Genomic DNA, 144,179 nt, shown 5'->3' with positions numbered 1-144,179 from the left:
CTGCTGCAGTTCCAATTCCTTCGGTTCTGGGGACCCGAAGTGAACGACGCGCGGCTCCCACAGGGACTTCGCAACAGAGAAAACGCCGCAGGTCGTTCTACCGAACTCCACTACTGCGCATGCTCTCCGATTCGCGTGCTCGCACAGAGTTGAACGTGTTTGGTGACAGAGGGGGGGATCGACAAGGAAAACGAGATTCGAGAAAACCTCCACCCACCTCCGAACCTCTACTTTTTTTTGTTTGTGTGTTCGGTGCCGTAGCAATGTGGAGACATATTTTCGCCTCGAACGCGTAATACGTCTTTGTCTATTACAGGCGGGTGCTGGAATCTGCTGTTAGGCGGCACGGACTCGGAGAAGAAAGAGTGAACGATGTTGAATGTGAGCTCAGCAGCCTGTATTGTAGATACGCGCCTACAGGTTGGCACTGTGCCGTCGTTTGGGTGCCTGACACGAGACGAGTGCGAGAACGCGTCGTCTCTAAAGGATTTAGGCGGAAACCTTTTACTCTGGCTTTTCCTTCTTTCTTTTTCTCTCCCTCTCTCTTTCTTCTTTCTTAACGCAGACTAGGTTTGGCTGTGCTTCGATAGCTTTCACGGTAGCTTTACGGCCTATTACAATGTTCTCGTATGAAGTCGCAGTGTGCTTTCATTTAGCAGCTGTGTGTGGTGGTGACTTTTCTCCCATCGGTCGAGGACGATGCTAAGAAGAAAAAAAAAAAACGAGACGGAGGCGAATACGATGGAGTTTTGTGCTCACAGCAACGCTTGAGGCAACTTAATCTTTCGTGGAGTTTCGTTCGTGACATAACCCGCAGTTTATGATGTCATATGGCGTCTCTCCTACGTATCTCTTAAAACAGGAGAACGACCGAAAACTGAACGTCACCAAACGAGTTTATGTAGGTGACATTGGATTGGACACGTTTACGTCACTTGTAATGGCGACCCGCATTTCACAGTATGCTGCACGGGAACAAAGCCATTCGAGGCTTAACAACAGCCAATTACAATTGGTGTGCCGCGGGCGCGCCGTCATCCTTGCTCAACTCTTTGCGCGATCCCAGTGGGCTGACGTGCTATTTCATTCACTGCGTCTCTTTTCGAGCAGCGGAACGAAAACCTTTCCCTTGAGCACGCGGCGAGTTTGTGAAAACGCGACAGAAACGGAGGCAGTTTCCTTCGCATCTCGGAAGCTGTAATTAACGTCCAAGAGAACGTTTCATATTCGGGCTGGTGGCGAGCCACGAGGCATTGCAGAAAAGGAAAAAAAAAAAAGTCAGTGCACTCGCCTTCTTCCGTTTTCCGGCTGGAACGTGGTCACTCACCGTCCATTTTAGATAGTGACGTCGTTGCGGACGCCGGATATCCCGTCGTCGCACGCCAATCAAATATTCCACCAAGGAAATCGTTCTGTGTCTGTCTTTTAACCTCTTCACCACGCGGCTCACTGTTTTGAAGCGAATAGCTGTCTTTGACCATATCGTCCGTTTTCGTGGTATTCAGACTTTCGCCGCCGATGTAAAGGCTCCGATGCAAGGGGCATGTGCTCGCGACACCGAGTTGCGGGCCACCTTCTCTTTGAGTTGTACGTGCTGCACGTGCAGATGCTGCGCTGGCTCGCTCGAGAAGGAAAAAGTCGTCTCCTCCTAACGCACTCTCCCCCTGTGGGGCTGCGAGAGAGGGCTCGGACGGCGGGAGAGGAAGGTGACCGCCACTTTTTCGCTCGCTCCGCATGAGGCAACACACATACGACGAATCGGCTTGCATGTATGGCCACCTTTGCTACCTGTACAACCACAGCAGATGTGTTGGTTAACAACTCTGTTCACTACGTAATTGCGCAAGGAAACAACAAACGCTGCTTAAATATCCTCGCCGCAACAAATATACAAGCGCATCATTCCTTAAATAAAGCGAAATAATTCGATCCTTTTAACGTAACGCATGCTACTGCGGATGCGGAATTTTTGTCGCAAGATAATTGTTTCGCGCATGTCAGAGACGATGCGCGAATACACGTGGACAGAGAGGCAGTGAGGCACACACAGCCGTGGCGCAGCGCAGCCTGACAGCACCTTACCGTGAAATACTGCTTTATACCGAACACATAAGCAAACGTATCACGTGGATAAGCACGATAATCGACGATAAAGATCTCGGATGACCAGCTGCACCCATTTTTCCGGTGACATTTTCATCTGGAATGCCTGAAATCGTCAGACTGCTTTTTGAGGTGAATAAATTTTGAGTTGAGAGATCGCATTCACATGTGTGAAGCGCGGTGACTTTGACGCGAACGCGGCGCATCACCATCAGGCAGGTATAGCTAAAGAAAAGAAAGAACAGAAAAAACATAAACGAAAGAACAGAACATAATAAAAAGAACAGAAAAAGAAAAAGCCCAGAGATGGTAATCTCTGAGGTATGAACTATAGAAGTAAGCTTTTGCACTGCTACACCAAATCAAACTTCCGCGTCAACATTACGCTCAGACTAGCTCAGCTCCACCGGCGCACTACTATACCCATCAGTATTTATCAGCATCAAACACAGTAGTTCTCATGTAACGCCCTCCCTATCTTTTCCCTGTGACTTCTCTCTCTCTCTCTCTCTCTCTCTCTCTCTATATATATATATATATATATATATATATATATATATATATATATATATATATACCGTAACGACATCGACGGGTTCGGAGCATGGTTTCCTTCCGAGGCGCTGTTGCTTATATTAATTAACAGTGGCGAATCGGCGGGCAGTATTCTGCGACTCAAAGGCAGGCGTCTTCTCAGCTATTCGGCTCGGGTCCTGTGAAAAATTCGTGCGGCAGATACGACAAGTGCACCCCCAGGTGTGTGTTAAATGACATGTTTCAGCGGCTACCGGGTCACCGGTCGCCGTTGAAACTCACGCGGAAGCTTACGTTATCACTGGGATTGGCCGGTCCTGAATATGGTAACGAAGGAATAGAATCGAGCGAAAGCAGTCTTTGCATTGTACCGACGCTGATTTCACTCATCGTTTGCATTCGCTCGGTCCTTCTACGCAAGTGCGCTTTAATTTTTACCATGATCTACCCCGAAGTTGAGAATTAAACGTTATACTTTGTCGCTTACGTCACGGCTGTGTCAGCTCAGGTAAACGGGAATTGCGTTACGAGCGACAATTTCTCCCCTGGTGCTTGGTAGGCCAAACTTCCAAGATAGAAAGCAATTAAAAGATCAAGCACGCTGCCATTGCAACGGTTTTTGTTGATGCGCGAGAAGGAAACGCCATCCAGCTTGTCGGCTGCTATGATTTCTCTGCAGGCGCCAACGGAAACCAACACCGCTTGCATTTATTTTATTTTCCAGATTGTTTTCCTCTTTCAGATCTTGTTTTCAATACCCTTCGGCTTCTAATTTTTTTGTACTCGTAAGATCGGCGCAAGGCATCTTTGTGAAAACTTTCTTTTTTTTGTTCAAGGTGCACGAGCCAGCATGTCATGGCGTGCGGCTATCTTGTTTCGGCAAAATATATATACGCAGAAAATATGGGTTATTCACTGCTTTTATTAGCGAACTGTCCCACACCAAAACATACAATACACAACACAATAATTAGATAGAGATATGGAAACCCTTATTCATCGATTAAGGCTGTAGGCATTGCCTACACAATACATTTCTTACATAGAATTGGCCGTGCGGAAACACCCGAATGTGATTGTGGATTTGTAAATGAAGATATACATCACCTCCTTCTAGATTGCCCACATCACGACACACCAAGACGCCGACTTAAATCAACCGTAAATACATTAGACAGCAGACCTTTCAGTTTAGAGAAACTTTTGGGTCCTTGGCTAACTACGGGCTTGCAGAAGAGCGCTTTAAAAGCACTAAAAAACTTTTCTCGAAGATAGTGGCATTGTTCGCCGCTATTAACGCTTTTAATGTTCCTTTCATTTCAATGGCGCTGTGTATATGCATGTGTTTGTGAATTATGTTATGCTGACTGTTCTGTTGTGAATATATGTGATAATGCATTTACGCGATGTATGTACCACCCGCCGACTAGAGACTTCATTATTAGGAGATAATATCATTTCTATTTTTGAGACTTTCTTCTACAGAACTATGAAGTAATTCAACTTGTATATTGTATGTACCATGTATTTCTTAAGTCATATAGTGTTACTGTAAGAACGTTGATTGGCAAGATCTGGTGCTTGTATGAAAAAGGTTATTTGATATGTAATCTTGAACCCTGTATGTTGTATACGCTAGACCCATTCAAGAGCTAAGGAGTAGCCGGTGCCTTAAACCGTGCGTCAACATCTCTTTATATCATATCAACAACAACAAAAAAATGCAGAGTTGAGTACCTCATTAGTCAGTACAAATGGGCGCTTTCTGTACTACTACTTTGTGCCTCAATGCATAAAACGGTGGTTTATAAAAAAAGTAACTGGAACGCCAATGCATTTCGTCGGACAATTCGAAAATTAACATCACGGAACTGGTGCCGTCCAGAGAATTCGTCTTAAGTGGATATGCCTTGCGAACTCAGCGGCTATAATTCGTAGATCGAGATTTGTGGCGTAAAGTAATTAGTTAAAAACCTAATTAGGCGCATTTACGTTAGTTATTCAATCGAACGTTTTGATTTCTCGTAGAAGTAATGGCCATCTCATCGAGTAATTTCGATCAAGGGTATAGAATTGTGCTATCTGCCCTAGGCAATCTTTAAAGAAATTGGTGCAGCTATAAAAAAAAGACACCCTGTATATTTATGTAGCATGTTAACCATTGCTGGTTTCTCAATAGCTGGCTGAGAATACTTGGCATCAGTTCCTTTTTTTTTTTGCGAGCTAGTTCCCTTGATCGATGAAAGTGTTTTTTATTCATCTTGTTAAGGATTGGGTAATTAAGCGCTTTATTTACTCTGGCTTCATTTTTCTGCAAAATACCCTGAAGAGGAAAACTAGCTTCCAACGGTTTAAAGCTGCTGGGCAACTCCGTGTCCGCTATGTGTCCGCTATGATGCGGCAGCCCAACTTGAGGATAACACGGCAGCTGACGCGCGGCAAGAACTGTCTTCGCCGTATCGTCTGCTGTAGCGCCAAAGCCGGCGCACTTTCTGCGAACGCGAATTCGCTCATTGTGTGAGAAAACTGTTCGGCTTTTTAGTTTAGCACATAATCTGGAACGTCGCGCACTACAGATGAGCAAGCGATTATTATTATTATTATTATTATTATTTGTTTTGAACACATATGTACAATTAATAGGAAAGGGAAAGGAGGAGCAACAGGACAAATCTAAAGAATAAAATAGAACACACAGTACAGGTCACACACAGTAGGGCCGGTCACTGAAGGTCACGCTACTACAGAATGTTGAATAGAATAGTTTAGACGCTATATACGTGAACCTAAATTAGTTAACTCTAGAAAAGTAAGTAGAGCGCGATGAGCCCGATCACGTTTCGACGCACAACCACTGGGGTACAAACAGTCGTCGAGTGTCGTACACCGCAGGCGAAAGAGGTGGATAGTCCCTCACTAGCGACATGCGCTGCGCACTGAAGGCGGGACGCTCAAATATAAGGTGCTGGCGTGTCTCGCAACAGCCACAAGCGATGAAAAGAAACTGACAAGCACGCGGTTTCTTGGCGCGCGCCGAACAAATTTCGCTGCATGGGTAACGTAACGTGGCACCGGGCGCCGTAGCAGCCGACGTGGGAAAGATAGCGCTTGCCGTACTCGTGGCACTTGCGCTGTGCGCTCTGTCAATTCGTTTCTGTACGAGAATGAGTAACTAACGAAGCACAGATTCGAAACCGCTAATAACTTCTTTTGCTTACCTTCACCGATCAGGGACCGCTCTACCACTCCAACAGTCGGCACAGCCGACGACAGTCTTGTTTTGGCCGGGTCGGCGTAATCCCTTGTCCCTTTTTGTGAGTGGCCCGAGCAGAGGCGACAGCTGTTGTACATACATCTGCTTCCATGTCAGCCCGGGCAGGACTCCCCATTTATTGTAATTTCGCTACACACACACACACACATATATATATATATATATATATATATATGATACATCTGAAAAAATGGGCAAAATACCGCGTCGTTATGATTAAAGAACCCCTCAAAGCGAAACCAAAGTTACAGAGCGTCGCAAAAATTCTGCCCAAGGCACATGTTGAAATGTGAAGCGCGCCTCGGTCGTCGCTCAGGTAACGGGAATTTATTGTTGTAATTCAAAACGCGAACGGCGACTGCTACGTAATTGAGGCCTTTCTTTTTTTTCGGCCGTGTTTATGAACGCTCAAAGTTGGCAATGTCAGAACATAAAGCCAGAATGCTCTCCAGCGTAACTAGTTTGGGCAGCAAGCATTCAAACATCTTCGGTAGCTATAATATGTAAGTTTTCCACTCGAGGAAAAAAATGAAGAGCAACCGCTAACATAAACCGAAGCGAAATCTCCGTCTGCGCGTCAGTGCTAGCATCAATCGGCTCGTGAGCAACTGTCAACAAGTTGCTTCATTTCTTTACAACACCTCAGAAAAATGCGCCCCGCCAAACCAAAAAAGATATTCGCCAGAAAGCAAGCGCGGAAGATATTTCGTTTCATCCTGTAGCTGTTTTGATAAGGATAGCGCATGTTTCTTCATAACGACTGCAGAAGAAGTGTGCTTACCTCTATTTCGCTGGGAAACGAGCCCTGCTGTAATTCCTCGATGTTACCACACTACACAGTCGCACAGCGCGCCTCATGCCCTTTCCTCAGTTTTCTGACATTGCCGGAACGTTCGCGGGCACAGAAAGAAAATTTTCAATCGGCGGATCATGCAAAAAAAAAAAAAAAACAGAAAAGAAAGCGTGCACGTGCCTAGAAAGCGGCAGGAACAGACGAACAGAATGGCAGCCAAAGCAAAAAGACCCGAAGCTCCACCGTTGGGGCAACAATGAAGGGACTAAATAAAGATATAGGACGCCGAAAAAGAAAATAGCCGAAATCACATTTTATTTTTAGGCATAATTGCGTCACTTCATTACTATGTAGGTTTAAAAGTAAAAAATGCAACAGTTACTGATCTTAGCTACCAGTGTCATGGCGATGCCTTTATTGCCAATACCGAAACTTGCATTCATATTGCCAATACCAATACGTTGCATTCACCGGCGCATGTTATTTCTTGATAGGAATGAAAGAGAGCGCTGATTACAATGCCTGTGGTTTCTGAGGAATTGTAGAATACCTCTGTGTATGCTGTAATACTCGTCCTTCGAAGATCAAAGGCTTGCCTTCCGCGCCACTCTAAGCCAGTTAGATGAAATATAACCTTATCGTTGGGAAAGATTCTGAAACCATGTTGTCGCAGGTCACAGCTGCACAAGGCCACAAAAGTACCGCTATGATTACTGGAGGCAACCGGACTGAGCGACCGTCTATGACACAGCGCGGGGAATTTTCATTACATCGGCGCTTCCAGCGCACACCAACTTTTCACTTTCATTTTCTTAATCTTTTCCTCCCCTTTTCGCCTTCGCTAGCACAGAGTAGCAAAGCGGGCTCACTCACAGGTTAACATGCTTACCTTTCACTTATCCTTTTCTCTCTCTTTCTCCGTGGTTGCCTATTTCGGCCGAGAATTCGTGCTGGTCACGGACTATTTACCACTAGTAGGGCTTCAACAAGAAGGCTTTATTGTACGGGCAATAATATCATAGAACGACAGAAAGCTGAGCTATAGTTGGTAAGGATTCATTATGCAAAAAGGTGAGGCGTGCAGACAGGACACACGAGAAGTCGTGTAGTTCACTTCTCTTCTCTTGTGTCCTGTCTGCACGCCTCACCTTCTTGCATAATCAATAATATCATCACTGAGAGCTATACGCCTTACTATTGGGTGAGTATTGCATAGCGTTGGATTCAGAAGCGACACGCACAAGAGCAACACGGACGCCCCCAGTCGCTTGCCATAGTCTAAGGATTCGCAACAGTCATGCCTTGTGTCAGAGTTTCCATAGAACTGCTTTATGACCTATTCTGGGCAATCACGTTGGGGAATCAGGTGGACGAGGATAAGTGTCAGTCGTCTGAACTTTTGAAGAGAGGGGACGAACTAAACAATTAAACTTCGCTCCACCACAAACAACTCCAACGCTACCTTACGAGAAGACTCGAGCTGCGTATCGTAGACGTTCTCATCTACCGCGTACAGCGGGTTGCAAAGACGGTGATTCAGTACTCACTCGGCTTCACAAGCCCCATCAAGCTACAATGCACGCACGTCAGCAATGCAGGCTCCTCAAAGACTGTTCTCGTGGCCGGGCTTGGCCGTTGACACAGACGGTCTTGCGCGTTCTTGGGTTCCGGGCTACATGCTCAGCCTGACCCGGTACTTGATTAAACCACAATCTGATTATGAGCCACGCCGTAGGGGAGAACCACGCATTAAGTTCGACCACCTGGGGTTCTTTAACGTGCGCCCATTGCGCGGTGCACGGGCGTCTTTGCATCTTACTCCGATCGAACCGCTGCGGGCGGGATTTGATCCTATGTACTTGTGCTTAGCAACGAGACGCGTAAAAGCCACTAAGCAACCACGGTGTGTGAACCGCTGCTTGACGCGCCTGTGAATTGGCAAAGGGTACCATATGTGCGCACGGTTGTACATAAAACCAGAGTCGTCGATGAACGGTAATCGTCAATGCGCGCGCAAAACGAATTGTCTATCGTCTCAGTTTCGTTTGGATGGAAGCCACATTAGCTAGACAGCGTACGGTGTTCGCACGCCTTATCTCGTCGCGAATGACTTCGTCAGATAACAAGCCTCAGTTCTCGAGCCAGAAGGTTCCAAATCTCATGCGTGCTAACGGCGTAACACACATGCGCCGGTGCGCACATGATCCCTCTATATCCAGCAACGTTGCAAACAAAACGCGTTCGCAATGTGCAAGGTAAAATTTGATGTAGTTTTCTTCGAGTGACAGGCCTCGAGAAAGAAAATATGGGGTTTAGGTGCCAAAACCACCATATTATTATAGGGGACGCTTTAGTAGGGTGGGGGGGGGGGGGCGGCTCCGGAATAATTATAATCATTATGAAGTTACTTAACGTGCACTCCATGTCCCGAGCGGCCCGTCGCGCGGCAGTATTGCGTGTACCCGTGGGTTTCTTTCATGCTCGGAAAAACAGTTTTATGTATCACGTATTGCGCAACAGAAAGCTGCATTAGGAGTTTTACAGCGAAGCTATATACGGCCAGCTGATTAGTCCGTCCGTCCGTCCCTCTGTCTGTCGGTCGCCTGTACGCCGAAAACTCCTCCGGCGCAAAACCCATGCGCATGCGCGAAAAAAGAAAAGGACGGGGAGAGAGAGAGAGAGAGAGAGACGCGATTAGCCAACACCACCTGGATAGCACAAGGGCTTTTTGCTCCGATCCATGACGTCACGCTACCTGTCCCGAAATTTCAACTGACAATACCGGCGCGTGATAAAAGCGGTGATGTCGAAATCACTGTTGCCTACTCGGGAGCATCCCCATTAGATTCTATGGCAGTCGGGCAAGGTAACATGACGTCATGGATCGGAGTGAAAAGGCCTTGTGCTGTCTAGGTGGTGTGGGATTAGCTGCGCCAGTAGTGACGTCGTTGCTCTCCGTCGCAGCCGAGCGCGCGCGCAGCAGTTTCTCTCCGGTTCTGAAATGGGTAGGCCATGCGTCATACGTACTGCTTAGGAGCAGGTAGCTTTCGATCAGCAACGCCGCGAGCAGAACCGCAAACAAGCTCGTCTGCGCCGTGCCCATGCTGCAGCCCAGGCACAAGAACAGGCTCGTGCAGCTGAGTGCAAGCAGCAACTGCTTACCGAGGATCCGGCAGCCTACCAAGCCGTCGTTTAAGGAACCGTCGGGATTAACACAGCGATAAACACCGGGTTGCACGTTTCAGCTTCGCTGGTTAACCATCTGTACGGAGTGCTTGGGCGGTGATTTTTTTTCATGTTGCTCGACAATTTTCTCATTGACACTTTTAATCAAATTATAATATTTGAGAAGTTGATTGATTAATTAGGGTTAATTATGTAATTAGGCGAAATGCAAAAAATAATCTCGGTATCTCCAAGCGACGGCAAACAACATTACCTTGGTTCTGTCCAGCTACGTGGCATTTACATGTTTCCAAATCTTGGTGCATGAGAGTTGGGACACTCTGTATAAGCCGGTACAGCCGCCGTCATAATTACCCTGAACAATGAACGCACAGTCTAAAGCCGCTAGCGTTTAACAAAACACGGATCAATCATCAAATGCTTTGGAAGGAAGACGTATTATAAGCTAGCACCGTCAATCAAGGCACCCCAACCAGAAATCTCCAGTAGGCGCGTTCGGTTAAGTATGATCGTGACAGACAAACAGCGCAAACTATTCATACTACTTACAGTAAACACAGAGGATGTGGTGGGTTGTGTGGATTTTTCTGGACGTATGTTGCCTATTTTTGCGTAGCTCATGTATCTTTCATAGCAGGCTACAACATCGGTGCGGTCGCTTAAAAGCTTTGGATCACATGGCTTACGAGAGGGCGGTGAATGACTATCTCTTTAAATAGATTACATATATGTTTCTATCTCGTTTCTGGGTCTTTTAGGAAGTCATGCTTATCTGCTATGGTATGAAGAAAAAAGCCTGACACAATATTTTTTCTTTGTGCGCAATGGTTCAATAAATACCAAAAAAAGAAACGGTCTTCTGTTGTGTCTGATGCTCTATTAATAGCATTTACTATCATTTTATCATGATTATCAAAAAGTTTCCTAATTATATTGTTACCAAGATAAAATATTCTTTTCGACACGTTGAATCCACCAAGGTGCCCATAAGGAAATAAGTTGCGTCAAGAATTACGAGAATGCATACTGTCTCCGCCACTTAATGCATTTTCTTGGCAGCTGGAGTAAATAAGGTAGCGTCCCGAAATGGGAAATCTTTCGCTTGTAACGAAGGCAGAGTTTGGATTAGCCGAAAACGGGCGTAGGGATGGAAAACACGCGGCAGACTCACTTTAAGTACGCAGAACCAGCTCATCCGAATGAATAAATGTCTTAGGCGCGCTTTCAAATCCCGGCCGCGGCGGCCGCATTTCGATGGAGATGAAATGCAAAAACACCCGCGTACCATGCACTGAGTGCACGTCAAAGAACCCCGAGTGGTCAAAATTAATCCGGAGTCACCCACAGCGGTGTGCCTCGTAATCATATCGTGGTTATCGCGCGCGAAACCCCTGAATTTAATTTAAATATTTTTTAATAAAATCTTGTCTGTGCGAGCCCACTGCGAACTTGTCCAATGAATGGGCTTGAGACCTTGGGAAGGCGCTGCAGTTTGGCGACGGCGGCCTGTAACTTTGGTCATTTAGCAAGTGCGTAGTTTGTAGAAACCCTAATAATGGATGGATGGATGGATGGATGGATGGATGGATGGATGGATGGATGGATGGATGGATGGATGGATGGATGTTATGAGCGTCTCCTTTGGAACGGGACGGTGAGCCGCGACACCAAGCTCCTGCCATTATACTGCCCAATGCCCCACCTAAGTTAAGAAAAAAAAAAGAACCACTATGAACTCCCAAAACCAAACTTTCTGACTCTTATTGCCAACTTTGTTTTTGTACGTCTCCGCTTTTTGTCGTTTCCCTACTTTGCTTCCACGAATCTTTCAATCGCCTCTTACTAATCTCTATTGCGAACATGTTTACTTTTCCTCTGCTCTCGCTGAACCCAAGGGCTTCAAGGAGGCCGGTGGTGCCTAAATCGACCGCTGAACGTATAATAATGTGAACGTATATCAGCGCCCCCGAGCGGCAGCCGCACCGGCATGCTTCTCGTCGCCAATTCTATAGTAACGGTCGCGCCGTGGGTCGCACGTTTTCTGCAGCAGACGGCCGCGAGAATAGATCGCCTGCTTCGTATAGGCCGACTGGGAGGTTTCTTTTTTTCCCTAACTGCGGCGAGTTCTCCAAAATGCGGAGCCGTAGGTATTTCCACCTCACCCTCCATTTTCGGCCCGCGCTATAGGAGAGACTGTTTGTTTCCATGAGTGTGTAAGATGTGTAGCGACAGCTCTTTATTTTCTACGAGTGCGACACGTACTCGTCGTTGTCAGGTGATACATATACATGACGTCACAAAGCAGACGTCTGCATTTCGCCTCTCGCGACATCTCGAGTGGGGAAACGGGCGGGGGAAGAGCAGAAGAGCGCGCGCCAAAGGTAAGTGATAACGGAGGTGTTGCTGCTGACATAGAAACTGAACGAAGAGACCGAAGTAGTAGCGATGACGCAGTCACGTGACGTCGAACTGGTGTGGGTGGAGCATAAGATTGAGCGCCGTGGTACAGGGGGCGAAAGCGGACTTCTATAGGAGGAGTGCACGATCGTCCCGCTCGTATAGAGCGCCTCATAATCAACACTTCTCTCGACACGTTTGTTGAAATGTTTCTTATCATTAACAATGCCATTCTGATAGATTCGACAGAAATACTTGGCGTGTCTATTCAACGGCGAATACGCATGGCAGGGAGACTTCGACGCGCAGGTTGTGATTGAATGCATTACGAATTCATTCGCGCCTTTGTCCGTGTGCCGGGGTCGATTTAGCAGTCGTAACAAAGCGACGAGCGCTGCCATCGCAGTGCAATAAAGACTGGAAGGAACCACCAAAGGAATGCCGGAACTAAGTCCTCATTAATTGAGGGCGTACCAATTGGTCTCCGCGTAACGCGCGAAAAAAAAAAAAAAAAAGGTGAAGCATTCCAGCTTGCGCAAGCTGCTATACGTTCTGGGCGCGAACACACGGACTGGCTCGTCGCATTCTCTCGAACACTGGTCGACCGGCAAGCTGCTCAATAAATCACGCGCGTGGTCGTGTACACTTCTGCGTGGCTCCGTACCCCGTGAGCGGCTCCCAGTTCTACATCTTTCATTTCACTTCATTCGCCTGACGAGCTAACAATGGGCATCGATCAGCTTCCTCCAGCAGTGTGCTCTTGAATGGAACACGCCCTGTTTCTGGAGATCGAAATATTTCCGCGGTTCTCGCTGCAGCCGCGTTCGCAGTGCTTATTACTTTCTCATTTGGTTCTGAATCGTTGCGTCAGGTGGTACCGGAGTTTAGAGTCGACAGGTACAAAAAATAAATAAATAAATAAATAAATAAATAAATAAATAAATAAATAAATAAATATAACAAACAGACCCGTTCCGTCACAAAACTTGCCTTGCGTAATACGTTTTCTGCAAAAGAACCTTCTTGACAGCGCACTGCGAAAGGAGTTTCTTTTTTTTATATATATATATATAGAGAATTCAAGCAGCGGCCTCATATTTCAAGCTGCTACTCTCGCACCGATGTTGTCGTTGACGTATGCGTCGCTAAAAAAAAAAAGAATTAAATTATGGGCTTTTACGTACCAAAACCACTATCTGACTATGAGGCACGCCGTAGTGGGAGACTCCGGAATAATTTGGACTGCCTGGGGTTCTTTAACGTACACCTAAATCTATAGGTACACGGGTGCTTTCGCATTTCACTTTTGAATCGCTGATGATGCAGTGTGCATTGGTAGAGGCGTACGCCAAAGCTGTGGCGGTTTATTCTCCTTCTTCGGGTTGAGTGGTGAGTATTGATACGGTCGCGGCGAGGCGGTACTGCGAGCCCGCGACTATACGACGACCGCCATGGCGTTATGGTTGAGATATTCCGCTGTGTCCACGTAGGCTTCGTCTACGGCTTGGTCGTAGAGCTTTTGTAGTCGTTTAGCTCTGTCTGCACGTCGCTTCTTATTGTGTTCATGGTGCATATTGCGAGGTATGGGCGGGACAACTAGCTGAGCGCGAATGTTCGGAGGGACGGGTACTTTTGGACCGAATTGGGGGGCGTAAGTTATGCCTAGGTTGCCTAGAATATGCCTTCCCGTGGTGGAATTGGCGAGTAGTACGTATTGGCTAATGCGCTGAGCTTCAGTAAGGTCGTCTGGGGTGTTGTAAATGTCAACGGCGTCCAGTTTCTCGTTAGAGGTGGAAATGGGAAGGTGTAGGGCTTGTTTATAGGCCCTCTTGATCATGGTATTGAGTTTGAGCTTGTCCGTTGGACTGAGGCTAAAGTACGGGGCGACATAGGTGATCCTGCTCAGGGCGCAGGTGGTTACCAGGCGTATCAGGCTGTTTTCTTTCATGCTGTGATGTCGATTTGCGATGCGTGCAATGAGGCGAGTGGTTTGGTGTACATGAGTATCTAATTGCTTGAGTATCTCCGTGTTTCTGCCGTTTTGTTGGATGCGTAAAACAAGGATACGGATGCTAGGCACAATAGGTATGCGTTGCTGATGTACGTATAGACGTCGACCTCCCTAATTAGGCTTGTATAGAAGGAGCTCCGATTTCTGTGGGGAGCACTCCAGGCCACGCGGTTCTACGTATGCAACAACCTCGTTGATGGCTTGCTGCAGCGTGCCTTGGATGTCCCCGTCGCTGCCCCCGGTGACCCAAAGGGTGATGCCGTCTGCGTAGAGGCTATGGTTGACGTTGGGAATGCTAGCTAATGCAGGCGGTAGTCCGAGGAAGGCCACGCTAAACAGAAAAGGAGACAGAACCGACACTTGCGGCGTGCGTTTGCTGCCGAAGTGAATAATTGGCGACTGCAACCCTCCGATGGCGAAGGTGTCCGTGCGACCTGTAAGGAAATTCTTGACGAAGTTATATGTTCGATGTCCAACCTGAAGTTGTGCCAGCTGGGTCAGTATGGCCTCATGCGTGACGTTATCGAAGGCCTTGGTTAGGTCTAGCCCCAAGATGGCTTTGGTGTTTAGCCTGGAGCTTTAATCGTCATCGATAATTTGGTGCTTGAGCTGAATCATGATATCTTGAGCAGAAAGTTTAGCGCAGAAGCCAACCATAGTATTGGGGAAGAGATCATTGTCGTTCATATCTTTGTGTGAGCGTGTGAGGATGACGTTTTAGAGGACCTTTCCGACACACGAAGTAAGGGAGATAGGGTGGAGGTTCTTGAGTAGGAGGCGCTTCCCTGCTTTGGGAATCTTAATGATTTTTTTTTCTTTCCAATTACTTACAGCAATACATTACCTCTCTCGCACCACATACTTCCCCCGATGTTATCGCGTTACAAGAAGCAATTCGCAACTACACAAGATGACAGATAGCACCCCAAGCGCAGGAGATACTCTCCGGTACTCCTCCCTCAAAGCAACGTCGCGTCCAGATCGTCTGGGCCCTTGGTCACTCGGGTCTGGCTGGAAACGAAGCCACCCACTCCGCCACCCGAGCTCTCGCACACCTGGTGCATCATCCTTCTCCTGCATCTTCAGATCCTGACAAGCCCTCTGTTCTGCATCGCGGTCGCTCGCTAGACCGAATGGTCACGTTCAGAGAAATCCTCCTCCGCTACCGCAGAGAGCGGTTGCTCTACCCCACAGCACACGAAACACAGAATAAATCTCAATCTACCGCTTGGCGTCTACTTGAGACACGAACTTTCCCGAACTCCGTGCTATACCACCGCATTGGCCCCGATGCATACTCCCCACTCTGCAATGCGTGTGAGGCCCGCGCTGACCTCGATCACATTGTCTGGCAATGCCACAAAGCCTGACCCACCAACACCTACCGCACTAACACTACACGCGTCATAATACGGCCGAGCAGTGGGAGACTTTGCTGCTCTGTTTGGACCCAGAAGAGTAGCTCTGGGCCGTCCGGATGCCCGAAGACGCCGCCAGAAAGCAAGGACTGACCGCCGTCTGAGGAAGGGGGGAACTGAGGGTTAATCTCCCAACCCCCGCTACGCTTGGACTATAGTGAACTAGAGTACCTGGACCCCATCAAAGACACAATAAAGTTTTCTGACTCTCGCATTTCCCCCCCATCGAAATGCGGCCGCTATGGCCGGTATTCGATTCCAGTATGCGTCGCTGACGTACAAGCTGATGCAACACGATTGAAACTACAGCTGCGTCATTGGCACAGTAATACTTACGGCTTGTTTTAATGTTTGTCGCTGGATGCATGGCATCAGGAGCACTGAATTAGTTCCGCCCACATCGTGGGTTAAATTGAACAAGTCCGCACACAAAATTGCCTTGAGACGAAGTGTTCCAAAGTTTTTTTAAGTTGACAATTTGAGTATGCATGCGTTATTTTAGCACCTACGTTATTCTACGTATATGCCTTTTTCAAGGTGCATAAAAAAGCGTTCAAGCAGTCAGGTTCCCAGGGTGTGCTATCTCACTCCTCTGTTAAAAGATACGATAGTTCTATACGATGATGTTACGAATAAACGCCGCGGACGGTGAGTAGCTGTGTATACCTAAATACCAGCGAAGTGGAACGAAGTCGCACTATATACGCTACAACATTGACGGTATATGGACTGACATTGCACTTTTCGAATGTGATTAGTGCGATGAACAATAACTTCTTGCTACACAATTGCCAAATTACGGACAAGCGGAATTCTTTTGTGCCGTGGTCGCTACGAGCCTCCGAAGCAAACGCACATTTATTGTCAGGAGTACAGACCGTCAGTCAACGCCTTCCCTGCCGTTTTCGGCTGTGCTTTATTGTGTTCGCATAATTAACCGACACGTTAGAGTGCAGACGCACTGCGCTTTACTGAGCTTTACGCACACGCACTGCTCTCGTGTCACCTTCGCTTGGCAGCGTCAGCCATTTATAAGCTCGTCTACACTCGTGGAGCAAGAGCTTTTTAGGTAGTTTCAAGCTATCGTTACAGCCAAGCAGGAAGTCTTATGTGGAGGGGAAACATAGGCACCAACCTATACAGTAGTACAACTTCTGTGCACGCAACACATTAGTTGCAGTCGATCCTGGTAAAGCGGGTCGGCTCTGCGGCAGCCGGCGCAGGGACATGACACCGCTGCGTCACATTTATGGAATAGCACTTGATTAACCACTTCGCTTCACATAGATTACAACATATTCGTTGGATCTGCACACTTTTTTCTGCCTGGATTGCACTTTCGAACCTGGCGACGCACACAAGCGTGACCTCGTCGTGAAGGTACATAGGAGAATGACGCGAGCTGTTTTGAGCGGAAATGTTGAGCCACCGATGACCGAAGGACGTTGCAGGAGAGTGTTATCGTCTGTCCTTCGTCACTGGGCAGCAGCAATGACGCTGCGGTAAGACATCTAACAGGGTTATAAAAGAAATCCCTGAAGTAACTCGTGTATAGAACTGCTGACAGGGTGTCCGGGAAAGTCAGAAAATGGTGTAGCCAGGGGGGTTTCACACCGGGCACGCGATCCCCCCTAAATTTCATTATCAGCATGTGGCCTTCCTAGCACCCCTCCCCCGTTTCTCCCCCTTCCTGTCCCCGGTTAAGGAGTGCGACCCCACGCCGCGCCTTTCCGAAAAAAATTTCTGGTTACGCCACCGGTCATGAACCTATCTAAATGTTCTCCTAATGCTGCCACTATTTGTAGGAAAAAGGTCCATCCTTGAGAAACCAATCTTATTCTATTTTGCTTTATTGCGCAGCTTTAAATTTCTCCATAAGCCAAAGTACGAAGTTTTGGGTGAATGTTTCAATTATGCACGATTCGCGGATTTTCGCAAAAGCAAATGAAATATTCGTAAGGACATCTCGGATTGCGTTTTAACTTGACAGGTTTGCTGCATCGTTCAGTAAACTGGTTCCCAGGCAAAGCGCAAGAAGAAAATGTCGCAACCGTTCAAATAACAGCAACGAGTAGCGAGAGAGCCAGAGAGAGAGAGAGAGAGAGAGACAGAAAGTTCTTTATTGAAAATGAGTGTTTAGCCAGCGTATCTTCACCTAGATGCTACTCTGCAGGGAATGAGACGAAGGAGAAGAAAGGCCCTAGAAGAAGGTGGGCGGAATAAAAAATAAAAAATAATAATAAATAAGGAAGATGCAGGCCGTGTGATGTTATCAGTAAAAGGGCAAGTGTCCGATGCGACACATCGGACTGCCAGACTATTTCAATATCCTCTCGTCTGCTCAAAACGGCGTGAACGCCGCTGTCCCTGCTGCAATTACACGTCGCCGTAGTGTCGTCTGTAGTGCAGAAAAATACTCGGACTATTTCATCTCAGGAGTGCTTGTTCTATCGAGATAGATGCGAAAGTTTGAAGTCACGGAAATCGAACGCAAAAACTCACATCTGTATCATACAACTCTCCTAGAACGCTACATCATTGCGTCTTACCCCGATCCCAACACTTCAAGAACATGCCGGGCTTACCACAACTTAAGAGCTTGTCATTCAGCGAAAACAAGCAAGACAGCTAATGTAATAGCACTTTCTATCAGACGCAGCTCTCCATTCCCATTTATACGGATATCCCTCCATCGCATGCCATTGGATGATCTATCGCCATGGTGCTATATGTCTATAACAACTAATAAGACAGCAAAATTACGAAGCGGTAAACATCAACTTCTTGCACAAGACATCAGTGTACCCATAGGAGATACTGTGTTATCTACACAAACGCATGCGGCGTGGGAGATTTATTGTGCCATTGTCATCGATTTCAGTCGGAAAGGCAAACCATATCTATCGCATTGCGATGACTGGGCGATCGGCCGTTGTCCGTGCAGGCGCTACTTGGACACCGTCCTCACCGCTCGTCGACCCACAAAGATGTGGAGGCACTTTTGTCTTTCCTGAGGGCGAATGGCCTATGCAAACGCCTTTGACTCGCTGAGGCCCTTCGCGTGTGTGCGCGAGCTCACCGCGGCTTTCCTCCCCCTCCCCTCCCTTTCTCTATCTTATCTTTCTATTCCTTCTTCTCTCGATATTTCCTCCTCCTACACAGCCGCATACTGACAAGGCGGCGTAGGATGTCCTAATGGGAACAAAAGCACAGAAGGTGACCATTAAACCCGCTGGGTTGACGAAGCTTGGACCTTGGCCATGCACGTCACCTGCGCAGAAAACAACGAAGGTGTTTCTACAGTACCTCAAGCCGACAGGTCTCTGCTAGCGTTTTGTTTTCAAATTGCGCGCAAATAGAGCATCGATCTCTGCTCCCTTTTTTGTTTCTGTTTGCCTCTTTATCCCCTTCTCCCAGTGCACGGTGCCAATCGATCCCGACGTTCGTCTGGTTAATTTCCCTGCCTTTCCTCGCGGGTCCCACTACAGTTCTTTTACTTTGGGACCCTCGTCTGTATATTTTTCATGTAATTACTTCTGTTTTTGGAACCAATAAATCTGAATCTGAATCTGAATCTCTCTCTCTCTCTCTACTCAAACGCATCTACTCAGAGGAAGAGGACGGGTTATCTTTCATCAGCCCGACACGCCCATGCAGGTATTTAAGCTGCTCGCAGCTAAATAGCAGAAGAAACAACAGATTATTATTACATGATCAAGCTACTACATGTCATACATGATGCGATCATGACTGTTCTCAACTTGACCAACACTGACATCGTTCGGGGCTATACCGACTCTCTAAACGCTGTGAAGCAGCTGAAACATGTTAAAGAAGCAATGTGTATATGAGAAGAGTTTCGCAGACTTCAAACTTTGAGGCCTCCAACGTACTGCTGGAAATGTATGCATTTTTTCCCCTCTTGCGCTATACAAATAAACTTCGAGCTGCAAACGTCATCCCATTTCACCATCAAAGTCGACTGGAGTCACACTCACTACAATAATATAGGTGGCAAAATCACACACTCCTTTTTCATCGACAGCCATGCTGCTTCCCTTCCCATCAACTCGCGTTCAATTATTTAACTCGAAAATCAATTCTCTGACGAGACATATCCAATTCATCCGTGTGCCTTCTCCGTTCCTTGTCACTCTCACTCAGGTGAAAGAAGTCTCTCTCTGGAGACTTCTGGCTGAGGTTACCCTTACACCTTCGGTAACCTGTGTGAGCCCAACACCTGAACACTCTGTGAAGTGCCCAAAGTGCTCTGCACCGCAAATGCAACGGACGCTCGCCATATGCAGTGGCTGTGTCCAGGGACGAAGACCACAAGAGCGGAAGTGCTTAGAAGAGCCGGGATACGGGCAGGACAGCCCACAGACTATGAATTGTTAATTAGTAAGCGGTAAAATATTACCAGAGGAGGACCCAGGGTTCAAGACTGTCAAGGAGACCTCCTAGGAAACATAAAACAGGGAAGACTTCTAAGAGAGAAAGCAAGGAGATCAAGGAGAGGAAAGGCGGAGAGGCCAACCAGACGAGCGCCCGGTTTGCTACCCTACACTGGGAGTAAGGGAAATGGGGAATAGAAAGTGGAAAATAGGGAGAAAGTGAGCACCGAGTGCACGTGGAGTGATGCACAGGAACTCTATAAGTGGCCTCTTAAACCGGTGCACTTCAAATAGTGTACTAGTGCACGAATAGCGTTTTGTACCAGTGACGAGTGTAGCCACGGTCCGGGTATCTTTGGCTCAGAGAACGGCCATGAGTCCAGTCGGTTTACAGTTGTCCTGGGAGAGAGGCGTTGTACGTCTTAGCGAGGACAGGTACACAATAGGTGCTCGATGGTTTCCTCGCACCAAAGGAGTCGCACATCGGGCTCTCGGCCATTCCTACACGATGGGCGTAAGCGTTCGTGAACGCCACTCCTAGCCATAAACAGCCCAGCAAGGTTGTTTCACCGCGGGAAAGGCTAGATGGCAGTTTTAGCCGTAGCAAGGGGTCCAGCTTATGCAATCGGCAATTGAAGGCACTTGAACTCCAGAAAGCTACATGAATAATACGTTCCAGAGGCCACTCATGCAGCTTTCTTACGGGAAAGGTCTGCACGCATTAATTTCATATAACATCTAGTATGCCAGCGCGAGCTGTCAAAAAAAGAACCTACGCCGCACTCGACACTCCAACTCAAGCTAACCTCGATTCAAGGATTAGGGAGACTCCGCATGCGCGCTAGCGCTATAGATAACTGCGATTACAGATTACGGATTACAGATAACTGCGATACAGATAACCGCGATTTAAGTGGTCACTTCTCTTCATTGACACTCCGCGACGATTCCTGTGGGAAAATTTTGTGAGCTATGCTTTCAGAGAGAAATAGATAGATAGATAGATAGATAGATAGATAGATAGATAGATAGATAGATAGATAGATAGATAGATAGATAGATAGATAGATAGATAGATAGATAGATAGATAGATAGATAGATAGATAGATAGATAGATAGATAGATAGATAGATAGATAGATAGATAGATAGATAGATAGAGATAAACAAGATGGGAAAGACAGGGAGGCTAACCGGATAAGATTTTGGTTTGCTACCCTGCACTGGAGGAAGGGTAAGGGGAAATGAAAGGCGGGAAGAACAGCGGAGAGAAAAAGCAAACAAATGAAAAAAAGAAAGATAGGGAAGGTAGTGAACGTCAATGAGATATACAGGCGTCTGCTCGAAGGCAATGAAGTGAAAGTGCGTCTCGAGCAGACATTCGCCGAAGGAATATCGGAAGAGAGCTACTGACGCGAAGTGACATTTTCAATCGAGGGGCGTGGTTATGATATACTGGGCGGTAGATATAGGATCACGAGTAGCGCACGTTCATTGGCAGTCCGACAACGACTTCTTGGGTAAAGACCACCCGTAGAGCTAGCCAATTCCGCTGCGCCAATATAGATTGACTGGAGCGAAAATCTGCAGAACGTGCTTTCTAAATGGCCGTTGGTGAAGGTCGTCCGCTTAGAAGATAGACGATAACAGTTAGATTGTGAGCGTCCCATGCCAGACTTCCTGGGAAAAAGATGGCTTTAAAAGTATTTTTTTCGTGTTCAGGCAGTGAGGTGAGAGAAAAGGCAGGGAGGTCAACCAGACGAGCATCCGCTGGGCTGCCCTTCAGTGGGGCGGGAAGGGTGAATTGAAAGAATCATTGAGAAATCGACAGAGAAGCTAACGCTCATGAGTGCGCCTTTGGTGGCCTATCACATTTGCTAACCAAGCGGCCCAGGTTGTGATCATTGCTGAAATGGCTAAGCACCACAGTTCATATAAAATGGCAAGGGAGGAGTTACTGAGGCAATTTGGTTGTCTTTCCTCGCAATTCCCGTACGTACGGGCCCCTATTAGCCGATAGAACTGAAGCTCTGCAGGCAGTTCAGCATGTCGCGACAGGGCAGCAAGTGTGGTCGACCAGCTTCCCTGGTCGTATCCGGAACTACACACTTTTTTATGCGGTTATGAGAAATGGTTTCGACTTGCTCGGATCGGGGTTCTAGTGTCCCGAAGGCAGATTTGTAGCGAATATCCTCTGCTAGAGGAAGCAATCTGTAGCGAATATCCTCTTTGGCATAGCTTGTGGAGTGCTCTGGATCTTCCATTGAAGTTCAGCACCAGTCCCAATGCAACGTGCCGTGCCAAAATATTGGAGAGCGGGTATCTCAGTATAAAAAGGCAAGTGCGTCAATTCGCGTCTGACTCTGACAGTTTCGACAAAAAACTGATCGACACATGGAAGAACCCTCGGTCTCACAACGTGTGGACATCGGAGTCCTTTACAGGGAACCTGGCAGACTGAAATGTACGCTTCATGTCATCCGCAACATCACAAGGCCAGCGAGGAGTAGTGGGAATTTCGGGAAGTGAAAGCAGCACCCTGGAAAATTTATCATTATCAGACAGATGCAGAGGAGGACTATAACCGACTTTCCTTTTGTTTTCCCCCTTTCCCTTAAGCCCTCGGTAGGGTAGCAAACCAGGCGCTCGTCTTGTTGACCTCCCCGCCCTTTCTGCTTGCTCTCTCTCTCGCTCGCCCTCTATCAGCTAGATAGATAGATAGATAGATAGATAGATAGATAGATAGATAGATAGATAGATAGATAGATAGATAGATAGATAGATAGATAGATAGATAGATAGATAGATAGATAGATAGATAGATAGATAGATAGATAGATAGATATCCATGACTACGGCACTGGTCGTTGACCTTATTGGTGAGGTGATGACAGAACGTCAGTGCTGCGCTGGGGGCAGTCACTCGACAGAAAAATGCTTCGAACAGCGATGGTCGTACTTTTGGGTTCCTTTTATTTCACTACTTTGGCGCACACAGTGAGAGAATGCAAGAACTAACGGACACTGATCTTGCACATGTTTATCTTCGAGTACAGGTCACCTTCGCGTCACTCTGCGTAGCGGCGTCGCGAGGCGTGGAAGCCGAAACGCAAAGGGGCCGTTCCGACGTTCGCATACGTACGCGTACAACGGTGTCTATGTATCACACACAGAAAACGATACCGTAGCGCAATTATTCATAAGGCGCCGGCAACGTCAGCAGCCTAAACTTAACGTAAGTCTGTGGACAAACAAGGTGCAGCGCGTTCGTGCTTTCTGGTACGTTAGAATAACATATCCAAAACTTCGGACGCCTCTTAAAGCAGGTTCATGGCAGGAATGACAGGCCCACGCACAGTGTGAGAGCTCGCAGCCTCGAATAGCGGTGGAGTGTGTAACTTTCGTGAGTTGCAAAAGAAGGTCGGGCACAATCGTAGTCGCGATTGTGGGGATGAACAAAGCAACACGGCACCTGTTGACGAAGGAGTGGCGATTTGAACCGACAGGTGACATAATGCCTCTATCACTCGCGCTATAGCACACTGGCCCATTGACGAGGGAGCCGATTCGGGCTCGTCGGTGATTGGGAACATAGGCGCCTACTATAGTGTCGGAAATTGAGCATACCGGAGGGTATGTTTGAACACAGCCGCCCGAGGACTATAGGAACTACGGCAGCACCTTGTCATCATATTTAACGTCATTGCGATCCACACATAACAGATATATGGATTAACAATATGGATAACCCTACACGGTGATGCAGATCTGCACACGGCACGGGGGGTAACGCTCGCCGGTTATGTTTGTCTCGTTTTTGACATACTTCGAGTCGCCATCTACAAACCCCCCCCCACCCCCAACTAACGCACGAAAGTAAATTTTCGAGCTGTGAGTCTTTAACCGAGTAGGGTATCAAAAGAAATTATTCTTTTTCTTGTCTTGTGTTATTTGTGCTGACTACTTATGGTAGGCGGTATGGGGTATACTAAGAACAACTACAGTTTACTGCAGATGAAAAAGGAAAAGTGGAAAAGTGGCTTCGTGGACGACAAACAAGAATCAAACAATTAAAGGAGCAAACCTTTTGCTGTCCGAGAAGGATTATTTAGCGTTTTCTTATTGTTTCACGTAGCTTGATGTACCGACTATAAATATTTCCAGTGTACCTGATATATTTTCTATGTGCGCTATGTTGTTTTATAATTCATCTGGCATCTGGTGCGTATACCAGCTCTTACCTGGAAGTCGTTAACAATCTCATTTGTTGACTGTATTAAGGTTACAGGACATTTCTCCACGTCCAGAAAGCTGCGCTCTGTGATTCTTACGTACCCTCTTGTAGTCTGCCTGCTGCGTGATTTTATTTACTTTTATTGTGTGTATTGATGCCTCATCAATTAATGCCGAAAGGGAAGTATACATGTATCGCAGCCGTTTACCTCCTGAAAAATTTTCCGCTACCAACAACGCTAAAGGAATCAGCACTGTAGGCACATTCGCAGTTCACTTGAGCGCAACAGATATTTCTCGCACTTTCCAAGTTCTCTTAAGAGAGGACGAAAGTCCAGTCAATTGACGCAATAATTTACCATCGTGAATCATTCGTGTCTTAATGCACTGATTAGTTTATTGAGTCGTGATTGACGCCTTGCAGTATACAAGAGGTGCATCATTATTTAATATGTTTTAAGCGCATTGTCGCGTATACACTGTACCACCGCTAGATCTAATTTACGTTTGAATCTGAGTGATCGTAACGAACACTTTCAAAATACACAACCCGGAAGGATCCTGGTGAAAGTACCGCCTCGGAGGGAAGCAAGACACTGCGAGCAACAGAACGGGCGGGCAACAAGGTCAAGCGTCTGGCTCATCGAAATAAGTTTCAATGCCAGGTTCACGCACATATACGACACACACATACGTGATTAACAGCGAACGCGTCGTCCGGTGTCCGGGTACTGGCACGCTATATAGTACGCACTGGACGTAACCAAAGTGGGACCGGGGCAGCTATGGGGCCCGGAGGGCCTTTATTTGGGCAAATCGCATGGACACGTGGTCTAGCAGGTGGCGCCGAGCGTCGGCGTCCGCAGAACCGCGACGACCACCGGACGAGCCCAGCTCCGCGGGCTGTTCGGGACGCTTGGTTTCTGGGTGAGAGGCGGCGCCCGCGCGCGGACGTGTGGCGGGGAGGAGGGCGGGCATGGTGGGCCTTCAGAAGACCGGCTTCCTCTCGAACGAGCCCTCGGTGAGTTGTCGCCGGTCGTACGCGTCGAGAGCCTCGTCGCCGTACCTGTCGCGGATCCAGGCTAGCACCGCCTCCTGTGGGAAGGCGGAGAAAACGAAACGTGTCAGACAGCAGCCGCGACTAGGTTTGTCCTTTGTTAAGATAGCGCGGTTCAAAAAACATCAGAACATGAAAAGCATTTTTTAAAGGCGCACTGAAGGCTAGCAACAAATGAAGCAATAAAGAAGAAAAAGAAGAGGCTTGTGGTGCAATGCGCCCGACGCGTGAGATTAATGCAGAATAGATAAAGCTTTTGCAATCGAGAGCAGGGCCGGGATAACGGAAAACTACTCCAGTGTGTTTTTATTCCAAATCCACCACTAGCCCTCGACAATGGGTCAAAATGGTTTGGTCCTAGCCCATATGGGAGGGGTGGGGGGCGTTCATGCGTCCATATGGGCTGGGTCCGAGCCATTTTGATCTTTCATGGAGGGCTAATGGCGGATTTGGAATGAAAGGAGATTGGAATAGATTTACGCTGTCCTGACCTATGATATAAACGCAAGGACACGATTGTGGCGCCGACAATGCGTAAATCAGCTACTAGCTCACATGACGTAACATGTCCCGCTAACGACAGGCAAATAGAGGACAATAAAGTGATGATTAAAAAAGAACAAAAAATTAATTACATTTCATAAGGATAAGTAACGCAGCTTAGCCAAGTTTATTTGATTTTCTTGAAAATACTCGCTGAAATCTATGCGATCATCTAACTCTTAACAGGCAGTACAGCGCCCAGAGGAGCAAGGCCTCCTTGATAGCCAGTTCAATTTAGGATGTCTGCGCAAGTGTTACCGTTCGTCAAGAAGGATTTGTATTGCAGAATAATTGTGTGGCTTCTTTACTTGTGATAAATACTATCTTGGAGTAAAATAAACAACGTCGTGAGATTTCTAAAGGGGACATGTAATAAACTAACGCAACTATATTCGGATGTTTGCCTTTAAATTTCCTTTAAATATGACAGCTGCATCAGCCGCGCGGCCGCGCACTCTGAGCCTCTGATGTACTGCGCGTGATGGGCGAGAAAGTTATTTGCACGGTATACATTCCAAGGACCCGCCCTTGTTCTAGGCGGGTATCGTTTGTGATGATTTGTAAATAAACGCTTAGAAGATTGGTCGAATGAGTTTTGCAGAAATACCCAACGAAAGTGCAGTAGAAATAATTCAAACAACTTCGAAGTGACAGCACGACGCCTGACCGGTCTTCTCCTCCGACCTAATTTTACGCTAAAGCCAGTATCCTTAAATTCATGCAGAAAAGTAAAGGAGTCCTCGATAAACAGGGTGTCATAGCTTAAACGAAAAAAAAAAGAAGTCACCCCAGTGAACGAGATATTAGGTCATCGAATATTGCCGTAAGTGAATGAAATGAAACTGGAAAAGCTGAGTCGCCCGTTCAGAAAAGCAGCTAGCGGGGAACGTGGACAGAGCGTATATATGGAGTCATGTCTCTAAATAGGATTAAATAGTATGAGATTTCCGCCTGCAGAAAAGCTGCACATTTGTTAACCACTTCTTAACTAGGGGGCTTCTTCAAGCATGTACAGTTGTATACTCCATTTCATACTTAGCAGGTAATGCTGCGAAAGCTATGCACAAGTATTGTGCGGCCATACAAGTGTCGCTCCCGTGTTTTGCGTGCAGTGCAGATAATTGAAAGAGATCAGTTTTCTTTGGCTCTTTCGGCCGTTTTCCTAGGTGGTCGATGGTAGGACTCGGCAATGAAAACATTCGTTCTCTTGCTCTCTCTCTCTCTCTCTCTTTCTCTCGTTCGTTCGTTCGTTCGTTCGTTCTATTCGCTTAAAACGACCATCATCGTCGACGGTTTCCGCACAGACATATTTTTTTTTCAGATAAGCTTCCTACGGATTAACTTTTTATCTTTTATAACTCCAACTCGTGGACGTAAGATTACGTAATATTACTTATTTTTGTACCCGTGTGCTTCCAAAACACGACGTAATATGCTTTGAACGCGAGTGCGAGCGCCGCTCTGTGGACGCTGGTCGCACGGCTGCGGTAAGTAGGTTCATATCCTCAACGCCTTCCATGTGATACGTGAGTCCTATTCTGCGACATAAGAGCATGAGGTTTAAAGTTACGTTGAATTACAAGGCGCCCATACCTGTACCTTTATTTTATATCTGATGAACTGTGTTTTAGTCGCGAATGCAAGTTTCAGTTTCAATGTATTTCAGTTTCACTTTCGCTTTTCGACACATGTATTCATTGGACACTCATTAGGAACACATTAGAAGAACATTAGGAGTTGTGAGAGACGTCTCTGTAACCTCCGTAGCATTGCTTCGTCTCTATGAAAGAGAGCGTAGTTGGTACGTAAGCAAAAAGAGCACACTTCTTCATTGCAATACCGCATCGCAGAAACAAAGTTTTTTTTTTCTTGTTCTCTAGCTTACTGCTTCAGAACGCGCCTCGTGTTATATCCTGGGTCAGAACATGAATATAACGCGTGCTTTTCTTTCTTTCATTTTTTTTCGTCCTTCGAACTTTTATCGAGCTCAACCACTAAACTATGTGACATCTATGTGACAAAAGCAATCCAACGGCGCCACCACTGTCAGCATTGTTCTTTGTATATGAAAACTCCGTAGGCGTCCGCCGTAATCGACGCTTGCACTGCGGTCACCACGCCGCCACTAAGCTGCCGTAACACAAGGAACGAAACGGACTCTTCACTCTTTGTTAAGCCCATTTCATCGTGCTTTTCGACTTCGCGTTATAACTGGATAATCTTTTTTTTTTTTTTTTTAAGGGTCTGAAAGCCCTCGCGTTATATGCGTGCATATACGGTATCAACCACTCTGAGTGAAATCCATGGCCAGAGCTTGCCTCGCGAATGCTCTAATGACGGCCGCTACAAGCTCGCTTGAGGACCGTCAGCCAGTGGTGGCGGCCTATCCCATTTTGCCCGCTACTACACTGATAGCAGAGCTGCAGAATCTTTGCAACGCGCGCTGTTGCAGCTGTAGGCAACAGTACAAGATGAAACTGACGTCGCACTACGCTCGGCCAGACCACGTTGGTTGAGAAATCGCACCAATAGGACTCGCGCTGAATTCTGCAAGAAGGCTTCTGCACACATCTAGATCACCACTTAAGTGCAAATCTTGTTAAATATAGATAGTGCATGGGCGTGCAAGCTCCTACAAAATAGTCGCGTAAAGAGTGATGCGTACGCAATGCCCAACGTTAGCCGAAAGGACCCCAGAACTCGCGAGGTTGAGATTTGTATGTAACAATGTACGAGTTTCTAGGCGGTGTAGGTTAGGAGGATAGCTCACCGGCGTTTTCTGCTTGTTCTTCGGCTCGTCGTCGTCGTTGTACAGCTCCTTCAGAGACACTGGCTCAGCCCTGAACGGAGGAAAACACAGTGCAACGCCGGCTGACGTCAATCTCGTTTCTGTGAACTAACCTTCTCTGAATTCGCTAAGCGCTACAGTAGCGACCACGTTGGAACAACCAATACACCTTGGTAATTAATGTCGCCTCCCCCCCCCCCCCCCCACTTCCCCCTCAATTGCTCTGCAAGAACAGGAGCTTAAGTGCTAGTTATTTAAAAGCTTTCCTGTTTCTAAAATTAATTTTATCAGGAAAGGAGGGGTGAAGTTATTTGGTATCCATGGAGACGTAGGCAATACACTTTCGAGTACTTAATTTTTCATTTTTCGCGCGGCAGCCCTATACATGCGTGTTAAGTTTACAGAAATGAATGGCATTATCGTCCGTGTTGAACAAGCCACAGTGCGGTATAGGCTCAGCAACTTGGTGACATTATACGAGAAGGGCAACTTAGTGCCCTACCTGCCCCACACACAGGTATCGCAGAACCCGCGCCACTGTGTCCCTTAACGATGGCATGATAATATTTTCCTCTTTAGTAACAAGTATTTAGAGCGTTATCACCTTAACGATGGCATGATAATATTTTCCTCTTTAGTAACGAGTATGTAGAGCGTTATCACGGGGCTATTTACAGAAACGCTAGCCGCTAGAAACCCTAGCCGAAATGGCTGATGAGAACAGAACTGTTCATTGGGGGAACTTGTACTCGTCAAGCGCTGACAACGATAGCGGCGACCCTGGTCGGCGACTGCTGAATCGAACCCCATTACTCGAGTTCATCCATTCCGTTATGTATACATGAGTCGTTGTCGTGCATTTCAGAGCAGTAGGCGGTTCTCGTATCGGTTCGAGAATGTACTCTTGAGTTCGCGACACGCATGCAGTCTGATCGTCAGAGGACAACATCGCAATCCGAGTATATAGCTGCAACGCTCACGAATGTTCCGGTATAGACAAGCGCACCGAGTGCGATATCACGGTAACAGCTCGGTTAAGATAAAAATGATGCCCAGTTCAAAGGCAACTCACTTGTAACAGTACATTAACTGTTCTGACGTCATGACAGAAATAGTGCATCCGCGCACTGCCTGATTGCCGAAAGTGCAATGACTGCGGCTTTTTATAGACGATAACGAAAATGGCGAATGCCACGTGGCTTGTGGAACGATATTACACGCAAGATGTACGGGTGCGTATGGGGAACTGGGTACTCACTTGTTGTATGGTACATATGAGCGCTTGGCACTGATACCCCGGCACTTGTAGTAAAACGGGTACTTCCTGAAAGAAGCAAACAAAACAAAAGATTCCGTGTCAGATCAGTGCAACTTGGCTAGATGATTCGTGCTCATTAATATATGCAGCACGGCAAACCGGACAGGCGATACTGGGACGGACATCTAATGCTTGAGAATGTAAGCGAAAAGGAATGCGCAATAAAGCAAGAGGCAATGATGCCTTTTGCATGATGAAGGTAAGCATCATCGCTTGCGCCTGCGACAATAGAGACTAAACGTCGTGGCATTTTTCTCATGTATTAGGACATCTATTTTCTACTAAGGATCAATTATGAGGAGTTTCAGAAATGTGCGACAATGACGACGTCCTTGTTTCAGCCCCGTCTCACCTTTACGCTGTTTTACACGAGCAACTGCACCATATGCATAAATAAAAACGCGAACAGGAAATAACTGTTAATAAGGTGTGTTAACAACGGCTAAATTCATGGCAGTACAATATGTAATCACTCTGTGGCCGTTTTATATAAGATGTAGTAGGCCTAATTGTACATTTTGAGTGTAAATCCACTGTTACAAATGCAGGTGAACCTGGAAACGGAGCAACACAGTGGAGTAGTTTTCGAATTTTTCTTCCACTGCGAAGCTTGCTTACTCAAAAACTTGCGTGGGTTTCTTTTATAACCTTGTGCAACAGTCGGGTGGATGACAATTCGTTCGTTTCATGAACTTTGCTCCACCTTACAGGATTTCACAAAGCTGATTCGCCAGTGCGTACGAATTTTGAGATTTGGATAGTGCATGTACGTGGTAATCCTATGTTGCTACCATAGCGATGAGGCAGACCAGTGCAGGTTATGGAATAGAGACGGTACGCGACGAGAGATCTAAAGTTACCGCAACTGGTGAGTCGCAAGGCGAGGTGAGGTCTGAGCTATTTTAATTATCAGGGGATACAAAAATAAAATCGTCTCCTTACTGAACAAGCGCTGTACTACCCTGCAGCCTATGTTCGCTGCTGGTTATTCTCATCTTTGCAGACTTTTGTCATAGGACATTTCGGCACTGAGTAATATCACACATCTGACTAAACTCGTCCTTAGCACGTACGTTTACGAGTATAAGACTCAGGGAGCATGAATGAAGAGAGCGTTGGTGCACTGTTTGTTCATTCAGCATAGGTGCATTTTGTAGAGACAAACATTGTCTTAAGAAAGACAAAAGTTGCATGACCATCCATTTCATTACTATCCTCTGATATCGAAGAAGCAGATCGTAAGTTTAGTAATATCACACGCACTGCAAATCAACAGTTTAACAAAGGGAGGGACAAATAAAAATTATGCAAATTAACGGACTGACGCACGTTGATTTGTATGTGAAAGAGCCTGCTTTTGAACCCCATGTTGAGTCTGGCAAGCTGAGTGAAATTCATCGGCCACAAACGCAACAGCCTCGCCGGATACTAATGCGGGACGACCTGGGAACCTCCATCTAGTGATCGCTGCCAAAAAAGCGCCGACTGAGTTACCCGGGTCACCGAATTCGTGCGGCGAACGAATTCGACAGACGTGCTCGATCGAAAGCACGCCGAAGCACTCCATGCAATGACCCAACCGCCAACCTTGCCTCTATACACCGACACCCATTTACATGTTGCAAGGGTGCCGTAGCTTCCATCGTACATGCTGTCAAGAACTCATGGAAGCAGAAAGAAAAAAGAAAAGCGATGTCACAAACGCAAGGAAACAAACGAATAAGAACGGACAATAATAACTGGCGCGCGCGTCGCATTCGTGACGAGACTGCTCCTAACGCAATCCTCGAGCATGCTTGCCGCTCCGCGGAGGCCAGTTCGACATGCTTGCCTCTTTCTTCGACCTTTCTGAAGAAAAAAAAAGCCAATCTTGATACTTGTCCGTCAACAAAAGCCTTCCGCTCTTCCTCCCCTTCCCTTACTGCGAAGCCGACGTTACTCCACGGGTTCAGTGTGGAGGTGGCGAGAGTTGGGTCGGCGCTCCCCGAGACAGCTGTAACACGGCAGCGCGTGGCATCCGTCCGAGGAAGGAAGCAAAGAAACGAGCAAACCACCGCGGGTGCAACGGTAGCACCATCAAAAACAAGCGGGGAGGTACAACGCAAAACCGCAAGTCCGTATGCGACGGCGGCAGGTGCGCTTCGCCGCCTCCGGAAACCGGGTGGCCGTGCGGTGGAGAAAAAGGAAAGAAAGAAAGAAAGAAAGAAAGAAAGAAAGAAAGAAAGAAAGAAAGAAAGAAAGAAAGAAAGAAAGAAAGAAAGAGAAAGAGCGTATAGTTTCACAACCACCCCAGTGCGCGTGCGTGCAGTCAGCGCTGCATTGCTAGAGGCAAAGCACGGCGGAATAACGAGTTCGAGGTGCGTATGCCTGCATACACGCCGGCGCAAGCTCGCGCACGAACTCTCGGGACGAGGGCAGGACAGAAGCCGTCGCCTGGCGGCGGTGCACCTCGACACAGGCAAATGCCGAGGGCGGCGAGACGAAGAAGCCGGAGGTTCGAGAAATTCGGCGACAGCACTTCACCCTCTGAATATCAATTTCTTTGTAAATGAAGTCAAAGTTGCTCGCTCCGCAGTTTGTGGCGTCGGGACGTGCTGGCCGCGGACCACGACATCCGGGCGAATACAAGCTATTCCCCTTTGAATCGCATACAGATGTGCCTCCTACTTCTTTTTTCTCGAAGTCTCTCTCTCTCTCTCTCTCTTTGGAAACCCGCACCTCCCTGTATCTATCTATATGTGTTATGCATCTCTTTACACTCTCGGTTCGAGTTCTTGTTTGGTGCCACGTGCCAAACGCGCGGACACAATGCCGACGGGGCATCGTCGTGAATGTCGGCGTCCGCAGGAGAATCCGCGCCCTTGCGGTCTGGATCGTTTGTATAGAAATTGCGCACAAAATCTTCCAGTTTTCGAGTTAGCACCGCGGCACCTCGACATCGTTCTCTCTTGTTTGCATTCACGCATCTCCAACAAAGTTTGGCCCAAGTGTCGCCAAGTGTCGCCAAGCCAGCAGAGTGTAGCGCCACTCCTCCGGAAAAGTTGCAACTGCGGTTCCCTGGCGTCAGGTGCGCCAGAACGCGCCACTTCGTTTTCAATTTCTATCGGAGTTCATTTCGGAAAACTTCGGGCTTGTGACAAGCCTGCCCTTCCCGAACGCAGGCAATTTCGTCTTCTGTTTCCATTTGGCGAGCGATGCAACAGAAAACAGACTATAGGTTCTTGCGCAAGTACCCGTGAGTCGTTATAATTTAACAGCCTGCCTATCTTTTTTTTTTTATTCTTCGTATAGGATGGAAACGAGTTGACGGCACGCTCTAGAACGAGTACAGAGACAAACCATGGCTGATGTTGCAACGCGCTAGAGGCTAGTGATTTGCGCATGACCTTTGTAGACGGCATTGGTAAAACTTGCATGTATATTTGCAACAGCGTGTATGTTTGACGGCGAAGTGCGTGCAAGATGTTTCAATACTAAAAAGGAACAGATAGAAAACCAGCGAAAACATGTAATTGCGTTGGTATAGCAGATAGGAGGACGCAAGCGCGAAAGCTACTGGGAAAGCTGCGAAAGTAGCCCTCAAGAGGGCGAAGTGCCTGTGAAGCCCGTGTTACAAGACTTCGAAATGAAACAACGCGCGTGGAACTTACACGCGCGTTGTTTTTTTTGTGTGTGTTTTTTTTTACTTGTGTGTCTTTTTTTGACGGAGAAATGGGAGCGAAACACTTAGGACGGGTGCAGAGTTTCCCCACTTTGATTTCCGAAAAGGAACTTGCTCGAGCGTGCTTAAAGGGTGTAATTATCACCGAAGATTGTTCCGCCCACCAGAAATAACACATTACGGGGAGGAGAGATGCAAGAGAAGAGAAAAATAATAATATTCACGCAATGACAGCAACAGCAAGGAAATATAGAAAAAAAATAAAGAAAGGACAAGAACGATAAGCAGGCCCAACACACATGTTGGAATCCGCGTGCAGCGAAGCTTTAGTGAAGCCGTAATTTAAATGTTTTACAACTAACGGCGATGGGTACAATTTTGTTAACTTCCATCCGACGCAACGTGTAATCTCATACGATGTTTATGTTTATCCACCACAGAGGTCACAACTGTACTCTCGGGCAATTTTTATGGTCGTGCACTAAACCGCTCACGAGCTATACCGAAATAGAAACTCCAAATCAGGCGGATGCAGAGTGCGATAATTCAAGGCAATGACGTCCTGAGGACGAAGGCGACATGTGCTGCCTGTCAAGGGAACAATGGGGATGACAGGCGTGCGCACAGAAAAATACATGTGTCAAGCAGTGCTTTAAGGATTCTGCACTTCTTGTGCCCCAGTAACACATACCGAATGGCTAAATCAAAGAAAATGAAGTAAAGTGAGACATCTGTTAAATATAATGCACTGTTCCATTAACAGTTCAGTGTATGTTAGAGATACCTGTAAGTCGGCATTATTTATTCAGGTATTATGCGGAAATACGCTTGTTTTGTTAGGCATAACAAGAGGCGCGCTTACTTGCACTATACTTTGTCGGTCAGCACACAAGGGTTATATAAGCCCGTCCGCTGGGCCTTTCGTTCAGCGCACATATAACCTCTGTGTCATGTAACTACAAATATATATCCGCCGAGATACTGATCGGTGCAGCAGACCGCAGCTAGCAGCCACACCAAACCTGGGACGATAGGCAAAGAAAAATTTTAAAAGAGGAAACAAATAAAGACAAAAAATTACATCAGATAGAATAATCTTCATTTGAAGAATAAACTTCTTCAAGCTTCAAACATGAAACAATAAATAAAGAAAGATAAAGATGACGACACATTTGTCGTGTGCCCCATAGCAAAAGTAATAGGCTGCGTACAAAGCGGGATCGTATGAAAAACTAAATAAATAAATAAATGTGTACTAGGCAGCCGGAGAACGTATAAACACAAATAAACGAAACAAGATGATCGATGACTAAAAATATTATTCTCTTTATGTTGCCACGTCTTCTGTCTTCGTTTCTTTTTCTGCTCGTAATGTGTCGTCACAGGTGCGCGCTAAAGATTCTACCGGCAATCGCGCTATTTGAATGTGCCCTGTCTGGCTATTCGGCACAAGGTTAGTTCTTGTTGTCGTGTACGCATTTTGTGTTTTCTCCGTCCGGCGTTCTCTTCGCAGAGTTCCCCATCCATTCCGCGATGAACCAAGATTTCAACAAAGTTTTGCCGCGCAATTAAACCGGGAACACGTTGCGGAAGCGAGAGAGAGAGAGATAGATAAGACATAAAGGAAAGGCAGGGGAGATTAACCAGGCTGAACCCGGTAGGCTACCCTGCAACGGGCAAGGGGAAAAGGAGATTGAAAGAGGAGAAGGAAAGGAGAAGTTCGCACTTTGCAACGTTACGCACACAGGCGTTTATCGCTGAGTCGGTCAGAGGTGGTCCCACAGGCCGGCGCATTTCAAGAAACGCAGCAGCGACTTCACGCGCGAATCATGCAGCGAATCACCAACATACGTAGGAGTACGAGTACCCCGTGTCGTTTTGTTGACGAGTGATTGCGCCTGCATGAAAACAGGGTGCATCCGTGGAATCTACGCTGCAGCTGTACAAGGCACTATATTCCTGAGATTCTTGCTTAACAGTCTACAGGTCCTGCCAGATTACAAACGCGCGACAGCGCCAATAGAGAGAGTGCGCAGCATGAGTGGCTACACGCCGCGGTAGCTCGCTAGCTATGGCGTCCAGCTGCTGAGCACGAGGTCGTGGGCTCGACTCTCGGTCATGGCGACCACGTTTCAATAGGAGCGAAAAATAAAAATGCTTGTGTATGTAGATGTGCGTGTACGTTAAAAAAAAAAAACTCCAGGTGGTCAAAATTATTACGGAGCCACTCCCACTACGGCGTCGTTCATAGCCCCTGCGTTGATCTGGGACATCAATCAATCAATCAATCAATCAATCAATCAATCAATCAATCAATCAATCAATCAATCAATCAATCAATCAATCAATCAATCAATCAATCAATCAATCAATCAATCAAGTGTCCGAGACTAAGTCAATAAGCCTGAGCATCGGTGCGTCGACTGCCATTGCAAAACAGTAACCTGTTCCAGTGGACCTAGCTGCGTGCGAATTCGCCAATGTTCGAGGATCCCTGACCTTCACTTGCATTCCTGCTGGCGCAGACTCCCCGCTCACAAAGAGCGGGTAGAGTCAAATTACGCATCAGCAGTGAAACCTCTGAACATCTACCCATGATGCCTTCTACAGCCTCAAGTTTACCTCGCTCCGTAATTATAAACGAAGCCCGTCAAATATCACTGGCTCTGAAGCAGCCAACGCTATTTTATTGCAACAAACACATGGTAACCACATGTATCTTTGTACTAACGATTTGACCTCGCTCATATACCATCGGTCAGGCAAGGAGATACAATCTCTCCAATGCTATTTACTGCATGCTTGGAAGAAGTATTCAAGCTATTAAACTGGGAAGGCAAGGAGTGAGAATCAACGGCGAATACCTCAGCAACCTTCGGTTTGCAGATGACATTGTTCTGTTCAGCAACACTGGGGACGAATTACAACAAATGATTGAGGACTTTAACCGAGAAAGTGTAAGAGTAGGGTTGAAAATTAATATCCAGAAGGCAAGGATGATGTTCAATAGCCTGGCAAGGGGGACAAAACTCAGGATCCCCATTCAACCGCTAGAGTCTGTGCTGGAATACGTTTATCTATAGCTCAATTCCTGATCATGAGAAGGAAATTAAGAGAAGAATAAATATGGCCTGGAGTGCATGCGGCAAGCATTACCGAATCCTGGCTGGGAGCTGTCGTTGAAAGTAACGTGTACAATCTCTGCATTCTACCGATGCTAACATATAGGGGGCAGAAACTTGGAGGTTGACAAAGAAGCTTGAGAACAAGTTAATAGCCGAGCAAAGAACGATGGAACGAAGAATGTTAGGCGTAACGTTAAGAGACAAGAAGAGAGTTGAGAACAAATGGAGATAGCCCATATTATAGTTGACATTAAGAGAAAAGAGCGGAGATGGGCAGGCCATGTAATGCGTAGAGTAGATAACCGGTGGACCATTAACGTTACAGAATGGGTGCCAAGAGAAGGGCGTCGAAGTTTAGGACTGCAGAAAACTAGAAAATTAGCAACTTTGCAGCACAAGTTGGAATCAGCTGGAGCAAGATAGGGGTAATTGGAGATCACAGACGAGAGGCTTTCGTCCTGCAATGGACATAAAGAGATGATGATGATGATGACGACTACCGCTATGATGATGATGATGATGATGATGATGAGTCATCGAGCACTTGTTGTGCACTTATCCTCGGTATGACGTCCAGCGCTGCTACATCCAGAACGTGTTCATTACCGCCACGTGAAACAGCGAAATGAACGGTGGCGCCGTCTGTCCTGAAAGGTAGAAAATCTCACTGCGGAGAGGAGGAAATGGGGAGCGGTTTCAGGCCCTTAGTACCAACCGATTTCGACGAGAGTCCGTTCCTTTGTCGTTATCAAATGCGTTCTCATCATGGAAGACAAAGCGAGCCTCGCTCTTGCAGTTCGCGGTAGTTTGGAGTAGTATTGCTAATATTTGCCGTAATTACATGTTTAGCAAGCCAATGAAAGAAAAGATGGAGAGAAAGCAGATGTTCAGTCGCTTCTTACTTAGCTACTGGTCGTTAGCGACGCACCTGACATTCTTGATTGCTCGACGCAGTTCTCGCGTTTCCTCATTATTGTAAGAAATTATTTGTCGACTTCTTCCAGACCAAGGAGCCCTATGCGCATACGCTTTTCGAGCACACAGAGTATTGGTACTCGGCGCGGCAAATTCAAATTTTAATGTAACCGAAAGAAGGCGCGCATGTTTAGTTTTTCTTAAAATGTTCACATTGCATGGCTAGAGCGGCATCCTACAAAACGACTGATGCGCACACTGATCAAATACACTATTTGTTATGGTTTCTTCGTGAGGAATCACCGTTTCCTTTTGTCGTGCCTCGCAGAACAACGGTATTTGGATGGCCTTCTTGTAAGCTTATCCCATCATAAACCATGATTGCTGTTCTTCACTAGTTGCTCATTTACTGTGCATTATCGCATACTTATCTCTTTTTCTTCAACCCCCTGGCTCTAAAAACATCAGCGACGATATCACCCGTAATATCGTCCAATAACAGCTCATTGGTATTAGCGCTTTGTAGTGGGGACTGTTGTGACTTCCGTTTGCTGTTCGCAGCTTTAAACACGAATATTTGCAAAAATACACTGAAAGAGTTGGGCAGGCTCGGTCAGGTCAGGTCAGGCTTGTAGCAGTAAATTGTGCTTGTTCAACAGCAAAACGACCGCTGCGCTGTCACGGCACGAAATCTTTGAACGAAATTAGTGTTGTGCAATTATTTAAGGCTATGTCACTATGGAAGAAATGTTCCCGACGAGTTCTTGCCATATTCTTGCTGTCTCATGCGTACTTCTAGTGTTTCTTTTCCGGTCGTTTTCATGCCTTTCTTTTTTATTTGGTCATCTTTCGAGGCTGGTAAAAGTTTGAATGAGTCGGTGTCTTCTTCTTGTCGCTGATCTTGTCAAGCCACATAAGTTCAAATCGACTACGGAAGTAAACAGCACACAGTGCCTGCGTCGCATGTTTTTTCTCCTATTTCAATCTGTTTCTGAACGCCATGAATATATTAACTAAAACTGCTTGTCCACCGAAAAATTATTTTCACTCAACATGGCTCCCCACTCTCTCTTCTCACACACACTTACACAAACTGGCAGATAGATCTTTCAAAATATTCCTAGAAATTATGGGGTTTTACGTGCCTAAACCACTTTCTGATTATGATGCACGCCGTAGTGCAGGACTCCGGAAATTTCGACCACCTGGAGATCTTTAACGTGCACCTAAATCTAAGTAGACGGGCAAAATATTCTATGGTGAACGTGTCTCTTTAGGAAGTAAAAAATACGTCATAAATTGGTGGAAAAATCTTGGCACCACGATTGGAAAGGGCTGGCGACGTAATTATGATAACTGTTTTCATGCAACTTCCTAACACAACCCAGGGAGTAAGAGAGATGGCGCAGGGTTCCGGGTGAATTTTGTCTATACCAATGCGTCGTTAATATGCACCCAAAACCTCTGCACACGAAACGTTCTCAAAGCGAATAGTTTCGTTTGCCTCCTTTGCCCATTTCCGTGGTTAGCGGCGGTAGGTGGTCGGCAGTCGGTGGTTAGGGGTCGTATTTGCAATCAGGCGCCGGTGGGGCTAGTGGCGGGACGCGTTTGACGCCAAACGCATACTTTATAGCTTCTCTGATACGCACGTACTATTTCGCGTGAGCTTTGATGTGTCTGAAGGTTAAGATGCAGTAGCGGAGCGCTCCTCGGCAAGGAAAGCGTTTGTTCATTCGGTTTTTTTTTTTTAATTAGCCCCCGGTCAGTTGCCAAGGCCAGGAATCGTGCCCGCAGCCTCGTTCTCAGCCGCCATAGCCACCGATCGATCTACGTGTCTACTCTTCTAAACTTGATTCTCAGCTGCCTGAAATATTTGAATTTTGCTACCGTTATTCTCACCCTCTTGACACCGGTGGCCCGTGAGCAATTTTTGTATTACGTCCAGTCGCACATCAGGCAAGGTTCGTAATTTTGTCCTTTGCTTTTTACTCTTCGAGATTAATGAAAACAAAGGAAATGGACAGAGTCTATTCTTGGTTGTGTTCCGGTGAGGCGCAATCTCGCTGCCATCAATTTTATTCAGCCTGGCGCCTCTCTCGACCACATGGGAGTACTTCCGGGCGCACCAAATTTTCCCGACTTGTTCCGCCTTGAGGCTTTCACCCTTGCCTGTTGCCTCCGCTCCACCAGAAAACAGTTTAAGCGAAGGCGCACAGCACAGATATATCCGGTTATAGAGGCACCACCATAAGAATCAGTAAATGAGTCCTTTTTTCAAATTATTTCTTCTTTTTTTCAGTATAAGAGAAGTTCGCTTATTGTGGATTGCAATTTTTAACGTGCTCGGGCACATAGACATCCCCGCTGTCCGTAGCTTCAAGCCAGAATGTTTCATTTGGCTCAACAAATTTGTCCATTGCGACATGGCGATAACCTTTAGTGCGAAGGCACCGTGACCTTACTTGCAAGTTCTCTTCGAGTAGTAGCAATTTTTTTCATTTAATTTCTTTATTTTTAATACTTGGACGCCTCCTCTGTCATTCGCATTTGCTAAAGATGCATGTGTAAAAATCTGTATGTTCTCTGCCCTAACTGAACGACACTGGCAAATTGTCTTAAAATACTTCGTTTAGGCAATTTTCGTATGGATATAAAAAGTCGCGGTTTCTCCCGCAAGGCGAAGCATTGATAGCGATAGCGAGGGTTCTTAGTTTTATCGGCTGTATAAACTGCAGTAAACGTTCGCTCACTTATCAAAATAACAGACATGGTGTCACGCGCGTACAGGCAAACATGAACAGATCTCACTCGATGACCGCGAACACTCGATGTCACAACGCTGGCGTGAAAAAAAGAGAGCAGGCCTTGGGGAGCGAACGCTTCGTGTTGCCTCTCGCTTCGACGGGTCAACGAAACCTGATATCACGTGACCTCCAACACAGGCACGCTGGAAGACCGCACACATGGAGCGACCAGCCATCTCGGCTCGCCGGCATTGCACCCGCCGCAGATTATACGTACAAGATAGGGCGTGCAGGCCGCGCATGCGCTCAGCCGCGCGGATAGCCATGCGTAGCCACGGCCGGGTTGGAGGAGGAGACGTGTTCTCACCTGCGTCCGTTGGCGCGCGCGCATGGTCACGTTACTGTCTAGTCACCCTAACGTTAGTGCGTGCTCAACTCGTAGTGCAACGTATAGGTTGCATTGTTACCCCGACCTACGCTAGCAAGTAATTTATACCACACAGTGCATATCAGAAAGACTTGATCGTGTAGACGTTCGTAAAGTTTACATTCTACATTGCAGGGCGTCGACACTTTGCGTTCATATCTGTGAACGCAGACATCAAACGAGTGGAATCAACCTCCCACGTAACTAGCCGCTATTGGAAATGATGACAAATTTATGCTCGTATCAGATCACATTGTATGATAAGAAAACTTAATTTTTATGACTTGTAATATTGTGTGCTTTTTCAGATTGTGAAAATACTTCATTATAGTTCCTCATGCGCATATTGCGTTGTAGATGTCCTTTCACGTATATACAAAATACTTATTGGTTTGCAGCATTTTCTTTGACAGCTATATTTAATACGGTATAATAAACTAGTTTATCTAACCACTTCCCATTGTATTACCATTTGACATTGAGGGTATTGTAGATAAGTAAGTAAAAAAATAAGTAACGGAACTCGTAACCTTCATAAAAAGCTGGCTAGCTATGGTATTATACAGGGTGTCCAAGCCAACGTTAGCGAACCTCTTAAAAATAAAATATAGAATATACGGGAGCACAACCGCACTCGGAGGAATTTTTCATAATTGATCTATCGACAATTAAATTAGATTAATAAAAGAACTTTTTTAACTACTGAATTGAGGGCGCGAATTCCGATAGAAAAGTAATTCAGTTATTTTCAGTGTGCTATGTCTCGCGTAATCATGTTTTCCGCGTTACAAAGAAAACGCACGAAATATGAAAGTAGTCACATGGCAACGTGTCCGCACGTCGCGACACCGGCGTCCCGAGGCGTTACTCCGAAGAATTAACTCTGCTCGAAGCCTTTGCTTTCCTTCTCAATACACTGCGTTGGCTTCGCGCTTCACGCGGGAAAGGCAAGCTCGCAGATTCGCGGTGACCTACGCCAATACCGATGCCTCGCCACTTTCACGTGGCAACCGAGACAGGTATTGACGTAAGTGACGTAACCATCGACTTGATTACGTCATTTCTGTACCCCATAGTGCTCGTACACCCTCGGCAGCACGCACAAGACGTCCCAAGTGCAACCCCATTGAGGCTGCGTCCGTGATACACGCTATCCGATTCTTCTTTTTTTCCAGGAGCAAGAAAGGGGTGGAACGTGTGACATTCGAGGGTATGAAGAAGGAGTAAAAGGTGTCACCTGCAGTCCAGCTCAGCGTCAGTGAGCAGGGAACCGAGCAGCACTGCCAAGCAAACGCAGCTCCACAGCGCTTGGGCGGAGAACGGGCTTCGGCTCATAGCAGCTGGCCCACGGAGCTCACCGGATACCACGGCGTCTGCGAAAAAAAAAGGGGGGGGAGGGGGCAGCGGCATGTAGTGTATAAAAGAGGCAGTACACCCTCAGATGTGAAGGGGAGGGCGTATGGCACCGGCGCGCATATGAGAAATCGCCGAGGTCGTAGCGCGCCCTCTCCTTCAACTGCACAAGGGGGAGAGAGAGTGAGAGAGAAAAGTCATAAGGGAAAGGCAGGGACGTTAAGCAGGCTGAGCCTGGTAGCCTACACTTCAACTGCGCAGAAAAATTTGTCAGCACCCCGGCCAGGCAAACTGGGCTTGCGTCTTGTTAAACATAGTGACAGCGATTCTATCCGTAAACGAAGTCGGTAAGGCAGAACCATACGTCTTTAGGCGTCGAGGGACATTACTAGGACGCTGAGTTGATTACTCTGATGCGAAATATTAACGCTGTGTCGACTTTCTTCTCGTCATCGCGCCAAAAGAAATTCAGCACTTGCATCAGATATCAGAACCGTCTCGAAACAGAATATTGTTGCCAATAGTTACTGGAGCAATAACTCATAAGCCCCTCGCTGCTAAGTTTTCTGAAATCGTGCGCACTTATTGTGTTTTTAACGTTCTAACACGATGATATCTCGCTGTGCTTATCTTTCTGCACACCTAGTAATTATCTGGGCGGTTTTACCAACGCATTTGCCCCCTACGCACCCACTTAAGGAGCACGAAACTGCTGAGCCGACTGTTCTAAAAAACAAAAAAGAGAGAGAGAGAGAGAGAGAGAGAAACACGACATTACGTCGACATCTGCCTGCAGACAAGTGCGATTTATGAGAAGACAACAAACAAGACACGGATGTCGATTGCGTAATTAACGGCAACGCATCTTCAGGGATATCCCTTTGCGCACCGGGTTGGCGACAAATTATTTTTTTTTCTTGCTCATATTTTTTTTTATTGCGACGGAAATTATAATAAGCAGAGGAAGAAGAGGAAGCAAAGGAAACAAATTACATTTCGCGAGCGACTGGTTACCTTACACGAAATGCCTCCGATTCTGTAGACACTATACCCGCGCCGAGAGCCTCGCTGTTGATCCGCGAACCTACGTGCGGCTTACACCTCGTTTCTCATGAGCCTCGGCGCCTTACTTTTGTTTCGCTCCTGTCTTTGTATTGCTATACGAGCAACTTTCAAGAGTGGGCGGCAAAAGTTATCCAAGTGCGGAAGAGAAAGGTTTGCAAAAAGGCAATCCGGCCTTGCGTCTCTACTTGCTTACGTCCGTACTCGAAGCATGTCCGCACTCGTTGTATAGCGCTCCCGAATTCGACGTCAGCGTTCTCAAGCACTGTCGGCTCTCCGTTTATCCTGGAAGCCACGGATGAGTTGCGGGCTTTTCTTTCGTGGTTCGCCGCCGCAACGTACGAGATCGGCTCTTATTTGCTCGTTACTATTGGTCCTTTTCTTTCTTTAGAGCAATACAGATCAGCTGTTCGATGTCGAATATCTATTTTTTTACGCTCATTAGGTCTATGACAATAGCTGTAGTCATCAGAAACACCGAAGAACAAAAAAAAAACATACTGGGCTACTCGCGTTTCGTTGTCTGAACAAGAGCAACGTGTAGTGAGGGATGGATGTTTAGATGAGGGAATCAAGGAGCTGAGTTTCATTTGAACTGATGCACGTTTAAACAGGACGCGCTCTGATGAAGTACTCCTGCCTTGCATTCACGAGTGGGCAGAAAAACCCTATCACCTTGCTGGTGCAGTGTGGACTGCTAAGACTCGCAGATGTCTATGCTACGCAAACGCTGCGATGAACGACAAGTTTCCGGAAGGACCAACTGCAGATGAAGTCGAACTTGTAAAGGAGAGTCTGATTGTGCCTTGACGAAGCATTGAAAAATGTAAACATGTAGACGTGTTAAGACGTTCGCGTGTAATAGACGCTGTCCACGTGTTATCTTACCGAATACTGACCGGGCACTGCTGCGCAGTTACTTTCAATACGACGTCTAACGCATCTCTCTAACCAGACAGACTTTCTAAAGCGGTTGAACTCTACAGAACATTTTCCGAAACAAAATTTTTCGGACTCTGGCCACGTCAGCCACTGGTGCAGAAAGACATCCATGCGCTACTACAGTTCTTAAGTGCACCGGTCTCAGTGACCGCTCGTATTCCTGCTGTGCGTCCTGTAGTGTGCACACAGTTGTCACTCTCTCCCTATTTCCCTCTCTCGTTTCCCACATTCTCTTATCGCCCACATAGGGTGCCAAACCTGACCCTTCTCTAGCTGGCCGCTCTCTCTCCCTCTCTCTGACCGCTTGCAATTTAAGCTTTTTAGTAATTGGTCATTCGATGTTCTCTCGAGTTCTCACGCGTGGTTATGAATATAAGACAATCAATAAAAAATAAAAAGAAACGACAATAACAGTGCCCGCTGCAGGGAAACGACAAAAAAAATAGGTTGACGTCAAAATAGCAACGGCGCCCTAGCCCCTGGTGTGCGAGAGTAGTGGTCATTTGCTAAATTGCTTGAGCAAGCCAGGTGCGATTGCAGTGCTAACACGAAGTCTTCGCCGGTTCGCGTAAGTCCTACCCGACGCGCTTCTTTCTCTGTGTATACGAAATTGCGGGACCCGCGACAATTTCCCAAGAGGGCCAGACAGAACCGTAATTTCAACCACATAGATTGGTAGCGCAGGCTGATTCTCATACGGAGCTCATGTAAAAAGCATGAGCTATTCAACGTTCACCATTCTCGCATAGAGGATAGAGCTGCTCCCACAAACCGACTGGAGAGTCCGGCAGCGCGTTTTAATTACACAGGCCAGTGGTCAGCCATGGACTAGCCAATTAGGTGCAAGAAGGATTGAAGTCCCCCAGGTGACCGGCAAACACGAAATCATTTTCTGTTTCTCCCACACCGATTCTTCCTGTTTTATTTTTGTCGTCGTGAATAGAAAACAAGACTTTCTTTTTCTTCCTTGCTTACAGCAATTGCCGCTTCGGATGGTTGAATCGGTGGTGGGACGATGCAAACAGCTTGTAGACGTCGTGCTGCCACAGTCACCACGCGCATTGTACATTTTTATAGGCTCGCTTTGTAGAGCCAACCAACCTAGCGCTGCAAAGGAAGCTAAGGGAGTGTTTAAGAAAGCCGAGACAATTACAGCATTGCTTAGCCCATCGTTCGAACGTCGAGTTAGGGGCGAAATATACTTATCTTGTGTTGGTGAAACACCAGGAGGAGTCTGTTTACGCGTTCTTTGCTGTTCGTATCACCCTGCTTATCGCCATGCCGAACTCCACGACAAACAAGGATAAAGCGCTGCTTTATACTATAGCCGGATTTATATGTTTCTAAACTCGGAACTCCTAGAACTGTGCGAAGGGCAAGCACTGGCAGTTCCAGAAGAAAAAGGGGGGAGCATGGGTGGAGCTCTCAGGGCACCTCACATTTTCGAGAAGTTCATGATGTAATTTACTGCAATTTCAGCTTCTCAACGTTATGCCAAATATAAAGTGGTGACTCACCCATACGGCTACAACCCTGCTGCAGCTATGCGCTGCATGCAACGGCTACATTATGTCAGCGAGATGCTAACGGTATGTTAGGTATGTCTGAATGTGTTCACTACGATTGTTAGGTGTCTGACGCCGGCACCTTCTAGGTGACATGACGTCATCAAAGTAAGCTTATTCAGTTCAGGGTGCTCGGCTAAGACATTGCAATAAATATACCCTTATGAGAGGCACGAAAGCGTACCTGTATAAGTCTGGATGCAGCCTAAGCGTACTAGACAGATGCACCGACGCCTCTGTCCCCGAGTATAGGAACCCGCCTACATTCTGCGCATCAACGTACCACGCAAGGGTCATCACTTAAGTTTACCTCCTCTCAGTGTAGAATAAAAGACCAGGCTCGCTCAAAGTTAACTACCTTGCCTTTGCCTTATACTATGGTGACCACCGTGCTGATGTTTCCTGAGGATTTTTTTTATGTAATTAGGTTTAAAAAAGAAAAGCACTTATCGAGAGCGAGCGAGCGAGCGAGATAACTTTATTTGGAATCCGGCGATTGGGAGGTCCGGGCTTGAGGCCGCCTAGATGGCCACTGGGAGCTGCTGTCCGGTGCGGCCGCCATGGCTCGCTGGACGAGACAGAAATTTTGCGAAATGTGGGCGGATGGTATTGTGCAAAAGCGTCTTCCACCTATGGTATCGCGAAATGGGTGCTGCGTTCGCCAAGACCCATGCCACTGCAGCGGTGAAAGTTGTCGAAAATTTGACCGTGGGTGAAGCAATTGTACCGATCAAACAAGGCTGCGCCCGCGCCGGAGCTGAATGGGTCACCGGACACCTTTAATTTGCACCTCCGAACCAACCGTCGTCGCAGTGCTTGGAGCGCTGTCATTAGGAGGCGCAATTATGTCTGACTGCCTGACCTCTACATCCGTTGACGGGTGCTTTAAGGGTCGGTCGGCTTTGAGATGCGCGCTCATCGTAGTCATCGTGCTTAGGAGTAGAGGTTATTAGCAAGCGCCATCCTTGTATTAAATATATCTCTATATATAGCATTCCCGAAGTCAGTGCTTGATGACATACGCGTGGAAATTGAATAGACGGCTCCGCGTTCTGGCAATCTTTGCACACGCACTCAGCTTATAGCACATTCATTATTTGGGTCCCAAGTTTTTTTTCTTGTTTTTTAATGAGCGTCAAAGTCTTATAGGTACGCTTCACTTAGGAGGATAAAGACTGTCCAACTACGAGTGGACGGTCTTCGTTAGTGGCAGTCTCAGTCCTCCCGCTTAGATGAGACCATATTTGAGGTCACGTGATACTAAAAGTGAGCATGCACTGTTTAAACTAAAGGCTTAGGAACGCACCACCGAAAAAAACGAGTGATGGTAAGCGCACCAAGAAGGAGCGGAGAGAGAGAGAGAGAGAGAGAGAGAGAGAGAGAGAGAGAGAGGGGGGGGAGAAATGCGATGTTAAATCCCGTCGATGTTGTAAAGTTCTTTATTCCGATAGAGGCTGGTCGTCCAACTGGCTGGAAAAATATTGTCACGTGGTAGTGACGTTAAAAAACACAGTAGGAATACTGTGAAAGACAAAACTAGCTTTTATTGGGCGAACCTGTGCCCACAAAGACAGGCTACACTTAAAGCACAACGATAGCGGCGAACACAGCCGGCGATCGTCGAAAGTCTGATCAGCGGGTCAAGCGCGTCGGCTTTTATAGATCAGTCGTCGAATGTTCCAGAGTACCCGCTGGAACCCGAGTGTCTTCCACAAAGTTCTACACTATTCGCGTCGCGCATACATGCAATCAGATTACACAAGTTGCGGGGAAAGACAGCGGATGGAACCATCGATAACATTCCAGAAACTTCTTTTACATGCAGGCGCGTCCTGCGCTGTGCGATAACATTTGTTAGGTGGTGAGAAGTGGTCGCCCGATAAAGATAAAGAAGTACGCCGTAAGAAGAACGCCTGCTGAGGTCATACTATTGATCATTCAGTTTGATCGATACTTTAACTTTTGCATGAAGTAAAGTAACTTTCGCTAAATCCTGGAGAACTTCCCACATTCTGGAAAACAAAATTAGGGGCACGAGAGAAAACGGGAGGTTTATTTTATGGCGATGAAAAACGTAGGACGTTTTTTCTGTCGTGGTTGAAAATGTTGTTTGTTGCTCTTTTCGTGGTACGTATTACCAAAACTGGCACTAGTAATTGCTTTTGTGCGCTGCCAATCAAATTCAAGTAAATGTGAAGAGCCTAAGCCTTCGCGCAGACGTTATTTTGTATAGTTCCTAAATCCGAACGTCCTGCGCGCTGCCACTTCTTGTCGCGTTTGCGGCAGCTCTTTACAAGGACTGTTACAAGGACTGACATTCCCTCGAGCTCACGCAAGTAGTCTTACAATGAGATTCCTGGTGATTGCAGCGCAAGTAAAACTGTATCTTGGAAGAAGTTTCATCAAAGCTTGATGTAGGATCTTTCGTTAAAGGGCTGGCTTGCTCCAGCGAAAGGTGATATCTACCGGAGCTTCATAAGCTTTTGCGCCATGTGCGTGCTTTTGGCAAAGACATGCCTGCGTAATAAAAAGTACAACTGAGTGACATTTATCTTTCATTTTCGCAGCTAAGTGGGATCCTTGAAACGTGGTTACGTGGAGCGGGAAGAATAAATGCTCAATTACGGATTGTTGAAAGAGAGACAACGCATTTATATCTAAGATTGAGAAAAGTAACGTTTCAAGGCACTGTACATGGATCTCAATATTTTCTACAGAGTGCCTCCCGGGGCAAAAGAGCATATGCGGGACTTAAACCTATCTTAATGGTGCTTGCTAGGGGGACGTGCCTTATTATAGCAAAGCTGTATATGGCTAGGGTTCCGTGCAGTTTTGTTCTCCGTGAACAAAAACTATCATCATCAATGGCCATACCCCCTTAAGCATTCATGCTCCCGTAAGCACACAGAAAATGTAATGGCTCATAGCCCCGTAAGGCAGAGGCTACAAGCATTTAGCAAATTGAAGCGAACATAGCTTAAATTCTTTCCAATCATGCATACAGCATACAGAACAGTATGTCGAAAACTATCATCATCAATGTCTCATACCCCCGTGAGCAATGGCTCATACCCCCGTAAGCGAGCAAGAAAAGTGCAATGATTCATAGTCCTGTAAAGTTCATGGCTACTCACTTTGCGTGAATTAGCTGCGATGACACTACCCCTGTTGCCTTTTTCGGTGATTTCAATGTGGATGTGTCGGTACCGAAAAGGGAGCGGTTTATGCCTTCCGTGTTGCAGACGTGTCCCTTGCGATGCCACACCGATCCCGCCCAACCGATCACACAGCGGCGTACGTGCATCGATTTCACATTATCAAAGAGTGTGATTGCAGTTGTGAGCGAAATAATGACCACCGATCAAGGCAAAAGACAATAAATTAGTGTGCGTACCTTTTGTCACGATGACCACCCATCAAGACAATAAATGAGTGCGTACGTTTGTTCACAATTATGTGTCATCTCCGTGACGTGTGCTTAACAGCTTCGCTGGTCAACCACCTTCACAGAGTGAAATGGCTCATGATTTATTCTTTTACGTTAACATTAAAGAAGCTAACTAAACTGTAGATGTTCGAAAAGTGATTTTTGTTTAGAAATAGTCATAAAATCAAACAAAAATGCTTTTTCGAGGCGTTAGAACCTCCTTGTGAATAAATTTGTTCAGGAGGGAAGGAATTATAGGGTAATTTTTAGGTTAAACAAGGGAAACAACGGGAACATATTACTGCAAGTGAAAGTATCGCAATACTGCGCGACCGACACAAAGAAACGAGACTGTAGCGAAAAACGGCATGTGAACGCATTTGAGAATTGTTCGACGCAGAAATATCGTTTCACGGCGTCATCCTCTAATCCATTTTTATCTGTTCATTTAGTTGTTTTCTTAAAGCGCACATTCACATATTTCTAATAATCTGTGTTACGTATAGAATGTGCTAAATATGGTGGCATAAGGAGGAGACTGACTTCTCTGCTCAGACCCAATTCCGTCAAGCATTAATAAATTCTAAATAATTGGTGTTGTTTGTTCCTCGTTGTTTAATATCGGTGGTGTCCTCCCAGCTGCGCCGGAGTGTCCACTCCTGGAAATTACTTACAACGGATAGAAGAAACGCACAGCGCAGGCCGCGAAAGCCGCAACCGCAGGGAATGGGGTAAGCAGGAAGGGTATGTGCCTTGGCAAAGCAGTTGTACCCAGGAGGCAACGGGTCAAGCCAACCTCCGCGGCGGCGCCTCATCCGCTGAGAAATTGCGGTCTTGTTGTCGGGAAATCCCCGAGACGGGGATCTACGGACTGGGACGCTGACAGAAGCGCCGGAAACCGTCCATATTTCGCGCTGAACGGTCGAGCACACCGCATCTCTCGGCTTCACCGAGCCGTGTTTCTTCCGGTGTAGAGAGTCGAGCCTCGCACTCTGACCAGAGGAAACGAGAACAGAGCACTGCACCGCACGACAGGGTCTCCAGAAGGAGAAGCCCGCCTTCAAGAAACTTTCTCGTTCTTGGGCAAGGGCCACCGCGGTGTGAGCGGGAAGAGGGGAGTTAACTATAGCGGGGTATATCTGTTCCTTCTTCTCTCCCCTTCCCGATGCTGCCTACGTGTTGCGAATGGAAACCGTGTTTCAGTGCGTCAGCTGTAGTTCCGCCGAAGCCGCCGCGCCTGTCAAAACAGGGTCCCGAGAGTAATGTAAGGTGCGCGGTACTTTGCTCATCTCCTAACTGCCGTACAGCCCGTTCGTGCACTCATGTGCGCCGTTTGAAGCAATACGAAGGACGTGCTATAAGCGGATCAGTACGTGCCGTCGGTGTCTCGGCTTCTGTTACTCTTGGGCCACTAATTCAAATGTCACTCATCAGATTCATGAAAGACATCTCTCCAGATGCCCGCAATAAGAAAAAAAAGAAAGATTAGTACAGGAGGGCCTTGTTTATATGCCGCGTTCTGTAGTTTGGCAAAACGTCGTTCACCGTCTCCGTTAGTGTACTCGGAGGGAAGACCCGTAAATTACAGTACACGTTCTCAAAACAAATGTTAAAACCGGGATGATGCCTTATCATGAGAATTCGGATCACCAAAGTACTCGCTCTCTGAGACTATTACAAAATATACTTCCCATATTGTGAATCTCCAAACGTTTCTAAAACACTTTGAGGCTATTTCTTTCTCGTTCCCATTCCCCGAGACTCCAGCCCCTTCTTAGCCAACAGAAGAACGCCCACCACAAGCGTAGCACTTTGTGCCTTAAATGCGTGTACGGAGACGAAGAGGCATTCAGAACATGCCATTGTTCAGTGGGCAAGTGGCGCTGGTACAGTCATGCGACTGTATAGACGTACCGTCAGGTTGTAGAAGTACAACGTACATACTATGCCTATTATCACGCGCACATCAATGCACACGTGGTAATGTTTGTTTCTTGAGCCATCCAGAATGTTGCTTGCAGCGTCGAACACTCATGTGTGCACAGATGATAATAAGGCGGAGAGGTCGGCTGCCCTGCAGAGCAACAATTATTTGATTGTAGGGTTCAACGACCCAAAACTGCACAGTAGGTTATGAGGGACGCCGTAACAGAGAGCTTGGGGTTAATCTCGGTCACTTGTTCGTTTTTTCTTTCTTTCATTTTTGACGTGCTTGCACCCAATGCGCGGTACGAAAGCGCTTTCGACAAAAATGATCGCCTCTGACCTTCCGGTTCCCCACGTGAACACGTTCCACTGCCTTTGATCTCAATGACCGACCACTGGGCCAGACATCCGCTGTGAAGCATCGTATCAACACTGGCCATGCAAGCCCGACACACCGACGACCCTATCGTGTATCCACCACCGAGCGCCAAGTCATACAGAAGGAAGTGGACAGAATGCTTACCCGAGGTATCATTGAACCTTCTTCAAGTCCTTGGGTTTCTCCTGTCGTGCTTGTTAGAAGGAAGGATAACGGCTGGCGCTTCTGTGTAGACAGCCGGAATCTTAACAAGGTGACGAAGAAAGACGTGTACCCGTGCCACGGATAGATGACGCCCTTGACTTCCTCGACGGTGCAAAATATTTTTCTTCGATAGACCTGCGTTCGGGGTACTGGCTGATTGCTGTTGACGACGTGGACCGTGAAAAGACCGCCTTTATTACACCTGATGGCCTCTATCAGTTCAAAATAATGCCATTTGGGTTATGCCATGCCCCGGCTACATTCGAACGTATGATGGACGCTCTCCTTCGCGGTTTTGCATTACACCCCCATCGGCATGTGGCCGCGTCGACCGGTATGGCCTGTTACTAAAATTCACCTTACAAGCTGAGCAGAGCACTTTACGTACGTTTAGAATTTCGACAAACAATAGAAATTTTTACGTGTTCGCACTAGGAGGCCGCGATATTTTGCTTCTTCATTTTCTCGGCTGTTTTCACGTAGTCGTGTATTTTAGCCAAGACACTCGTGTATCTCAGCAAAAGAGTAACGTATTCTTGGCTGCATTTAACGAATAAAGGCCACCCGCCGCGGTTGCTCAGTGGCTATGGTGTTAAGCTGCTGAGCACGAGGTCGCGGGATCGAATCCCGGCCACGGCGGCCGCATTTCGATGGGGGCGAAATGCGAAAACACCCGTGTACTTATATTTAGGTGCACGTTAAAGAACCCCAGGTGGTCGAAATTTCCGGAGTCCTCCACTGCGGCGTGCCTCATAATCAGAAAGTGGTTTTGGCACGTAAAACCCCATAATTTAACGAATAACAGCCTTTGAAAGACCGACGGTTTGTTTACCGAAAATGGCTTCTTCCTTATTAGTTTTCACCAACCGGGTTCCGAAGCGCTGTTCGTAACGCTATAGCTTTTCGAAGGAAAATGTTAACATAAGTTAAGATGTCTACAAAGAATAATAAGGCAACGAAACACAAACGCACGTTATTGAAATAGGGTTTCAAATCTTGCTCATCGGTAGTTAGAAGACCAACTACCAATGACAAAGACTAACTATACCAATGATACGTACACTGACATCAAAACCTGGACCGGGGTTCTACCTTTATAAGTTTTTGTTTCCTTCTTGTACAACTTTTATATCTGCAGAACGCCGCGCACATTTGCAAAATAGGTTGTGTCTCAGTTCACGTTGTAAACAAGAAGCGTTGCAAACAGTTGTCCCCCCGGAATGCGCACTAAAAACAGACACGCGCGTGTTTTTCGAACTCGCGACGTTCTCGCGCCCGCAAACAGCTAGCTCGATCGGTGACCTTTCTTGCGACATTGTAGCCCAGAACAAAAGATTATTAGAAAGAACGTTTACAGCAACGAAGCCGCTAGGGATCCATCCGCAATGAAAACGCCCGGACACGGGCGAGCGGCTAATAGAAGAAATCGCCCGCCGACGGCGGCAAACGCGAAATCCCCCGCTCTGACAAGGTCCGCGGGCCGAGCTGCCGGGACTAAATGCACGGCAGCTCCGTTGAAATGCCTGTCACTTCGCGCGATTCGGTTCTTTACCGCCTGGCCCAAGTCCTGACGCGGTTGTCGTTAGCCGCGTTCGCACAATCGCGGATCGAGTCCGGCGCGGCTGTCTGTCCACAGGCCACCTGTAAATGGCTTTCCTTCGACCTGGCATCTCTCCGCGTTCATAAGGTAAGTCTCTCATGCCGTTCGTATAGCATAGTGATCTCTGCAAGGCGCCCCTGGAAACGACTGGAAGGTGGGAGAGAAGGAGAGAGAGAGAGAAAGGAAAGGCTGAGAGGTGTAGTCGGAGGGCAGCAAACGCACGGTCCTACACTTGCCGCGCTGTCGTTGCGATGGCCGCGAGAAAAAAGGGATCATCCTGTAAACGCTGGGAGTCAACAAAAAGCCGGACTGGGAATTAATATTGGACGGTGCCCCCACCCCCCTCCCTTCGCTCTCTCTCTCCTCTTCTTCTTCTCTGGGGACGCGAGAAAGCGAGCGCTAAAGTCAGTCGGGCGCCGGTCCCGAGAGCGAGCCCGAAGGCTCTCTCAGGCACCATTCGCGAAAGAAATATTGCCTTCCCCGCGCGGTCCGAGATTGCCACCGCGCCGCCGACCGAGCGACCAACCACCGCGCGGACACCACGCCGTTCGCCGAGCTGTTGCAGGCGCTGTCGACGGCGGAGTCGCCGTCGCCGGAGCAGCAGTAGCAGCAGCGCCCGCACAGCAAACGGCGCCAGCTCGACAAATCGTTCGCGTCAGACTGACTGGCCTGGAGTATAGCGCGCCGGCCGCCAGGTGCGACGCCGCGGAAAAAAAATAAAGAAATCTTCAGCCGGGGCTCTCGCACGGGGTGAGGCTCGCGGCGGCTCTCCGCGGCCTCTGCCGCGGATGCCGACGCTGCGTTTGACTTGGCGGAATGAGCTGATCGCCGGGTGCCTTCTCCTATTTGTTTTTCGACCCGCCGTGTTCCGTGAAAGGATTCAATCTCGACGCCGGCCTATATAATGGCTGCACTCCTTCGCGCAGCGTCCCCTGTTTGTTTGGACTGCTTCCCTCTCGTCACTTTCGACGCGTCCGAACGGCTTTTAATTACCCCCTCTGTTTGCCCGCGGTGCGTGACCGAGGTCGCTTCCGCGAATCGGTGGAAACTCTCGGTTGCCTTTCCTCCCGGCGCGTAACCTTATTTCGGCCTTTTCCTTTCACGAGAACCCGTTTATTAATCTATGCTTCCTCCTCTCATCTGTTCTTGCTTTCCTTCGCTTGCTCCTTAATGTCACGACAGTCAGGTCGGCTGAGAAAAACAGGACGTCTCATAGTTCGAACATTCTTCAATACTTTTGTTTCGTGTTCGTATAGGTGTGTTAGTCTGCGCGAACACGTGCGTCGTCATTTTGGTTCGTCATTTTGCCGATCAACCGTCAAGGAAAAGCCGTCGCCACAGGTTGCCAACGTTTCTGATATGACCAATGTAACTAACGTGCACTAACTAAACGCAAGGTGAGGCGTTGCTGTCAACACGCGCAACGTGTTGACGCAAATTATTATTTTTTTCTGGAGTTCCGGACACACCCACCGCTACATGGTAGTGGTGCGTCCGCGCCACCCAGCACCCAACAACCAAGCAGACGCCACAGAAAACTGGGTTGAAGCAGAAGAGCACAGTGAAGGATCTTGGGAGACTTCGCTCGCAGCCTCAGACCTTGAAGATCAGCGCCAAGCTGGTGAACCACTCCTTGATGCTGATTCTCAGAATAAATGTTTACTCTCTCTCTCTCTCTCTCTCTCTCTCTCTCTCCGTGCGTGTTTTAGTCGATAAGCGAGCTTCGACTCGTTGCACTTTGCTCTGACTACTTTGGGCAGAAAGACGATGAGCTTTCCGTGGTCGGTTTGGATGCGAACCAGATAGTGCATCTGTTCGTCTACCCTATGGAGTGGGGAGGAGGATAAAGACAGAAACGAATAAAAGAGAGGAAGGGTGACCGAAACAGTCGCAGATGTGGGCAAGGGATAAAAATCAAGATAGTCTGCGCAGTGTCGTAACTTACGATACCGCACGTGATGCCAACAGGGCCGAACCTCCACGCTCACCAAGAACTGTTCGCGAGAGCCATATATGAGCGGGGAGTGCACACGCATAGTCTCATAAATACCAACGCCGGTGGTGGAACGGAGGAACCGTGCACCCGGGCACGCAAACAAGCAGTGGCATTACGCCAGTTACAAACCGCAACTTTTCCAAATCTTGTCTCCCTCAATAAATTCTACCCACACTGTTATGCAGATCGTTGCCCTGGCTGTGGCAGCTCGCCCACAATCTTCCACGTCACGATTGAGTGCACTGCAAACCTCTTTCCTCCCTTGCCAACTCTCCTTTAACCCCTACGCAACAAAGAGCTGTGGGACGATGCCCTCCGCGACGGACCTCGCGAGGTCCTCCGAGCTGTGAAACAACGGGCTCGAAACATCGCCGGAATCATCTTAGGGACCCTGGACTGAGGGTTCCTCCCGCACTGCTCTCGCCATTCAAATATTATTAATAAAGATGTTTTACTCTCTCTCTCTCGAACCAGGCGGCCGATTCGGCGACGTACGGGCCTGGTTTGGCGCGGGCCTTGCACTTCGCACGCTGCAGACCTCGACGAAGCGGCGTGGAAAAAACGGGATACAGTCGGCAGGAACAGTGCGCGAGGCTTGGCGGCAGACGATGCTCTCGGGATTGTGTGAGCGATTCTGTTATCGTCGACAATAGCTCGCGGCCGTCCCGTCGCAACGTTCTCGCGATATCGTGCCTCCGCGCAACTTACGGCCGTCGTAATCGGGTTTGTCTGCGGTTAGACGGGGCTGCTGGTCGCACAGCGATTTGCCTAATTGCCCGCGCGCCTGCTAGTGCTATTCAGAGTGGTATGCGGGCAGAAAAAAAGAGAAAAAGAAACCAAGAAAAGGAAACCTGCTGCTCGAACATTACTGAGCTTCAGAAAAAGCTACGCATGCGCATCGCGATTCAAACCGCGCGAAGTCGCCCCACGTACGCAGTAGACGTCTCCCTGCAGTTTCCCTATAGCGAAATAAGCGCGTTTTCGCGCGGAGACAAGCGTTTGCACGAATCATACAGTCACTGCATGCCACGCGCTGCCTAACGGCGTCGTAGTTTTTACTTATTTATTTATTCCGTTTCTAATTGCGTCGTTGATTAAACGAACCTGCGTCGAACAAAACAGAGCGTGGCCTACTGCGTCGCCAGGAGACTGCCGAATTGAAACGGAATATTTTAGTAGCCAACAAATCGAACGCTGCATGCTACATTTCTTTTCCGTAAGCTTATGGAGAAAAATTGTGACGCGAAAATAAGAGGCGTCGCACGAAACAGCCGCCGTCCAATCAATTTTCCGACGTTCCGGAGAGCCCGTGGAAGGACGGCGGCCTAAATTTCGGAACATAATTTTGGAGAATGGTTCTTTTCGCCTTTCGTTGCTTGACGAATTCTGATGCGTTTCTGATCACACCTCAGCCCTTACGACGCTTGCACAAAGAGCGAGCGCTCGCTGGTTCCATGCATTTTTCGTGCGCGCAGTGCGTGGTTTTAAATCAAGGCACTAGCTCTTGCACGAGCAGTGGACCGCCGCATATCAGTCGATATCGTGAAAGAAACACATTCGTTGTCATTAAACGTCCGCGCGTGTTGTTCAAGCCGCAACGCCGCATGATGTTAGCAATAAACGCTGGTAAAACAAAATCAACAACTTTGATCTACGTTGACCCCGACGGTGTTTGTTGTAAAGCAGAGTCCCGAAGCAAGTCCGTACTTTCATTTCATCGACTCGTTCGTTCCTCGCAAAAGGAAAAGTAGAAATACCGGGTCAAAGCATTTACTGCGACACTGTGAATAACAGCAATGAAAGTAATATCATTTTGAGCACCGCCGTTATACGTTTAAGCTGAATCTAAACACTGCCCGTTTCCGAGCACACTCACTTTTTTTTTTTTAACAACAGCGTTGAGGAGAAGAAAGAAGAGTATCAGGCTTAATTAAGCACCCGCTACAACGTCAGAAGAGTCACTTAAAGCGAACTTTCTTTTTTCTTCTCCTCCCTGGGTTAAAATATCGGGCTATGAAATCGACCACAATTTTAGAACGGAACAGGCTTAAGCGAACCACACTCGCAGACACGGCACAGTCGTACTCTACGGGCGCTGCGGTCGCCGAAATATATGCATAGCGCAGGCGGAGAGACGCATTCACCAGGTATCGGGAAAAATGGGGCTTTATAAATGCGATTTCCGATAAAGGCCGCCTGAGTGCGGCTACGTTTCAAGCATAGACTCCTCAGATAGGCAAGGTTTGTAATCTGAAAACGAAAGAGACTGAGATGAACTCGGTTAGGGTGGAGTGCATAAAATTCACTTTCATAGCTAAAGAATATGTGTAACCGAGGCTCGAATGGACAATTTCTGTGGGAGCCGAGATACGTTCAGAAGCTCCCCCTCCCGTGGAAGTTAGCGCGTTCTCTTCTGGTGATACCACAAGGGAACACCTGCATGTCACGTCGAAAATGAAAAGCCGCGCAGAAATAGATAGCACTACTGAAGTGCACATAGCGAAAATTATAAAGTCGATCGTACGCGTTCTTACACTCACACTCAGTTCTTTTCTCCTTTTTTCCAGCTTTCTTTCTCGTATAAACCAGCAACGTACATATGTATGAGAAAAAACGGTCGAAGTCGTGCGATGTGCCTACAGTGGGTGGCGACCGGCAAGGAGGGCTACAGAAGCCGTGGAACTCAGACTCCAGCGCATATCTCCATCTCCTTATAGTTCCGCGCAACACTCTGGAGGCTGCAAGATGTTCATATAAGCTGTGATGTTGTACGGCATATATACATAGAGCTAGGTATGGACACTTCTCGCTCGCATAAGTGCCAACGATAGACGCACTGGCACACACAGTGATGCGGGAATAAATTTTTTACGAGCTGCATAAAAGACATCTTGGTCTATGCGTGTGTATGTCGAAAGAACTTGTTTCTATACACAGTGTCGGACACACCAGCGGGGAAAACCTGTATCATTGCCTAACATATTTTTTATATCACTACCAGACAGAAATCTGGTGGGCTCAAGTGTAGTCGAGGTCTACGTAATGCGAAGCATTCATGGTTTGTACAGAACGGCTGTATGAATACTGTAACTGTTGAGTAGCGAACAGTTATGCAGAGATTATACGCTGTATAATGCTCACATTTATTATAAGTAAGACTTAATGTTTCTAACGGCAAGATGTAAGATCGAAAGCAAACTTAACGGTTGCGCATATCCAATGGTCCTAGTGCACGTATCTAGTCGCCTCTGTGGTACATAATTTTGGACCACACTATCACCGGGAATCGGCCCGCTAAAACAGCGAGATGCCCGCCCGCCCTATCGCCTGCAAAAAATATAAAATAAAAAAATAAAATAAACAAAAATGAATAAATAAATGTGGCTGGACTCGGAGAAGAATGCTTCGCATTAGAAGCATCTGAACTCGCGACTGCACCAATATTGGGCCGATATTTATTACGAACGCACTCTAGTAAACGCTCTACATGAAAAGTGTAGGGACAGCTCGGGGGAGATAGCAAACATATGTTCAATCATTAAGAAGGCAACGCAACTTACGAATGTGGGTGAAATGCTTGTTACACCATTCGGCCGCTCTCGTGTACGACGGTGCTAAGAAAGTGTCGTCTCCCGAAGAGAACGTTGGCGCGGCGGCAGAAGCAGAGACAGCTCACCAGAGGTCGGCGCGACTTTGACCAAGGCGACCGGGGGCGCGTCGTTCGGGTTGGGGGTTAGGGCGTCATCGCTGGCGCGAGCAGACACGACGAGCAGACGATCATAGGGCGCGGGTGGACACACATTCATTCTCATGGGCGCTCGCCTTCTCTCTCTCCCCCTCCCTCCTCTCTCTCCCTCCCCCGAACCCAATCATCCACCAAGGTTCGCAGCCTCCACGGTGTTGCGACCAATTGCTGAGATGAAGTACACGATATCACTGCGAGACTGCGACGACAGCCGATGTTCCCTCGTATACCCTCGGGATGCAGTGCAAGAACTTGTCGGTCGATATTCCTTGCATATGAATTAATAGGATTATCAAAAAAAAAAGAACAATGAATGTGTCGTCCCCGCCATCTCCATATATTATTTCCAGTCTCCAATATTCCTGGGGCGATATCGCGAGAGAATTCGTGGACTTTCAAGCTTTTTGTGCGCACAACGTAAAAGAAAACTGTCCCGTTTAAACCGAACGTATGCCGTATTTTTCTTGGCTTTAGTTTTCTTATCCCTTACATTTCTTAATCTCACACAGAACTCTATAGCGGGAAATCGTTATGCACTCTGTTTGGTTCGCTACATTAGTTAAGGAATTGGCGAAGAAAAATAGTATCAGTCCTTGAATAAAAATCCCCTGTACGCCTGCGTCACGTGGTTTTAATAATCGTTCTTTTCTTTCACACGTTGACAGGGGATTACATTAATTAGCGTCATCAGGCGATGTGACCCGTCTTTTATCAGACGCTGCACTCTCAGCTATGTGCCGATTGCGTATATGTGAATTAAGACGTAGGTGCCAGTTAATTTAAATGCCCAATGATATTTTTTTTTTCGCGAGTGTGAGTGCATTTGTGTCATGACAACCGCTCAAGCTCGGACAAATACATGTTCACACAACACTTGATCACTAGAGGTCGGTGTAAAAGGCAAGTAACGATACACGCCAATACGGCCAAGCTGATCACATACGCCGACAGAAAACTCAAGACACACATGAGCACAAATCCACGAGATTTTTGCTTTGGACAGTTTCGTGTCTCGCAAAGTTGACGACGGTGAGTGAGCGACGCCTTTTAAGCATCGCGCTTTTTGTGATGGTGTTGTTTTTGTTCGTACCCTGGAGCGAACTTTACCTCTCTTCCTATTCAAGCGTGTCATGTGTACAGGCTGTGCATAGCACACCCTTAAGCACGCTATAGGCAGATAACGCCTTGGCGGTGCACATAATGCCACTTAAGCTCGTTTGACGAAGCACGTGGTGACGGGATACCTTCGCGATGAAGCGAGCTCTTCACAAGGCAGTAAAAAAATAAACAGAAAGAAAGAAAGCAAGAAAAATGAGAGAGAGGGGCATAAATATAAAAACGGAAGTTGATGGAATTAACAAAGAATAGCGAGCCGCAATTAGACAAAAAAAGAAACCGCCCATATTGGAATTAAAACTGGCGTATGTAGTGAGGTCATTGATCATCAGTGAAAGTTTTAGCTCGATTTCTTAACTTCGGATAAGAATACATAGGTGCCTGTCAAGGCTTCTTAGGGAAGACGTGTCTTCCCCGAGGGACGGCATGCCTGCGAGGCGCGTCGATGCAATATGATGGAGTAAGTGCACAAGACGAAGGATGTAGAACGAAAGCTGACAAAAAGAAAGCTGTGTTGCGTTGGAAGCTTTGGCAACAGCTTGTTCCAACTCTTCTGCATTGTAAATGTTTATGTGATCAAAGACAGGCTATGCCACGCTGTATAAAGCCATATTTTTGGATTGGGTAGAACCTTCGACGGAACGCGCTTAGCGCTCTCCCCAGAACGCAAAGCGCTGGGCTCTGTTTCAGTTAGCTCTATTGGCGCTATTTTCGATGACAATGACGCTGACTAGCGTTTGCCCACGAGCAGGGATCATATCGTTCGTCGACTTAGCTGCGGAGTTTATTTGAATAAACGTTCTGCCAAAAAACAAATGTAAACAGGAGATGGGGTTGAGCGGGAGAGGTCCTCACAGTTGTATATAAAGAAACTCCTGCGCCGTAGATACAAGAAAATCTCTCCACTGCCGTTAGCTCTACAGCGGTTGTTATGCTGAATACGTCAATACTCTCGCTATAATCAACGAAGCTATGCGCATCATTGGCCTCGGTCAGCCGCGGTTTTTCGGAGAGACGCCAGCTGAAGACGTTGAGTGCAGCTGCTGGAAACGCCGACTATTTTGTCGTATTCTGTCGAAATGTATCGCTGGTTTTCTTTTTCTTTTTCGTCGTTGTTTTTTGTTGTTTTTCACATGGAAAACTCCAGCCTCCTCGTAGTCCACTCAGACAACGGCGCAGCGCGCGTAAGTTATCGGTTTAGTAGTCAATAAATTATCCTCTTTTTTTAGTGTTTCTTTTTTATCATTCGTTCTTTTTTCTTTCTTTTCTTTTTTGCTCGCTTTCATGTTCAAAAAGCTTTAGTGTGCAGGTATGGTAACACTTGCACACGTGCACTGATAGTTAGGTTCACAGGAACATGGAGACCTGAAATGACCAACTGTGAGCGGACAAAGGAAGCCGCAGGCTGGGGTCATCATTTCGACGAGCGCATACCTGTCTTCGTCCAGCTAACAACTGCTGGTCACACTGACACTTCTCAGTATGATCAGAGTTGAATGAAAACAAACGATCAAAGTTGGCATTCAAGAAGCCGCATGGGCTCGACGCATATACCGGATATAAAACTGTTCTACGAGTGTAAATGTTCATCAGAAAAGCTATACTTGGTACATATTCAAATGACATCTTCGAAGCATCAGAGCAACAGTTAGTCGATGACGAATTGGATGTTTTCTCCAGTGAAGCCCAGGACAGTATACGTGAGTGCAACCAAACCAGAGGATTGCACAATTCTCGCCGGCATATACACTACCTTTGAAAATTCCACACATATCATACGTGAAAAAACGGTTGACAGGCATCTGCCACCTGTTCAAGTTTTTCACTGGCAAGACCTGGGGAATGTCGCCTAGTGCCATGTTACAACTGTACAGGGTGCTTTTTCTAGGATTTCTGCGATACAGCTTGCCAGCAATAAACAACACAGTCAAAACGAATCTACGCACAATACAAAGTCTTCAGGGTCAAGTGCTCCGGATCTGTCTAGGCCTGCCTCAGAGTGCTTCAACAGTGGCTACGATAGCAATCGCTAGAGACCACCTTGTCAAGACCCACATTGAAATTGAAGTACTCAGGACCCATATAAGGCATCTAGCCAGGACTCCTCGTCACCATTTAGCCTCTCTACCAGCGGACAGGCCACAGACATCTTTCAGCCAAACGATAACTGCATATGATGAATCATTGCCAGCTTGTTTCACTCCGGCTGCGAGACCTTCGATCCCTCCATGGTGCCTCGCTCAGCCAAAAATCAACCTCGCAATACCTGGTATCTCGAAAAAAGCTGATCTGTCATCACCAGCCCTTAGACAGCTCACGCTACTATATTTGTACGAGAACTACCGTGACTCTACGCATATTTACACTGATGGATCAGTCCTTCCAAGCAGCTCCGCGGCGGCAGCCGTCATACCAGCGAAAGCTACAACAATTAAATTTAAGACGACCCACGCGACAACATCGACGGCAGCAGAGCTCGCAGCGCTCTTTACTGCCCTTCTTCACATTGGTGATGAACCGCCACACAAATGGACAATATTCTGCGATTCGAAGGCGGCACTGCAGTCTCTACTGTCACCTTTACGACGCGGACCGCACGAACAGCTAATATTCCATATTACCGAGACGTTACACCATATAAGTGATGCAGGCCATGAAATAACCTTCCAGTGGCTTCCAAGTCACTGCGGGATTATCGGCAATGAACGGGCGGATCACGCTGCCCGCTCAGCCCATACTGAGGAGCGTCACGTCCCAATTCCTGTTTCTAGAACTGACGCGGCACGGAAGCTCCGTCTACTTGCTCGGCAGTGCACCGCGTCGCAATGGAATGAGCCACATTTAAGAAATACGCGACTGTACTCACTTGATCCAACATTAAGTCTTCGAGCGCCATCACAGCTTCGCCGTAGAGACGCCACACTGTTATATCGACTTTGGTTGGGCGTTGCCTTTACTAAAGCCTATGCCTTCCGCATAGGGAAGACCGACACACCAACCTGTGACCACTGCGGCCATGAAGAATCAATTGGCCATATTTTGTGCGCCTGCCCGCAGTACAGTCCACAGAGGGCATGCCTTAGCCACGAACTTGACCAACTGGACGACCAACCGCTATCCGAAAAAAGAATTCTACAACATCGAAAGGACCTACCTTCACAGAAGAAGGCCGTGCAAGCGCTTTTGCGCTTCTTGCGATCTACCGGCCTGTGTGAACGACTTTAACTGGAACGCCTTTTGTGTGTGTGTCTCCATGTGTGCGCGTTCCCTTTTTTTTATTTTTTTTATTTCCTTTTTTAAAATTTTTTTTGTTTTTCTCTCTATCATCTTTCCAACCCCTATCCCCCATCCCCAGTGTAGGGTAGCAAACCGGAGACTCATATCTGGTTAACCTCCCTGCCTTTCCTCTTCATTCTCTCTCTCTCTCTCTCCCGCTTCCACATCTTTTTTTCTTCTTCTTGCGTGATTTGTCCGCATATATCTTCGGCGTCTATGACAGCATCTCAGGCAGCCTTCTCAAAAAGTATATAGTTGTGCAAGCGCTCGCGTGCTCTCCCACGCCTTGCGCGTGCATAGTGACTGGAACGCTTGCGATGCAAAAAAAAAAAAAAATGCACGCTTCAAACGCATAAGCCATACATAGGTCCACGTCATACATAAATATTCAGATTCAGGAGCCTCCTTTTGCGTTAGGCCCAACCATATAGTTGTTTTGCATGCATGTTCGGGATCTTACCGCACCAGCAAGATCAGCTGGAACGGAAGCGCAGGAAGTACGTATTCCTTGCTGTAGCGGGAAGCGTTGAACGAGGGAAGGTTACATCGCCGAGAGCCTGCGCGCTGACATAACGTTTAATTGCGATAGCAAATATATGAATACTCCGAGCGCATTCCTGTCGTCGCCGTCGCCGTGATGTTCCGTATAAAGTACAAAGGTGATAACATGGTCCTAGCGCGCCCTATGCTGTATGTGCAAGTGAAAGCGTGCGAGGGTGAGGCGACGATGTCGGATCAATATAGCGCGCGCCACGGAGGAAAGCGGGACGGAAGTGCGCCGTCTTAAGTCGCGCGCAAGGCACCGGGGGAAGGGGAGGGGTGGCGGGGTTCTACTCTGGTGGCGGCTACGTATGGCGCGAGCCGCGCGGGCCCTTCTTGAAAGCGGTCTGCGATGGGGACAGTCTGGTTGCACCGATGGCCCATAGCTTCGTGTTCGCTTTGTTTTCGCCGCTCAGTTCGCGCTCAGTTGATAGGCAGCACGCAGGTCACTTCGCTCGCTGCTGCTGTCGCGCTTCCTCACGCCAGCGTTTCCAGAGCGAGTGTCCGCGGTCATCGAGTGTGATGTGTTCACGTTTGCCTACGCGCGCGTAATACCATGCTTGTTAATTTAGTTAGTAAGCGAATGTTTACAAGTTTATACGGCCTATAAAACTACAATCCTTACTTGGCATAGATGTCTACTAATGCCTGGTTAACCGTCCTGCCTTTCCTCTTTTTCATTTCTCTCTCTCTCTCTCTCTCTCTCTGCTATTGTAATGGATGCTCCGCCTTTCTGGTGAAACTGCGACTTTTTGCTTGCCGTCCTCAAAGCAACGTACCCGACCCTGTGACCATGCACAATGCTATTGGTGATTGTTTATTACTGAGTTACGACTGACTGATTGGTGATGTTTCGTTCATGTACAAGAGGTAAGATATTTCATAGTTGGCAGACCCCTTTGGTCGCCTGTGCGTTGTTCCCTTCAAAAATCTGTCCCGAAACGGCTGTCGAGGATTGGTCAAGAAGCATTCGCAGTATATACGCGAGATGCATACAGGGTTCTTCTAAAAGAGAATAGAAGCTGACGAACTTCAAAGCATATGAAAGATGTCGTTACGACCAGGCTCAACAATTATTCCACTAACTTCGCCACCGCTAAGAAAGAAATATATTCAGTTTTGTCTAAAGGAACACTAACAGATTAAGTTGAGCTAGATTGAAACATTAAAGTTCTGTAATAACGAATTCGTCATTCCCAGCAACAACAGAGCTTCTGTAAACGATAAAATTACGAAAATGTAAGATCTAAGTGGCGTCACCTGTCATGGAGCATAGTACCTCTCTCGCGTGACGTGCGCCATGACGTCAGGGCACCGGACGGCTGCCGCCGCCCACCTAGCAGGGAGACGGAAACGATATGTGTATACGCGAAGGGCGGGCAGTTTAGAGGAATGGCTAATTCGCCGATAGCGGCAGAGGTGGTGACGTGAAGATTACGCCCTGACCTCAGTTTTGACGCGGGCGATGCAAATTGAGGAGCGACAGCAGGACGTTCGGTGACAGTTTTCTACGCCACAAAGTAGTATAGTGTGCCCAGAAAACAACGATATGCTTCTAGACAGATAAGCTATCGATTTAACACTGCTTAATATTTTCCTTTAGTGTCCCTTTAAGGGTAGAGGGGAAGAACAAAGATTAGCAAGTTAGAGCACACAAAGATTAAAAGTGGGTCTCACTAGTGGGACCCGTTCTTTAATTTAAAGAATAAGTCTTAACAAATGTAATCTTTAAAGAACAAAGTCCCACTAGTGGGTCTTTGTCATGAAATCCAGGTTTGTGGCGCGAGAATTCTTGTTGTAGCCAACCGGAACCAACCTTGGTTAACCTCCCTGCCTTTCTATGCATCGTTCTCTATCTCTTTCTCGCTCTTGTTGTCTACCAAGCGTGGAGCGACTGCAAACTATAAAGAAGTAACGCATTCTCTTTGTGAAGATATGATAAATATTTGACAATGGGTACCGGAGAAATGATCTGCTTCGTCGTTTTAGGTATATATATATATATATATATATATATATATATATATATATATATATATATATATATATATATATATATATATACATATATATATTCTTCAGCATCCGTTTGTTCAACAACTGTTGAGGTGTCGGTGAAGTTCGGGAGGGTTCTTTAGAGACAGTTCATGGCCTGAAGTCTTGCCTTAAGCTGCCTGAACACTCCATCGTCGTTTCCATCTCCAGTGCCAATTTGGGTGCGAGCGTCCGCGACAAAATGTCACGGCTGTTTACATGTGCGCTACTACATCGGTACTGCACTGGCTCGTGTACTTGTAACACCCGGGTGAGTTGGCGAACGTCGAACATCGCGTAAGTAACGGTGCGAACGCGCGAAGACGCAAGATGTTCTTTCTGTTCCTCCTTTACGAGCTTTCGTGCGTTGCGTTCGCGCCGTCACTTCTATCGTGTTCACAGGCACTTGCATCTAAGGGAGGAAAACAGCGCGTTGAACAAGCGTTAACCTTCAAGCTTTGAGACATCTACAACGACGTCCGAGCGCTCGAGACCGACCGCATCGAGCCTGCCCGCGCACCGAGGCACGATGACCCCGGTGTTGAAGCGAAACTGCACCGTACCTTTCTTTCTTTTCCCTTGGAACGCACAGGTGACAGCGGCCGCGGATCTTGCCCTCGGCGGCGCAGGAGGCGGCGGCCTGCCTTTCAGCTTTCACATACTCCCTTTGTCGCTGCAAGCGCGAGACGTCACACAGCCCTCGTCGCGAAAGCTGGACAAGCGCCGCGCGCGCGAGGAGCTCACCGTCTGTGTGCACTTGCTGCCACGCGGCGCGTTCCTTCTCCATCTAGTGAAGAAGCGGGCCTTCATTTCGGATGGCCGCCAGTTTTCGAGCGACTCAGCACTGGCGGTCAAGGAAGCGCGGTTTCGTAATAACGCGTGCTACCCGGACATTCGTCGGCGGGGCAGTGGACAGGTGGCGTTGTCGGATCAGTGCTGCGAGCCCCGTTCTTGCTGTCTATGTGGAAGGCGCCGATGCCGTCTTGCACAACGCGCTGGTAAGCGAATGCGCATACGCAATATCGCATCGCTTACTTCTCATAACTTTGCCAACCCGCTTTTGTTCTTAGGGCACACGGGAACCTTGATGTAGAAAATTCTTTGTCATCTCTCTCTCTCTCTCTCTCTCTCTCTCTCTCTCTCTCAGACTTCGAGACTCGAATTTTGCTCATTCAAGCCACGACCCGCAGCGTTCCGTGACCACACAGAAAAATTTACAGGAGTTCTTATGTGTTTCGTTCGCAAAATTCTAACGCAGTGGCCGGTTGACGGCACGCTTGCCAGTCAATTACGTTGGTGAGTGCCTGGACTGCAAAAAGAAAAAAAAAAGAAAAATTTATTAACTAATACACGAGCAGTGGGGCAAATAAAACATTTAGGCGCCGATCAGAAAAGCTGAAGCTGGGCTGGCAACAACGACATGAACTACAACAGCGGTACAACGACGATGATAGTGATGACGAAAATACGGAACGATGACGACGGCCAGCGACGGTTTGACAACGATGGCATGAAAACCATTAAGGGTTTCTTCAAAGGCGCTGCTGTGTTTATTGGAAGCGACCGACATTACACGACATTCTTTGTTGCCAGTTGCATCACGGTACACGGGTGAAGACTAATTATCTCCTCTCTTGGTTTCCTTTCTCCTCGATTCTTCCAAATTTTTTCTCCTCTTCCGAAGAAGGTAGCCAATCGAACATTTATCGTGTTTAGCCTCCCCGTTTATCCTCATTTACGTCTATTTCGTTGCCTTCCCAGATCTTGCTTTTCCTGTTTTCCAACAGCGCTGCCTTCCCCGTGGCATCACCTTTGAAAAAACGAACTAAGCGTGCTATACACCGTGGAATTTCATACAATTACTAGAGAGAACAGTTTCGCCATTGTCTACGGTGTTTGCGAGCAGTGCGGTTCAGCCAGCACGGGAATGACGTTTAAATGAGCAAAGGCAAGGCGCAAAAGACCAGGACTGAAGAAGGACACAAACGACAGGACCGGCAGGATGGCGCTGGTCCTGTCGTTTGTGTCTTTCTTCAGTCCTGGTCTTTTGCGCCTTGCCTTTACTCATTCAAGCATGAACTAACTAGCCCAAGCAAGAGTTTTAAGTGACGTTTAGTACATGGATTTGCCTAAACTTCGTCCTTCTGGCTTTAAACGGCTTCGAGACTTTGCAAAGTAATGATTTTCTAGAAAATACGGTGTTATAAACAATTAACTAAACATTATAAGAATTGTCTGACAGCAGGATTCGAACACATGACCTCCAGCCCAGAAGCTCGATCTTGAAACCTTTACGCCACGGACGCATGGACGAGCGGAAACAATGCAATTAGCAGCGATTGCGGTGTTCACAAAGTCTGATTGCCTTCTGCATAGGAAAAAAAAAACATAGATTGCTTTGAAATTTAGGCCCATAAAGGCAGATAAAGCGTAATAAATGAAGCCACAAGCACGAAGATCAAACAAATCCGTGTACTAACGGTGATTCCCGTGATGGCTGAACGATCGCAGTGCCAGAGCTCCTTCAGTTATATTGCAGGAAACTATCTGTGCCGAACCCCGCCATGTTGTCAAATTCTGTCATGTTGACGTTTTGAGCAAATGAGGGAAGCCGTAGCAGCTCTGTGGCCCAATTACAGCTGATAAATAGTGAATTCGCCAATACGGCGGAGTCTGACACTCTCAAGAACAGCTCCCTATAGCCTTCGTTCTTTTACTAACAACGTTTGATTTCTACAGTGTGTATGTGTTTATCAAACAGAGTCGCTAAAAGCGTCTTTCGCCTGTTCTGGTAAACTCTACCAGTGGCTGTATATAAGCTTGGTCGGTAGATATCGCAGTTCTGCATATCGGATGACGGAGCCTCCTCAACCACGCCTTATGCACACTGTTTATCAGCGCAGTGATTTTCATCTTGCACAAGCAAGTAATTATCGGTCACGTGACCCGTTGCTCTCGCTAGATATGCTTCCTGGAAAACAGGTAAAACAGTCTCAGTTTCGCACGAAAGGCGAGGCATTCATTGCAATACCAAATTAGTAGACAGCTATACGAAGCAAGGATAGTAGTTTAATCGGCCGTATAAATTTGTAAACCTTCGCTAACCAAGTTAACAAGCATGGCGACACTCGAGCGCAAGCAAACATGAACACATCGCACTCGATGACCGCGGAAACTCGCTGTCAGAATGCTGGAGGTATGAAGCGCGGCAGCAGCAACGGGCGGATTGACCTTCGTGCTGCCTCTCGCTTCAACGCTAAGTGGGGAAAGCACAGCGCACACGCAACTATCAGCACTCGGCGTATCGTCCCCGTTCCAGATCGCTTTCAAGATAGGGCCTGCCCGGCCGTGCTATACGCGTAGTGCGCGCCGATGGACGCGCCACTGGTGGCAACCTCGCGCAGAACACGCGGGAGAGGAGCCTGGCGCGCGCCGTAGTTTTTTTGTGACGTTGATCGCGCTTCTCTGTCTTATTTGCGTTTTCAGAGCAAGATAGGCAACACCATTCGCACGTGTGTGGTGGCCAAAGCTTCAGGGAATCTCGAAGAAGAATTGTTGCAGGGTGGGGGGCTCAAATACCGCTGAAAACGTGCCGGCGATACGGTTCTAATCATTCCCGGCAAAGCCTCATCAGCGGGAGCAATGGTAGCAAAAATGGATCGTCGCTTCGAAGGGAAATTTCTTGTTCTCATCCTTTCCTTTTTCTCGTCGGTGTTTTTTTCCACTCGATCATAGTTAGACGCGTGAGCAACGAAGTTCATCTGCAGTGCAGCATGAGGTTTAAAGGCTTTTCGCTAAAGTTCGGAATGCTGTTTGCCGCTTATATTGTTTTCCGCTTCCTTACCGCGTTGCGCTAGCTAGGCAGCACGACTGCACGAGATCATTGTGTTGTATGTTAAAGCTACTGAAGTTTGCAAGAACTGAAATTGTTGGTTTTATGTGACCAGCTGTCCCGCACTTCATGTTTTTACATCTATTTTATGCGTGCCTTCGCACATGTTTAACTGTTGCTAGTTGCTCCATGCATAACTCTTGTTGATTCTTTTGAGCTGCGAGGTTTTCATCCTGCCTCGTTTGTAAAGGGTATAAATCACGCTTTGTCTTACAGGAACGATACCAAGGAAGTGCTTCTTTAATAGCTTTATTCTTTTTGCCCGAGGGCATCTTAGATATTGTGTTTTTTGGGGAAATGTTTTTAGAAAATAGGTAGTTCAGGGCGAGAATCGCTAATAGTTGTTGCATATGGTATTTTTGTTCCATTTCTAGCTGAAAAGTTCGCGTCACGTTTGGGAAGTCATCACACCTCGATGGTGCCTGAAAAGACTTAACACGCCGAGTGATTTGTTTGTTTCACAACGTAGTCCCTTCTTGCATGTAAATTTTGTACTCAACTGAATTCTTTCTTATTATACTTACGCTGCAGAGGACTAAACCCGGCCTTGCCGCCAGCGCTCATCTACTTTTGCTGGCGCTGCTCTGCCTTTAAATATCTCATGTGGCACCTCTCTCTAGTAATATAAAAAAAGTACTGAAAAGTTAGTCAGATTTTAGCTTTGTACGTTTCAAAGAAGCTCCCTTGGGGAATTTAAAATTGCAAAAACTGCAGCGGGAACGGCAGTTCATCGGTGTATGCAGCAGAATTGCATCGGCAGTACAGCGCTAACACGCGCTTTTATTAACCCGTGCGTTTGGTGACTTTGTTGGCTAGCGTACGCGTTTCCATCAATAAATTCGCAATTACTCTTCTTGAGGCCACTTCGACTGCACTTATTCGGCGATGTCACATGTATTCATCGGCAAAAAGATCACAACAGCATATGCAGACATCGCACCGTGCGGATTTGTTTGATATAAGTCTGCACTAGCGACGGCTGCCTATTATTGAGGTACAGAAGCAGCATTGCGGCAAGGGTAGAATTAAAAAAAAGCGATCGAGAGATCGCATCACTCAACAAAATTTATCGGCTAGTTAACATGAGCTCCACTTCATGTAAATGGGGTTCATGGCGTTTGTCTGCGGGACACACCTGGCACGTATGTGGACCACGTTGTCCCAAACACCGGTAACATCGTGTTCATATCCGCTCCCACAGAGGTCAGCGTTTTCCCTACAGTTGTCACCGCAAAAGAAGTAGCCTGGCACCCGAACAAAGGAGAAATCGCAGCCGCGAACTTCAACCATCCTTGCTGCAAAGGGTTGTCGTCTGCTACTGCTCCCGCGCGTACTGTTGGAAGCGCCCGCTAGGTTGGTGCACGAGGCGTATACGCATCATCCTCAGGAGCAGAGCGACCCCCTCCTTCTATGTCCACACCCTCTCTCCCCTCCCCACTGCGCCCTTCCTCCCCTGCTTTCCTCCCAACCGCGCACGATATTGAGCCGTCCTATTAGGCTCATCCTCGAACGCTTTCAGTCGAATATACAGCACACGGCGACGCGGACATGCGGAAATGCGTCTAGAGTTTCCATACAATTGTTATCGCTATAAGCAGTTTACGAATAGTCACCATAAGAACGCTAATAAGTACCCGTGTCGACATAATAGACACGGAAAAGCCGGAAAATACATGTTCAAGTAGAAACCGATTACTGCACTCCGACTAAAGAAGAAAGAATGCCTGAAAGCGTATAGTGTATAGTGTAGCGTAAACCACGGTTTACACTACAAGTCATGTGCTGCTCATTACGAGTTCCTTAGTCGCTTTTTATCTGTACTCAATACGCGGGATCGAATCCCGGCCACGGCGGCCACATTTCGATGGGGGCGAAATGCGAAAACACCCGTGTACTTAGATTTAGGTGCACGTTAAAGAACCCCAGGTGGTCCAAATTTTTGGAGTACCCTACTACAGCGTGTCTCAAAATCATATCGTGGTTATGGCACGTAAAACCCCATAATTTCATTTTTTTAATCTATACTCAATAGTTACAGATAGAAGGAACATAGTAATTAGCGTCACCTCTTACACCTACGAAATAAACCCCTTACGTTACATTAGAAGGACGTTACGAGGGGACGTATGCTCGCAATCTATTCTCTGGTATCCACTAACCACATGTCTCAAAAAGCAAGGAAACGTCCACTATCACCGCTGACCAAAACCTCCTCCATCGGCATGTCTGCTTTGTCCCTATACGAGCAGGTCTGAGTGCTAGCGCGTACCGCGAATTCATCGCCAAACCACGTAGCAGAGTTAATTACGGGTAGTTAGCGACCCTTACGCGGCATCTGGTGCCATTTTAGGAACGAACCGAGCACTGCTGTTAGCCAGGAGAAAGCTGACCGTCCATTAGCATCCTCCAACCGCCCCCCGCCCCCCCCCCCCCCCCCGCACTTTTTTTTTTTGCTCATCCTATCGGATAAGAAGCAACGTACGCTTTGAAATAAAAGATTGAGTAGCGGTCTGCTTTGAAAGCCACGCCATGCCTGCCAGGTTTACGTTTTCTTCTTGAATATACTGCCCGCGTTCAAGGCACGCAGCTATTACGAGGCACCGATTACACGCGCTGTACCCCAACCCTTCCTCCTAGCAGACTTTATTTTATTTACGTACCTGCTCCTGTTTACGTGTGTCAGGTAGAGTGCACGGCGGCATTAGTCCGAGGCGGCGCTACAAGAACAAGAGTCGGGTATAGCGTCGTTAAGAACATGTGTTAGTCTGGACAGCCTTGTAAGGGCCCTCCGAGAGCAGCCAGTAAGAAAGGCTTGGCTTGACCGCGCGCTCTACCGACGTTTACAACCCCGCATACTGTATTGCCAGCTCGAAGTGCTACTATGCGCGGAGAGTGAAAGCCTATAATGCCTACGGAGCCGTGATGAAAAAGCCCATGGTGTACAGAGTGGGCCATTTTACTGCGTGCGAAACTCGTGCTACTCTAGACGGGTTTCTCGAAGGAGGCAAGCTGTGGTGTCGTCACTGTTAGTAAAAAACTCAACGACGCAGCTCGAAGAGGGGTTAACAGCACTGCTAACAAAATCAAGCTTGCTACTACCCATTACATGCGCGCCCAAGTTCAATCAAATTAGCATCGCTTCACTTACTTGCGAGATAGATAGATAGATAGATAGATAGATAGATAGATAGATAGATAGATAGATAGATAGATAGATAGATAGATAGATAGATAGATAGATAGATAGATAGATAGATAGATAGATAGATAGACAGATAGATAGACAGATAGATAGATAGATAGATAGATAGATAGATAGATAGATAGATAGATAGATAGATAGATAGATAGATAGATAGATAGATAGATAGATAGATAGATAGATAGATAGATAGATAGATAGATAGATAGACAGACAGACAGACAGACAGACAGACAGACAGACAGACAGACAGACAGACAGACAGACAGACAGACAGACAGACAGACAGACAGACAGACAGACAGACAGACAGACAGACAGATAGATAGATAGATAGATAGATAGATAGATAGATAGATAGATAGATAGATAGATAGATAGATAGATAGATAGATAGATAGATAGATAGATAGATAGATAGATAGATAGATAGATAGATAGATAGATAGATAGATAGATAGATCGTATGTGCGTGTACGCTCTCATCACGGAAAAGATTCTTAAAGGTCGCAATGTTAACATGATTGTACAACAATAACTTCGAAACAGAAGGTTTTCGAAACAGAAGGTTATACAGCCCCGTATTATTGGCATTTGGGCATTTCTTGCTGAAGTTTGAAAGCAACATCGATTCGAAATAGAAGTGCCGCACGTAACCAATGATTTATGTGTGCCCAGAAACGTGAAAATGTGCTGACCTAATGAAGCTTACTGAGCTTGGACTGCTTACGAACACAGCGGCGACGAAATGTTCATACGCGGACCGCGTACGAACACTGGTCGACACGACGTTCTCCAAGAGTTTCCCTTCAGCTCGGGACTCATCCGTCATGGCCTTTAATTACTTCTAACCCTCGCCGCCTTCCGCGCTTCCGTTATTTCATTTCGCAACTATACATGCGAAGCCCACGAGTCGATGTATTATTTCCGGCTCATTGTTGTTCCGCTCAACTGCGGAGAAAAGATATTAGCCCTGACGGACGGCGGCTACTCCGGACACCTGCGCAGGTAGACGCGATGAGATGCGCGTCGAGCTCTATACGCACATATATCTCTTCCCGTGGCAGGGAGGAACAATGACGGGCAAAGTTCCGGAGCTTCACTGCATGGCGAGAGCGGCGCAGGGCGCGCAACAACGGTGCGCTTCTTTTGAACCTCGACGGGCAGCGTGCACCCCTCAGACAGACAGCCGCCATTTGTCCTTACAACAATAGCAGCACTGCTGGGTATACGCCGAATGCATGTGTGAGAGTAGTGTGATGGCTTCGTTGTTCCCTTTTGACACTTTCTATGTTAGGCTCATCATTTCGACGGATTGCGGCACGCAGAAGACCTCGGCGCAGCTGGGAATGATGAGAGCTTTAAGGAAGCGAAGTTTGTGCTTTAGGTGCGAATTCGCGGGGAAAGAAGAGGGAGGGGGGGTATTCTGTCGTTCTTTTTTTTTTCTTTTAGGAACAAGATCGTCAAATGAAGCTTATCTTCGGATTAGGCAAAAAAGAAAAGCCCGTGGGAAAGAAGCTGCCTGTAGAAAATAGGCTGAGAGAGAGAGAGAGAGAGACATTCTTTAATGGGTGCTCGAGAGAGGGAAACGAAAGAATGAAGAGAGGGATGTTAACTAGGAAATCGTCTAGTTGGCTACCCTACGCAGGGGAAGAAATTGTAATAGAAGGAAAAGAGAGAAGGCGATGAATGTGTGCACGCGCAGGGACAGCATCACGCAGTTAAAGGCACCCGCACAAGCCAGTCGTTTTGAAAAATTACCAAAGGGCTTTCACTGGCTTCAGCGCCAGTGGTCGGTGGGGACGGTATTCCAGTGTCGTGTCGGTGCGCTCCCCGGATGATCGTCTAGTCGCCTCCATGCGGTGGACATTGATTGCATGTATGTCGCATTGAGGACGGTGGCACAATTAGGTGGTCGATGTTCTCTTCGCAGCCCCAGACATCACATGCAGTACTGTCAGCCGTTCCACTTAGCGCTGAATAAGCTCTCGTGAGAACAACTTTTAACCAAACACACTATGGACCCCTGTGGGCGGAGTTCCGAGTTGCAGGCTAAGGCGTTTGTCTGTGCAGTCTGGTGCGCCTTATATGATACGGTGCTCCACTCGGCTAACGGGAGTGTGCGCGCCAGGAGGCAAAGCTGCCTTGCAGCGTCTGTCCTAGAGAGAGGAATTGGGACGCAGTGGTCACCTTCACGTGACTTACGAGCAGCCTTGTCTGCGTCGCCATTTTCGGTGACACTGCAATGGCCGATGCACCATTGAAAAGAAACCTCATGGCCTGTTTTCTATCAAATGGTGGTTAAGTTTCATGATTTTCCACGTCAGTCAGTCGTGAGTTCCATTTCAGAGGAACCACTGCATACAATATAATGTCGGCTTTTGAGTCGCAGAAGTCTGTCCAATATGCAACACTACGCACTTCATATTGCTTATTACTTTGTTCATTGCTTTGTCATTACCTTTAAACTTACATTTTTCGTTATTGGTTATTAGCTAACATTGTATTAGCAGCCAAGCTTTTTGTGTGTACATTGACCTACTGCATATTTCCTTGTTTCTTGTTGGTTGCATAACCACTCCGCTCTGTAATGCCTTTAACCCTGAGGGTATGCTTAGTAAACAAATAAATTTTTTGCGGGACTCTGTCTATCGATAATATGAAGTGCACCGCGAAGAACCACGAGTTCCTTAGCTGTAGACGTTGTGACGCGCGAAGCCTTTAACGGTTGCGTTATTGCTTTTTTTTTGTCCGTATAAGTACAGTCCCTCCGGAACTGGTCGGTGTAGTTGAGCCATCAGTAAGGACGCGTGTGCAGTCACTGTAATTCTCATACGAGAAGGGTAACTGGCGTTGCTTGATGGCAGACAACGGTAATACAAACTTTTTGCGAAGTCCTGGGATTGTGAGGCTCCCTCTGAAGGATGGCTCGCAATTTCTGTTGGATATATTTGCCTGGCTGCATGCGCCTATAGCACGCTGCTCCAGATGCGAATAGTGATGGCGAAGCCGTAGTTAGAATAAAGGAGGAGGAGGAGGAGGAGGAGGAGGTAAGAAAAAGAGAAAGCAGTGATGTTAACCAGAAGCGCTTCTGGTTGGCTACCCTAGTCTGGGGGACGGGAAAGCGGGAATACAAAGATGAGATAGAGAGAAGAGGGGGGGGAGGAAAGACGCGGTGAGCTCGCTCGCGCACGCGGATGGCCTGAGCGAGTCAAAGGCGTTCACATAGGCCAGCCACCCTCAAGAAAGACAAAAGTGCCTTCCCAGCTTTGTGGGCCGACGAGGGATGGGGACGGTCTTCAGGTAGCGCCTGCACGGACAACGGCCGATCGTCCAGTCTTCGCATTGCGTAAGATTGTGTTTGCCTTTCCGACTGAAATTGATGACAATGGCGCAATAAATGTCCGATGTTCTCTTCGCCGCCGCAGACGTCGCGTGCAGCACTGTCGGTCATTCCAATCAAAGTAATGTACGCCTTCGTAAAAGCCACTCCCAACCACAGCCGGTATAGAAGCGATTCCTCACGTCGGTGAAGCCGGGGTGCAACGAGAATAAAAGACGCAATTATTGTAATAGGTGAACTACCGAGAAGCAACCGCCGCATTTACAAGCCACGGTGCGTGTCGTGCCAAGTTATGTGAACGGATTTCTGCAGAAAAAGCGAAAGTAAAGCTGAGAAAAACAAGACACTTGACACTTCCTCTCTAATGGGTGACGAACCGTTGAATCCTTGTACGCAGTTTTATGCGCAACTTATTTTCGCGAGATTCTCATTCAGTTGAAGCTAAGCGTAAGCTTAATTCTAAGGCTGCCCATATATTTTTAACCTTGCACGTTTCCTCTGGGTTTATAAATCCGAAGTAAAACTTACGTTTATTCGTTTGTTTGAATCCGATGTTCAGTTTAAATCGCACTTCTTTGATCACACTGCAAACGCGACCCCGACACGAACAGGGTTTATATGCAAATGAGATGCACTTCCTCAGCGCTCTCGACTTCATTTATCAGCCCTTTTCGCGTAGTTTCAGGCGAAACGCCACATCGCTACAACAGGTATCAAGTACAGCCTTTCACACATGCGCTGCGTATGGTAATATTTTGTGAATAAACTTACGGACTTTCTGAGGGCACAGAAATGGGGAGGGAGGAGGGGGGAGGGGGGGCATGCAGCTGCGGTTTTCAAACGAACAAGAGACGTGTGAATCGGCGCTGCTCAATCTTCGTTCGTTTATAGGCATAACGTATTATCCCCGCATTTGACTCGCACTGTCAAAAAACATTCCTTATGCATGTAAGCGTTGTCTTCTTTCATCTATGCGTCTTCGGAATGAATTAAAAAAGCATTCGTCTCGTGAAATGTTGACAGTGCTGTGAGACGTAACTTCTTAAGTTAAAATCGCATTCGTTTTGCCTTCTTAAACCTGTACTGACACAAACACATGCGCGGGCGCGCGCATAAACACAAGCACCAATAGCTACGTACGCACCGATGCACACACGCACGTATGAACACCTTCGGAAGGTCGGACGATTATTCTCTGTGGAACCGCCGCAATGTAGCAATGCTCCCGAGCCTTGCAGTTCCGAGACAGCAAGTCAAAGATCGTATACCGCTCGTTGAATATTGAACGAGCTGTCGTCCTGGTATGCCAGATACACGCGCACATTGCGTTAGAGTCCATCTCCATGCGCAACATTCTTGCCCTTTAATTGAGTCAGGAACAAGCGAACTAGCGAAAGAACAAAAAGAAGAGTCACATCTGTTCGGCATTCCGCCTCTCTAAACACGCGTCATTCATACCCCCCCTCTACGCTTCTTGTTGCAGCTCGTATAACCAACTGAAGGAAGGTATAGTTGCGAGGTCCCTTCAGGCGGAACTGGCGCCCCGATTTTGGAGAACCGATATAGGCTCTAGCCAGAACATCGGTGTAGCAGCGTTTTTCTGTGAAGGCTGCGCTTCTTTTGTTTTCTTTTTCCCCAAAGTTCATCTATCGGCCTCTATGTTCTGTGGGGCGTCTGATTCGGTGAGACGCTCTGGCGTTGTTTATGCACCCTACTATATCCGTCTAACCACCGGAAAGCCACGGCGCTGCTCGTGCGTTTCGCGAGGGGGCCTGCAGCGTCAGCGTGCGCTCTCTCTCTCTCAACCTCTTTCGCATCAAGGCTCACCTCTTCTCTTTTATTCATCGGCGCCGCGTAATATTAAAGAAAGAAAACCGACTTCGCGAATTGACGTGATGTCATGTTTTATTAAAGTGGAAAGTCGGGCGAGTTGGTATGCATTTATAATGGCAACAGCGCGAACAAAACGATGACGGAGTGGAAGGACACGGGACGAGCGCTGACTCACAACTAAGTGTGGGCGAGTGTATGTATAGGGCAAACTGGCCGGTGCATCAATGCAAGACTTAGGGGGCATGAATTGTCCTTGGATAAGAATGATTACGCGCATGTTATGCCCTTGTTATCTTATGTTATTCCCATTGCCGACAATGTAAGTGTAAGCCTCTGCTCAAACAGGCAACAATTTTGTTTAAGCATACTGATGTATCCGCCAGATTAGTCGTGAAAGCAGCCCACATTGCGCGGAAGGGATCGTGGTGGATTAGCCAGCCTTTGGTGGCACTTTCTCAACAGGAAATAATTTACTTAGACAGCTCGATACGGTAACAGATGCCCTGTATCCACGTGGCCTGGTTGTGCGTTCCTCATTTGGCCATGTGATCGCCTGTGTCGCTTATATTCCTTGGTGTGTGTGTTTCAGTAAACTTCGTTGTGAGTCAGTGCTCGTCCTGTGCCCTTTCACTCCGTCGTCATTTTGTTAGCGCTGTTACCACTATGAATATCATGGTTTTTTTTTTTTTTTTTTTTTTTTTTTTTTTGCAGTGCGAAAGACAGGACGAGAATTGAGAGAGAGGGGAGGATATAAGGAAGGCAGGGATGTTAACCAGTCGAGAGTCCGGTTGGCTACCCTACGCTGCGGGAAGGGAGAAGGGGAATAGAGAGAAAATAGAGAGAGCTGTCCCTATGCTACCGCTGAATCTCCTTGGGCAAAATCTATGGAATCTAAGCGAGAATGACCGATTCTAGTTACCTTTCGGAGCAATATCCTTACTTGCAACTCTTTAACTGCCTTGTAAAACTGATGAAGTGAAAACTTTTCGTTGATTGAAACATCGAGACTTACAACTTTAATGTCATTCTCTGCCTTCGTTTTTCTTATTTCCTAGAAGTTCTACAAGTATACTGTCGGCGAAAAGAAAGAAAGAAAGAAAGTAAGAAAGAAAGAAAGAGAAAAGAAAGGGAAAGGAAAGTACCCCGCCGGCCGGGTAGCAATTTACCTGGCCATAACTGCGGTTTGGTGTAAAAAGGAAGCTTTATGCTTGTTACATACATATACTGAATATTTCACAAGTGAGTGTTCCTTTTTTTCTCTTTTTGAATTTTTTTCCAGTAGCCTTAGCAGAAGCTATCTTTCAGATGTTTTCTAGCTTACATATAATAGCACTAAAATTCGCGAAGCGAAGAACAATGAAAGGAGTATATCCGCGAGAACTACCGAAAGTTTGCTTTCACCTAAATTATTGTTTTTTTCTGTATATGCGAAAAGGAACGCATACTTTCTTGACTAAGAAGCAAGCTAAAAGGAACGTGCGCGTTACAGAAAGAGGTCAGAGAGAGTTGCGGTATACTCCAAATGAAATAGGAGCCGCACAATAAACAGCTAAACATAAGCGCCAAAATGGAGCATATAGAAGTGGGGGGAAAATCGATTCATACGAAGTGCTGGTCATTTCTTGTCTTCCTGCTCATCGAGGTGAAAAACCATCTGGCAGCAGTGTTGTCAGCAGAACTCCCACCGCTGCCTTTTATAGCTCAGAAGTTAAGCGGCGGTCGCATGTGTTCTGCTGAGCGCTTTCAGCTTCCGCTTGCGACTCAAGAAATTCCTCGTCACTTCTTTTTTTTAAGTTGTTTTATGCAAAATTGGGGGCAAGGAAAAGACAGACAGCCAAAACTTGAGCCTGTCGTAAGCTCCCGAGTGAGAAATGATAGGTTCACAATAGAACGGATAAAAAACAAAAGTAATGCCTTAGAAAAAAAGCCAGGGATTGACGAGCAATTGCGTCGAGTGAGAAAGAAGTCCGCTTGTAACGTCGCGAATAGCGGACGAACCGCATTCTTAAACAAGACCTTTTTCTTCGGTACCGAGTGAGCGGGCATGAGTCGCCTTGATAAGGTGATCTAACTGTAGAACAAGAGCGGGTAATCTTTGTGCCTTCAGCGGAATCTAAGCTACAATATCGATAGCCCACAGACAAAGATCACCCTGATTGTTGTGACGAGAAGAGTGGAAGTTTCCCTCGGATGTTCAAATGCACAAAACTGTTAAAAGCAAATGTGTTGCGTTTTTCTTTACGTGCAGCTCGCGTCACATTAAGAGGAAGCTTCAGCGTGGGTGCTCCTGTCTAAATACATGTAAAAGGAGAATTCCTTTTTCTCAGCAACCACTGCACCACGTTTGACGAGGTTTGTTGCATTTAAAAGAGAAACTTGAAATCTAGTGATTGTCGGTGTCGAATTATTTATTTAGATTGTCAATTTTTTTATTAAAAACTGGCAAAAATAAAAAAATTTCAGAAAACGAAACTATGAAGTTTACAGCTCTCTGACTCAGCAAGGAAAAATGATATCACAATTCTGTGGATTGCATCTGATAGTACATCTAAAGCAGACAAAATTTATATGTTACATATGAATCTAAAAAAAATTAAGTAGTATGGAAATACAGCTTTTGCAGAACCCTTGTACAGAACGTGACAAATTAATGTAAAATGAAAATTGACGTACCGAATTTTTCCGCCTTGAATGATTTAATGGATGCCGTTTACAGAACCACGATATCTGTTTTTGATGCAGCGCTATTAATTTATAAACTTTGTGCATCTATCTTTTCTCGAACTTCCGAATTTTTGAAAATCCTTTTCACAAAATTCAGGCCATAAATCGAAATTCCGCTTCCGGCAGTCACTAGAATTTAACCTTTTCTCTCAAATGCAACAAATTCCATTAACATCGGCCAGAGGTTATCTCAGAAAAGCGTTTTTGCGATTTACATGTATTTGAATAGGCCGCGTCGGAGTTGGGCCCGAGCTAAAGCTTCCTCTTAAGAGATATATCCGAATTCTAATCTAAGCTCTAATCAGCGCTGCACTGATTGCAGCTCCCGCCAGACATGCAAGCATGTAATCTATAGTCCCAATTTAGGGGACGTCCTGAGCAGAAATAACCGATGGAAAAGTAATGCAGCTTCGTTTAAGCGTTAAATAAGCGCCGCCTGTCAGAGGGACATCTATATACTGTCCAACATTGCAGTGCCGAATTTATGAGGCAGCCTCGACAGTGTAAGTCGATACGGTTCGTATTGCAATAAAGGCTATAGTCGAGAACAGGGAAACAGACTAATCAAGAGAGAGAGAGAGAGAGAGAGGGATATGAGGAAGGCAGGGATGTTAACCAGCCCAGAGTCTGGTTGGCTACCCTACGCTGGGGGAAGGGAGAAGGGGAAGAGAGAGAAGGGAGAGAGAGAAGGTGTAGAGACGTGCACAGACACTCATTGAGTCAAAGCTACTCGTGCAAGCCAGACGTTCTCAGAAAGCCCAGAAGTGCCTTCACTGTCTTCTGAGCCGATGATCGGTGGGGGCGGCGCTCTAGTACTGTCTGTTCACTCAGAGGACGACCATCTAGTTTCCTCAAAGTGTTGGACAAAGATTGTCGTTGTGCTTGAATTTGAGGACAGTGGCACAATAAGCGGTCAATGTTCTCCTCTCATCTGCAAACATCACATGCAGGACTATCAGCCATTCCAGTTATAGTTGAGTAAGCTTTCGTGAAGGCAGCTCCCAGCCTCAACCGACACAGAAGAGACGCTTCGCGTCGGCGCAGTCCGGCCGAAGGTCTGAGTTGCAGTGAAGGGTTTAGTATGTGCAGTCCGCTGCGCCTTGTATGTGCGGTATTCCGCTCTGCTAATGAGAGCAGGAAAGACCTATGAAAGATCTATGCTGCACCTTTACAGGGTCTTATTTATTCGATTCCTGCGGTACCGGTCACCTCCAACACCTGCTGAACTAACCTGAATACAATCCAAAGCATCCAAGCCCAAGCCCTCAAGATATGCCTTGGTCTACCGCGTAGTGCGTGAACGACTGGAGTTATTACGGTGGCTCAAGATTACACCAGTCGAACGCACATTACCATTGAAACAATGCGTGTGTACATAAGACACTTCGCCCTGGCCCCTACCCACCCCCTCGCAAGTCTCCCAGTAGAAACGCCCCGAACGACATTCAGTGCAACTTTCTTCGCGCACTGTGCCTTTCTCAGGTCAGGTTAGGCACCTGCGGCAAGACCTTCCATTCCTCCATGGTGTGTGAGCCGTACTCAAGTAAACCTTACAATCTCAGGACTTCATAAAAAGTCGGGCTTGCCAGCATCAGCACCAGAGCAACTTACTTTACTCATGTACGAGAAATACAGAAACTGCACACATGTCTTTCCTGATGGCTCAACTATATCAACCAGTTTCGATGGCGCTGTAGTTATACCAACAGTGCGAACAATCAAGCCGTTCAAGATTTCCCATATCACTACGTCTAAGCTGCAGAGCTCGCGGCCCTCCGCGAAGCGCTTCATCTGATAAATGCTGAAAATCCTCGAAAACGGGCAGTATTCTGCGATTCAAGGCCGGCCTTGCAATGTGTGCAGTCGTTTCTCCGACATGGAACACCGGATCAGCTCACGTGTGAAATCGTGGAAGTTGTCCACCAGTTGAGAGAAAAAGGCCATGATATCTCATTTCAATGGATACCAGGTCATTGCGGCATCATTGGAAATGATGATGCAGATAAGGCAGCTCAGACGTCAAACAAGGAAGATCGCTGCGTCCCCGTTCCTCTCTCAAGAACTGACGCTGCGAGACAACTTCGCATTCTCGCACACAGATTAATCAAACTTCTTAGTAAAGCTTCAGGCTTAGATGCGAGCTTTGTACAAAATGGCGAATGCCCCGCAACTTTTTTACCCATCATTTCTAGCTCAGTTCCAAAAATAACTGGGCAACAGTTCCTGCCCCAGTTCTACATATACTGTGAACACGGCGGCCTAGCGGCATATGTTGCCACCCTTTGAGCGAATATGTTCGGCCTGTAGCTTCCCAGCGTTCATTACCTACCACGTTAATTTTCCTTCTATAAGTACATGTCGGTTTCTTATAGCAAAGAAAGAAGAGCGAGAGAGAGTGAATGCGTGTTCGCGGCTCAAATAAATTTTGGAATGAATGTCTCAATAAAATTCCCGCGGCGAACAAGGAGCAGTCTTGCCCAGGGACAGACTCGAGCCTCGCAAACACCGGCCAGTGCCGGAGAAGAGCGCACGCCAGCTGCGGACACGCGGAAAAACAAAAAACAAGCAATAATAATAATGAAATAAGACGCGGAAGGTTGCGACCACACGAACGCAGCTACACTAAATGGCTTACAGCGAACCGCGAAATGTTTGCGCTGAAGATTACCTTCGGCCGGACTGAAAGGGCGGCTAGAGACGGCCAGAGGTGATGGCGTTGGAACGGGTGTACCGTGGTTGACGAGGCCGGGATATACGCACGACTGTAGGTGCGGGAACACGCTGAAAACGCGCTGGCGAGGTAGCGGTTGAACAGGTGAACAATAAAAAAAAATAAGAAGAGAGGAGAAAAAATAAACGACAGGGAGGGAGAGAAAGAAAGCAAACCAACAGCAAAGTCGCATCGAGTGAAGTGGTCCGGGTCCGCACCGGGACCAATCAAAAGCCACCACCGTTCTCCTTAACTCCATCTCTGAATACTCGGGAGCGCGTTGGCTTCGCTCGTATACTGCCGACTTGGCAGGTCGAGGTTTGGGGGCAAAGGAACGAAGGGCGCCATGAGCCTAGTACGCAAAAAGCGGGCAGTGCAAGGGTGAGGGGGTAGGTGGGGGGAGAGAAGTGCGAAAGGTGATGCGCTAGCTTTCTTGCTGGCTCTGCGGCTTCCTGCACGCTTGCGCGGTTGCTGCAGCTTTTTCACGTGTAACCATCTCCCTTTCTATATTTGTTTTCTTTCCGCTTCTCCGCGGGCCTGCTTGTTTTTCGTCGTTCGACCGCTTGTCCTACGACCTGCGCGTTCGGCAAGCAGATGTAGCGAAAAAAACAGGCTGCCGATGACTGCTGCCCCCCCCTCCCCCTCCACCCCCCCCCCCCCCCCCCCCCGCGCGCCGATATATTGGCGCTATACGAAAGACTCCATTAATATGTTCGTCCTGGAAGACTCTATACGACGCTCCGATATCGCGAGTGTGGCCGTGCAAAGCGAACAATATCCGTGGTTGCCACAAAGGAAAGACCTTTATTATTTTCCAATATCTTTCGTTCGCGGAGACAAGTTTACCTACGACGTATGTTCAAGCAGTTGCTTCATGCATCGAAGTGCTTGCAGTGATGTTTTCGTACTAATGCGCTAACGGAGGCTGTATGCAATGCCTGGCTTGCCTCCGTGTGTGGGAGCGATGCGTTTGTGATGTGAGTGTTATGAGAGGCCTCGCTCGCGTCTGACCAAAGCCATTTTTGAACTTTGGAGATGACTTCGTTGTATTTTCTTTTCATGGCGAGGCTGTTACCGCGACTAGACGCTATTAGTGTCCGCTCGAAATTGTCCGCTTTATACGACGACGACAATGGCGGTTTGTTACTGTAGCTGCAGGAAACGCTATGAGAATTTGTAGGCACTGTTGGACGTGTAAAAGTTAAGGTATGGGCCATACTAAATGTGTGTGGGGTAGCCGTAGGCACCGTGCAAAATTATCAAATTTCTGTCTTTTCTGCCTTAGATATCTGTAAGGTTCTCGACATGTAGCATGTCGTTTCAGAATCATCGGATGCGCATGAAGATGAAACACGTATAGTAACATAGTGTGTCTGCAATATTCTGGATTCGGTGTTGTAGATGCTCTGAGGGCACCGGAGAAAACTTCCAAATTGCTGTCAGAGCATTTAATGCGTTCGTTCTAGCAGACTATTAAAAAAAACAAAATTGTTGATGTAAGCAAACGGCTCTGCATTTCAACTTGTAACATTGCACATGTAAACGGGAGACCCTACACGCTTACCACCAGCTGCTTAAAATGTAAGGACTGTCAACATCTTCTTTTTTGGGTCGACTACCACAGATAGCACAATTTTAGCCCTCGCGATGAATTTTTCGAAGAGGCATACGTTACATGCGCGAGAAATGAAAATGCATAATTCACTAATTACCAAAATTTCACCAATTGGGCATATCGAATTGGAACGTATTGTGAGGCTGACACTAGTTTTGAGATATCCATTCCCCAAAAATATGCGATGAAATACATGGCATTTCATTGAATCTTTTGCTTGAATGCATAAAAAAACAGCATTTCTTTTAAAGAAAGTGAAGCAACAATGTATTTCTACCGCAAAATTGATGGCGCATACCTCGAAACGGGTGTCATTATCAGAACTCGTTCCAAGTCCGCCTCGTCGAGTAATAGACCTCAAGGATTAGACCATTTCCATAATTGCAAAGCTAGCTTTCCTGCGAGGCAGTTTTCTAACTAATGGCGGCGTGGTAATTTTTTGCAAACAGCGTGTGCAAGCACAGTGAGCGTGTATTATGAGACGAAAAATGGAGGCATCGTTCTCGCGATGAAACAAGGCGCGAGAGAAAAGTCGCAGCATGTGGAGATAGCACTTCGCCTTCATTATAACGATGATCGGTGGCGCCGTTAGTTGGCAAATCTGCAGTGCGGAGAAGTGCGCGCGCTAGAGCATACGGAAAAGGGGTCTTATCTACCATAGGTGATGTTGAAAATTTTTGGCAGTCTTCGTAAGGAGCCCCGGTATTGTTCAGGAGGAGGAACAAACTTTATTTGTGCACAGCAGATTTGAGATCTAGGCCTCTCTACCTAGACGACGGCCTCGAGCCCTTGGGCCCTGGCGGCATCTTCGGCCTGCTGGATTGCCTTGAGCTGGTCTTCCGGTGCACAGCTGAGCAACGCGGTCTCCCACTGTTCTGTGGTCTTGTTTATTTTATTCTGTGTGGGTGTCCGAGGACATGCCCAAACCATATATTGTAGGTGCGTCCTTTCTTGACAGAATCTACATCTATCCGTGTAAAGGTGCGGGTAGTAGCGGTGGTAGGCCACTGGGTTGGGATAGGTATCTATTTGTAAGAGACGCCATGCCGTCGCTTGCCGACTACTCAGCGAGGAGTGTGCCGGGGGGAAATGGGCCCTTCCCAATTTATAGTGTTTGATGATCTCGTTAAAGCTGGTCATCCGGTCTCTCTCTGTTCCCAGTATTTGTTGCGTGTCACCGGCTCGGCCCGTCAGTTCTCGAGGCAGGTTGTGCGCTATTTCGTTCCCGGGAAGGGAGCAGTGTGCGGGTGCCCATATAATGTGAATGTCGCGATCTTCACGAAAGTTGTTTAATATGCTCAGCGCTTCCGGCGAGATTCTTCCTTTTGCATAGTTCTTGATGGGTGTCTTGGAGTCGCTTACTACGATGTTAGCTTCCGTGGAGGCTATTGCTAGTGCTAAGGCAGCCTCCTCCGCCACCTCCGCCTTCCCTGTTCTTACCGTGCCACTAACTCTGCAGTCACTCTCCAGACTCGTAACAACTATCGACATACACTGTATATTTGCGTACTCCGCCGCGTCCACATAGACCACGTCCTTGGCACTACGGAATCTTTTGTGGAGAGCTCTCGCTCTTGCGTTTCTTCGATCTTGGTGAAATTCCGGGTGCATGTTTCTGGGGATTCGAGGTATTGATAGATGTTCCCTTATTTTCCTTGGGATGTCTCTCCAGACTCCGTGCTGTTCTTCGTAGATTATTCCGGTGTCATCCAAGACGTGTCTCCCCGTCAAACTCTGTGTAAGCCTTTCATACTCTGGGCCTCAATAAGGTCGTATAGTGTGTTGTGCACGCCGAGCGCCAAGAATTTCTCGTTTGACGCATTTGCCGGAAGTCCCAAGGCTTGCTTATACGCCCTTCTAATTATGCATGCATAGAGCTTGAGTTAAGGGACCACATATACAATACGACTGATTACGAATGTTTCTATTAATCGGATGAGATTGTGCTCTTTCATGCCATAGTGCCAGTTGGATATCCGCTTTATTAGTCTGATTGTTTGCTGAACACTATTGTCAAGTAGTCTAATGGTTTCTCCGTTATGGCCGTTTTCGAATATGTGGAGTCCCAGTATTCTCAGCCTCTTCACTACCGGTATTGTGGTGCCTTCTACTGTGACCACAATTCCCGGCCTTTCCTTAATGCTTTTTCGATCCCGGCATGTGGGTCTATAGAGCAGAAGTTCTGATTTTTGCGAGGAGCATATCAGTCCCTTTTCTCTTATGTAGTCTTCGACCGTGTTTACTGCTGTTTGAAGGATCTCTTCCACATGTCCATCGCTTCCACCCGCCACCCAATGGGTGATGTCGTCCGCGTAAAGGCTGTGTCCGAGACCTTCTATCTTTTCGAGTCTCGCAGGAAGACCGATCATTGCCACGTTGAATAGAAAGGGAGATAGCACTCAAACCTGCGGGGTACCCCTATTACCTAGTTTGAGCGCCTCCGATTTAGATTCTCCAATCGAAATCTTTGCGGTACGATCTGTCAAGAAGTCTTTGATGTACGTGTATGTTTTACGTCCTACATCCAGCTTTCGGAGATATTGTAGTATTGCGTTGTGTGTGACGGTGTCAAAGGCCTTAGTTAGATCGAGACCTAGTATTGCCTTGGTGTCTAGAGTTTTCTCACCCGCATCTGTAATCTGATGTTTTAGTTTGAGCATAATATCCGGCGTTGATAACTTGGGTCGAAATCCAACCATGGTATGTGGGTAAAGTCCTGCATCATCCATGTATCTCGTGAGGCGTGTGAGAACCACATGTTCCATGAGTTTACCGACGCAGGATGTTAGCGATATGGGCCTTAAGTTCGTCAGTTGTGGTTTCTTTCCAGGCTTCGGTATAAAAATTATTTGGGCTGGCTTCCATTGACTTGGAATGCCACCTTGCTCCCAGCAATTATTCATGTAGTCCGCTATAGCTCGGAGGATACATCGTCAAGGTTCCTGAGTGTTTTGTTGCTTATCCCATCAGGTCCATCATTGTTCAGCTCAAGATACATAGTGAATTTTAAAGAGTTAGTACAAGCAGTCGGGCTCACACCGGCTCACGTGGCAGCGCAACAACTGTGGATTAGCGCGACGCTCGGAGGCGGTGTGGAGGGGACTGGGAAAAATAAAATAAAAAAGAATTATAAAGAAAATAAAACAGAGTTCACGCAGCAATTCCTTTTGGAAATGGCTTTTATTCCACCATCCCCAAAGCTTTCAACAAAGTCTTCATAGAAACTGTTCTCATTTGATATTTGTTTTGTACCGCAGGTACAACACATTCATATCGTTCAGATGTATTCACCTCCTGCGAGCACGGGTGTGTAGCCCCGCGGGTAAGACACTCGGCTCCTGAGCGTAGGGTCGTGGGTTGGAAAATCGCCACCATCAGCGTTTTTCCTTTCCAAATTAATTTGTTTTGTGCATTATTTTCTTTATAGCGATTTGTTTTACGTAACGCACGGACGGACGGACGGACGGACGAACGGATAGGTTTCCTCGTTCGGTAGGCATAGAAATACTTGCGCATATCGGAACGGTAAGCCTCAAAATTTAATTTCTGACTCAAGGGTCTTGTCTATGTGACGATCTGCCCAATGCACCTCCGGACGAAGCGGTACCCTCGGCGTTGTCTCTGCTTCATTTCTCTCTTTTTTTTTTAATTCCTTCATCTCCTTCTTCCTGTGTAGGATAGCAAACCGGACCCTCTTTAGTTGACTTCCCTGCCATTCCTTCTTCTCCTTCTCTCTCTTGCTCAGTGAATGTGGGAAACGCCTCCTTTTCCGCGAAAGTGCGTGGCGTCACAGTCACGTGACAACGATCTTGATGTGCAACAACTGCAGTCAGATTAATAACGACTGCGGGAAATCAGTGTTATCAACTTTTTGTCGAGCCGTGTCGTTGAAATGAGATAAGCAAATTCGATAAATGTTTCGCTAAATATTCTACTAAGTCGCTAAAGTTGTCGCTAGAACTGTCGAGTGAATAATGTAGGCATTTAGAAAACTGTATTGGCTAAGATGGCTTCACACATCTACCGAAACGTTTCGCGTTAACTGTGCGCGTCGCATCTGTGCAGGTGAGGAACTCGCAACAAGTTTACCGGCAGTCTGCAGATGACGAATTTTACTTTGCTAACATATTTACAAAAAAGTGGTGAGGACAGCTGAATTTACTTGCCTACCTTCAGATTTGAAGGTGTGAAATTCGGCACAGTTAAAAAAAAATACGTGTAACCTGGTTTTCGTAGCAACCGCCGTGGTTGCTTAGAGGCTTTGGTGTTGCGATGCTAAGCATGGAGGCTGCGGGATGAAATCCCGCTCACGTCGGCCGCATTTCTATGGGGGCGAAATGCAAAAACATCCACGTAATTAGATTTATGTGCACGTTAAAAAAAAATCAGGTAGTCAAAATTAACCTGGAATCCCCTACTACGGTGTGTCTCATAATCATATCGTGCGTTTGGCACGTAAGACTCTATAATTTCTTTTTTTTTATTTTCGTAGCACGAAAGAAAAAGAACAACTGGTCTGTTCTGTATTGTGCCTGCTGATTTTGTACTGTTAACTTTTTAAAAGAAAAACAGTAAAATCATGGTGATTTTTGTAACGCCTAATTTGTGTTCTCCCTTCGCTTGCTTTTTTTCTGTTATTTCACTGAACTAATCTGTTTATTGTTTCTCCGTAATTTTACCGAAATTCTTATACTTCATTCCATAAAGGGAGAAACCTTTGCTCTCCTGATGACTGCAGTTTTCATATAGTACGACAGAATCAAATGACGGGATGTGGCTGTAACGTATAATACATGTGCATAATAAGCACGCTACGGAGAACACGTGATAGTGATATATGAACACCCCGCGGAAACACTAACTGGCTCCAAGACGCCCGGCATTGAGCGAGAGTTCCAAGTAACCGTTCCATGCTCTGATGCGACATGACTCGAACTGATTGCGGCTGTATCTCATTCAGAAACTAAGACGAATTGGCTCGAGCATACGAGATCCATCTGCGTACACTCTCGTGGCTGATGAAGCTGCACCTAACTGATAATTGAGAATAGTAAAGAGACTAACATATATTGTTTCGCACACAGTATTCATGAGGATTTTTTCCCTTTACCGTATGGGGGCCAATTCCCTTAAAATCAAGACAAATTGTGTTTGACCATGACAAAGAAAAAATGTCGTTCTTAAAAATAACGCAACCTCTGTTCCTTCCATTTCCAGATATATTCCGCTTTCCCTTGTTTTTCCATATTTATTTTCTTTACGTGCAGTTATTGGCGCTCGTGAAAAGATACATAAATTTCTCGATACGCATTTGGTCTATTAACTCGGCGATGATAATTGCATGACTTTTATACAGGTCGAAAACCACTTTGCCGCCCTTTGATCGACCTGAAAGCTCCACGCAATATCGATGTTGTCCGAGAGCCTTGAGGAACGGAAGCGGTACATTCTGATTCGTTTGAACAAGCCCAGCCGCTCTGCTATGCGCGCCTTCTTTACAGTTGAACTCTATTATTATTCACCGGCAGCGTTCTAAATGTCGCAATAAAGTGTATATTGCAACGTTTCGATAATTTGACTTACTTGAACGCGTGCGAACGACCACCAATCGAAAACACTTAGTGAAACTGCAACACCCTTAGCCACTAGCTGAGCTTAACGAAGAAGAAAAGAAAAAGACGAGCATTTTTGTGAGCAGAATGGGAAGCCTGTTTTCATCGGCGCAATTAGCCGTAACGTATGGTCTCCTCTCACGGAGACCACCGTTCCTTTGTCATTGTCCCAAAGCCCACGCGCCGCACAGTCTATTTCGGCCGTCTGTAATTTAGCTCTTCAATAATAAAGTGTGCCCTAGAAAGCCATTTAAGTAGCAGCTTTCTAAACTTCGAAGTCACTGATATGTTGAAACAAGGTTCGAAACTGGGCTAGCTGGTATTTCCATGACGACGCGCAATGTGCGGCCGACAGACAAAGACGAAAAAAAAAAAAGGAACGACGAGGACGCGCTGGGCCCATCGTTACCAATATGTTGCCAATTCTTCCGTCAGGACGCCAAAAGAAAAAAGCCGCCCGCCGCTAAATAGAACATTGTTACCCTAAGTATGACTAAGATGCTGCTAAATCATGCGACGATGTTGCTAAAATGGAAACACGATGAGCAAAACGAGATGAAGGTGAAAGCAGGAGTCAGTGTCAGTCAGTCAGTTTTGACAAGTGGGCCTGTTTTTTTTTTTTTTTTTCAAGGCGAAGTGTGCTCTTCTCGGGACAGTACACTGTGTTATCGTAGTCAACCGTGAGAAGCCTGTACTTCACGCCTGATCTCAATAGCACCAGACGCCACACTTGCGCTGAAGCGTTATTGAGTGGTGCTAGTACGGCTGGCCGGACTCACTTGAACTAACCTGCGAGGCCGAATTCTGTCCGCTGTCAAGAATCTTGAGACGTCGAATGACATTTAATTCGGGATGGGTGCATAGGACAATTGCGTTTATTGAATTCCCCAACCAACTCGAATAACAGCTGCGCATGAAACGGTGCGCTCAAACAGGATAAGAGTTCAAAAGAAGCAAACGACCTCAGGAGTAGACGCCTTGACAAAATATTATAAACCCATTAAAGCTGGCAGCTTATGCTTACGTAAGCCTGAGGTAGATCTCCGAAAACGAAAAAAAAAAGAAATACCCGAAGCGTCTCTAATAGCGTTACTGCGTACGCGACGTCAATATCAGAACTGGCATGACTGATGTGCCACGGCAAACTAGACATGTAAAAAAAGGATCTCTTCATATGGCACAATGGAAGAATGAAACATTCATGTACTTATTACTTCACTGACTCGCAATGCTGAAGGAATTTCTAGAATGCTACGTAATGTTTCGTAGAAAAATTCCTCTTTGTTGATAACGTGAGCGCTAAAAAAAAATATGCAGAGCAATGACAAATTTTCGTGTGACGTATTCGAGCTTCTACTCATAATCACATTTTATGCAGCTATTCAGTCTGTTCACAAAAAGGGAACAATTCTATTTGAACTAACGCTTGCAGATTATCTCTATGAAACAGTTTCGCGGCCCTCCGTCTTCTCTAACTGTCACAATACAAACTCATAAGCATAGTGATTTCAATGCATAATGCCAGACTTTAACTCTCATTTGCCGCGATATGGCACTGGAAGACTTTTTTCAGGCGCCGTGTCAACTTAGGTGCAGAGAACGGTTCACGAAAGTGCGACTTGTGACAGGGCGTGCCGTCGCGTTAAAAAAAAAAAAAAAAAAAAAAACCTGTAATCAGGCGATCTCAGCGATGTCAATATCTTGCTTGATCGTTAAACCAGCCTACTACGGCTACGTCAGTGATGGAATTCAAGGACTACACGCATCCCGCGTGTACTCCTGTGAGCGATACGGAAGGAGGAATATCAATTTTCATTCAAGAGTACGTAGCAACTCAACTTCTACGTGTGTTCCACAAAGGAAAGATGCTTCCGAGGAAAACTAATTCAACAGGGTACTAACTTGTGCAGGTGGGTACTACATACTTGAAGACAAAAAACAGTTGTTTTAAACGGGACAATAGTGGAGATAATAGACAAGAGTGCTGTATCCGTATTCTCCTCTTGTCCCGTTAAAATCGCTGTATCTCGATGATGATGATTGAAGTTTATTGGCACAAGGGCGTCTAAGGGTAAAGAGCGCCAAGACATGTCCGCTGTATCTTGGCCCAAGAATGTTACTTGGCGCTCATTGACGCGTCAGACCCGAAAAAAAAAAAAGGAAATGGGCACAAACCATCGGAGGTTGCTTGTCTAAGTTGAGCGATAGGTTTTCGCTTGGTCTGGTGAGATGTGCCAGATATGCTGCTGCGGATACTTCATGGTTGGCTAGATTGTTTAATGCTATGTAGCATCTGGGCCCTGTGACGCTGCAATGTGTCCAAAGTCGGCCCACCGTTACAAAGCACATCAAAATCCTCGCGAGGACACAAACCGTGCACCGGTATAGGCGATGTCCAAAACATGGCGTCTATGACGTGTTTCTGGCTCCCGAATGGCTTCCGACCTGTGCCATTAGCAAAAGCATAGCCTTCGAGATAGGTTTCTGTTATCCAGAGAGAGCCGTCGCTGGGGCGCGAATATGAACACCACCTGTCAGGAACGGCCCACCAAATCACCAGCTTTGGTTACAGCGTCGCCGATATTGACCCAGTCTGCTTTGCCGAACAGCCATCCTAACCAGGTTGGGACAAGAGCCAAGGAAAAGAGGTCCGCCTTAAATTACGAATAACCGTCGTGTGGAAGCGAATTCTTCGTTTCCTCGCATATTGTTACAGGACAGCAAGCGTTCGGCGAATTGTAGACGATGACGTTCAACCTGCGCGAACTATCCACCATCCATTTTGCCTGTGTACTTGTAAATATCCTGTAAATAGCATTGAATACATTCCTCTTTGAATTCCTTCGCGATATTGTTCGAGTGTGGAAGCCGTCGGCTTGAGACGTGTATGGCTCGGAATCAGCGCGTCCGCGTCGAACTTCTGTAGCTGCACGCGGGTTCATGGAATTGCGCACGCCCCCGGTCCCAGCCGCTACGCCCTACTTCTCCCCCTTCGGATGGCCAGAAGTCCAGAATATGAAGCTTGCAGAGACAACGAGACGATTGTGAACATTTCTATGCGACAGTACTAGGATTGGTGCATAAAGAAAAGCGCTCTGCACTACGGTCGACTAGCGTGACAACCGTCCCCTCAAGGAAAACAATATTGTTATATAGGCTGATACTAACCAACTGGATATCACCCCATCTGGTTAACCTCCCTGCATTTCTTTTTATTCCTCTCTCTCTCTCTCTCTCGGATCCAGCCGACTTAAGCTCGAGTTGCTCTAAAAAGTACGTTTTACATAGCATCGGGATTGTATGAAAGACTGCAGTCGTTGTCAGTTGGCCTTCCTCGAGCTTGTCCGGGCAGATTGCCTTCATATCTTCTCTTCCTTAACTTTCTTTGGAATCCCCTCCCGGATTAATCTAACTATGACTGCTGGGTGTGGCTGCTCTCGTGCCGAATGGCTCAAACTTAAAATAAAAATAAAATAAAATAAAATGGCCCAATCTCCGAATAACTCGCCGGCCCTTTCAATAATGTTACTGTTATTGTTATTCTTTTGAATTACGTGCCCGATGACCGCGGCCTCCAGCACAGCATCGCGATTCTTTAACCATTAGGCGACGTAATACCGCAAGCGTACTTTCATTGTGCCACCGCCAACCATAGTTCCTTGAGATGATCGCCGCGTGTGCACACTGCGTATAGCACGGGTGCGAAAGAACATGCGTGCTTTCCAGCATCCTTCATACGCCAAGAACGACGCAGGAATACGCAGGCACGCAGGAATACGAGACGCAGGCAAGTATATAGGGCTTGATTAACCGCTTCGCGAAAGCTTTGCTTCACATGGATCCTGAGATGTGCGTTGGAACTGCATAAGTCATTTTTTCTCGCCTTTCGCCTCGTATTTTGTACTCTTTCCCCTTTTCCTAGCGCGGAGTATCGAGCAACACAGTTGGTATGACCAACTCCTTTCCATTTTACCACCTCTCTCTCTCTCTCTCTCTCTCTCTCTCTCAGTAGATTTCGTATGAAATGTGGGGTGTTGGATCTTCCTTGGACGAAGGTTCATCCCTAGCGCTGCCACCAGTTGTTGGATCTGGAGGACAATCCCAATTGCTGTCCCCCAGATTTTGGACCTTGCCGTTGGGTGCGGGAGTTGGCCGAGGTTGAGGAGGACGTCGGGATGAAAAACTGGAGGTTTATTTACATTATTTACAGTGATAGTACAAAGAAATTAACAGTCATAACGTGATTACGGGCCGGGAGCAACTCGGACGCTGCGGCCCGTGGCAAGAAGCTCGAAAGAGATGAATGAAGGAATGCTCCCCTGCTGCTCCCGATCTCTGGCTTTTAAGCCCTTCGGTGTCTCGAAGTCACGTCACGTTCGGCCAATCGGTGAGCCCGCTCAGGTGTCGCCATTTTCGGCCAGTCGGCAAGCCCGCTCAGGTGTCGTCATTTTCGGCCAATGGTAGGCGCCCGTGCGATTGTGTCACACCCGGCGCACAGGGTCGCTCCTTGGGCCCCAATTGTCCCAGGGCTTACTTCTCTCTGCGGTATTGCTTTCCCGGTCTGCAACTGCCTTCACAAAGGCGGATGGGGGGATTGCTGCCAGGGCTTCACGGTGCATTACAGCCGTCTTGCCTCGGGACCCACGTTACCTGGAACAGTTCCAGGCTACACTTTCGGGAAGAGTCAAGCAGTGAATAGCTCCTCCTGCGGCGCACGAGGTGGGGGACGCCAACTCGTTTGCACGTGCCGCGCCTCGGGAACGGGGTAGATCTGCTTCTGCGTTCCTTACTTAGGTGTGGCGCGATTCGATGTGGTCTGGTGAACTCGAAGGAGGTTCAGGAAAAGGTCCCGTATCTAACAGGGGGTAGACAAACCTTCCGGAGTTCGTCTGCGATATCCCGACGTGAGCTGTTCGAGACAGTTTTCTTGCGCACAAGCTGCCGTTATATGCCGAGGCTTTTCGTCTTTCTACAGGTGTGCGACGAAGACAAGACCTGCATGCTTTAGTGCCGAGGGACGGTGAGGCACGACCTCTTTTCGCAGCGTGTCGAGAGCTCACGCGTGTCAAGCTGTTACATTACCGAGCAAGTCACATTGACTGGGGCAGCGTTCGAGGTGGACCACGCGGGTTCAAGTGTCAACAAACTATACCGTTTCGTACATCTCTAGCTTCACGTCGAGCGGGGCTTAATTATCGAAGCGGGGCGAGCGGCTCGCTAATGACATGTTCAACGCAAAACATTCCAATTAAGATGGGAGCTTATATGCGCACCAATTGTAAATCGTAGGAGATATCGTGTTTAAATTATTTAAAACGTTATAATGCTGTGCCGTTGTTAGTGCTAGAGTAATTTCGCCGTAGATGAGCTCTGACAGCGGTTGCGCAACACACTCTGCTTGAGCCGCATGGTATCTTCGCGTTTAGAGCAAGCTTACTGCACAACTATTCACGAGCTTAAACTGGTAAATAACAAACCACGTTATTGAAGCAGTCTATTGAAGTTTAAATCCCTGATTGGCCGGGTGAAGAACATTTCGCGCAGTCAGCCCGAAAGAAAGCCATGCTTTGACACGGGCACCTTTGAACATTGCACTTTCACGAAACATTACACATTACCATGAGAAATTACACTTTTCAACAAATAGGCGTAAGCTCCTCCTCCGAAGATGCTCATTGTATAGAGAGAGAGAGGAAAAATTGGTTTCTACCAATTTTTGGAGGAATCGGTCATCATACGAAAGTGAATCGTGTATTCTAAAGAACCAATGCGAGCTTCGTTGTACATGCACAAGTCCATAAATGGGCACAGTCTTTTTTCTTTTTTTATAGCAGTTTCACTCCAAGGGTGAAGCAATGACAGCAATAACCAGCACGCGTTAGTAGTGCTGCTGCGCGCTTAAACAACAGTCCGGTTGTTACCAGGCGCCATGGGTATATATCAGACGTGACGAAACCGTGGACGTGACGAGTCCGTATCTGGTGAAACCGCACGGCGCGTTTTGGGCGAGCGAAAACGCTACGCGCGCCAAGCGCCCGCGTCGCCGCGGACGCGAGAGCACCCGCACGAAGGAATTGAAAACGTGGTGCGGACTCGCTACGTGCATCTTCATGCGGCCGCAGCAGAAAGCGCTTGACGGCCGCCATCCTGCCCGCCCACCGAAGTGTTCCGCCTAGATGATGCGCGGACGGCCCCGACATCTGGTGGCGCTTTCGACCATCCCACTTTCAGCCCACAAAACGGCAAACATGCACGCATTTTCGTACACTGGACCCCGGGTCACAACATGAGGGGAGTGGGGAACAGGGCGGCCCATGAGGCTGCAGGCGAGAAAATTAGAGAGGACCGCCATCGCAGCCGTGAAGTGAGCCCGTCCCTGCTGGACCACACCTGTATAGCTAGCTCCCCGTAATCTGTCGTTGTACCAGATCACGAGATTGCCTGGATGAAACACAAGAGGAAGGCTCTACTACGGGAGTCCATTACTAGCATCCTTCCTCCCCTTCCCACTCGCCTTCCCAGAACAGCCGAGGTTCTGATCCACAAAGCTAAGGCACCTATTACACCGGATGTTCTGAGCAAGTGGAGAGGAACACAAGTGGAATGCCCCAACTGCCCTGCGATCAACGTCGATCTCAAACATCTGATATGGTTCTGTCCTGCCACAGCCACCCTCAGGGACAACCCCACCCGACCTCTAAAGGCGGCATCGTACGAAAACTGGGTCGCACCGCAAATAGATGCCACCAGAAGAATTAACGCTTTGCTGTCCTTTGCGAAGGAGGCAGGCGTCCTTCCTTTCACCTGATCCCTTACTCCTATCTTAGGCCACGGGCCATCCCTTCTAACAAAAGTTTCAATCAATCAATCAATCAATCAATCAATCAATCAATCAATCAATCAATCAATCAATCAATCAATCAATCAATCAATCAATCAATCAATACATACATAAATAAATAAATAAATAAATAAATAAATAAATAAATCAAACGGCAAAGTATAGAGCCACTCGCGCGGATGCCCCGAGACTAGCGTGACGATAATTGCGTGGCGCATCCACATGGGAAAAATTTTCGATGCAGCCCGGCCTGAAACGCCTTCGTGTTAAAAGAATGCAGACGGATTGTGTTCTGCAATCGGGGAAGCAATTCGCTCATGCATAACTTTTACGCACTCAGAGGTGTTTCCCTGATTCATTCGTTCGTTTACTTAATAATCACCATCGATCGACGAGACTGAATATATGGGTGACAAAGTATAAACCCATAGGTATCCTCGTCCTATGCTTTGTCACCTAAGTTTTCTTCTGATATTTTAACATTGCATCAGAAGAACGTGCAAGCGGAAGCGAAATTGCGCTTCTTGAGATCCCCATCCTTTGTGAACGCATCTGATTGGAACTCCCTTCCTGTTCCTTCTTATTTTGTCTCCCTCTCTATATTTGTCCTCTTTCGAATCTCCATTTCCTCCACACCAGTGCAGGATAGAAAAAAAAAACTGGAAACTCCTATCTGATTTTGGGAAATTACCGCAAGAAAACACGGGGCTTGAAGAAAGGTACAACACGAAGTGGTTCGTGTTGTCCCTTTCTTCGAGTCTCGTGTTTTCTTGTGGTAACTTCACGAAATGATAAATAACCAACTGGCCTACACCCACACTCTACCCGTATAGATACATATCTGGTTACCCTCCTTGCCTTTCCTCTCTATATTTCTATCTTGCCCAGCTCTCCAAGGCTTAATTTACTTTATAGGGAACCCGAATCAGAGCAAGCATCGGTTATCATGATAATCAAAAGTAGCAATAGGAGTGAATGCCGGAGTTATGGACAAGGGCCCCGTTTTCTGGCCTATACGCTTAAGCGTGTTTGAAACAGAACAGCGCGGTTTTGACGTGGACAGCAGGGAGAAACGACACGGACGGGCGCTGACTTGCAACTGAAGTTTATTGCTTGAAACGAAGAAATATATAACATTTCCAACCAACAGGAGAACCAAAAAACATACATATATTCACAGTCAATCATACATGCCGTACTGAACAATGGAGATAACTGTAATCATCATATCACCCCCCCGCTGAAAATGCCAGTTCTTTGGACGTAATCGATAAGGAGGGGCTACTGACGCATGCGTCTTTTGACCAGCCGATGTGCGCTGCTTCGATGACGTTGCCACTCAACTTATTGTTGCACAATCGTCATGCCTTGTTAAGGCAAACCAGGACACACTACGCGACAGTCGATTGTCAAACTGCCGGGAATTCATCACTGAGCGAAGCGTAACTCAACACTCAGGAAGTAATTAATGTTTCTTCGCAGGCATTACATAGAGGAGATGCAGCTATTATTTACAGGCGTCTGCGATTACATGCGAACGCCGACGTAGCTTAGGGTGAGTGGGCACGTATGTGTGAGAAACTCTTATAGCTGACTTCCACGCAATAAGACACTTTGTGGGAAGAAGTCTGCTTCTCTCTTATTCCTTTCGTTTACAGGCAATGGCCTATACGGCATTTATGTATACACATGCTTCCGAAAAACACTATCGTGGAAACAGTACACGGCGAGATAGTGGTTTGAAAAATGAGGTGTTCAGAAAACGTATAAGTTAGGGAAAACGTATGTAAGCTACTGCTCAATTCGTGGGAACGTTGCTTAAAGCAAGGAAGAGAATCTGAGTCGTATCAAAAGCAGTCCGAGTGTTGTCAATTACGAGCCAAATGTTGTCGGGACAAAAAAATCGGAAAGGTTCCTAGTTGTCGCCTGACAATCCCAATTCTATGACGCGATTATTACGAAACCATTTTATTTGTTTTTCTTTTCGTTTTCCAGTGCAATAGCTGACCTTCGCATTCTACTCGTGTTCGTCAACGGCGCGATTGTTCGCGGTAATTATCGTATGAAAACGTGACAGTGACGAGAAAAAGCGATCCCATAAGTCATGCGCAAATAAGGAGAATATGGAGGTTACATAGGTCGTCACAAGTAGAACGCTTAGGTTTACATTTATATAAATAGTACGTAACATTGTACGTTGATCCAGAAGTTGATCTAAGCTAAATATTTTTGTTTGAAATAAGAAACACTCTGTGATCCCGCGTATATCTCTGGGCATTAGATATGTGGTCAGTCTTGAAATACTTCCGTATCAAGTGAAGTCATCTATCGTTAAAACAACCCGTCCTCCTGCCATTGAGGCATTCCCGCTCCTCTTGTCCCAACCACGGTAATTTAGGATCCCATGTAATAGGCGTGCAGGCAAGCGCTTTGTTCGCACTCAAATATTGTATCAAATATTGTAACACCTATATTGTTGTCTGTCGTATCACCGACATTATAGCTCATCAAGAGGGCCCCCGGGAGACTTTGTCAGGCAAATGAATAAAACACATATGTGAGGTCGTCGCGAAAAAAGTTTTTGTGCTCTATACCAACAAACTTTGGAGCCGTAGCATCACGAAAAAAAAAGGGGGGGTGGGCAATATGCCACCGAGATAATTTTAACGGTCACGTTTTTCGGCGGTTGGCACAGCAGTCGAGGCTAGAACTGAGGCCTCCTGTGCTCAAACAAGTGAGCATGGTCAGCGGGACTTCAGGATTTTGGACAGCAATCGAAGGAGACACAACTGTTGGACGCTCGTGTGATTACGTGCATATGGAAGCTAGCACAAGGCGGCGGCACGACTTAAGTTACGATGTTTGCGCGCCCGTCTTCATGTTGGGAGGCCTTCACTGGTTCTCAGAAAAAGATATTTTCTCGCAAGCGTGCTGTCACTGCACAGTCATTGCTGAAACAGCGCGCAAAAAACGTGAAAAAATGAGAGAGAGAGAGAGAGAGAGAGAGAGTAACCAGAGGCGAGTTTCCTGTTTGCTACCCTGCATTGGGGTGGGGAATACAGGGGTTGTAAAGGCGACAAAGAGTGAGAGGAGACAACAAGGAAGAAAAAAAAGAAGGAAAAGAGGAGAAAAAAGACAAAAACTGACAGAAATAAGTGGACAAGACACGCGCTGCACTAATAACAGAATTTTTTTTTAACGACGCGGAATAAACAAAATGACCAGTATCCTAACGCCGGGTACATGATCGATGCAAGCTCCACAAACAAAGAAAAATGAAAGGTCAACAGAAGACTATAATAAAGGACTAGAAAGAGCACCACGACCGAGATAATTTCTGCCAGAGAACCTGATAAAGCGTGTTTATTTGTCCAACAGCGCAACCGACGCCTGGCAAACGCCAACATGACTGGCGAATATCTACATCAGTGAGGCTTTTTGAATAAAGAAATACATCTTATCACGCACTCTCTGTCAATCTATGTCAGCTGTTATGCGTTCTCTGGTGTTGCTTCGTGTTTTTCTTTAAATCTTTTGTTTTTCCTTTTGGCGGGGATGGCGACGTGCGAACAGTGATATGAGACTGCTTTTGTTCTTTCTTATTCTATGTTGCTTAAATATATTTTTTCGCTCACTAGGGCAGCGTTTGTATTGTTCAGTGTATATTTGCCTCTTAGTCTCCGTTTTTCGCGCTGTTTGCCGCTTCAGCTAGGCATAGATATCAGCTGGTCCAACTTTTTTGTGCTTCTGAACGTTCCACTACATTCGTCACACCCACAAACCTCGAAAGCTGAGATTTCTCCAGCTTTAGATAACAAGTCGAGTTAGCATATGTCGTGTCTGTTCCAGAGATCGCTAGCCCTCTGAGACCGCGACTAGAGTTATCCTTTGGTTAATTGATTGATTCGTGGGGTACGACACTCAATGAGGCTATGAGAAGGAGGTTGGGAGGAGGGGAGGGAGGCTCCGGATTAAGTTGTACCACATGGACTTCTTTAACCTGCACATGCCATCCAATCTTAATGCTGCCGTCGGTCGGGAATCGCACCCGCCACCTAGAGTCGCCACCAGAGTTAGTATTCGGGGGTTGCGTTGTATCCATGTTTGCAGCCACCTGCCTAATGGTAAATTATGGTGGGCTCCAGAGTATTCAGATATCCTGAAAGATCAGACTACTGCCGGAGAGTACAGCAGAACGTGAAAGCCGTAGGTCAGCTCAGGATTAAGCAGCAGCGGCCTGGACACATTTGCAGCGGACAATACGCCGCCTTCCACAAGGTTTTAATGAAGGTGAGTCAAACATTATCCGCATTGCGGTTATGTCTATAGTTCTGTTGGCATCGCTGACTTATACACTCACGTTTCTTACGCTGTCACTGTCCATACTTTCATTTCAGTTACGTCCACAGCGATTCTCCACAGTGATGACTGGTCGACTTGTGATTTGCTAGGCGCGTGGCCACAGAGTTGGCAGACGACAGAGACAATGCGTGCACTTTCACGTTTCCTAGGTGACACGGGCCTGGACTCACGCCTGTGATACCAGTTGTGTAATGTGTCATTCACCACGTTCCTCCCATTATCATCCCCCATTGTGACACTTTTTCTCCTCCTCTTCCCCTTCCCTTACGTAGAGTAGCAGGCCAGATGCTCCATTATCCGGCCGACCTCTCTACATTTTCCAATCATTAAAATACTTCTTCTTTGTGATTTGCTCGGAAGAACAGCAGCTGACGTTAATTTCGTTTCTTGGTCTGAAAAAGGCGCGCCTGGGGCTGGAGTTTATCGGAGACCTTGGGCACAATTCGTAGAAAAAATGCTTTGTCGCAACCAAGTTTGCTTAAACTTACGAAGAGATTTAAGGAAATTAAGTGCAGGAATCCAGAAAATGGAGCTGGCCAAACGTCTACAGCGCATAACAACATTGAGCTTGCATGTGATTTGATTATGAAGAGTTCTGCTTTATGACATATAGACATAGCGAGTTGAAATGCTTTGGGTGTTTCCTACACGGCCTAGCGATGAAAAGAAAAGGAAAAAAATAGGGGAAGACAGCGCCGTCGAACATCATCTCTGCCAGATTACGTGCAAACTCACCGCATCTCAGCGCACACGGACGCTGGTGTCTTTCACTCCCGGGCAGGTTGCTTTACGCACAGCGAACACTCAGCGCTGCGTATGCATGCACGTATACTGTCTGCGCGCTTGGTTTTGGCCCGCGCTCGGCTGTTGCCCGATTTGTCTGCCTTATGGCGCTTCGGGTCGCTGCTTTGCGCGTACGACTCGTGTGCAGGCGCCATAAATAATGCTCGTCCGCGGACAGACTCCAGGAGAGCCGTCTTCCGACCGGTAGGTGGCATCGTTACATCATTAGGAAGCCACCCCTGGAGGTATAGCTTCGCCTCCCTAGGTAGCAGCTCACCGGCGCTTGCATAGAGAAATTTGTTGCGCTTGATCGCTGACCGTCGGTGGCTTAAGCTCGATACTATCTGTCGCCGTCTGCCTCGGGGCCCGCGTCGAACCGCAGCATGTACTGGATGGCGCTTACGTTGATCGTAACGACGTTGTTCGATGCAAGGTATACGTGTTATTGCTTCGTAAGGTGCCTGCAGGCTAGGTTCTCACTGTACGTTGCTCGTCCGTCATTAACACCGTGCTGAATACGCCCGTTCTCGTTACATCAACGAAGCTGTGTGTAGCATTCAATTGAGTCATTATTTGGTGGAGGGACTATCCGGAAATGCCGAGTGCTAAAGGCTTTGCCATGGGCTTGCACGTCATATATTAAATTTTTTTTCTTGCGTCTAAACGCAAGTGATATTGTTTGGCCGCTACTGGCAGCAGCCTTTTGTTTTTCATTTTTTATAGAAACCCGTGCGTGGAGTTCTTTCAGTCAGCCGGGATGTGTACTCAGTCGGCAAGAGAGTTGTGGCATAGGATACCACGTAAAAAAGAAACAAAAACTATTTTGTTTAGAAAATATCTTAACCTGGAAGGCAGCGTGAATGTGGGTCCCATGACGCAACACTATTCCAATCTGTTTTTATTCCAATCTTCTGACGTCAAATTTACGCAACCACCGACGCAGCCATCGGGCGGTGACCCTCAGCGTTTTCTGAACAGTCCAATCAAACGCTCTGATCTCCTGACGTCAAATTTACGTAACCGCCGGCGAAAACTTCGGGCAGTGAACCACCGCGTTATCTGAACAGCCCAATTAAACACTTTCTTCGTTTATAGAGGGTCACATTTGTTTGCTTTCAAAACAAGCAACATTGCCAACATTGAGCGGTCTTTCTTATCTAATTGGCTGAGAAGAGGCGAGGAGCACGCTCAAGCGGAGAGGGTTTCAATGGTGCCGAGCCAGCGCAGTTAAAATAGATAACCGGATGAAGAGGGTGGTGCCAGCGTCTGCGACTGGTCCGCTTCCCCTAACTTAGCTTGCGGTGGCCGGCTGGAAATCGCAGTTGCATGCAACGGAAGCCTAAGAATGCCTCTAAAACGGATCCTCAGCAAGAAAGAGTTGGCAGAGCCATCTCGGATACGCTCCGAAAGTGCTCGATAACATTACACTCCCACACAAAAAGTGTTATTATACGCAAATAAATCCATGCTCTGCGGCAGGTTCGACTAGCCAATGCCTGAGCCATCGGCGGGCAGCCGTGTTCTGTTCCTTTCGGAACGGGGCAGTCTCTGGCTCTTCAGAAAAAAAGAAATCTGTTTTGTCTGGCATATTAATGCATCTTTAACGCTACACGTCACCTTTACGCGGTTAGTTTTAGCAGTTTTGTGATGTCGCCTGACAGACAGGCGAAGTGCCGCCGCGCGAGAACTTTTCACCAATAGCAGAGGGCCAATCGCGAAAAGGCGTCGAACCAGAAATAATTACATTTCTATTGTTCGGTCTAACCATGTATAATCAGTGTGTATACGTCGTATCAGATGGAGAGCTATCGTAGTTTTCATGACGTCGCGTGACAGACAGGCGAAGTGGAGGTGGCCCGAAAACTTTTGACCAATCGTAGAAGGCTAATTGCAGAATTGCAAAGGAAAAAAATTGGAGTAGCTTTACGTTATAGCGCCCAATCTGTCATAATGATTTATCCTGCCGGCAATGTCACTAACTCGTTAGTAACATTAAAGCCCGATACCTTTTCTTGGCACTTTCTCAACTTTACTTTACGTTTAATGCAACTAACAAACTTTCGTTCCTCTTCTGGCATTGTATGTCGAGCGAATGACTTAGATTACATCTTCAATTGCCGCTAAAGAATAATTTATTCTATCTCAGGAGCGAAATTAGTCACTCGATGATTTAATTATCGGTAAAATATTTCCCCGAATTTAAGGTCACCTCAAGTAACCATCCCACTGTGCCAGCACATCAGTTCGAATTGCTTTATCTGTGAACTTGCAAGAATTAAATATAAAAATAATAATTTAGAACTGTATTGCTTTTCGTAGCAAGAGCAGGCGGGCATGAACACTGTAGCCTAGTTATGAGCTATATAGGTATATATGTTACGCATCGCTTAGATTTTCTGTGCGTATAAAAGAAGAACTTAGCATTTCTGCGACTTGAAGCTTGCCCTGCAGACAAAGTGTAGCCGGCATATGCACAGAAAGCTTTTCTCTCGAACTACATACACCCTGTGCCCAAGCAGGTACGTTACATATTATTACTAGGATTTTATTACTACGCTGAAGCTTTTGCCAGCCAACGTTCTTTAAAAGTGAGAAAATATTTTTAGGGTGTGATAGGGAATGGCGAACACGACGTGTGTCCTGGAAGCTCGGAATGACCACGACGCGAAGACGACGCGTCCTTGTTTTGTTTGTTTTTTTTTTTAGAGAAAAGGGGGAGGCCGGAGCCTCGAGAGGACAGCGTAAGTTCAACCACTTTCTAGAAACCCGGATGTATATAATTGACGGAGACAGGGGTATGACAGGGGAATGGCAGCCGAAGGGCAGGGGAATGACGACGACAGGTGGCTACGGCAATGAGCGTGCCCGGCGACATCTTTGGTAAGCACGCAGACAGAATGCCGCAAGCGGAGGAAATCTGTCAGTGCGATGCTTGTTGGCGATACTCCCACTGCCCAACATTTCACGGGCAAATCGTAAGCAAAGAGGAAAAGACGAGTGACAAAGTGAAAGAAAAGGTTAATCAGGAATACGTCGGCGTCGAAAGTAAAGAGGAAATTTAAATACGCCACGTGGCGTCTGCCACAAAACAAGCCAAGGTTGACGAAAAGCTGCGATATGTGTCGGAGTTGAGAGCGTTCCTTGACGGAGCATGGAGAGAATCGCCCTTCCAGGGGACCTAATCTGCAATTCGACGATACTATTGCCTTCGCGTGACGTAGTGCTCAACCAACCAATTAGCTCATCCGATATTGCTCAATCAGCCAATCAGCGCGCGCCTGAAGGTGATATTATTGCCGAGGCGATACTGTCGCCGAATGTGACCATCACAGAATACGTCCCTAGAATGGCAAAACGTGTGAAGGGAAGCAGTCTTTACGAGCGAGTTGTACCGTTCTTATTCCGTTGCACAGCCTACTCAGCTCAGTGAAGCGGGCAAGATCTGCGATCCGTACCGGAGTTTTCCTTGACAAAGCATGGATAATCGATGTTCCAGGATAGAAAAAAAAATGCGCCAAAAAAAAAAAATTTGCGTTTGCGAGAGATTTGCATCTCTGTACCATTGCTCTGTCATCGAATAAATCTTCAAACCCCTCTGCTGAAGGCTTCGATTCCTCCATGGTGTTTGGCTCGACCTGCAGTGCACCTCACCATACCAGGAATCAGAAAAAAATCTGAGCTGTCATCACCTGCTCTTAAACAACTAACGCTGCTCCTTTTGCACGAGAGGTACGCCGACCACGTACATATTTATACTGATGGATCGACATCTCTACATTGTTCTTCGTGAGCCATGGTTTTCCCAGCGAAAGCCACCACCATCAGTTTCAAGACATGTCACCCAACGATACCGATGGCTGCGGAAATTGCAGCTCTTCGTGCTGCACTTCGTCTCGTCAGCCAAGGACAACCTCGAAGATGGTCAATATTCAGTGACTCGAAGGTAGCACTGCAGTCTTTGCTATCAGCGCTGCGGCGCGGACCCCATGAACAATTGGTATTCGAGATTAGAGAACTAATCCATACCTTCCAAGTCACTGCGGCGTCATAGGGAACGAACACGCCGATAACGCTGCTCGGTCGGCTCTTCAAGACGACGAAGAGGAGCCGATACCATTATCAAGGACAGATGCCGCCAGAAAACATCGAATGCTCAGCCGTGATATCATGCTCTCCTTGTGGAATGCAGGAAGTTTTCAAAACAACCGGCTGCACAACCTAGACTCCTCTCTACGCCTTTGCATTCCAGCTGGACTCTGTCATCGCGAAGGTATACCTTGCTTTGTCGAATATGGCTAGGGGTGGCCTTCACCAAGTCTTTTGCTTTCCGAATAGGACGGGCCGACGACGCCTCGTGTGATGACTGTGGTAACGAGGAGACTCTTCAACACCTTCTCTGTGACTGTCCTCGCTATAATTCACAGAGACGATCGCTCGCAATCGCGATAGCGCGCTTTGACCGAAGACTTCTAACAGCGGAACTTATTTTAAAATGCCGCCATCACAAGCCATCGCAGCAGAGGGCGACGAGGGCACTGTTGCAGTTCTTAAAGGCAACAGAATTGGACAAGCGGCTGTAGCCTGAACAGATGTTTATAGCGCTGCAAGTGCTACTGTGCTGTGCGGTGACAGTATGCGGCGACAGTGACCGGCTGTGATTGTATGTCTGTGCTCCTTTCTTTCTTTATCTCTACTTTGTTATTACTTTATCTCCCCCTCCCCTCTCTCCGCAGCGTAGGGTAGCAAGCCGGATTTTCCCCTCTGGTTAGCCTCCCTGCCTTTCCCCTTTCCTCTGTCTCTCTCTCTCGGCTGAAGGAAGCGCGCGAATGGGACACGCTTCGAAGATCCTGACGCCTTATGCCATTAGCGTGTTTGCTTGACTAGAAACCATGAAGCCTGAAGGTGAGGCCAGCTTTACGAATCCATGTCCGAAAGAGACGTCTTTAGAGGGAGTGAGTTGCCATGGCCAAAGTCTCTGAAACATGTCCAGCCACCCACATTATAGGCACCCCGTTGCAATACTCTTCCTCAAGATTTTAAAGCAATCTTGAAGCAGCAATCAGTCTCGCTAACCTACGTACATTTTACGCTAACGTAGTCTACCGATTCTTTAACAGTACCGCGAGAGCGTCGACTGGCTGGCCAGTCAGCGCCTTCTATAACAGCGCGAAGCGACGAGATCAGCAAGAGTAGCGCATGCGCACCAAGTTTACTGGAAGTACAAGTTTCGTCTGCTAGGTTCTTTCCACCAGCACGGCACAGTCCCTGGCACGATTAACTCGGTAAAAGCTCCTCGGCTTATCGGAGATGACTGCTTCCAGTGGATTTGGTGCGCATGCTACACTCTTGTTGATCTCATCGCTTCGCGCGGTTAGAAGGCGCTGACTCGCCGGCAAGTCTCCCTCGCGCGGTACTGTTAAAGAATTGTTCGACTGTACGCACTTCCCTTACGGACGCACTGTACATCTCTTGCTTTCTTAACTTCCTCGATGGCGTACCTAGATTTATGGGTCAAATTCGCAATCCTGGGACCCAACTTCGAAGAGCGTCCGTGGTGTACAAGACTTCAGCACACCTTACAGATCTGCAGGAGGTCCAAACATAATCGAGCACAATAAAGGCATAGTTTCTTCTATATAACCCGGGCGCCACCGCTTTTCGCATCCGGCAAATAAGGAGTGAGAAGGCTAACCCCATTTATATAAATATACTCCCGTAATCCCACGCCCTTCCCGGTGTAGGGCTTTCCGCGTCCCTCACCGTGTGTATGATTTCCGCGTGGCATTTGCTCTTACCAGCCTTGACGAGCTTGCAGCCTCCTCGTGTTTTGCGCTTTGTTTGAAATGGACGATTCTCTTTCGGCATCCGGTCCCTTTATTAAAGGCCACCACGTTTCAAAGACAATATTTCCATTCACGGCGCCATCGCTTCCCACGACCGCTTTCCAGTGCACTTCCTTTTCGGACAGTGTTTGAACAGATGCTGAGACACACGCTGTGTCGATAGCAATCGGGCCGGTTGTTCAGGTGTGGGCGAGATTGTCCACATCTCTTGGTTTGTGTAGATGCAAATATTTAGTGTACAAACATTCGCAAGAAATATCACAGACTGTCAGAATGAGCGTGGTTTCTTTCGTCTCCAGCCGTTGTCTTAAAACCCTACCGCCCGTCGGTTTTCGCAGCGATCGTTTTCTGAAAGTGATGAACGGCAAGAAGAAATGAAGTAGAATGAAGAGACTACACCATCTCGTTTCTCCCTTCGTGTATACCTGCCAAACTACGTTCCACGCGTACTTTAGCTGGCGTGGTTACTGGTTAGTAGTACCAGCTTGTATCGCACGAAGGGATTCAAACAGCCGTAGTTCAAATGCGAGAGCGTTGCCTGAAAAACATGAGTTGCGTCGAGAGCGTGCTCCCCGATATATTTCGGAGTGCTGCTTCCGATAGCGAAAAAAAAAAGAACATTCGCAATTAATTTAAGAGGTTAAAAAAATGCTACTGTCAGAACAACACGCCCGGAGAAGCTGATTTCGCCACCTTCCAGCGAAGGCTATTCTCGGCTCGACGACTTACCTTTGCAAACAATAAACAAAAAGAAAGGCAATACTCAATTCGAGCATGCAAACTATCAACGCCTGTGCGCGTTCTACTGCCCCAAGGTAGGCAACGCCTATTGACTTTTTATGTACGCTTTCTATCACGCAGTAAGACAAGAAACAAAGTCTTCTCGGCAACAAAGCGTTCTTTAAAACTCGGCGACTTTTAAGTTTGTCGCACGAAAACGCTGTACGAATTCGGTTCGACGAGAGCACAACGTTAATTCTATGCTGTCCACCAAATCTGATGTAACTCTTTTTTTTTTTTTTTTGAGAAAATGACGAACAAACAAAGAAAAGGTCTGACTGACGACAAGAACAACATTACCTTTTGTGTATTACTCCTTCATCTTTGCTGTGCTTCGTACGACGAAGGATAAACTAAAAACTTCAACAGTAACCTTATTTTAACCCTCAACGTCAGTGCTTACCTGTTATTCAAGCGAAGAGTACTGAAGGCTATCAATTATGAGAAGTCTGTTATAGGGAACCACAGAGAGACAGAGAAAAAGAGAAAAAAATATACATTACACATAGAAGTTCAACATAGGGCTTACCTATCTTCTTCTCTCCTTAAAGTCAGCTTGCCTGTCGTGCAAGCAAAAGGTACTGAACGCTGGTTTGTTATAAATTCTTGCTCACGGGCGACAGAAAGAAGAAGCCTCAAACTTCAAGATAGAGGATAGCTAACTTTTCTTTCTTTTCTCTCTCTCTCTCTCTCGCTCTTTGCGTCGCTGTTTACCTGCCCCGAAAGCTAAGCGTGCTAAGCTTTCACATTTGACGAATCTGCTCGAGGAAGTTTCAAAGTCACTCACCTGAGGTCTCGGTGCCAAAGTGGCCCGTCGCGTGCGGGTGCCTCTGTCTCTTTTGGGGCGCGTCGCACACTACGGTCACGAACTTTCGGGGTCGGGTGGAGAAGTTTCTGCGTGGAAGTGGCGTGCGGGGGGGGGGGGGGACGGCTGTCGGAGTTGCGGACGCGCACAAGTTGGGCCCGGATGCGAGCTTCGATCGGAAAGCGCCTTCTCTCCACGGACCGGCGGTTTGGTGGTGGTTCTCGGTGAGCGTCTCGGTGCAGCTGACTGGTACTGCTCCTTCTGGTGGTGCTTCTCGCGAGTGTGTGTTGTTCTTGCTGGTGCTTCCGCAGCTGAGGCGCTCTTCCAGGTGCTGCGCGCGCCCTCCTTCGGACGTAGGTGGCAACTCGCGTTGAATCCGAGTTCGACTGGCTCCGCTACGCTTTATATACGCGCCCGTCTATCGGCTCCCGAGGGCTGGAAAGGGATGGAAGAAAGAAAGAAAAAAATATATATATTGCGCACTCTGGGCGTGTGGGACGGCTTCAGAACCGCGCGGAAAGCTTGGGAGGCGCGCGCGCTGACGTCATTGGAGGCGCCGGACTGCGATTGGTGGACAGCGCGCTCGTATAACTCTCGCCGCGCAGTGGATCTCTACTCCTCAGCGCGTCGGTCAGCGGGCGCAGAGAAATTTAGCCGTTGTACGGGGGTGGAGGGGTCGGCCTCTCCCGTCACCCTTTGATCTCTAATCGCTGGCTGTGGAAAGACGTCGATCACCATTTTTTCTTTGTTCCTTTGCTTCCAGACGCTATTGTGAAATAAGCTCCTCGCAGTATTCGCAGCAGAAACGAGATAGGGCCGCTTGTTCTGGATCACTTTGAGCGCCAAAAGTATTCGAAGCAATAAATTGGTGAAAGAGGCGTTTCACCAAACTTTCCCCATAGACGACTGCTGAGTAGCAAAATCTCATCACGTTAACGCTGACAGCAAGCGATTAATATTTGCTTACAACCATCGTTACTACTGTGTATGTTGACTGTCCTAATGCTTACACGCAAAATAACTGTAGCTTTGTCTCGCTGCTGTGGCGTTTCGCAATAGCGAGGTTTTCCTCCAGACTTCCGCCATTGACGCCAGTATCCGTTGTGCCCGTCTATCTTCTTTTCGTTCGATAGAGGCACGAGAGCCGGATGGATGGATGGATGGATGGATGGATCCATCCATCCATCTATTGCGGCCCGTGCTAGAGGCCGCGTTTCTACCAGAAGGCTCGGTTTCGCGCATAGCGTTCGCCGCCAGCGTTTCCCTGTGAACATTACGGTTACATTAGATGCATGTTGCCAGCAAGCGTGAGAAGCAGTCAGGGATCTTTGAATGCTATCGGGCGTTCCACTCTTAAAAGCGAAGGTTAAGCGTCTTCCAAATTTTTCCCCCTTTCCTTTATAAATTAAATTCATTCTACGTTGTCGCCAACCATCTGGTATTCGCCAATCTTCTAAGCATTTTTCTACTGTTGGATGGATGGATGGATGGATGGATGGATGGATGGATGGATGGATGGATGGATGTTATGAGCGTCCCCTCTGGAAGGGGGCGGTGGGTTGCGCCACCAAGCTCTTATTTTATTGCCTAATGTCCTATGTTAAAAAAGAAAAGAAAAAAAAACACAACGAATTCCCATAACCAATGTTTCTGAACCCCTATTGTGAAATTTGTTTTGCTACGCCTCCGTTGTTTGTCGTTTCCATACTTCCACCAATCTTCCAATCGCCTCTTACTAATCTCTATTGTGGACATGTTTAATTTCCCCCTGCTATCGCTGAAACCAAGAGCTTCAAGGAGGGCAGCGATTCCTAAATCAACCACTGGGCAGATATATTCACATTCTAATAAAACATGTTCCATCGTTTCCCTAGCTTTACCGCAGCTAGGACATGCTTCTTCTTCCTTCTCATAGCTCGCTTTATAACTGCGTGTTCTAAGGCATCCTGATCTCGCTTCGAAAAGTAATGAGCTTCCCTTTGAGTTATCATAACTTGTTTCTTTCCTGATTTTGTTTTTTCCTCTGAAGTAGTTACTCATGGAAGGTTTGTTTTCCACTGCCGCCAACCATGAGATTATTTGAGCCTCTCTGACTTTCCGCTTGACGTTTTTTGTTGCTGTGTTGCTCACGATACAGACCGCATACTTGCTGGTAAGCCTCCTAGTTATTTTCCTCCACTGTGAATCAATGTTCTTTCTGTACAAATACCTGAAAACTCTCCCAGCCCATTTACTTTCATCCGCATTCCTCAGTCGTTCTTCATAATTAGTTTCCCTGTACGCTTCCCTCACTTCAAAACTTGTCTAGCCCATTTCACCCCCCACAGCTTCATTTGTAGTCTTCCCGTGAGCGCCCATGCGAGGCATCCCACTGACCATTGGTTGCCATCAGCTCCTGATTGTACCCCTGATTTCAAGCAAACAACCACATTTCCAAATGTAAGTCCTGGAACCATTACGCCTTTCCACATACCCCACAGCACCTCGTACCTATTGTATCCTCATAGTGCTCTGTGTTTCATTATGGCCGCGTTTCTCTTCCCCTTACTGTTATTGTATTTTTGTGTGTGTTTCCATATATCTATTGCCCTCGTTTATCCGTATACCAAGGTATCTATATTCTTTTACGCGAGGTATTTCCTGACCCTGTATCGTCACTGTCTGTTCGCTGTTTTCATTGAATACCATAACATCTGATTTTCTAACGCTAAATTTCAAACCTAAATTCTCGCCTTCCTCTCCACAGATATCAGCCAGACGTTGCATGTCACTTTGCTTGTTAGCCAGCAACACAATGTCGTCCGCATAAAACAAACCTGAAAGCCGGTGTACCCGCCTGTTTGTATGAGAGATTAAACCCGATATTACTTCCTTCTAGCGCCCTTTCCATCCTCACCACGTACATCATAAACAGCAGTGGGGATAAAGGCACCCCTGCCTCAGTCCCTTGCTGATATCAGCTTTCTCCTCGCTTCTCATCCTTTCCCATTCAACGCAAACGGTATTTTCTAAGTAAATCTATGTGAAAAGCTGTAGACTATCGTCGCCTAAGCCTTCACTTTCCAGAATATCCCACAATATGTTGCGGTCTACGTTTCTATACGCTCCTCTAATGTCTAAACACTAAAAAGGCCACATATAACGGTCTCCTTTCTACTCTTGATATTTCAATACACTGAGTATGGACAAATAAGGTATCATCCAAACGTCTATCTATCCTGAAGCCACTCTGAAGTTCTCCCAAGATGCCATTATTCTCTGCCCATGCGTGCAGCTTTAACTTAACTGCCTGCATTGCTAACCTGTATATAACGAATGTAATGGCCAACGATCTCTACGAATGAATTCTTTCTTCCCCTTAACTTTATAAATTAAATTTGTTTGAGTCGCCGACGATAATCACCTTTTCACTATCTCTTACATCCGAGGCCTCTCCCTGCTTCCCTTTGTTGTCCTTTTCCGTGTGATTCGGACTCGACAACGGGTATTGACTCCTGCGTTCCTGCTTTTTCTTTGTGGCGGCCTCAAGGTAGATGCAGCTCTTTCCAGCTACCCCCTGCCCACGTTGCACGCATTCCACGTGCTTTGCTGACACTCCCTGCCATGTCACGTCGGGAGACTGCATTCCGTTGTCACGACCATTCTGGTTCACGATGACGGCCCTGTTCAGCTTTTCCTCGGCTGTTTGAAGTCTTTTTCCACCGCCTTCCATGCATCACGATCCATATTGAGCTCATTTTTGAGCTCTTCGACCTGTTTCACAAGCTCATGCTGGAAATTCTCCATTTTCTTTAGCCTAGCATTGACATCACAGGGTCTGCCGATTAACTCCATTTCTTCTCCAGTCTCATCTTTCCCCTCGTCTACCTTGAGGGACCCCTCACACATTGCACGCTTTGCTGTGTTTCTTGCCATGTGTTGCACTTAGCTTTTTCTAATGCGACACCGAAGATTTCAGAACACGTGCCTTCTAGCAAAAGACGATGCGCACAGTGTCTAAATCCTTAAAATGCCGCAAAGTAATTATCACAAATGTTTTAGAAGCAATAAATGCCACACAGACCTAAGGTACGACACGTGTTCACCTGTGTACAACCACGCGGCCACGCTCTCACTGTCCTACAAAAGCAATATTACTGATACCAATGCACACACAGTAAAACCACTAATAGCTATTAGTCTTGCCACTTCGAAACTACTATTTAAAGGCTATAAAGATTTGACGTCCCACACGGTTGCACGTGCTGAAGCATGTGGCGCGAAAGGACGCTCCGACTATCCTGCAAAAGCAAATATATGCACGAACCACAGCCGCGCACATGAAAAATAGAAAGCTAGCCAATTATTATTTAAAGGCTAAAAAAAATAAGGAAATCATAAACAGAAGCAAGCTCAAAGCATGCATTAACAAAAAAAACGTGTTTTCGCCGCCGCTACGGAGCCCTGGAAAATCACGGCCATCTGGAGGTGTTGCAAGGAACCGGGCGCGCTGCTTTATGGCCTTTGAGATTTGCGCGTGCCGGCGCGCGCAAATTTCGGAGGCCATGGCCGCTTTATGTATGGTATAAGGCTGGAAAAGAGGTTTGTGTGGAAAGGTATAATGGTTCCAGGGCTTACATTTGGAAATGCGGTTGTTGGCTTGAAGTCAGGGGTACAATTAGGACTCGATGGCAACCAAAGGTCAGTGGGACGCCTCATATTGGGCGCTCACGCGAACAATACAGATGAAGCTGTACAGGGTGATATGGGCTGGACAAGTTTCGAAGTGGGAGAAGCTCAGGTTAATCGCGACGTGCGACATGCTGCAACACGGAAGCATTTGAACCAATCACTTAAGTGGATCGGTTGCGGGCTGTAAGTACATCACTGGTAAATAATTTCAAGAAGCAGACGTTTCCACAGTATCGCGTCGAAGGGGCAGCGGATGGAATGCGCTCCTCTTGCTGTCAAAGCGTTGCATCAGGGCCCTGGAAGGAGATGCGGCCGTTGCTGCACCAACCTGCGCGGGCTGCGCCGACTCACGCACGCTGCACTGCAACAAGCAGAGAATGAACGCTGACGCGACGACGACGAGGAGGAGAAGGAGGAGGAGGAGGAGGAAAAGGAAAATTTATTAAAAAAGAAAAAGAAAGGACAGGCAGGTGTCTTTCGGCTTGTGCGGGAGGCGCCCTTAGTCCAGGGCTCCTGCGTGTTCTTGCTCTCTCCTGGACCCGCCGCACCAGTTGCTGCTGGTTACGAGGGTCCGAACTAGTCAGCACGGCCTCCCACTGCTCGGGTGTGGGGTTGGGTATTTGCGGGGCTGCCTTCACGTTGGGGCACGCCCACGTGGTGTGATATAGGGAGGCGCAGTCGTTACAAAGGGGACATTTGGATGAATATAGTGTAGGGTGTATTGCGTGTAGACTGCTTAAATGGGGGGATGTATTGGTTTGTAGTTGTCGCCATGTTACGGCACCTTCCCGTGAGAGGGTCTTGTGTGGAGGTGGGTATTGTATGCATGTGCTTAGCTGCTCAGCGTGCTTATTCCCGAAGTATCTGAACGTGAAGCATACAAAAACAAACGAAATACGTCGGACTTATTGCCATAAGAACGCTGCAGCATCCGTCAAATGTACCTATACAAAACAAAAGTTGCAGGTACATGTCGGACGTACCTTTAGCCACAGCCCTTTTTGGAACATCGCTTTTCCAGTAGATTAAAGATCACGCAATGTCACCGAAATGGCGCAGCACATGGGCTCGTTCACGCATCGTAATCGCCGTTCGCGAGCACGCGAGGTGACAGGGATTTACGATGGAAGATGCGCCATCAGCGTTTACTGCGACCCATAGGTCGTATTGCGACGCGGTCGAGTAATGTGTCTTTTCACTGCGAAATTAAAGCAACGCCACATGTTAATTACCGATATTTTAGTTAGTTAGTTAGTCAGTTAGTTAAGTAGTTAGTTAGCTGGTTAGTTAGTTAGTTAGTTAGTTAGTTAGTTAGTTAGTTAGCTAGTTAGTTAGTTAGTTAGTTAGTTAGTTAGTTAGTTAGTTAGTTAGTTAGTTAGTTAGTTAGTTAGTTAGTTAGTTAGTTAGTTAGTTAGTTTATGATCAACAGAAATTTTCTCTGTTTAGGGCCGAAGCACTACATGAGGAAGCGGTTTAAAAGAGATAAAAGTACTGCAATTTACAAAAGAAAACGATTATGAATAACAAATTCAAGAACAAATGCAATAAGTTTGGAAAGATGCCGTAAGAATATAAAAGAAAAATGAACTACATGGAATGGAATGAGTAAAAAATTTGTGCCTGTTAAGTACTGTTAGTGTTTTCGAAAGGTAGGGGGCCTGCTATATCCACTGCGAAAGCAGCAAGGCGGTTCCCCTCTTCAGGTGACAGATATAATAGATATTACAGATATAACAGCCCAAGAGGGCTTTAAGTGCCAAATCAGAGCACAGTGTAAAAAAAATTGACATATTTAGCAACTTTTGTAGGAGCGTTAAACGAAGGGACAAAGGAAGACAACACATGGGCGCGGACTAACCACAAGTTTTTATTTGAAGGAACATATGTATGCATACTTAAAGAGAATACGCAAATAATTATACGCATCTAGCAAAAACTACGGAAATAGAACGCCTCCGAGAACATGCTAGGTATCTCAACACAGTGCGTGGTAGCAACCTAGCCATTGATGCAGTGTCGTGCGGCTCTATACTCTAGCATTTAACTGCCGAGTCCTCAGGCGACACAAAGACCAAAGAACGCGCGAAATTGTTGAAGTGTGCGCGTTTCATAGGAGGAATCCCTCTTGCGTAAGCGCGCCATCGCTCAGTTTAGTCAATGAAGAGCTCAATTATCTGGACAATCGAGTGACTTGGACGCGTGCTCGGGTTGTTACGATGACTATTTGGCGCAAGAGGGAACGAAATTTCACAGCGAAACCGCTTATGGCTGGTGTTCTGTAAAATTTTCATGTGTGCGAGCAAAAAACGATCATCATCAGCAATCGTTCGTGCCACCGCTCACGCGTTCGTCGTCGTCTTCTTCCACAGCTGGCTCCGATGGCGCTCATCCTGCCAGCGTTCACATACTTCCCCTCGCTCTGCGAAGGCGCTGACGGTACTGGACCACTGCCAGTCGGCGCGGTGATTTCGGTCTCAAGTACTTTGCCTCAGTATATCACGAAATGAAGACACGAATGTATATATAACGAATGTGTTTAACGAATCTATAACAAGAATGAACGCGAACGTATAAAACTAAACGTGTGTATACCTTTCGTCACGATGACCACCGATCAAGACGATAAATGTAATCGTACCTTTGTTCAAAATTCTGTCTCACCTCTTTGTCGTTTGCTACACAACTTCGCTGGTCATCCACCTTCACAAAGTGGAATGGCTCATGAATTTTTAACTATTTGCGCAACCTCTTTCAGTACATATGTTCCTAGAAATAAAGACTTGTTAGTCTGTTAGACTTCCTTTGCCCCGTCGTTGTTTAGCGCCCCCCCCTCCCCCCCCCCCCCCCCAAAGTTTCAACGTACCAAAAATAAGCTCAATTTTTAAACCTCCTAAAACTTGGTCATGCTTAGCCCTTGCACCATAAGACAACCCTTCCAAAATTAAAACGTCAGCTAACTACATTAGTTAAGAGTGTTAGTTCAATGTGAAAGTATAAGCCAACAAAGATAGTCGGACCGTTACTACACCCGCCACTGGCACAAAAAGCGATTCGTGCACTAGTGCACTACTTGAAGCGCGCCGGTTTAAGCGACTGCTTATAGTGTCCCTGTGCATCACTCGACGTGCACTCGGTGCTCTCTCCCCCTCTTGCTCTTTCTATTCCCCCTTTCCCTTACACCCAGCGTAGTGTAGCGAACCGGGCGCTCGTCTGGTTGACCTCCCTGCCTTTCCTCTTCTTGCTCTCTCTCTCTATGAGCCAACGGTACTTGCTTATACGTATGATTTTCTTCTAACAATACAGACCCTGACTGAAAGAGTGCACTGTCATTAAACACAATATCTCGAGAATACATAAAAAAAAAAGCTCGAGCATTTGTCCAGACGCCGTGGGAACTTGCTGCGCTGCCCGTACACGCACACAAAAATAAGTAAGCTAATTTACTAAGTTACTAATTTATACTAGTGGACCAAGAAAGTTACCACGACGTTATGCGCGAACTCATATTTGATACTACTTACGTCGCCTCTGCAAATACCTCAAAAACGTTTTTGGTATTCTATGGTATTTTGGTATTTTTGGTATGCGATCAGCAAAATGTCACAGAAACCGAACATGACAAAAACTAAATCTCTTGTTGGCGTCGGTGCAGTCAGTCACACCAAAAAGCAAGCAAGCGAGATCAATGAACTAGATATGAAAAGGTATATGACAGTTATTTTCGAATAAAACGACAGATGTCATCACGACATCGTGCAAAGGGTCGTCGCATCACAAGATCGATACATTAGGATACAGAAAAAAAATGAACGACAATAAATGGCCCATGAATCCAAAACAACGTTCACAGGTAGTGGTCCTTGAGAAAGTCACACTGGGTTTTGCGGAACTCAAATGGACTCCCTTTGGTGTTTGGTGCACTGGAAATCGCTATGGTGTAGTTGAAGACGTTCCCGCCCAGGTCGGCTGGAACGGTCCTGCAGTGATAAGGGTGTCGCTGTTAAGTAGGCAGCCTGGAATTATTGCTGCTAGTGTTATTCGCAGCGTCCCTGCATTTCATTTCCACAGGCCTGCTCAGTACCAAGCATCCTGGTTATCGAGTAGCCAAATTGCTGCACTTAAGTCTGAAGCATAGGAAAATGTTGGAAATATTTTTGAAACTATACTTATATGACAGCCGTAACAAATGCTTCATACAACAGATGTCTCAAATGTTTCTTTCTTTTTTCATTTTGAAATATCTGGGCACGTTCCGAAATTGTGCATCTGAGGGGAAATCAAATGATTAAACTCGGCGTATGTCAAGTGTATAAGCTCATAAAATTTCAAAACATCACGCGATCAATGTTGCCGGATTCGAGGCCCTCGTAATGTAGCCTTCAGGTAGAATGTGTGTTTATTGACCAGTTGCCTTCACCCAAATAGGTCGCGTAGTCGTGACGCCTGCGGTTGAAAGGACGGAAAGGATGTTCCACATCCGCAGCCTAGGTTTGTGAGTCGTGGCGCTGGCTAGCACTCCCAGGGTTAGTTCTAGTAGTAAAACATAAATACCACGGAAAGTGGATGGGAATATGGCGCCGCGGTAGCTCAGTTGCTAATAGCCTCGCACGCGTAATGCGAAGACATGGGTTCGTATCCCACCTGCGGATAGTTTCTTCATCCACTTTCATTTCCATTAATTTATCCTTACTTCATTTCAATTAGTAAGTACAACCACAAGATTCGAGACTCTCGTTATATAATGAACGAGTCTCGAATCTGGCAAGATTGATGCCTTCAGGTAGCATGTGTGGGTTTTTTGACCAGTTGCCTTCACCCAAAAAGATCACGCGCTCGTGACGCCTGCGGCAGAAAGGATGTTCCACATCCGCCGCCAAGGTTTGTGAGTGGTGGCGCTGGCTAAAAGTCCCAGGATTAGTTCTAGTTGCAAAAACATAAATACCTAACAAAGTAGATGGGAGAACGGCGCCGCGGTAGCTCTAGTGGTAGAGCATCGCATGCGTAATGCGAAGACGTGGGATCGTTCCCAACCTGCGGCAAGTTGTTTTTTTTCATCCACTTTCATTTCCATTAATTTATTATTTGTTTAATTCATTTAGTAAGTAGAATTTACCCTATGTTGTCCTTGGTGTCATGGTTTGTTGGCTTCTTACGATATATATATATATATATATATATATATATATATATATATATATATATATATATATGGGGTTAAGGCGCGCTTAAGTTACTGAAAAGCGGCTTCGCAGCGATAGCACTACCGGAAGGAACTGGCACTGGCAAGAAATCCATGGAGGGGCACGGCAACAGTGGCAAAGTATCGGATGAAACGTCGGAAGCAGAAGGCGAGACCGAGGAAGCTACGCAGTTCTTTCGTACGAAGTGGGCGTGGAAAGTTGAGCCCTGCGGAAATCTTATCAGGATCAGGTTGAACGCAGTACTTGTTTACAAGATGGCCCAGAACTTGTGTACAGATGAGGAAGATGACGTAATATATATATATATATATAGTCATATCATAAGAAGCCAACAAACACTGACACCAAGGACAACATAGGGGAAATTACTTGTGATTAATAAATGAAATAAAGAAACGATAAATTAATGGTAAATAAAGTGGATGAAAAAACTTGCCGCAGGTGCCGCTTATATATATATATATATATATATAACTTCTTGCCAGTGGCAGTTCCATCCAGTGATGCGATCGCTGCGAAGCCGCTTTTCAGGAACTTCAGCGGGCATTAACCTGCCCACCCGACATTTGTCATTTTGACGGTAAGGCACCCACTCTAGTGCACAATGACGCTAGCGGCCAAGGAATTGGCACCGTCCTGCTGCAGCGCGACCGCACTTCTCGCGAAAAAGTCATCGCATATGCAAGCCGCGTTTTGACTTCCGCGGAAAAGAAGTATACAATCACCGAACAGGAGTTCCTGGCTGTTGTATGGTCCGCGAAAAAAGTTCGCCCTTAGCTCCACGGTCGGCATTTCACTATCGTTACCGATCATCATGCCTTATGTTGGTTGTCAACGATCAAAAACTTGTCAGGACACCTTGGCCGCTGGATCCTCAGATTACAAGCATCTGATTTCGATCTCGTTTTTAAGTCCAGAAGAAAGCACCAAGACGCCGACGCACTTTATCACTGACAACTTCCGCCATCTTTCTATCACATTACGTCACCTTGTCAACTTGGCCGCATGGACGTCGCGTCTTCAGTGTTACCTATTGGTTCCCTGACCCAGATGCCATGCAACCACCCTACTGCATTTTCTGCTAACCAGCGCACTGATCCATATTGCCACGACTTCATGGATCGCCTCATTGGTGCTTCAATCCCACCTAACTCCAGGCTTCTAAAACAGCTAATACTATTCAATTCAAACCCATGTTCTCTACCACTACATTTTTTACTCGGAGGGTCATCGATGAGTACCTGTCGTTCCCGGTTCTCTTCGTGCTGAAGTTCCCCAGGCTTCTTACGACGACCTGACGTCTGGCCACTTGGGTTACCCCAAAACCCATGAGCGAATATGCAGCCGATTCCTCTGGCCCGGTCTTTCAAGCAGCATAGACCGATATGTTTTGCCTCGTGCGCTCTTTGCCAACGCCGCAGGCGACGTACCACTGCAACCGCCGGGACGCTACAACCATTACCTTGCCCAACAGAACCCTTCGCTGTCGCTGGCATTGACCTTTACTGCCTTCTCCCGGCCACTGCAGACGGCAACCGATGGAACGTCACTGCTGTGGATCACTTGACGCGGTACGCGGAAACTACCTCGGTCCGCCCTGAGACTGCTTCTGAAGTGACTGCTTTCTTCCTTCAAGCTATCTACTTACGCCACGGAGCTCCTCGCGTCCTTTTGAACGACTGCGGCAAAGCATTTCTCTCAAACACTCTGGATGAAGTTCTCCGAGGTTGCAACACCGTGCACAAGACAACCTCCGGCTGCCACCCCCAAACCAATGGTCTGACAACGTGATTCCATCGCACGCTCAGTGATAAGCTGTCCATGTATGTCTAACACAATGGTAACTGGGATGGTAACAACGATGGTAACTGGCATGCCATTCTCCCATTTGTGACATTTGCCTAAACACCACCGTCCAGCGCCACCACAGTCTACTCTCCGTTTTTTCTGGTCTACAGCCGACATACAACCTCTGCCCTCGACTTTTCATTCTTTTCTGGCACTGTCAACTCTTTTCCATCCCTTTGCGACCAGTTTGTGTCTCGTCTTGCTAAATGTCGCCACCATGCTCACATAAACACCGACGCGAACCAAGAAGACCGCAAGAGCTAGCCGTTATGATGCCACTGACAGTGTCGTTTTCTACAGCCCTGGCGACGATTTACTGCTTTGGACCCATTTGCGAATGCCTGGTTTATGTTAAAAGCTTCAATCTCGGTTCACCGGCGCCTACAAAGTCATAGGAGAGACCTCCCCAGTGAACTACCGCGTTACGCCTGTTGACGCACCTACTGACTGACGCTGCCGCGGGACAGAAATCGTGCATGTTTCCCGCCTCAAGCCGTTCTATCAGCGCTCTACGCTAGGTTAATCTGAGGCCAGGCTGGCCGTTTTGAGCATTTATATTATGGACGTCATCTTCCTCATCTGTGCATAACCATCACCATCGCTGCGCATCTTCATTGTCGGCGTGCTAGCGCGTGCTTTTGGAATGAAAGCGTCGAATTCGAATGCCTTTCTCGGGCGGTCCGCTGTACCATCTGAGTTAACCAGGTGGCTAGTAGATCGCCGAGCAAATTAATCGGCAACTCGAGGCACTGGGACGCTGAATATGGCAAATCAGTTCTGTGGAAGCCCGCAAGGTGGAAGTAGGTTCGTGAAAGGGAAAAATTGTCATCCACCTGAATTGTAGCGCGAAGTAGCATCGCGCTACCCGCTAATGTGTATATATATTTGCGCATTTGTGTGTGTGTACAAGATTAGTCGTGAGCATGTGAAGCCAGCGCGCTCACCCCCAAGGCGGCATATGCGGAACATCCTTTTAACCGCAGGTGTACCGTAGTACGTGAGCTTAGGAGCTGGCAGCTGTAGTAGTATGTGACTTTCAAAGGGAAAAAAAAAGTTGAAAAGTGCAGAGCCATAACTGCAGGTCTCTCGCTGTGAGGACCGCTCAACAGCACTGCAAGGGGTAGGGTGGAGGGGAATAAAAGAAGCGAAGAGGAAGGAGGCCTCCCCAGCTGGGCGGCAAGGCCGACCGCCAGAAGGAGACCCCTGGCAGCTGGCCTACAATACTCTCGTGTGCTACCTCATGGCATCAAGAGTGCCGAAATTGATGCTCTCGCTATGCAATGAGCGAGAAAATTTATAAGATCGGAAGGGCTCTTTCTTTTTTTTTTTTTTTGTTAGTCACAACCATACAGATTGTGTATGCGCACATATGCACCACAGCAACGGATGTGATATATGTTTTGGGACACATTGCATGCTTGGTGGCTTGCGCACGCAAGCATAAAAAAAAACAAAACATGCGAGCCATCTGAAAAAGTTGTACGATTGTTAGACTACATGTTCGAGTGTAAGCCGGACATAAGTTCGCTTTAGAAGCGCTTTATATGACTACGCTCTGCCAGGTCTGCACGGGTTCCCACACACGCACTAACAGCAGGGTGCTACGCATGAATTTTCTCTTGCACGCCCCCCCCCCCCCTCCCCACCCTCCCCCGGAAGTCAAAGAGCGAGGAAGAAATAGATGTATTCTCGACTTCTGATGCAGCGGGAAATAAGGGAGGCGCTAGTTCCATGGCACATTCTGTTTCCGCTTGCCCCGAAGAAGCTACGAAGTGAGTCCGCGGTCACATCCTGTCAAGGATTGCTTCGCAGACTGAATTCCGAACAGGGGGTCGCGTAAACAGGTCGTGCGGGGTGCGTTTGCCGACAGAAAAGGCTTGTCAACTCCAGACACGCGTCACCTCGACAAAGCAGCGCGCGCCCCGGTAAGACCGCACGTAGCCTCGGCCGCGAGTGATTTTATTCAGCTTTGGGTGGCAACACCTCTCGCGCTACATGCTTATTTGCATGCTTCGTGTTTGTAGTCTCCCGGCGTCCAACGTCTGTGTCTGTTGGTGGAAGAGCCAGTGTCGCGAAACCCAAGGCTTCGTTGAACGCCAGTTGTTTGAGGATTCATTGCTGTCGCCCCGATTGGCTCTGTCATTATTTATTTATTTATTTATTTATTTATTTATTTATTTACTTCTCCTTTAGGGGAAGAAGGCCACCATGTATATGAAATAGCAAGTCAGATTGACTTGGTATGGTTATAGGACGAACCTTGGCAGCAACAACATGATTCACTGAGACGCGGATAATGTGAAATATAACTTTAACCATATTATCTGGTTTCCGTCTAGGCTGAAGGAGGACGGTTAGTACAGCGGAAAGCGTCCCCGAGTTGCGGTGAACACCTGCTGAGCCCAGTGGTTATTTTTTTTTTATATATCGGTATATACCGTATGTTTCGCGAAACGTGTTCGGAATTTCTTGATATTAGGGAAGTTGAGATAACTAAATGATTTCCTCTGGATCGTTTGTACGACAGAGTCATGTGAAAATGATTCAGTGTAGTATTTAGCCAATTAATTATGCAAATTAAGTTAATTAAAATTTTCACCAAAACAGTGTCGCGATTGATCCCAGCGGAAGACTTGAATCACGCCATCCGAGGAGCTCATAACTGTTTCATGGAAGAAGTTAACGCTGTCCATGTTTGCAGCGTGACAACCTCTGGCAAATTTCACGTAGTAATGCGAAACTGAACCGCTGAGGAGCGCAGTTGTGACGCCCATGAGTGAAGTGTTTGACTGTGCCTCGCATGTGGACGAGCACGACGTGACTGATTCAGTCACGTCATGGGCGACGTCATTGGTGAAGCAGACGCGTCATTCAGTCGCGTCAATTCCCAACGGCATCAAAATTGTTCCGGAACACTCCACGATGCGTCCCTCATAGCCATTGGTGTTGCTTTGGAACGTTTAAAATCCGTCAATCAGTCAACACCAACGCTCACGTGTACCACGTTTTTTTTTCTTTTCTTCTTGTGTTCGTGTACATTTGTTGATCTAGCACCTACGCGGTTTCGACACTGCTCCAAAATGTTGCCCAGAATGTTCCTACAAGTACATTTCATTTTCGTTTCGTTACTATGTATAGTTCTATGTAGTCTTAAAATTGTGTTAGCTTCTGTTTAGCGCGTCACCTCCATTCCCCACGATACACGGTTGAACGACGCGTGTAACGTTTGTGCAAGCGTCCCCCGTGAATGAAAACCTGTGTAATGTTTGTAGCTTCGGGGAACTGGTCGTCTATTTTCCCCGGAAGCCATAACGGTAGATCGAAGAAGAGTCTTTTTTTATTATTATTATTTACCCTTTTTTTGCCAAGTTTTCTTTTCTGTTTGTTTTTTTTTCCGCGCGGAGCCACGGGGAGCCTCCAACAAAGGTAGCGACAAGCTGTAGATTTCTACAAATAAGCTTCATTGACTTAGTGGAGGATACACACAAACTAAAATTTAGTGTCTGTCACGTACTTTTCTTCTTTATTTACTTAAGTCTGATGAACATTGAAATGCTGAATTGAATTTTAGCTCGCGCTATTGCAGCTACGCTTTCTGATACAGGCTCGCAGTTACGTTCTTGCGTGCGCCCGCAGTTATGTGGCAAACTTCCCTGTGCTCAGCAACCGAATGCTGCAAGGTTCATCGCGCGGTCTTTGCCGCTCGCTGCTCTGTACGCAATTAGGTATAATGGTTGAAGAGCTTTCATAAACTCTTGCACCCTTAGATACGCCTTTAAGTCATCGCTGTTAACATTCACATTCTTAATAACGCAGTTGATCCTTTATTTTTTTTCATATCAAAGCAACAGCTTAGCTATGAGGGAAATCGCAGTGGAAGGCTGCGGATCAATTTTTAATACTGTAGATTTTTAACGCCCGCCGAAATCTCACTAAACGGGCGCTTTCTTTTTTTGTTATACTTTGCTGCGTTCTGAATCTCATCTTTAAAAAAAACTGTCTGAACCTACCTTTGAAACAACAAATTATTATTTTATTTCTACGTTTTCTCCTAGCTATGAAAGGCCTCACATCGTTATTTAGTGTTACGTACACCGATCCTTGATTTACAGAGATTTCCAACAAAATTTATATTTCCTTTCTTTCTTTCTTTCTTTCTTTCTCATCTCGTCAAATTGGGACACTTACCCGCTTTTGGCGAACTCCGTCCACAGGGCGATCATGCGCCGGCTCAGCGCCTGCTCTTCGGCGTCGCTGTTGTTTCGGCGCAGCGGGTCGCCGAAGACGAGCCCGAGGGCGTACAGCCGGGGCGTCGTCCCGCGCGCGCCGAGGGAGGGGCCGACCTGCGCGGTCGGAGTCGAGGGGCGCCGCCGTCGCCTGAGCAGCAGGTACCGGTGCACGCTGTTGTTGCCCGACGCGCCCAGGTAGTCGGCGAAGTGGTGCACGGGGCACACGACCATCACGTCGGCCAGCAGCTCGCCCGCCCAGTGGCTCGCGTTACCCGCTGAGCCCTGTGCGATGCAGCGCGTGAAACCAAGCGTGCCCGCTCGAGAGACAGAACGAGTTCCGGGAACTTCTTCGGCGAGAGCAACAACCCTTCCGGGAGTTCCTGAACTCCCACCCCGGATACGCTCACTCTATTTGTGGTTAAAAAAAGAGTTCCGGGTAACTCGTTTTGCGAGAGTAACTCCCTTTCCGGAAGTTCCGATACTCCAGTTTTTGTTACGTTCAATCTATTTGTTGCTAAATAGAGTGAGACAAAGCAAAACACACCTTACGCTTAATTATTTGCGATTGCGAGGAACGACTATGGCATACACGGGAGCGCAAAATACGCTCTGTAACCCAAAACTAAGCGTCCATGAATGAGTTCGAAAAGCGTGTCATACACTAGCTAATGTAGAAAGGAAAATGTGCTTTGTAGCTCCCTGTTATCCGCTTCATTCTCGCGTAAAAGCGCCTCGACCACATTTGGTGCCCACGGGAGAACAAACACACGATGCCGAGCACTCAGTCCAAATTCCTTGCCCTAAATTCCATGCTAATGTGAAATTACGAGCCCATCTACCACCTTTTTCTTTCTAATATGGTACTCTAGAAATCAGTGAAGGCGCTCAAAATTGAAGTGAACGGAAATTGACTGAAATTATTTTCTCTTGTTCAAACACAACCGCCAAACACAGCCTCAGTAGTCGGTAATAAATTTAAATCCTGTTTGATGTGGATCATCGAAGCTGAGAACTAACGGTCACGAAAAAAAAAGAAAAAAAATTTAACGCGACGCCGGACAGGCAAGGTATACTTCTTCTCATCCTTATGAACTAGTGAAGGAAGTACGCTTTACAGGAGCCTCCGCAGCGGGTGTGTTTGCGCGGACGACCGCACGCGCGCCCCAAGGGGTTGCGGTACACATTTTATCGACAGCCTCCGTAAAACAAAAGAGTTCATGGTTTTTGGAACGCTGCTATAGACCCTTTCACGGCAATCCCACGGGCGCCGCCATGTTTGATCGCGTGGTGACGCGTCCATTGCTTGCCTCAGCTGCCCGCGTTGCCTCCGTGTTTACAATGGATGCGCATGACGCCGGTGCGGTTAAGCAAACCTCTATTTCGGTGAATATCGTAGGCGGAGATTGGGCATAAGACACGGAGCTTTGGCTACGGCTTCAAAGGACATATAAGTGCTTTCGGAGCTCATTATGTCTTGTCCAAAAGGCGTGAGCGGCGCAAACGGAGCTTGTACTAAAACCGGTGCTATATGTGCATTCAAAGCTGTCCAAATAGTTTCCGCTTAATAATTAAATCAGGATCAGTGTGTTTTGCTTTTTGTTCATTATTTGGCAAACACTCTGAACCAGTGGCTCGTCTTGTTTCTTGCTTAGTAAAGTTCCTTAGTGCGGTCACTATGTGATTGTTTATTTTCTGCCTAATCGCTCACGGGTGTGTGTAGTTTGCGATAGACGTATTCTTGCTAGACGTTTGCGTAGGCTTGGAACGTAGATGTTCTGCCCTTTGTAATATTTTGCAGCAAATACGTATTGTCGCTAGTCATCCGCTTACTCTGTGAACCGTCACGAAACGTTCAGCTTGGAACACTCGTGTACTGTCGGTGTAGTCGCCGTCACCCATGCTTCGGCGCATTGATTCAAGCGTGCGCCTATTCACTTATTATTGATACGTTGCGATAGAGTGGGCGTAAACTTGCCTGTGAGCTGGGGCAGATGCGTATAGATAACGTGCGAGGAACTTACTATGATAGGAAGCGGCACTACTCTCTTTGTCTATTTGTAACAAGCGGCACTCACTCTCGCGGATGTTCCGGGGTTGAAGTGCTTTCTTTCGAGCTTTGCGATACAACAATGGCGGATGAGTGAATTTTTTTATCCCCGAGGAAAGTAGTGCATTGCGAAGGGTTGGCTACACAGGCAGTCGTTATGCAGCAGCGGTTTATGAACTTGGTCACACAGATTCACTCCATTCCTTAATGTGACATCATTTTTGCAGCAAACTACAGCACACGCCTTCCCTCTACCGCTCCCCATTTTCGGCATGAAAGGAGCGCAGTGTTTTCCGGTTGCATTTCCGACAACTGATCGCACAGTAACAGGGCAGAAGCAGGGATGGTTTCGTATTCGTGCGCTTGCTGAGGCAACGTGTGGAGCCCCGCCGAAAGCGCCATCTCGTTCTTCTAGAGAAAACTGCCCCGCGAAAAGGGTCTATAGAATATAAGCTCTGGAACGTCGCCAATTATATCTGCTGATGCAGGAACAGTTGACCCACCGCGAATGTGCAGTAATAAGCGTCGGTTCGAAAAGAAAGAAAGAAAGAAAGAAAGAAAGAAAGAAAGAAAGAAAGAAGTACAGCGGCATTGTTATAAAGATTGTATTAAGACGTTTCAGCATAAAGTAATGCGCAATGTGTCATGCCTACTTCTCCCTGACGCATAGGCATGTGGCCGCTTGGAGCCGCAGCACATAATCCTCTTCCGTATCTTCCGTAAGCCGAAACACTCAGGAGATGCGCGCAATGTAGCTCACATTCGTGTAGTAATGGGTGATGACGACGGAGCTGCTGTCATTGAAGCCCAAGTTTTGGAGCAAGCCGGGCACCAAACTGTCGAAGACTGGCCCTTCCACCACGCCTTTCCTCTGCAAGTACGACACCAGGTACGGCACCTCCTCCTCCATGTGGCCAAGCAGAACGTTGACGCCTGTCAGCTGCGTTCGGGTATACAGGCGAATCGGTCATTTCTTACGCTGCGAGCCGCATGATATCGCGCACACGCTGTAGACGAGGCGTTGGAATGCTTATTGCCCGCAGTTAGACGAACAGCATCGCTAATCTGCGCTTAAATGCCAGTGCGCAAGTGTAGACACTGTTGTCCTCGAATGCCGACGAGCACGTTCTAGTCGGCAAGACTTTGGTAGCCACATAGATAACCCATCGGCGGGTATTTGTTAGGGCGATCATGGCGCGACATTCAATAGCGCTGGTGACGCCGGTCGACGGCAACCCGGATGGAAGCCCGAAAAATGTTACATCTGTTTGCCGCTTAATAGCGTGCAACACATGAGCATGAAGACTATCCGATCCGACGACTGACTGATCGTAAGACAATGAGCATCCAACACCTTTCCTACTGAAACCAACTGCCGGAGCCGCCATCTTTCCGAAGCGTTGTCTGACAGAATGATATTAAGGAACTAGCTTTCCTTTGAAAGAAACGACAGCGACCCTCTTAAAGGCGTATAGATGTATGCTTACAGGGACACTAAAGAGAAACATTAAATTAGTTTAGCCTAATCACGCATTGCTTAATTTTTTTTTAATTGCGCGGTCAGAGGTTACTGACCACGAAAGTGGGGTCAATATGAAGGCCTAACTTTCACGTATTGAATTTCGTTCCGAAAACTATCGCCGAATAATGTATTTTTCTTACCACTTGGACGATTACGGCGCAATAAAATATTTTGAAGCTTGCTAAGTTTAGTCTTCGGCTCCTTTGGAGTACGACGTAGCCGATATTTACCGATATATAAAAAAAAACAATTATCCCCAGCAGACGCCGTACAAGTCCATGACGTAGCGCGTCGAGCTGGCGCGAGATTTTCAAGGCGACATCGCCACCCTTCCTTTGTTATTGCAGAAGGGGTAATTTACTAACAAAGCCCATCCACCAACGTTCCTTTAAAAACGCCATCCGATCCAACGTAAGACAAATCGTTTTTACCAGCCACCAAGTCTCCGACAAACTTCCAGTCGAGTCCAGCACGTTTCAAAACGTGTTGGCCGATGAGTGGGGCGGATGGCGTTGACGTGCGTGCATTCCTCACTGTACAATGCAACTCACGCGGACGAGATGCTTCTGCCTGAAGGACGAGTACGGCAGTAACCCGGTGAACGATGGGAAGAAGCGCGGCAGCAGCACGCCGGAGTACATCGACTGCGCGTCCACGTCCAGCAAGCACTTGACGGTGGTAGCATTGTCGTCACAGTGCACGTGATGCTCCAGCCACTCCACGTTGGCGTGGTAGTTGAACGTGTTGTCGTGCATCCTGCGCGGTTCCCGCCGGCCAACCACATTTCGAGTCATAGCGAGCGGCACAATATGGTAACTGTGCTCGCCAGTACACACTGTACACGGCTAACTAAACAGCTGAGCGGATAGCGACCATCTTAAGGACTCTCGTTCCAATACTGACGAAACCAGCCGACGAGAGAGTTTCACAAAGACAGCACCGAAGTAAAAAAAAAATTCCCAGGTGTCCCTATAGCTATAACGAAACAGACGCGAAGGCGAATGCCTTGTAAAGCCTACTGTATATCAGCTTAATCATTCTTAATACACCTTAATACACCCTAATCCAACTCAATACTCTTTAGTACACCTTAATCGGCCTTAATCCACCCTAATCCTCCTTAATCCTCCTACATCCACCTTAATCCACCCTAATCCACATTAATGCTTTATCTACCGTAATGCACCTTAATCCACCCTAATCCACATGGTTCCCCTTTAATCCACCCTAATCCACCTTAATCCAATCACTGATCAATCCTGAATTAACTCTGCTAATCATTAATCATCTTTTATAAAGGCTGGAAATGCTTTGGTTCGCTCCTGACCTTCCTGGGTCACGTTATATTTCCTGTACCTCACAACGCGGCCTTGAAACAGAGATTTAGGGCTTTCGCCTTAAAATGATGCAGGCTACTTTCCTGTCCAACCAAGACGGCGACTGAGCGGACGTTTGGAAACGCCGACGGGAAGGTCGTCTGCCCCCAGGAAAACGTGGTCAGGTTTTCCTTACACGCTCAGTGTAATGTACCTTGTGTTTTTCATACGTTCTCACACGCAATGAATTGAAACAAAGCTATGATATGTGATTGTATTAGCTATTTCTTGTCGACGCGCAGTGGCGTAACGACGCAGAGACGTCTTCCACATGGTTCCATGATGTGCTGCAATATTTATGCTCGAAGCTGTTTTCTTAGCTGTCAGCATAGTGTTTCCAATGCTGACCAGATTTATAACACGCCCATAGTGAACAGCGCGCCATTACGCAACGGCGTAGCCATGGGATTTCTTGTCAGCATCCCTTCTCCTCGAATGTATCAAATTTTTATCCTCACTGAGATGAGAACAAAAATACGGTTGCAAGGCGACGGAAAAAACCCACCGAAAAACTTGGAGGACCTTTAAGAGTGGAACATGATAGCATCCAAAGACCCATGACTGCTTCTCACGCTTCCCAGCAACTGCAGCTTATGTAACCGCAATGTTTACGGGGAAACGCTGGCGGCGAACGCTATGCACGAAGGCGAGCTTTCTGTAGAAGCGCTACCTGCTGCATGGGCAGATCCCGGAGGCAGTGCACAGTCACGCCAGAAAAATTACATAATTTTCAGGATTCTGTTATTGTTTCGTACTTTTAATATTCAAGCGAAACTTATATTGGCTCACAAGTGGCTATGTCGTGGTCACGCAAAAACCCAGTTGCTCAGAGAGCAGAGCAGCTGCGGGAAAGGGCGGTTTAATGCGTTGACAGCTGCGCCGGCGCCGGAGCGTGAGTCATTAGCAAGGTTTCCAGCCGCCTAGGCACGCGCTCACGCCACGCGCGCTGCCAGTCGGAGCCGTTTCGCTTCAGCCGGGGAGGAAAAGGGCAGGAAGGGTCTCGTGCGCGCAGCGCTGGCTTCGTTTCCGTTCAGTTCCCAGTTCCCCACCTACCTGTGGCAGCGGCTCTTCCTTCGCCCCATACCAACCTCCGGACGTGCACCTCTCCCTCAAGGGGATAGCCAAGCGGAGTGCACCAGCCGCAGCCCTGCAGCAAGCGGCAGCCTGCAAGCTCCAGGAGGAGCTGGAAGGACACCTGCTGTTGTTCACAGATGGGTCAGTCCGCCCCAGCGGGTCGGCAGCAGCGGCGTGCACAGTTCCAGCTCTCGCCTGTCACAGGCAGTGCCGGCTCCCCTTTACAGCGAGTTCTACTGCAGCTGAGCTCGTGGGGCTGCACCTGGCTGCCGACCTCCTTGCTGAGCATCTTTCCCAGCAGCCGATGGTGCTGGTGTGCGACTCTAAGCCAGCGCTCCTGGCCCTGGATCCGTCAAGCCACGGCGGGTATGACTTACAGGGGTTATGCTGCTTGCCAAGTTAACAGAGCTCCAGCCACCAGGGGAATTTCAATATCTTTCTGCTGGCTGCCCTCACACGTCGGGGTAACGAGGAGGCGGATACCTACGCCAAAGCTGCCCACCATGATGCAGCCCCGGTTACCAGAGCGGTAGCGGCTTCGGACTACACGAGATATCGGCTACGGTGCCTGCTCACCTCCATTCACCCGGACCCCCGAGTGGCTAGTGGCAGGGCACCCAAGCCGCTTCCAGAGAACGGCCTCTCCAGAAGATACCGTTCCACGCTCCTGCGCTTTATGTCTCCTTCCCCTTCCCCAAGGCGCTGAGTCGTGCTCCCTAAAGAGCTGCAGAAAATAGTGTCTCTTCCTCTTCACAATCACACACACACACTCTCTCTCTCTCTCTGGCTGCACCTGGACTACGGCATGGCAGTAAACCAAGGACCGCGCCACGTCACATGCCTGCAAGAGGTGCGGGGACCCCGAGACTCTAGAGCATCTTCTCTCTACGTGCCCATCTTTGCGCAGGAACGCTGCATAGTCGTCAGCACTTACAGACGTCATGGCCTTCCAGCGGCCACAGAGACTGACCTGCCGTTCCCGGTGTGTCCCCGGCTCCCTGCGCTGCGAAGCCCGCAGGAGTTTATAAATTCTACTGGGAATCGCAACACTGTGAGCGCCCGCTACAACGCTGGCCATTTAGGCCGCTTTACTGAGGACTGCCACCTGTCGCGCATAGTGGAGTCTATTAGGCCACATCGTCCCTCTTTCTCTATCATCTTGCACTTCCCACTCCCTCTCCCCTGACGACGCTTCGCCGTGCTCCCTCACGGGTTGCAGAATCAAGCGTCCTTCCTTTCTTTAGATCACTATCATCATCACCTGCTGAACGGACTGCCGCTCATCAGGATGGCTCTGGTGAGGCGTGGCAGACCGCGACGGTCGTCGCTGCCGGGCCTGCTGTCGGCCGCTGCGCTGCCTAATAGGTGCAGGCCGATGGACCCGGCGCCGGCACCGTGGCCCATGGCCACGACGTCGGAACCGTTGCCGGCGAAGCTCCCGATGTGCGCGCGCGTCCATTCGAGCGCCAGCAGTTGGTCTTGCAGGCCCGCATTGCCCGGCGCCGCGGGGCCGCCGTTGTACAGAAAGCCCAGGGCGCCCAGCCTGTAGTTGGGCACCACCACCACCACGTCGCCCAAGGCGGACAGGTAGCTGCAGTTTTCAATAGAGGGACGCGAAGATGCAAGATGCGTGAGTAAACCTCGTATATCGCTTTACGATCTCTCGAGCGTACAGTAAATGGCGATAATGTGCGAAGCGGCCAAGATAATAAGCGATGTTTTCGTCTGTATGGATGCACCCTAAGTTAGACCTCTTCCTTGTTTTCCACATTTGTATTTATCCTTCATAACTTGAACAAAATTGGGAGGATACTTAAGAGTGGAACGCGATAGATTTCAAAGATCCCCGACTGCTTGTCACGCTTCCCGGCAACCGCAGCTTTCTTGCGGATGCGCGGAGCCGAGCGCGGTGGTGTTGTAAGAACCGAGCGGTCCGCGTAACAAACAAATCGTAACAAAAGATCGTCAGTGTAACACTAAGCGCAATATAATCATGTATGTTTTATGTCAAGACGGGCTTAAACCATGTCGCCCAATGCTGTCACTCTTTAGTAAGCATGTGAAATTAAAAAGAAAGACGACTTGATCCAGTTTAATACTAAGGAGTAGTGTTTATTTTATTCAAAAAGAGAATAGAAGAGAGGGGTTAGTAAAATGCACAGCAAATAAAATATGTATTCGAAAGAAATTGCAAATCGAGTCGGACATTCTCATATACGAATAAAAAGAAGATGCATAAAGAAGCAAATATTCCGAATATGAGCTATTTCTATCAACTGATAGCAAGCTCAGTGGTATGAGGCCCGAACTTTGTCACAACTGAGATTCTCTTTCAACAGGTTTTAAGTCTACCTCAACAGTCCTGACATAATCTCAGCCCGCGCACGATGCCTCAGCGTTGTGTTTCACTGCTTTAAATTTAGAGTTCACTTTGGTTTGTATGAGGGACACCTGCATCTCGGCATCAGCCAACACTTTTTTTTTTAGCTCAAGCTCTTTCAAAACGGCGGCAGCGCGCTTCCTTTCCCGTTCATTCCTCAATGCGTAGGTCCTTCCAGTTCTCGTCCTCCTTCCGCCGCTCGATTGCCCCACGGACCATTTGAAGCATCTTTTTGGTCAGTTGTACAGTCAACGTCCGATTTTTCGAACTCCCTAGGTGCCGAGAGAACGTCCGAAAAATCGGCCAGTTGGAAAAGAATGCATGTCTTTTACTGCCCTTAAGGACTCAAATCGCCACAGGCACATTGGAAAACGATCTGAAGGCCTGTCGGTACATGCGTTAGCCATATCGGTGCTCGGACTGTGACAGGAGATACTGGGTGCACGTGTGTATAATTAAGGAATACATACTGTGTCCTGTGGCATTAACCCCTTCACACGCTTGCTATGCTTCACCGCAATACTTTTGCGTATGCTTCACAAAGTAACATTTCTATACAAAGGCGAAGCTGACTTTCGGGAACCGGCCTTATGCAACGCACCGTTTTTTCCGAGCTTCGAAGCCAATCGTGAGGTCCACAAATGCGGTATCGGTGCCATTGCTGACAGCGGCGAATTCTTTCAATGAAGAACACTGCACCCAACAGGAAGAAGCTTAACAGCGAACGTCGAAGCAGCAGGCCTAGCGTTGCCGCAGTGGTGGCTATGGCTGCCAGTGGATCTGTGTGCGAGAGCACCGGCTCGAGGCGGCGAGGTAATCAAAACGGCCGCGGTGGTGCCTTTGATTAATGCCGTTTCGGACCGGCGGTCCCGGCAAAAACCTCAGGTAAATCGAACGGCGAAGGGTTCTTGCGGCCGAAATTTCAGACGTTCTGATACATTGACACTATGGGGTACGGGATGGTACAGCGAAGCCGCCCGAAAAGTAGGTCGTTCACTGTACACTGGCAACTCCTCCAGCCGACGATCTGGCGTCAAAGACGATTCGTTACGATTCCTGTCTGTTACTCGAGCCAGCATTACCACGACTTTCGTTCCCTTTCGATAAAGTTACAGCTAATTCTCCCTGATAGAAGCACAAATTCCCTGAGTTTTCCCTGAGTTTTTCCAGACTGCTCAATATCCTTGAGGATTCCCGGTTTTCCCGGTTGGTAGACACCCTGAAACGACATTAAACACTCCTTCGTGCCAGCTGAAAGGAGTAATAATGGCCTTTGACGACACTTTCAGCGAAACGTGATTTACGACAACGAGTAGGATGTCACTCTGTAGTGTGACGCGAACGTTTTTGTCACCGTGACATTTATTGCGCATATTCATTCAATACACATGAAGGAACTTCAGCTTACGGCAAGAATTAAAGGATGCGCAATATCGTTAGTTGCCGCCTCCCCCCTACCCATCCCTCCCCACTTATACACACACAGGTTCTGTTCCCTGCTATGTTAATGACTGAGCACACTGGCTTTTACAGAAGCCCCGCGGTCATTCCGCACAGGACCACGCAGTGGCAGTGCGTGGCCAGACACTCAAATGAGGCGTGATCCGTGGATGGAGACGGCTATTTGCCGCCTACGGGGTTTATAGGGAGCTGGTCCTCGCATCGCATTCGTTCCTTTGTGCATGAAACCAGATGGACCTGGCAGTGAGAGTTGTCTGCCGCAGCAACGGCCCCCGAATGTCCGGCGAGACCCGTTAGTGCCACCCTCGTTTAGCCCGTAAGCGTCTGCAAATGACCCGCATGCAACAGACAGCCGCAGGATCCTGCATTTGTATCGAGTGAAAGCAGCTATGCAAGAGCTGAGCCTGGCAGGAGGTGATCACTCTCTCGCAGTGGGTTTTAACGCAAGAGCGTTAGGGGCCCCATGTTGCAAAACATCCGGTGTCGGTGCCTTGCGTCGGACGTCGTATGGCAGAAAATCATTCCGAACCACAACCACGCAGGCTCTCCGCGTGGCGCATGAACTAACCGAATGCCTCAGAGTAAGACGCGTCAGAAAAATCGTAAAGTAAAGGCTAAACACAACCTACAGACCTGATAGCGTCGGATTGTAATTTGAATATACCAGAAAACATAAATCTGTTACGCGGAAACTCAACCATAAACCCCTTTTCCAGCGTTTCTACCATTCATAGAGCGCCGAGGCCCGCTCGGTTCCTTGAAGCAACTCCATCCAGATGGCGCTCGCCTCCGCGCATCCGCGGTTCACGCAAGAGGTGCGTTTCTACTAGAAAGCTCACCTGCTCGCCTTCGTGCATAGCGTTCGCCGCCAGCGTTTCCCGGTAAGCATTACGGTTACATAGACTGCAGTTGCCGGAGAGCATGAGAAACAGTGAGGGATCTTTGACTGCTATCGCGTTCCACTCTTAAAGGTGAAGCTTAAGCGTCCTCCAAATTTTGCGCATCTCTTGTATGACGAGAACGAAACGTTGCGGACACCGACAATGAGACCACTGGTATTTGTTTCGTTGTCGTCGTTGCTGTTGTTGCTACTGTTACAGTTGTTCGTTTCTCGACAAGGGGGCACGACATGATCTACTAGTGGATACCGGGTCACTACGGAATTTCGAGAAATCACAGTGCGGATGACGCTGCCCGATCGGCCCACGATGGTGCCCATATTATACCAATACCACTGTCAACAACAGATGCAGCCACAAGTCCTCGCTCCCTCGCTCGCGAGCTTACGTAGACTCTGTGGAATACCAGTGAATTCACGAACGCACGTCTCCACATATTGGATCCACGTCTGCAACTCCGTCTTCCACCAGGGTTACCACGAGCGGAAGCAACACTTTTGTGCCGCCTGTGGCTCTGCGTGGCATTCACGAACTCCTATTCCTTCCGCATTGGAATGGCCGACAGCCCTACTTGTGACGATCAAGCACCTCCTCTGTGATTGTCCCCGTTACAGTGTGCCAAAAAAAAAGCGCTCGTGACCACGCTCGAAAAACTGGACAATCGCCCCTTCACACAAGAAAAAGATCTAGGGCACTGGTCCAGACGGATTTCGGCACTCAAGCGCTTAAGGGCTTTGTTGAAGTTTTTAAGGGGTTGTGAATTGTGCGACCGTCTTGAATGCTGTAGCGCGTAGCATCGAGTTACTGTCTGAATTTTTATGTTTTTTTTTTCTTCTTTCTCCTTTTATTCCCTTTACCCCTTTCCCCAGCACAGGCGGGGAAGCACAGGCGGGGCTACCTCTGCACAGGCGGAGGTAGCCAGCCGGTACTCACACTGGCTAACCTCCCTGTCTTTCCTCCCCTTTTTTCTCTCTCTCTCTCTCTCTCTCTCTCTCTCTCTCTCTCTCTCTAAGTATATTATGCAAGTATTTCGTACTAATAGCCACAATTGGGTTACGAACTGAGACGGAGTGAAGTGCTTTTGACGGTAATCTGAGTTTCGTTCTTATCTCGAGTCGGTACCTCCGTGAAGTCGAAGCGTGGATTATAGTCCCAGCTCCTTCATTGTCATAACGAAACAAAAGGTTAAATTGAATCTGAACACGGGTGTCGTGCATGGCTGTGATACAAGCCCATTACGTCGGGATATATTATATTATAACGTGAAATCTCCGAAAAGTATTTCGAATACGCTGTTGCAGCAGACCAATAATTTATTGTAGTAACTTCTAGTTAGCAAGTTTGCATTTCTTGGCCATAACATACATTTCAGCACGCAATAAGCGTCCGAAGCAGCCAGAGAAATAAACATATAAGAAACTCGCAAGCGACACGACGATACCGAGAGCAATGTCGCAACTGTGAAAGAAGAATGCAACGTGCTAAGAGAATTTAAGTGCAAAAGTACAGACATTATGTAGCAACTGAAAATATGTTTCAAGCACACTTCCCGACACGGGAGAAGCGACCAGTTGAAGGTACAAGTTATTGACAGTGGTACTGCCAGTTCATGAAGCAGAGACCATGCCGATGAAAGCGCCGACGCTCAGAACGTCGAATTTTCTGAAACTGATTCTGATGAGAGTGACAAGAAAAAATTGGCTGAAGTTTAGCTAAGGTTAAGCCTGGATATCTTGAAGCGAAAAGGTTCGGTGATGCTTATGGTTTAGCATATGGTTATGCTTTATGATTTAGCCTATGGTTATCCTTACGGTTTAGCTTATGGTTATGCTTTATGATTTAGCTTATGGTTATGCTTACGGTTTAGCTTATGGTTATGCTTTATGATTTAGCCTATGGATATGCTTACGGTTTAACTTATGGATATGCTTATGGTTTAAGTTATGGATATGCTTACGGTTTAGCTTATGGTTATGCTTTATAATTTAGCCTATGATTATGCTTACGGTTTCACTCATGGATATGCTTTGGTTAGCTTATGGTTATGCTATACGTGTGCCTTGTGTAGTTATGCAAATTGATTATCAATGATATATACCGTAAGTTATGCAGGATTATTAAACTTCTTTATTCATCATTGTTGGGCACATTGTCTTGCGATTTCTGTACAGCCATAAACATAGCTCTCTGTATCGGTAGTATCACTCTCTTCTCCTTCCATGTTGAATGCGCACGCCTCTAGCAAGCGGTTATATAGTCGGCCTCCGCGATAAACACGCGCTTGCGGCGAACGTCAAACGATAACGCATAGCGCGCGGCAGTGGCCATCTGCGCCGACTCCGAACACACTTATACGGAGCCAATTCCGACTCCGAACACGCTTACGGAGCCAATTCCGACATACGCCGGCTCGCGCGAAGCGCGGTGTTGACTAGCGTAGTGAAGCTTTTCGCTTCAAGATAACGCGCATTCGAACAGCGTAGCCATAGCCAGCGTCATCATCGGGTGACGATTAAGACAGGCATTGCTTGGCTACGTAATAAACATTTGACAAGAGCTTTGCGGGCAAGAGACAATGACGATCAACTAGAAGTATATTTTCCCTCGTTCTCAGCTTGAACTCCGAATATAGTATAACGAAGAGAAATGACGAATTCCACCGGCAGTTTCGGAGCAACGTCCTCTGCTCTTTTGGAGCGGGACCATCCCAATGGCAGCATGCTCAAATGACGGATGGAGAACGCCTGTCGGGACGAGGTCACCCTACGGAACAGGCGTGATTGTGCCGACAAAATTGGTGCAGCGGATCGGAAGCCCGGGATTCTGGGTAACTTCGTAAAGCGTTTTAGCTCGCGAACTCCCGTCCGATTGCTCTTGCGGCGAGACTTCGAGTTCCAGTCGCTGTTTAGAAACGTTGCTCCGCGTCATGGAGTCGCTCCGAATCAGCTGTTGGCTTTTGATTCGAAACCGAAGTGAGCCCCCACAGTGCAGGAGAAATAGCTCATAGAAGACGATCGTGAAAATGACTCGAGCGTTTCAATTTCTGCTAACGTGGTGGCATCACGCAGCTCTGCGCGAGATGGACGCGCACCTTCCGTCGAGCGGGTAGTCCCGGTTGCTGCCGGCCTGGAAGAACCCGCCGTGCAGGAAAAACAGCACCGTCCTGTTCGCGCACGAGGGCTGCCGCGCCGTATCACAGTCCGCCTTGGGCGTCCAGATGTTCAGGTGCAGGCAGTCCTCGGACACGTCAGCACTGCGGGCGCCTTCTTGGTAGCACGCGGGACCCGGACGTCGGCCGTCCATCTGCACCGCGCCAATTGCAACGTCACTAGTATTCTAATATACATCAGCGGGGAATTTGTAACGCGAACGCAATCCGCACAAACTCGCACGACGTTGGAATGGCGTGTGTTCCTCGAGAATCGTTTTTATGCACATGTACAAACACCGCCGTTTCATTCGCAGCGCGCGTCTTGAGACAGCGTGACCAATTCGCGCGGAGTCGTGAATCGTGAAAGAACGGTCGATTACGAGTGCCGCAATGATATGGAGAGACTGCGGCGCAGCCTCGCGTGTTTATATTTGGACACCAATGGAGAGCCCGATACAAAACCCTTGGCTCCATAAATTAGTAAAATGTGTGCCACAGGCTAGCGACATCTTAAAGGGACACTAAAGGTTACTATGAAGTTAAATTAAAGTGATAAAGCAATGCTCTAGAACGTCTAAGGCGTCAATATAATCGCGAACAGAGCTTTAGTAACGGAGAAATTGAGGTAAATGCATGACACGATTTCAGACCCCCCAGCGACATTCCGGTACTAGCCCGATCACGAAGGCATTCCTCATCATAATTTATTTCGCTAGTACTCAACTACTCGTATTAGAAAGATCATTTCATTAGGTTATAAGACGGAAGTAAATCCTACTTGTCTACTTCTGTTCGATTCTAAGAAAAAATAACATTTTCACGTTATCCTTAATTCAGTAGTATGGGTGGTCGAAAGGTTTCGTTTTCGCTCGACTCTGCGCGCTCGACTATGAGCCGCGCGTGCTTTGGAGTTCCAGTTGTTTCGTTATCGCGTCATGCTGCGCTGGTTCCGCTGGCTCGCAAAACTTGCATTTGGAACAAGCAGCGAGAATGCCACGTCCATGTGATGTCGTGGGATGCGCGAACGGTCCGCGGAACTTGGCCAAGGGCAGTTGCAGCGGCGAATCCAACGTTACTTATCACTGTGTGCCAACGAGTGAACCTCTCCGTTCGAAGCGGTTAGGTGCCGTATACCTCTGCCACAGCGCGTTGGCAAAGAGTAAAAAAATCGCACAGTGTGCTCGCTGCACTTTCGTCCAGAGGATTAAGAGTTCAACGCCGACTTACTGAAGTCGTGTGGAGTGCCTTTCAAAGCAATGCTTTCCCGTAGCGCTGTTCCGTCGGTCTTGCCTGCATTCTCCGAAGCGCAAGAACAACTGCAGGTCGAAGACGGGGCGGTGAGTGCGGCATTTGGTTTTCACGAAGGAAAAGCTACAAATGTATGAATATGTACAGCCATCACATACAGTTGTCGTCGTAGTAGTACGCAACAACGCCGGCAGCACGAGCCCTCAGCAGCAGGTTACGTTCATCAGTGCTTAAATCGCTGAAGTCGAGCCCAGCATCGCGAGCCAATGTGTCGTTGTCAGGGTCATCCATTGCAACGAGCGTCAAAGTTGGCGTCATAAAATAAAGAACCAGCTTATCGTCGCACGCTTTCCCTTCCGCTAGCCACCATAGTTCCGCTTTCGCGCTGCCGTCGGCTCTGTCTTGGCTCTTTCTGGCCGCGCGTTTGCGTTTTGCGCAGAAAAGCCGCAGCACCGTCTGCGGGCGCCGTTTTACTCACCGACGGCGCAACGTCACTATGAGACCATGACGTCACCGCCCCTCGATCGGAAGGCGGGCGATTTGAACTGCGCTAGAGGTACGCGGACGCTTCAGAACGCATTTTCTCTTAAAATAAGTCTCTTCTTCGCATGAAACAAGCGTTTCGAGGTTTCTGGGATGGTATTTCAACAGTTCCCGTTGATTTAATATTAACGTTTAGTGTCCCTTTAATTACTATATTCACTAACAATTGCGGTCCAGCCAGTCAGAGGCTGCAATCACGAACATATATCCCGGCGATGGCAAGTACAAGCATATCCGTGTCGTTCTCGAGTGCATTGTATACGTCACAGTCACCAATGTCGTCATCATCAGCATCATCTTATTCATAATCAATTCTGTATATGTCGATTATAAGGCGAACGCCTCTCCGAGCGACCTCCCAATTCTCTACCCCTGCCCTGCGGCAGCGGACTCCGTCGCAAGCTTACATGCTATATCGGCGAGCGAGCGAGTGAGCGGCGCTGGTCACACGCATCCCTCAAGGTCTGCGACTACTCGAGACAAAACAGCAATGCATATACATGCAGTTTCGTGCGCATATGGTTACCTCGTAGTGTAACAAAATCCCCTCTCGTCTGTGGAAATGTTTTTCACTCCACCCGTATTTAAAGAAAAAGCGAACGGCCTCGTCTTCCCTAATTTCGTCTATCGTGACTTGACTTGTTCCTGATCCCTCAGGCTATGAAACACCAATAAAACTGCGCCGGCTAAGCTGAGCGCGGTTTTACTCCCTTGTAAAGCGAAGCTTTCTTGCCGAGTTCCACGCATTTTTTCGAACGTATCTGGCCTCTAACGACGAACGCCACGGACGCACGCTTCAACAAGCGGCATAGAATACCCTTTGTCGTGGGCCAGCCAGCGCGTTGAGACGCTTGGCGCGTTTCGACCCGCACTTGAAGAAACCAGCGCACAAGAAACAACACGGCTGCGACACGACACCTACGTATCACCACTGAAAGTTTAAACAAATAATATACGTATGATGCACTGCATGTAAACATGTGCATACAATACCCAGCCTGTCTATAATTTGCTGCAAATAAAATCATTTCTTCGTATAACACGCTCCTATTTAATACTAACATTTATACGTCGAAAACCACACTTGATATGCACGCACACACGCACATGGCTCGCGAGCCAGTCACGCCAAGAATGCTTCGCTTTACGTAGATGCCAACAGGAGTTGAGTCTGCATGCCTGTTTTTATTCGGCCCTCTGACGTGTTCTTCCTTCTTCTTCCTTCCTCGGAATGCTATCGCTGTAAATGCTCCCGCGAGTCACTGTATATACTCTCGTAGAACGACTAGAGTAACTCTATGGCAAGTAAAATCACTGTTGCATTTTGCGACAGCGGCTCGACTTATGTATCTAAGCGCACGCGTCAGCCTCCGAGATCTTCTGTGAGGAGCAATGCTCTCCTCCGGGTGGTTTCCGAGGCGATGTCACAGCTAGCAAGCCGTACCGAGTTGTGTGACAATCTACCAGCAGCGGAATCAGCTTCATTGTAGAATTATGCTCGCCTTTCGCGCGGCGGGCTCGAGTCCATGGCCGACAGGTGAGCCCCTTTCAGCGCGCGGAGAACACTGAACGCGTAGTAACATCCCAGAAAACCAGGTAACTTCGCATAAACAGCTATTTGCGCTGCAAAAGTGTATGGGCGATAACTGTGCGAAATAGGTCAAGGACTCGAGGACAGTTACTGGTGAAATGTGTAGCGCGTGAATGTAGCTGGTGAATGTAGGTGGTCCTTGAATAGCTACTGGTGAAAAGATTGATTGATTGATTGATTGATTGATTGATTGATTGATTGATTGATTGATTGATTGATTGATTGATTGATTGATTGATTGATTGATTGATTGATTGATTGATTGATTGATTGACACTGGCGAGCAAGAAAAGCCAGGTATTTGAACAGGGAGCGAGACAGTCCCGTACCACAATGTGCTGTCGTGGCACGGCTTTCTGGAAGCGGAACTTGCCCAACGGTGGCTCGGCGAAGGGCACGCCCAGAAAGGCGTACACGTGTCGTCCGGCGGCCAGCGAGCCGAACCCGGTGACAGAACCGAAGGCTCCGACCACGGTCACCTCGGCGTGATCCGTTGGCACGGCGGGA

The 144,179-nt window shown here is 47.4% G+C and overlaps 2 protein-coding genes across 5 annotated transcripts in view; both read right to left on the bottom strand.

The window, feature by feature from the left end:
- Positions 1–23,066: 23,066 nt before the first annotated feature.
- On the bottom strand, positions 23,067–110,497 carry LOC126537130 (uncharacterized). 3 transcript variants are annotated; one of them, XM_072287827.1, is made up of 5 exons: positions 110,414–110,497; positions 42,159–42,294; positions 29,990–30,055; positions 28,714–28,783; positions 23,067–25,438 (listed from the first exon to the last, which is right to left on the bottom strand). In XM_072287827.1, exons 2-5 carry the CDS (start codon positions 42,254–42,256, stop codon positions 25,331–25,333), a joined length of 342 nt encoding a protein of 113 aa, XP_072143928.1. In that variant the 5' UTR covers positions 42,257–42,294; positions 110,414–110,497; the 3' UTR covers positions 23,067–25,330. The 3 variants fall into 3 exon arrangements, with proteins under 3 accessions (XP_072143928.1, XP_072143930.1, XP_072143929.1); XM_072287829.1 differs by lacking the exon at positions 110,414–110,497 and adding an exon at positions 66,650–66,719; XM_072287828.1 differs by lacking the exon at positions 110,414–110,497 and adding an exon at positions 58,936–59,461.
- An 8,255-nt stretch (positions 110,498–118,752) lies between these two features.
- The window catches only part of LOC126536670 (acetylcholinesterase-like), a 25,928-nt gene continuing 501 nt past the window's right edge, over positions 118,753–144,179 (bottom strand). Inside the window, exons 2-8 of one of the 2 annotated variants that reach the window (XM_072287826.1) lie at positions 144,002–144,179; positions 140,231–140,442; positions 133,661–133,990; positions 130,501–130,705; positions 129,188–129,367; positions 126,340–126,662; positions 118,753–119,079 (exon numbers count right to left, since the gene is read on the bottom strand). The exon at positions 144,002–144,179 is cut by the window's right edge and continues 105 nt beyond it. In XM_072287826.1, coding sequence (XP_072143927.1) covers positions 118,947–119,079; positions 126,340–126,662; positions 129,188–129,367; positions 130,501–130,705; positions 133,661–133,990; positions 140,231–140,442; positions 144,002–144,179 — 1,561 coding nt within the window. In that variant the 3' untranslated portion in view covers positions 118,753–118,946. The remainder of the gene's footprint in view (positions 119,080–126,339; positions 126,663–129,187; positions 129,368–130,500; positions 130,706–133,660; positions 133,991–140,230; positions 140,443–144,001) is intronic. The other variant, XM_055073730.2, reaches the window with a different exon arrangement.

Source organism: Dermacentor andersoni, chromosome 4 (assembly GCF_023375885.2).
Source record: "Dermacentor andersoni chromosome 4, qqDerAnde1_hic_scaffold, whole genome shotgun sequence".
Lineage (NCBI taxonomy): Eukaryota > Metazoa > Arthropoda > Arachnida > Ixodida > Ixodidae > Dermacentor > Dermacentor andersoni.
The sequence above is the reverse complement of the archived record's forward strand: the minus strand, read 5'-3'. Positions and strand labels throughout refer to the sequence as shown.

Excerpts from the sequence above, each read along its gene's own strand:
- LOC126537130 (XM_072287827.1), bottom strand. The coding sequence starts at position 42,256 with ATGAGCCGAAGCCCGTTCTCCGCCCAAGCGCTGTGGAGCTGCGTTTGC. Across the intron at positions 30,056-42,158 it reads GACGCTGAGCTGGACTGCAG|GAAGTACCCGTTTTACTACA; the intron begins GTGACACCTTTT and ends TGCTTCTTTCAG. Across the intron at positions 28,784-29,989 it reads TCATATGTACCATACAACAA|GGCTGAGCCAGTGTCTCTGA; the intron begins GTGAGTACCCAG and ends TCCTCCGTTCAG.